This window comes from Macaca nemestrina, chromosome 7 (assembly GCF_043159975.1).
Source record: "Macaca nemestrina isolate mMacNem1 chromosome 7, mMacNem.hap1, whole genome shotgun sequence".
NCBI lineage: Eukaryota > Metazoa > Chordata > Mammalia > Primates > Cercopithecidae > Macaca > Macaca nemestrina.
Window position 1 is genome coordinate 171,263,495 of NC_092131.1, and position 144,179 is coordinate 171,407,673.

The 144,179-nt window shown below is 43.9% G+C and overlaps 1 protein-coding gene and 1 long non-coding RNA gene across 4 annotated transcripts; one reads left to right on the forward strand and one right to left on the reverse strand.

Moving 5' to 3' along the window:
• Positions 1-417: 417 nt before the first annotated feature.
• LOC105497518 (transient receptor potential cation channel subfamily M member 1) lies at positions 418-66,708 on the reverse strand. 2 transcript variants are annotated; one of them, XM_011768669.3, is made up of 25 exons: positions 66,597-66,708; positions 64,444-64,657; positions 63,286-63,410; positions 62,293-62,464; positions 59,318-59,492; positions 58,780-58,903; positions 57,667-57,739; positions 56,769-56,869; positions 48,703-48,876; positions 47,668-47,802; positions 46,205-46,255; positions 45,429-45,569; positions 44,543-44,572; positions 40,620-40,912; positions 38,193-38,421; positions 35,179-35,301; positions 34,847-34,978; positions 32,692-32,820; positions 29,835-30,086; positions 28,162-28,336; positions 26,555-26,575; positions 25,660-25,804; positions 24,234-24,436; positions 23,451-23,583; positions 418-2,658 (listed from the first exon to the last, which is right to left on the reverse strand). In XM_011768669.3, exons 1-25 carry the CDS (start codon positions 66,597-66,599, stop codon positions 1,410-1,412), a joined length of 4,602 nt encoding a protein of 1,533 aa, XP_011766971.2. In that variant the 5' UTR covers positions 66,600-66,708; the 3' UTR covers positions 418-1,409. The 2 variants fall into 2 exon arrangements, with proteins under 2 accessions (XP_011766971.2, XP_070923338.1); XM_071067237.1 differs by lacking the exon at positions 44,543-44,572.
• Positions 23,524-34,905, forward strand: LOC105497519 (uncharacterized). Of its 2 annotated transcripts, XR_011606229.1 has the most exons (4): positions 23,524-23,646; positions 24,284-24,430; positions 28,123-28,340; positions 32,898-34,905. It is a non-coding gene; the product is annotated as an uncharacterized lncRNA (long non-coding RNA). The 2 variants fall into 2 exon arrangements; XR_011606230.1 differs by lacking the exon at positions 28,123-28,340.
• Positions 66,709-144,179: the final 77,471 nt, after the last annotated feature.

Genomic DNA, 144,179 nt, shown 5'->3' on the forward strand with positions numbered 1-144,179 from the left:
GTGGTCCTTTCTGGGTATGAGGCACTTTGCTTCATGAAGTATCAGCTGCCAGTAACTCCAGGCAGGAGGCTGGTCCTCTCTCTGTGTACCAGAGATCTCCTGAGATCTGAGTACCCTGAGGTTCTTTTGGGGGATGGTGAGGGGCTACGGTCTAACTCCAGCCTCTGCTCTAGCCAGAGAAGACCCCTTTCTGCCACCTCTGCTTCTTTTTGTATAGTTAAGAGTGGTGATGGTGGGGCGGCTTTCAGGGTTCCTAGACATTGGCCCCTCTTGGAACCCTCGCACGGGGGTCCTATTACTCTTGTGGGTATTTGTTTGAACTTTGAGGTAAAACACAACACCTGGTATTCTCAGCTAAGAGCAGTCTCTGTGGCTTGTGAACATATATCCTTTAGGTTTTAGCTACAGCTTTGTAGAAAGCATTGCATAGACAGGTACAACTAATTTGTATTTGCTATTAGGGACTCTATGACAACAAGAAAATGCATATTGGATATTTTATTTTTACACATTAACAAAACTCTAGGTCACCCTAAATTATTACAGTATGATATCTGATATAATTGTGTACTTTTTTTCCCCATTGTGTAGTTTAAAATAAAACATTAAAACAGAAAACAAAGACCCCATAAAAACAATTTTTTTTTTTTTTTAGATGGAGTCTCACTCTGTCACCCAGGCTGGAGTGCATGGGTTTCACCATGTTAGCCAGGATGGTCTCGATCTCCTGCCCTCGTGATCCGCCTGCCTCGGCCTCCCAAAGTGCTGGGATTACAGGCATGAGCCACCACGCCCGGCCCATAAAAACATATTTATGGCTCCTTTCCACTTCTTGTGCCTCATAATTTTATTTTTCTTCTTTCCACCCCTCCCTTTTTTCATGTTTGCTTTCTCTTTAGTTTCTCTTTCTTACATAGTTGCTTACTTTTTTTCTTTTTTTAAGAGATTGGGTATTGCTATGTTGCCCAGGCTGGTCTCAAACTCCCGGAGTCAAGCAATCTTTCTGCCTTGGCCTCCCAAAGTGCTAGGATTACAGGCATGAGCCACTGTGCCCAGCTAGTTGCTTACTTCTTAAGTGACCTAACGGTGACTTCAATGCTCAAGGGCACTTCCTAGGCTATTTGGTGGTCTTCAGTAATAAAGCGATTGTATAATCTTATATATGGATTAGCCAGTTTATCTTCATTATAGTATTGTCACTTTCATTTGATACTACTCCAACTGAAAAAACTAAGCCTACTAACATATGCTAACAAAATACTACTTTTAGTGCATTAAATTGTAAGTCAAGTCTGAATTTCCAAAATTTTTTAAGGAAAATGTTTTTAGAAATTGATGATGTTTAAATGGCCAAGATGACACCCATTAGTGGCTCTGACTGTTGAAAAAAATCAGAGAAACAAAACAGACTAGCATTCAGTTTCTGCAGAAGCTTTCTCTTTCTTAACCTTTTTTTCTTCTGCTGTCATTCCAGACACAATTACTAAGCTGCTTACACTACTGGCATGTCCAGATCTGTCTAACTTTCCCTGAACGGATTTCACATTCCTAGGATGTCCATGTAAACTTTTTGACCTGAGAGATGGGAATCCCAAAGTTTGATCTGGTTTCACAGACAGTAAGTTTTCCATCCCATTTCTGTCAGTAATGGTTAGGGATAAGCGAGGGATTCGAGGAATTGCTTCAGCGACATGATGTTCATCTTCCATATCTATAAACTGCTCTTTATGCTTGGCTTGCACTGCAGCTTCCGACACAATGTAAGGAATATCTGTGCTATGAGAGCGCGTGATCTTTTGAACTTGGCATTGCCATTCTGTCGTCCATTGCTGGTCCATGATTGAACTGTACTCTACATCCTGGTTAACCCCACTGACCAGCTTTCTTCCCCGGGAGTATACGAAGCTTCTGGACTTCATTGTTTTACAAGCATTGAACGTTTCATCGGGGTAATAACGTGTAATTTTGGTTTCTTCCAGGGGATAGGAAATAGTGCCTTCTATATTTGTCGTTTCCACTGTTAGCTGAGTGTTTTGAACGTCTGATTTGTCCTGTCCGTGTATCACATCTGTTTTACTTAAACTTGGGGAAATAGTTTCTTCTTTTTTAGAGTCTGTCTGTCTTTCATCATCTTCCTTTGAAATCCCAATATCTGGACCTAACTTTGACTCTTCAGCGTTCTTTAAGTCATCTGCTGCAAGGTGACTGCCATCTGGGGTAGCTGATGTGCTTGTGCCCAGTGAAAGGTGAAGGCTGTTCTGACATTCTGGGACTAGATGCATTTTTCCATCCTTCTCTTCCTTTATACGGAAGGAGCAGGTTTTTTTCCTGACTCCTGTCCCTGGTGACATGGAGAGAGATGTATCCTCGAACAATAACTCTTCTCCATTAAAATGATATCGATACAAGCTGTAGCCATCAGCGCTATTGATGCTGCTTTGCCGGAGAAGATACGTTGCCTCACATTCAGAAGAAGCTCGCGATCGTGCCTGGATCAGGTCAGACCTGTCGATTCCCACAAGATTTTCAAGAGCGTTCACCATTCTGTTAGATAATTCTTCTAGCTGAGCAAGTCGAAGGTCAACAGTCTGCAGGGAAGTTTTCATAAAAGTTTCTCTTTCATTGATTTCTTCCAACCTCATTGACATATTTTCAACTCTAGTGAATATAAAAGGATAGATTTATTAAACTGAGATTAAGTGGATATTAAAAAATCAAAAGATAATGTCATTGCTATGTGATTTTTTCAGAATTTTAATAATTATGGAACTGTTTGAGCATATTTACAAGCTTCACAGTCCTCTAACATGACTACTCAAATTACCATGAGGAGCCACCAGAAAATAATGGAAATAATAGTTAATGCATATAGTACTTATGGCTCACCAGTCATTGTTCTAAGAGCATAATGTACTCACTAACAAGTACTAACTAAGGTTCAATCCTAGGCTTATTTAATCTTCAGAGCAGTCCTTGGAAGTAGGTCTTTTATTATCATCTCCATTTTACAGGTGAGGAAATTAAGTCATGGAGCGTATAAGTAATTCCCCCAAAGGTAGGAAGCAGTGGAGTAGGAATTTGAGCACACGCAGCCTAGCTCCAGCACTCACTCCAGTCCTTGTCTCTTAGCTGGTACATCATGCTGCTTCTAGTAATAACGGAAGGTACTAGTGCTTAGTTTTTAGAGCTTTGACTATGGCTGTCAGCAGTGAATGGTTATAACAAAATAAATAAAATTAAAATCCTTATTTGAGGTTCAAGGGATTCAGAAAATAAACCATTAATAATTAAGTTCAGATGATCAGATAGTTTGCTTAAAGTACAGTAGGTGACTTAATTGTCTGAAGAATACCAGTAACTTTAAATTATTCTTTATATTTAATAAGTAGTATTTCCTTAACAAGGTTACACACAAAAAAGAGCATGGGAGATTATAAATGTCTGCTGTTAAGTTTTTTTTTTTTTTAATTCTTAGAAGATCAGGCAACAGCCTATGAAACCATAATGTTGCTTGGCCTAAAATCCACTGGTACAGACTTTGTTTTATATTTTACTACAAACTGTATGAATTATTTCAATAGGAATTTAACTCTAAGAGGCGAGGTATGCCCAGGATTGAGGATTGCTTTCTAAAAGTTGAATTTGTCCCCAGGATGGAGCTGGGAGTCCTGGCTACTCTTCTGGCTGGTTCATCCCTGTGTGATGGCAAACACTTAGGTCTGATTCCATTATGCTTTTATTTTCTCCCAGCTTTCTTAAAAACATAGGGAGACTTGGCTTGTGTTGCAATCTGTATGACCTACGAAGGTCTTTACTGCCTTCTCTGCACATCCTTATACATGTCCTCACTCGTTCTGCTGGCTCTGCTCTTATCCATCCATTTCATTTTGGTCAGCCACCCCACTCTTTTGTCTTCTGGGCAGATTGCCTGCTGCTCTTTGCACTGCTAAGTCTGCTCCGTGCTTGACTGCATCTCTTGAACTCCAGCCCCACCCTGCAGCTTCTGTGGCTACCTTGCCCCACCTTCTCCCAGAGTTTCTTTTGCTAATGCCACTCATCTGTTGGCCACATTGACAGCTGTGCTCTGATGTGTCTGTGTTTGTATGTGTGGTTCCTTGGCTTCTATTCTTAACTCTTTTCTTGGGGTGAGAACTATTTATATGTACTATAGGAAACCACATCACTTGAGCAGGAAGGGTCTGGCTTCCTGGAAGTTTGCCACCAGGGAGGACCAAATTCACCATGTATGAGAAGTCCTGGCTTCCTTTTTTTAAAGCCTCTGTATCACAGGCACTGTAGGTTCTAAGGGTTCTCTCTCCTCTTGCATTTCAGAGACCAACAGAAGAATTTTTCACTATGAACTTTCCATTACTTCTGAGTAAGACTTGGTGTTCTTCGTTAAAAATAATGGCTCCTGGCCAGGTGCAGTGGCTCACGCCTGTAATCCCAGCACTTTGGGAGGTTGAGGCGGGTGGATCACCTAAGGCCAGGAGTTCGAGACCAGCCTGGCCAATATGGTGAAACCCTGTCTCTACTAAAAACACAAAAATTAGCTGGACGCGGTGGCACGTGCCTGTAATCCCAGCTACTTGGGAGGCTGAGGCACAAGAATTGCTTGCCCCCAGGAGGCAGAGGTTGCAGTGAGCCAAGATCGCACCACTGCACTCCAGCCTGGATGACAGAGTGAGACTCCGTCTCAATCAATCAATCAATCAATCAATCAATCAAGATTCCCTACTCCCTTCAGATCTATTACCCTGATGATTCCTTTTGTATCAAAAAACCCACATTGCCCCAGTCAAACCTGAGTTTCTTTACAAACATACAGTAAGAGATACTGCAGCTGTGCAAACTTTTCTAAATAAATACACTGGTGAAATGAAGATAAATATTTTTCCTTTCAAATCTTTTATAGTTTTGCCTATTTTCCCCTTTATTACCTAATTCAGATAACAGCACTCTCAGCCACTCATATATGAAAAAGAAACCTCAAAGTCATTGGATTCTTTGATCTCCCTTATACTAACTCTCTCCCCTCACTTCTCTCCTCTCCCCTCCCCTCTGCATTGAATCAGTTACCAAGCTCCTTTTTTGGTGTTTCAAATCTCCCATCCCTACTGTTGCTCCCTTTGTTGAAGCTGTGGAAGAAACAATGCTTAATAATGTGCCTTGGGTTCAGAGAAATTGTCAGTTGCTTGTTTGGAGCTTGTGAACAGCTACCACATGGATACAGCAAATTTTAAACAGCTATGCCAAATGAAGGGAAGTTGCATTGAGTTTTATAGTATGTAGGAAAGAAGAAAGATAAAAATGAGTCTAAGTTCACTTACATCTGAAATGATTAACATAAAGGACAAATGAGGATCTATCTCCTTTGTTAACCATGGTTGGTAACTTCCCATAATTATTTAAAACGTTTTACAAACCTCAACACCCACACAAAGAGTGGTTTCCATTTCAGATAGAGAAATGGCTATCTAGGAATCAGTTTGACAAGAGCCTCACATCTGTTTACACATCAAATGGCAGAAAAACACAAGAGAATCCATCATTCATGATAGAGCTCATAGTGAGAGATGATTAATCAGCAAAGAAGTTATTTGTGTAGCTTTCTGAGTCTTAATCCAGTTTTCCTTTCAGCACTGAGTAAAAAATATTTTTCAGCACATCATAGAATATAAAGCATTCCAGATCCAAGTAATTCACTTGGCTTTCCCTTTAATTAAAGTTAATGCTTTCTTAAAGATTTATTTCTTTATTTCCTTTCTTTTTTTTTTTTTTTTTTTGAGATGGAGTCTCACTCTGTTGCCCAGACTACGGTACAGTGGCACAATTTCCACTCACTGCAACGTCTGTCTCCTGGGTTCAATCGATTTTCCTGCCTCAGCCTCCCAAGTAGCTGAGATTACAGGTGCCCACCACCATGTCTGGATAATTTTTGTATTTTTAGTAGAGAGGGGGTTTCACCATGTTGGCCAGGCTGGCCTTGAACTCCTGACCTCAGGTGATCCACCTGCCTCAGCCTCCCAAAGTGCTAGGATTACAGACATGAGCCACCATACCTGGCAAAGATATATATCTAATAGGGATGTGCCACAGTACCTGTTGAAGGACATTTGGGTTGTTTCCATTATTTGGCAAAAGAGCTGTTATAAACATTCATGTACAGGTGTTGTGTGAACATGTTTTCATTTCTCTAGGATAAATACCTAGGAGTTAAATACCTGGGATTGCTGATTCATAGGGTAAATGTATGTTTAACTTTATAAGCAACTGCCCAACCATTTTTCACAGTGGTTGTACCATTTTTTATTCCTACCAGCAGTGTATGCAAATTCCAGTTGCTCAGCATCCTTCTTGGCTGTTGTTATTTTTAATTTTTTTTATTTTTAGCTCTTGTATTCGGTGTGTAGCTGTATCTCATTCTGGTTTTAATTTTCATTTCACTGATAGTTAATGATGTTGAGCATCTTTTTATGTACATATTTAACAACCTTATGTCCTCTCTGGTATGTCTAGTCTAATCTTTAGCTCATTTTTTTATTGGGCCATTTTTTCCTTACTATGGGTTATTATGGGTTTTAGAGTTCTTTAGATATTTTGTATAAAAGTCTGTTGTCAGATATATGATTAACATGATTATGCTTTTGGTGTTGCATTGAAGAATCCTTTGTCTATTACCAAGGTGTGAAGATTTTCTCTTATGTTTTCTTCCAAACATTTTATAGTTTTGTGTTTTATATTTAGATCTATGCTACATTTTAAATTTTTATATGTGTTGATATCATTTTTTGCATAACAATGTCCAACTGTCCTACACCATTAGTTGAAAAGATGATCCATTCCTCGTTGAATTAGTTTTGCACCTTTGAGGAAAGAAATCAATTGTCTCTATTTGGGTAGATCTACTCCTGGGCTCTTTCTTTTTTTTTTTTGAGACAGAGTCTCGTTCTGTCGCCCAGGCTCGAGTGCAGTGGCCAGATCTCAGCTCACTGCAAGCTCCGCCTCCCGGGTTTACGCCATTGTCCTGCCTCAGCCTCCCGAGTAGCTGGGACTACAGGTGCCCACCACCTCACCCGGCTAATTTTTTGTATTTTTTAGTAGAGATGGGGTTTCACCGTGTTAGCCCGGATGGTCTCGATCTCCTGACCTCGTGATCCATCCGTCTCGGCCTCCCAAAGTGCTGGGATTACAGGCTTGAGCCACCATGCCCGGCCTACTCCTGGACTCTTTATTCTGTTTCGTTTATGTATGTGTTGGACCCTTCACCAATACCACACTGTCTTCATTACTATAGCTTCACAGTAAGCCTTAAAACTGGGTAGTGTGATTCCTCTAATGTTATTCTTCTTTTCAAAATTGTTTTACATAGTCTAGTTCCTTGGCCTTTCCATTTAATTTTCAAAATAAGTTGACATAGCTGGGCACAGTGGCTCATGCCTATAATCCCAGTGCTTCAGGAGACTGAGGTAGGAGGATTGCTTGAGCTCAGGAGTTTGAGACCAGCCCAGAAAACATAGGGAGATCTCATCTATAACAACAGCAACAACAACAACAGCAACAACAAAACCAGTTGATATATCTACAAAATATCCTGCTGGGATTTTGATTGGTATTGTGTTAAATCTATAGATAAATTTGGGGAGAATTGACATCTGTGCCACATTGAGTCTTCCAATACACAAATATGGTTTATCTTCCCATTTATTTAAGTGATCTTTGATTTCTTTCATCAGCACTTTGTAGTTTTCTGCATATAGATCCCATACATACTTTACGAGATTTATACCTAAGTATTTCAGTTTTGTTAGAGCTCTGTGAGAATGGTATTATTTTAAAAATTCCGATGTTCAGTTACACACTGATGGTATATAGAAATAAGATTAATTTTTGTTTGTTGACTTTGTACTCTGTAGCCTTGTTAAATTCACATATTACTTCTGGGACGTTTTCATTTGTTTCATTTTGCTTTTTAAAGATTTTATGTGATTTTCTACATAGATAATCATGTCATCTATAAATAGGAATGGTTTTATGCATTTATTTATTTCTCTCCAAGACATATAAGACTTTTTTTTCCTTGCCTTATTGCATTGCCTAAGACTTCCAGTACATTGTTGAAGTGGTGAGAGTGGCCGTTCTTCCTTGTTCCCAGTTTTAGGGAGAAAGCATTCTGTCTTTCATGATGTTAGCTATAGATTTTATGTAAATGCCATTTGTCAGATTAAGGAGGTTCTCTTCTGTTCCTAGTTTGCTGAGAGGCTTTTAGAAAATGTATTTTTTATCATCATGAATGTTGAATTTCATCAAATGGTTTTTCTGCACCAATTGCTAGAAACATATAGGATTTTTTCCTTTAAATCATTAATATGGTAGATTACACTGATTGTTTTCAAATACTGACCTAGCCTTTTATTCCTGGGATAAACTACCTGATCGTGGCTAGACTCAATTTGCTAGTATTTTGTTGTGAATTTTTGTGTCTATGTTCAAGAGGAATATTGGTCTGTAGTTTTCTTTTTTCAATTGTCTTTGTCTGGTTTTGGTATCATGGTGATGATGGCCTTAGGAAATGAGATGGGAAGTGACTAGAGCATTTACTATAGATTTTACAGTGGTTGTTTTAGGGATTACAAATAGATAGTAACATTTCACAGTGCACTTAGCATCAGTATTTCACCACTTCAATTTGAATGTAGGAACATTACTTCCATACAGGTCCCTTTCCCATAGCCCTTTGTGCTGCAGTTGTCATACATTGCATCCACAAATATTGAAAACGCCATCAGACAATATGGCAATTTTTGCTTTTGACTGTCAAATATACTTTAAAGAACTCAGAAAGAGAAGATTCATCTTTACGTTTATCAACATATTTATTATTTCTGATGTTTCACCTTGTTGGCCAGGCTGGTCTCAAACTCTCGACCTCAGGCGATCCACCTGCCTTCGCCTCCCAAAGTGCTGGGATTAGAGGTGTGAGCCCTTGCATCTGGTGTAACACCAATTACTTTCAATAATATACACAAACTTTACTCTTATAAAGCTCCATGCTCCCCCCATGTTATTCTGTTATTATCACAAATTACAACTTTGTACATTGTGTACCCATCAACATAGATATGTAATGACTGCTTTATGTGGTTGTCTTGTAAATCATGTAGAAAATAAAAAGTAGTTACAAACAAAAAATAAATATATAATGCCTTTTATATTTACCTATGTAGTTACATTTACTGGTCCTCTTTATTTCTTCATGTGGATTTTAGGTTATTGTCTTATGTCTCTTCATTTCTGCCTGAAAAACTATCTTTAGTATCCCTTGTAGTAGGTTTGCTAGTAATGAATTCTCTCAGTTCTTGGTTATCTGGGAATATCTTAATCTATCCTTCATTTTTAAAGGGTAGTTTTGCTGCATATACAATTTTTAGTGGACAGAGTTTTTCTTTCAGCACATTGACTATGTCTTCCCAAGGTCTTCTGGTCTTTCTGACTTATGATGAGAGGTCAGCCTTTTTATCGAATTGAGCATCCTTTGCATGTGATGAGTTGCTTCTCTCTTGCTGCTTTCAAGATTCTTTTCCTTTGGCTTTTAACAGTTTGACTATAATGTTAATTAGTATAGATCTCTTTGAATTTATCCTACTTGGAGTTCATTGAGCTTCTTAGATATGTAGATTCATGTCTTTCATTAAATTTGTAAAATGTTGGTCATTATTTCTTTAAATATTGTTTCTGCCACTTTTGCTTCTCTCCTTCTATAACTCTCATAATGCCTATGTTGTTCTGCTGGATGGTGTTCCACAGGTCTCTGAGACTGTTCAATTTCTTTTCATTTCTTCCCCCTGTTTCTTAGACTGGGTAATTTTAACTGATTTATCTTCCAGTTTGCTGATTCTTTAATCTGCCTGCTCAAATGTGCTATTGGGCCTCTAGAGTGAACTTTTCATTTCAGTTATTGTACTTTACAATGTCAGAATTTCCTTTCCTTCCTCCTTCCTTCCTTTCTTTTTTCTTTCTTTTTTTTTTTTTTTTTTTTGACAGTGTCTGGCTCTATTGTCCAGGCTGGAATGCAGTGACAAGATCATAGCTCACTGCAGCCTTGAATTCCTGGGCTCAAGCAATCCTCCCACCTCAGCCTCCCAAGTAACTAAACCTACTGGCACCACCATGCTTGGCCAGTTGCCATAATATGCACCACCATGCCTGTCAAGTTTTAAAAACAATTTTATGTAGATGGTGTCTTGCTATGTTGCCAAGGCTGGTCTTGAACTCCTGGCTTCAAGCAATCCTCCTGCCTTGGCCTCCCAAAGCCTTGGGATTACAAGCATGAGTCACTGTGCCTGACCTACTTAAAAAATACATATATATATATATATGTATATGTATATATAATTTCTACCTCTTTTTTTTTTGAGACATCATCTACTACTTGATATAATTTCTACCTCTTTATTGATAGTCTCTTATTTGGTGAAACATCCTTCTCATACTTTCCTTTACTTGTTTAGAGATGATTTCCTTTAGGTCTTTAAATCTACTTAAAATAGCTAAAATAGTTGAGTTAAACTCTTTGTTAAAATGTCTAATATCCAGGATTCCTAAGGGACGGTTTTTAAGATTGTCCTTTTTCCTATGTGTGGACCATAGTTTCTTATTTCTTTGCATGTTTTGTCATTTTTATTTAAAAGTGGACATGTTGAGTATTATAATGTGGCAATTCTAGAAATCAGATTCTCTCCCCTCTCAGGCTTGTTGTTATTGCTTCTTAGCGTAGTTGTTGTTTGTTTAGTGATTTTTCTGAAATAATTTTGTAAAGTCTATATTCTTTATGTTGTTTGGCCACTAAAGTTTGTATTTTATTAGCTTAGTGGTCAGTTAATACGTAGAGATTTCCTTAAATGTGTGGAACAAAAACAACAAAATCTTCTAGTCTTTTCTGAGAAGAAGTATGTGTATATAGAGGCACATCTTCAACATTCAGGCAGTTTACATCTTTGCCTTAGCCTTCACTTCCTGCTTGCACAGAGTCTCAAGGTCAGGTCAGCCAGAAATGAGCTTACAGCCTTCTCAGGTCTTTGCGGAGTATACACACAGCCCTGTGCACGCACATAGCTTTCTAGATTCCCAGGAATGTGTCAGAGCTTTTCAAAGCTGTTATGGACATCAGTTTTTCTCCCTAGTTTTTTGGTTAGTCTGTTGTTTGCCCTAGCTGTCATCTGTCACCTCAGGGAGCAAGCACTAAACCCTTTGCCTATAAATGTTTTTGACAACCCTTCCTCCACCCCTTCTAACTGGAAGCTTTAGTACTGGGCCTGTTCCAACTCAGGTGAAATAAAGACGAACCTTTCAGCCAGACTTTCAAGGAGCTGCCCTGTAATTTCAAAACAAGTAATTATAATTCTTTGCATATGAGATTCTTTCTGCTCCTGCTGGTACTAGGAATGCAGGTTGTTGTTTTCAAGGCGACCACTAAACTGGAGAGCAGAGGATAGGACAGGGCTAAGTTAAAATGTCACAAAGCTTACTTTTCTGATCAAAATCCAGCCATTTTGTTTAAATAAGAATGCCCTAGGTTGCTTAATAAGCCATTGCTTAATTTCCAGAGTTCCACAGAATATAGACTCTGACAGTTTTTGCCAACTTTGATGTTGCTTTTATGGTGGGGCAGAATTCCAGAGTTCCTTACTCTACCTGCTTTTGTTCATGTCACTCCATTCAATACCTTTGGTATGTGAATAAGGAGCAGACTCCCCCACCCCTGACAGACACAGTCTGCAGGTGAGCTCTGGAGTTCATAACTTTATGGCATTACTTTTCCAAGTTCCCCTCTCTTACTGTCTCCCTGATATCTCCAGTTCCTCCGCGCTCCCATTTGCTATCCTCCAGCCAGAAAGCTGGGGCTCAAATCAATCCTCTGTGCCCTGCACTTCCATGATTGCACTTACTGCCAGAGCCAAGTGACAGGAGGACACAGAGAGCAAAGAGCAAAGATTGACTTCACCCTCTTGAATTTTGATGCAATGGGTGGGGACTTCACCAGACTTCTGGATTTCCTGCACCTGACTCCAGGCAGGGGGTGGGGGTGGGGCTATGGGACAATAGAAAGAGGAAAAAGGTACTCTTGGAATAAACAGATGAGATTATAAGCAGATGAGATGAAGTAAAAGAATAATTTCATTTAATATTAAAAGATATATGACCTTGGCTGGGCACCGTGGCTCACGCCTGTGATTCCAGCACTTTGAGAGGCAGAAGCAGATGGATCACCTGAGGTCAGGAGTTCGAGACCAGTCTGAACAGCATGGCGAAACACCATCTCTACTAAAAAATAAAAATAAAAAATTAGCTGGGCATGGTGGCATGCGCCTGTAATCCCAGCTACTTGGGAGGCTGAGGCAGGAGAATTGCTTGAACCCAGGAGGCGGAGGTTGCAGTGAGCCGAGATCGTGCCATTGCACTCCAGCCTAGGTGACAGAGCAAGACTCCGTCTAAAGAAAAAAAAAAGAAAAAGAAAAAAGATATATGACCTCATTTTGTACCCCAAGCTGATAAAGCAAAAAAATGTTAGTTATCAGTAACAGCCTCTTTGCCTCCAATGTCTTCTCACTCCAATCCAAAAAGATAACACAGAAACACAACCACGTCAATCTTTGCTTTAAAATAATAGCAGCTTCCCATCACACTTTAGATAAAAACACAATTTCATTACAGTGTTGAATGCAATGAACACACCAAAGAGTGTGTTAAAGGAAAACCTTATAGTCTCCATTGGCAACCCTATTCTATGATATGGACATTGACACTTTCTCATACTATGTAAAGTGCTATGAAAATGTGGCTTTAATTCTTCCCTTCCATCCATGGCAGCCCTTAATCTTAACATCCTATAGAGATTTCTGTTCCTCATATGCATTCAAAGCTCTTGAGAATCTGCCCTCATCTTCCCATCCTGTCTCATCTTGTTCTTCATCCCCACATTTCCTCAAGGACCCTTTGCAAACATGCCATCATTATCAAAATTTAAAAATAAAATAATCTTAGAACTTGAGAACCCCAAATGCCAAGGCATTTGATGACTCCAGCTGTTAGAAAACCCGTCCTAGAGCTTTCAGCTAACCTCTGATGTTTGTGGAAGGACTAGATGAATGAAAGCTGTCTTGGTGATGTCAGGGACCTCAGCCATTGCGTGTAAACGTATGTTATCATCCTGGCTTTAGGCATGATTTCATTAGATTATCATGGCTATGTTATTTATTTTAGGATTTGCAAAATTTTTCAAAATAATATTCACTTTACAAAATATGCCAATACTCTCAAATATTTCAAATCACATAGTGAAATAACTTATAACTATGTTTTTAGTATAACAAGTATTCAGCGCTAATAAATGATTTCTTTGAATAGTGGTACTGTGTGGTGCAAAGTGTGCTTTCTTACACACGGTGACCCTGATTTCTGATCAGGCTCATTATCTTCCTTTCCCTCCAATTGAAGTTGGTGGCTTCTGTAACTATTTCTGGGTTTGGATTTACTTGTAGATGCTCTAAGTAGATCCACTAGGTTTTTATTTTTCACATTATGGTAGCATTGACTTTTCAGAAAAAAATTCCACTTATGAATACTTTTGAAAAGGGCATTAATGAGGCCATTTTTCTAACCACCAAATACATGATTTCTTAACTGGCAGGCCTAAGAGCAATTCCTGAGGGCCACCCTCCATCCTTTTGTATCAAAGGAATCTATAAACAAATGAAATCTAGAATCTGTCTGGGCTCCAATTAATCATTCTCCTGACTTTGAATAGAAATTTAAGTTGCACTTGATTTATTACAATATTTGCTCTGTCCTTAACTGCATCATGTGTACTGCTACTCAAGTCACGAGGAGCCCAGAACCGCATGTGCTTAATCAGTCTTGATTAATAATAGCTGTGTCCCTCCACGCCCATATTTCTCTTTTGACTCACAGATTAAATATTTAGGTTTTTCTGTTAAAAGGATACACCTGAATGCCCTAATCAGTCTCAAAACCTGGTGTACACACACACACACACACACACACACACACACACACAACCTTGTTTTTTAAATTAAGAAAGTCGACCGGTCGTAGTGGTTCACACCTGTAATCCTAGCACTTTGGGAGGCCAAGGCAGGCAGATCACCTGAGGTCAGGAGTTCAAGACCAGCCTGACCAACATGGTGAAACCCCCGTCTCTACTAAAAATACAAAAATTAGCCGGATATGGTGGCGTGCGCCTGTAGTCCCAGCTACTCGGGAGGCTGAGGCAGGAGAATTGCTTGAACCTGGGAGGCGGAGGTTGCAGTGAGCCGAGATCATGCCACTGCACTCCAGCCTGGACAACAGAGCAAGACTCTGTCTCAAATAAAATAAAATAAAATAAAATAAAATAAAATAAAGTAAAATATTGTACCAGATTAACAAATGACATTACATATCATGACTCTTTTTGTTTAATTTGGTTTTGAGAAAAAACAAAAGCTGTTTCTGATTAACGTGTGGCTAGTGTCAGCATTCCCTCTGAGATGTGCCCATCCACATTTGCATCTGGGATGAAGATACTCCACCAGCCCCTCTTTAGTGTGCTTCTGTCCCTGGGGAGTGATTTATCAAACATTAACAACAGTTGCAGCATGATAGCAACTAAATTAAATGAATTAAATGGAACTGTGTGCTCTGTGAACTGTAAATGCTACACAAGTGTCAAAGGACATGGCTGTGTGCAAATCTTCTCTATATCGGGGTATATCTATTATTAAGAATATTTGATTTTGAACATGATGCCACTAAGCCTGAAGGTGGTTAAATGAAAACATACTTTTTGTTAAGGGGTTGTACATAATGTGTTCTGTTTCATTCAAATAATAGGCACGACAATATATGAATTTGTGGAACTTTTGTATTAACTTCCAAGAGAATACCTATGTATGGCATAACTTTACTGGACTTTGCATAGACTCTTGTCTATTAAACATAAGGTCCAAACTCATCTCCTTGTGGTAAGAGTCCCTGTGTGTCTTTCCTAGGAAGGCCTGAAACATTTGGAGTTCCGTAGTAAGACAGTTGTTAAAACCTGTTTTATTTTATTTATTTTTTATTTTATTTTATTTTATTTTATTATTTTTTTTTTTTTGAGATGGAGTCTCACGCTGTTGCCCAGGCTGGAGTGCAGTGGCGCGATCTCGGCTCACTGCAAGCTCCGCCTCCCGGGTTCCCGCCATTCTCCTGCCTCAGCCTCCTGAGTAGCTGGGACTACAGGCGCCCGCCACCGCGCCCGGCTAATTTTTTTTTTTGTATTTTTAGTAGAGACGGGGTTTCACTGTGGTCTCGATCTCCTGACCTTGTGATCCGCCCGCCTCGGCCTCCCAAAGTGCTGGGATTACAGGCTTGAGCCACCACGCCCGGCCTATTTTATTTTTGAGATGGAGTTTCGCTCTATCGCCCAGGCTGGAGTGCAGTGGCGTGATCTCGGGTCACTGCAACCTCTGCCTCCTGAGTTCAAGCGACTCTCCTGCCTCAGCCTCCCAAATAGCTGGGATTACAGGCATGTGCCACCACGTCCGGCTAATTTTTGTATTTTTAGTAGAGATGGGGTTTCACCATGTTGGTCAGGCTGGTCTCGAACTCCTGACCCCAGGTGATCTTCCCACCTTGGCCTCCCAAAGTGCTGGGATTACAGGTGTGAGTCACTGCCCTTGGCCTTTTAAATTTTAAATTTATTTTATTTTTCATTTTATTTTTGAGACAGACTTTCACTTCTGTTACCCAGGCCGGAGTGCAATGGTGCAATCTCAGCTCACTGCAACCTATGCCTCCTGGGTTCAAGCAATTCTCCTGCCTCAGCCTCCCTAGTAGCTGGGATTACAGGCCTGCACCACCACGCCCAGCTAATTTTTTGTATTTAGTAGAGACAGGGTTTCACCATGTTGGTCAGGCTGCTCTCTAACTCCTGACCTCAGGTGATCCACCTGCCTCAGCCTCCCAAAGTGCTGGATTACAGGGATGAGCCACTGCACCTGGCCTTTTTAAATTTTTGTGACAGAGTCTCACTCTGTTGCCTAGGCTGGAGTGCAGGGGTGCAATCTTGGCTCACTGCAACCTCCGCCTCCCGGGTTCAAGTGATTCTCGTGCCTCAGTAGCTGGGATTACTGTCATGTGCCACTACACCCAGCTAATTTTTGTAATTTTAGTAGAGATGGAGTTTTGCCATGTTGGCCAAGCTGGTCTCGAACTCCTGGCCCCAAGCAATCAACCCACCTCGGCCTCCCAAAGTGCTGAGATTACAGGCGTGAGCCACTGTGCCCGGCCTAAAACTTGTTTTATATGCAGTTATCTTTTCGTGGGAAACAATCGCCCTTCACCTGCAAGAAATCTCATAAATTATATGGGAACATTTCCTTAATGATAGAGTTAAATGTTAACATAAAGACATGATGTTAGTGGAGCTGGGTCCAGTTCATACTTGAAGAAACCCCCGTTTCAAGATCCCATGGTATTCTATACTTGAGTTCTAAAACTATAAACTATTCCTACCCTATAATTTAATTCCAGGACTACTGATCATAAAGTTGTATTATCCACTCTAAATTTTACATCCAGCTATTTTAATTTCCATCCACTTCTTAATACAGGGCTGCCTTTTACATTTAGTAGTTATAGGAAGAACACCGGGATAAAACCTTGTTGTGCTTACTTACAGAGTTTTTATGTGTGAAAGACTAAATGAAGACTAATCATAAAAGAACAAGACTCACATCTTTTTGTTGTTGTTGTTGTTGTTGTTGTTGAGAGGGAGTCTCACTCTGTCACCCAGGCTGGAGTGCAGTGGCGCTATCTTGGCTCACTGCAACCTTCACCTCTCAGGTTCAAGTGATTCTCCTGCCTCAGCCTCCCAAGTGGCTGGGATTACAGATGCCCATCACCACTCCTGGCTAATTTTTGTATTTTTAGTAGAGATGGGGTTTCACCATGTTGGTCAGGTTGGTCTTGAACTCCTGACCTCAAGTGATCCGCCCACCTCGGCCTCCCAAAGTGCTGGGATTACAGGCTTGCGCCACCATGCCTGGCTAATTTTTTTTTATTTTTAGTAGAAATGGGGTTTCACCATGTTGACCAGGTTGGTCTTGAACTCCTGAACCCAAGTGATCCACCCTCTTCGGCCTCCCAAAGTGTTGGGATTACAGACGTGAGCCACCGCACCCGGCCAAGACTCATGTCTTTCTTCTGGCTTTTTCATTCTTTCTAATAAACAGTATACCGAATAGTTACTAAAAGAATATTAAGCTTTCTGGGATTCTAGCTCTATGCTGCCTCATTTAAATACGCCAGACTTCCTAGGTTTCTAGAATTCAGGTCATCTAATCATTAGCCTTTTCTGGTTATGTTCTGTTTTCTATTCAGGCCAGATTCTGTGGTTGGCCATGAAGTGAAGCCCTCATTAATAACCTACATTCTTTCTCCCTTACTTGCAACACATTAGTGCCAATCCCTTATCTCCCACCTATTGCTACCAGGACTCCAGGGCTAAGCAAGGATATTTGGTGCCTGGAGGCAATGTCGTATGTTTATGCAGCCATTTGCAAACACTGGCATCTTTGAGGTCTCTCCACAGACTGGTTCTTGGGCACATGGCCTCCTTCAGCATCCATGCCCTATGTACGGTTGTCTTTCTGTATCCTTGCCTTTCAGCTGTATGGTGTCACCGATGAAGGTCATGAGAACCTCAATGACCTGGCCCAGTACCAAGTCATGTTATCTAATTTAACTTGCATCTTAATTATTCCTGCCAAGTAATCCTGGTTATCTCCTTCCTGCCATATTTCCCCTAAAAGTGAACTCACTTGACTTGAATCCTTCCTACTGACTTTAAGTCAGTGATGTTGATTGCTGGGGAGGTACACTTTACCCATGCCCAGTTTTTCTTTCTATGTGTGTGGACTTTTCATTAGTAATGCTCTGACCTCATTCCAGGCCTTTATTTATTTTGGAGGAGGACTACTCATTTGGTTGGAGATTGGGGACCAGGACACCGCATGCTTGTCTATCTCTTTATCTTGGTCATCTGGTAGGCTTAGCGTGCAGGCTAACTCTGCCTGTGGGAAGGGAGGCCTGCGATGGCTGGTGCTGCCTGTGGCTAAGTGGGTATCCCTAATTCTGGGTGACTAGTAGGCAAGAATGAAGCCACACCCTCCAGTACAACTTTTATTACTAATAAAACTGATATTTTTATCTCTATCCTCCTGAAGTCTGCATCTGTCTCTGAATTGGCTTTCAAAGTCAGATCAGGAACAAGGGTGTCATCCACTGGCACATCAAAACTCCAACATTTAATGCCATCCCCTTCCTATTATCCAAGCAACCTTGAACCCTATGAATTTAGAAGATTAAGGTATTCAGACAGGATCATCCCCAAACGTCTTCCCCATCACTGTACATTTGCCATTCTACAACCTTCTCTACACTCAAGGAATCCTCCACTTCCTTCCTAAGACCGATCTCTCTTTCAATTCCTCTAGTTACTATCTTGTCTTCTTCTAGGTAGGTCTCCATTACCAGTCACTTCTCTTTCTGGTCACATGGGAAAAGGATGCCAAATAAAAAGATTTCAAAGCCACAAATTGCTGATTTCCCATCAAGCCTACAGGCAATCCAGGATGGAGCGTGATGTCTCATGCCTGTAATCCCAGCACTCTGGGAGGCTAAGGCAGGAGGACTGCTTGAGGCCAGGAGTTCCAGAACAGCCTGGGCAACACAGTGAGATCCTGTGTCTACAAAATATACAAAAATTAGCTGGGTGTGGTGATGCACCCCTGTAGCCTCAGCCACTCAGGAGGCTGAGACAGGAGACTCACTTGAGCCCAGGAATTTGAGGCTGTAGTGAGCTATGATCATCTCACTGTACTCCAGCCTGGGCAACAAAGCAGTACCCAGTCTCTAGAATTGGGAAAAAAAAAAAAAAAAAAAAGACAAAACACTTTAATCCATATCCTCAAATCTGACAAGAAACCACTTAACCCAGAAAGTTTTGGGGTAATCAGAAAATGCTATTATAGGTTTAGCTCATCTGAGACCCATAGCTTCCTAAGTACAAGGCCAACTACATTTAAAATGTATAATTTATGAGTTGTATCCTGCATATTGTGAAATGTCAGACATTAATAAAATGTATGTAAATTGATGTAGACAATATAAAAAAAGCAAAGAAGAGGCAACGTACCCCACATATTTCAAAATCCTATAGTAATATATTTTATAATTTAATATTAAGTTTGGCATTAAGCTTCCTTGAAGCCATGGAAAAAAGGAAAACACACTGGATAACATAATTCTCGTTGTTTGAGAAAGGAAGTTGGGTCTCAGACAAAATTTTGCCAGGAAAGATTCTTTCTAGCCCAATTGCTCTTGAAACTGTGAACCTGTGATAAGGGATGCTGAACCACAAAGAGAACAGTGTGCTCCATAGTGGATCTGCAGAGGACACCGATAGCCTCAAAGCGCCCAATGATAAGGACTTATGTTGCCAAATGTTCTCCTGGAGCAATGAGGACAGAACACATGGGTTGACGAGGTCTACTTTGGCCATGCTGCCAGAAGTTGACCAGACATGGTGGCCCATGCCCGTAATCCCAGCACTTTGGAAGGCTGAGGCAGGAGGACAGCTTGAGCCCAGGAGTTTGAGACCAGCCTGGGCAACATAGTGAGACCCTGTCTCTACAAATAATAATAAAAAAGGAGTTGTCTATAAAATGTTGTTATCCCACCAGCCCTCATGGCTCTTTGATGTTATCCCTTTGAGCAAAAAGATGGTCCCAACACCAACACTTGTTATCCTTCCTGTGGCACAATCCTTTGGCTCTTGAGTCTGTTCCTACTTCCTTGTAGTAAAACCAGTGTCTTGAACCTGGAGGGAGCATAGTTGGTTTCCTTTTTGATATTCCAGGAGGGAACTCATTGAGGATGGGATAGAAATTTATATTCGAATCAGGAGAAAAGCTTTTAAGTCATTCATTCATTCAAAAAAATCTCGAGGCTGAGGCAGGATTGCTGAGGCCAGGAGTTTGAGACCAGCCTGGGCAACACAGTGAGACTTCCTCTCTACTAAAATTTAAAAAAAAAAAAAGAAAAAGAAAAACTAGCCGGGCGTGGTGGCGCATACATGTATTCCCAGCTACTTTGGAGGCTGATATGGAAGGCTCGCTTGAGCCCAGGAGGTTGGGGCTGTGGTGAGACCTGATTGTGCCACTGCACTGGGCACAGAGTGAGACCCTGTCAGAAAAAAAAAAAAGGCTCGCTCCTACTATGTGGAGATGTGCAGGCTCTAGGTATGTCTTGGTGGACAAAAACTAGACATGGCCCTGCCTTCAGGCAGCTTAAGGCCCGAGGGTCCTGACCTAGTCTAAGGTGTGAGGTGGTGAAGTCTCCCATAAGGAACTGGCATTTGGGCAGAGATCCAAGGAAGAGGAGCAGGGAAGGAGGGTGAGGTGCATCAGACAGAGGGCACAGCCCATGCAGAGCCCCTGTGGCAGGAAGGAAGCAGTGCTTTGAGGAAATGAAAGAAGGCCGAGAAATGGAATACAGAGCATGAAGGAGGAGACAGTCCAGGGCAAAGCTGGAGAGAGGGCAGGGCCTTGCAGGCCTAAGGACAGTGGGGGCCCCAGAGGGCTTTTCAGGAGAGCCAGTGCAGGAGGGAACAGGATCCCTTGAGAGCTGACAGCGTAACATGGATTGAAAGAGCAGAAATAAATATGGAGAGCTCAGGTAGGGGCAGCTACAGGAATGGAAGTGGAAATGATGGAAGCCTGTACGAGGTACGTTGGGGTAGGGATGGAAAAAATAAGTGAACCAGGATGTATTCATGAGGGGAAGTAAACAGAACTTGATGATTGTTAGTGAAGAAGAGGGAGGTGCCACAATGATTTGCCAGTTTGCTAATTGAGCTTAATGGCGATGCCATTCACAGACACTAGAGTCCAAGTTTGGGAGGAGAACCCTGAGAGCAGGGCCCCTAAGACATCTAAGTGGGCATGCTTGGTAGGACTTGGGGTTAAATATCCTCCTGCAACCCAGTGTTGTGTCAATCAATGCTGAATCATATTGCAAATCTCATTGCAGGACTGAATGCCGGATCTTACAAACTGTTGAAACTTTATGATAAAAAAACATGGTTAAATTGTTAGCATTATATAGGTAAATTTCAAAGCTTTAAGAAAGAACCTTGAATTTAGTTTCTGCAAAGAAGCACTAAAAGCACCCTGCGTGGAGGAGAATGATTAATGGGTACCCATCCAGTGTGAACATGTTTATAAAATTGAGTCACGAGAATCAGTAGCTCAGCTCTGAAAGCTACCAAGACAACAGGGAGACAAGGCATGGGCTGACATGCTCCTAACGAGACCCTACAAACTGAATGGTGGTGGTGAACACACCACCGAGAGAAGAGCAGGAAAATCATCAAATGGGAAATGGCGATGCAGAAAATAAAACTAATTTTATATAGAACGAATATTAAAGAAATAGCAGAAATGCCTGAGTACTTCAAGTTTGATTTTTAAAGTAGTCACAGGTGCCCAAAATTAGGTACAAATAACTACTTTTATTTCCATCCTCCCACCTTATCCCTTGCTTCTCAGCTGGCCTGGCTAAGAGGGAAGGAAAACTCCCTTCTCCTCAAGCCTCCTCCTCTTTCTGTCTTGGGCATTCACCTGTGAGTCAGCCTAGACAAGGCCAAGGGAAACGGAGGGGCAAGAATGTGCTCCCATCACTCCTGGGATCTCAGCCAAGGGAAACAGGAAGCAGCATGTTTTCTCTGCCCTACACACTTTCATCCCTATTACGTGTGCACAGAGCCCCCAGAGAAAAATGCAATTTGGTAGTGACCTGATAACCACATTCTTGGCGCTTTGGTCCAAGAATGGTAAAAATCCAAGGAATGCCGGGGAAGGGAGAGGGGGAGGCAGAGCAAAACAAAACACAATCTCCACTGTAAATGACTGGTTAAAATTACATTCAAGTTAATGTCTAACTAAAAAGTGGAAATTTGACTATCTACATGGGGTGCCTTATCTTTCTCATGAAGAAATAATTTTTATACCTTGAAAGTTTAGCAATTACTGTTAAAATATCAAAGAAACATTTCAAAGTTTTGTTAAAAATTTACCTTGGTAAGGAAGAAAGGTGGTGCAGGTAACCCTAGAGTTTAGCTGGTTGGATTTGGTTGGGTCACAAGGTGACTGGGTCTAGGAGGGCACCAGGGCCAGGGACCCACAGTTGCCATCTCCCCTCCTGTGGGCTGGGGCAGAGTTCACTGGCCTGAACATGCGCCAGGGAGACCTACGGTGCATCTATGAATTCTGTTGTAATTGTTTGGGAACTGTCAGCTGCAATATCTTTTTGAAGTCCCATCCTGTTTTTATGGCTCTCAATGTGTCTATTAGGAAACTTTAATTCTGTGTACTCAAGGATAGAAAGCAGAGCTAGGCATGGCTCCTCTGAGCTCATCCTTCTGGCCACCTTGGCATTGAAACCCTTTCGAACAGTGTGTTATCAGTCACCAAGATCTTTAGCAAGCTGAAAATGCTTTTAGTACATGATAAAGGCTCTCAAAACTTACATGATAAAAAGTGCAGACAGTGAAGGTCAATTGCTCCTGTCTACCCTTTGCCAGTTGCTCTTTCCCAGCTTAGGATAGAGCAATACTACCAAGTTTGGAAAATGTCACCATTTCTGTCCCTTCTGACCTGACTTCATTTACTCATTCATTGATTCACACATCCTGCATTCATTCACTCTGCATTTATTAAGCATTACCGCGGAGATTAGGCTGACCTTGCTGGGTACTGAGGATGTCAAGGTGTCTGAAAGACAGACCCTGCCCTAGTTTGGCGGCTCCCACCCTCATGGGGCCAGACACCTCACCCCCAACCCTGCACCCCACCCCTCCCAGTTCCCACTCTCAGGGGAGCCCCAGGAGGGAGCCTTTTCCTCTGCCCTGTGAGGCTGGGAAAGGTGTTGCCAAGGTGCAGCAAGCAGCTAGGCAGGATGAGGAGGGCAGTCCCCTGGGGAGGACCACGCCCGCAAAGGGAAGTTAGGAGCAAGAGCTGGGAGAAAGATGGCTTTCTGTAGCTTCCATTAACCTTGCGGAAACCCCCCCACTTTGGGGTAGGGGGTGAAGGTAGTCAAGAACTGTTAGGTTTTCTTTTGGCCAGGGATATTTGCAATAAATGTCATTCCCTTCTACATCCAATGCACAGTCATTACCTAGGAACTTTCTCACTATTTCGTGGGAACCCCGTTAAAACTTAAAGTTTAAATAAAACATGAGAACTCGGAGTGCATATTTAAATGAACTCTGGCATCCCTCATAGAGTGGGGCGCCCGAGTCTGCAAACCCTTGGCCCGCGGGCCGGCTGTGGGGACGCCACACGTACCTCTCAGAAGTGACCCGGATGCGCTCGTCGCTGGACGACTGCTGCTCGTCCTCCTTCTCCCGGAAGTGCTCCTGCACACACTGCTCCTCGAACTCATGCAGTCTCTTCAGCTCCTCGTCGCTAAGGAAGAGCTCTGTGTGAAGGGAGAAGTGTCGGCCACGTGAAAAACAAGAAGAATCAGTTTCGTGGCGTCAATGTGAATTTCACAGCCCCACTTTAATTAAACTCTCTTGTCTGCCATTTCTAAGGCAGTTCGCCTCTACTCCAATTGGTTTTTATCCAAAAAGGAGTTGTCATACGCCCCAACCCTGTATCAGTTGGAGCCAAACGGCCCGCTTTTAAACATTAAAAAAAAAAAAAAAAATTACATTTACTGGGAAAGTAAAGCCAAGTAATATTTCCCGGAAAACTTTTTGCACTTATTTTTATGAATAGAGTGAAACGTGTAGCATTATTTTCTCATTTGCTTTAGATGCAACAAATTAAGACGTTTTGAAAGGAGCATTCAATTTATACAGAAATTTATAGAGTAGAGTTATTTTAGAGAATTAGCTCAACTTCTAATCTCCATGAGCTGGCTTTCCTAATATCAATTACTAACAAATTAACGAAACTAGAATAAAATGGATACAAAATGAGAAGCCTTTTGAAAAGAACAGCAGTTGGACTGAGTGTGGTGCTTTTCACACGAGCAAGTAGTTGAGTGAGATTTCTGTGAGGATGTCCAATTAGAACACTATTTTGAAATCAGCCCAACTTAGAAATGAAGAACCCTGCACATACTCAATCCACGATCCCGTTCCTCTTGGTCCCCTTCTCTCTTTTTCCTGCAGCGGCCGCTGAGACGCATAATGATGATATAGATGTGGCTTAAAATGATCATCGGTGGGGGCAGGACTGGCCTGTCATGAAATGTCATAATCAGCTGATATCGCTGAAACTTCCACACCTGGTTGGATATTGATTTTACTTCAAAGAAGGTATTGCTTTAAAAAGAAGACATTTTTACAGTTAGTTATATTACTTTTTATAGTGATTTCCCAGAGCAGTCAGAGTTACTCACATTTAAATGAAAATACTCAATGAGATGGCCTTTTAGTGCTCTTTAGCACTGATTCCTTGATTATTCAATCTTTTGGTTTATCCATCAATGTGGATTATCTGTGCTTAAGGACATTGTACTCATAAATAGCTAAGTTTAATAAATTGCTATGTACTGCTTTCTTGAAAAACCACACCACAATCTACTTGTATACTCAGGAAATTTAATTTCCTACATGTAGAGGTAAGAGCCATTTAACTAAACGTTTTCACATGTTTAAACTTTCAATTCAGTCTAACAAGTAGATGACTACTATTTTTTTTTTTCCAACTGAATTAATTAGTTAATGTACTTATTTGATTGAAGGTTCGTTATTTTGGACGTGGGGTAGGTACAATCTTTGTCTTATTTTAGCTTCCAACAGGAAGCATTAAGTGCATGATTTCATTTTCTACCAATACTGGGACCTTAGGAAAGCCAGTTACCTTCCCTGACCTTAGTTTTCTCATCTCTCAAGCCGGAAGTTTGGACCAGGTTTTCTCCAATGCCCTGTTCAATTCTAAGATTGCATATTTCTGTGAAGGATTTTTCCCTCTATATTTTTCATCTTAGAAGCTAAAATTTTTTTCAATATTTATTGAGCATGGTCAACATACTCAACACAACATGCCAAACAGGCAGGTTTTATAAGAAACTTGATTTAATCCTTTAAGCCATTTTTTTTTCTTAGGCCATTTTATCTTCTATTCTATAAATGATCAGAAAAAAATGCTTTACCTAATATTACAGTAATTGTAACAGCTTATGAAACTAATATTGCCTTTTGCACCTCTACTGATGAATGAAAAGCATGACTTGATCAAATCTTCTGTACCCCAGGAGACTTTCATCTAAGAAAATATTTTCATTAGATTAAAATACACACTAAAGTGTTAAAATACTAACCAAGATTAAATTTAAATGTATTTAAGTGTCAACTCTTGATTTATGAATACATTAAGACTGATTAAGTTTGAACAAAGAGACTGCAAAAATTGGATCTACTTAAAAACCCTAAATAAATTATCTGCAAATATATTAGTATCTTGGGAGAGTTCTGAGATTAGTATCTTGGGAGAGTTCTGAGTAATAAATAATAAGCATGTGCTCATCGGCTGTGACACGTACTTGAACACAGCAATCAGCAGGTTCACCAGCAGGATGTTGGCGACCAGTAGGTAGCATGCCATGAGTGCTGGCGTGAGCCAGGCACCGGGGATACAGGGAGGAAGCCGCTTGCCCTCCTCATCATATAGGTTCTCACCACAAGGAGCTGAAAGAAAAAAATTGTTTTGTGCTTGCTTTTTACATATAATGAAAAGGATAAATATCTCTTACATATGTTTTTCAATACCTATTTCTTTTTTAATATGATTTTTTTCTTATTTCATAAGCAATATTTTTCCATGGGAAAAAATAAACTCATACAAAGAAAAAGGTCAGAAACTCATATCTGCACTCAGAGATAGTCATTCTTTGTTATATTTCTAAACATTTTCCCATTTCTTTATTGTGGCTTTCAGATACAAAAGTCTTCATTTTTAAGCAGATAAATGTATCTTTATCTTTTTTCCCTTTATTGTTATCCATTTGAAAGTCATTGTGGCTTCTAATTATTTAACATTAGCGTATGTTGTCTTCTGGTTGTTTTCTTGGTTTCATTGATACATTAAATTTGAAAATATTTTTGTTATGTCGTATGGGTTAGGGATTCCCTCTACTTCCCAAATTGTTTAATCAACTGTTTTGGTGCCGTGTTTGAAAAATAATCTTTTCCCCCTCTGCTCATTTGAAATGCAACTTTTCATCACAGGGGGTCTATTTCTCCTCTAAAAAAATTAGGGTGATCCCAACAGTGAATATATGGTTCTCTTTACTTTTTACTGGCAATTTAAAAAGTACTAGCACCAAAAAACAAGAGAAGTATTTGGAAACAGTTTAAGACTACTAGTAATCAGCTAAGGAAAAGGTAATTAAGAAACACATTCCATAGACTAGAATAATCAATTCCATGTAAACTTACGATTAATTTCCATGGCGTAGACTACATAACAATTGGAAAGCAGGATTTTTGTTTTGTTTTGTTTTGACAGGAGGGGAGGAAAGAAAATAATATGATGGTTGAGAGAAAAGTAAAACAAGTGACTTAACAACATAATTGTTTTGCTGTGAAGAAATACAAATATTTTAAGCTTGGGAATTATTGATTCACACTTAGAAACAGTGATCTATTTAGAAGAATTACATACATTAATAATTCTAGAAAATATATATCATGGATATTTATTTTACCTTATGTCATAAGCAAGAGCAAAAGCTCACTAGTTAAAAATACTGTGAAAAAGACATGTTACTGGCAGATGATCAGGTTAACCAATCACACATTCCCTATATTCCAACACAAACACCTCATAAGCACAAATAACTACAAAATTATTAGTTAAAAGATCAAGAATCAAAAACCTACATTTAATTATGTTACTGAGAATAGCACAGCCTAAAGTTTACCTGTTTATCTTCTCTCATAACCCAATTTAATGAAAAAAAAAAAAGTCCAACAATAAAAATACTACAGTTTATGCCTGGAATCCAGGGACTTTTAACATGTATGTATGTCTACCTAAACGAATATTCTTTTGAAACCAAATTAGATTTTTATGTTCTGGCTTACCAAGCTACTAACACACTTCAATAGTTGACTTTGCAATACTTGCAATAATGATATGGTCAGAATGACATTATAAAAGTTAGAAGCTACTGCATGAGCTGGTTATTGTCTAAACTAGAGACAGTAGATACACAGACAGCCCTACATTCTATATGAGAGGAAGATGATAGAAACTTTCTATTCCCAAAGAGCAGAACTCTGGAAGTAGCAACATGCTATTATAGCTGATGCTTTATGATAAATTACAACATGCAAATGAAAATGTTGGTCCTGAAATGGAAATGGGGCTAAAAGTGCCTCCTTCACTGGTGGAACATTTATTCAACTGTCCTGGTGAAATAGGTACAAGAACATTTGAGCTTTACATTCCTTCAATCCAGAAGACACCAGCTCAGCCTGCAGAGGAGCTGGGCCTACATTCCCCAGAAATCTGTGCAGGATCATAGCCCATTTCCTCTACTCACATCCAGATTATTTTTGATAATACAAAATAGCACTCTAGTAGTGAAGATGAAATGGGTAGCTATGTGGAAAATGGGCTCTGATGACTTGAAGAAGAGGATGGTGGGACGTACCAGTTACTCTGCCCTGTTCACTAGTTCATTCTACTGGAAAACACTACCAGCCTTATCCTGGGGTGAGGAGATACTGGGTTGAAGAAAAACTAGGCTATTGGCATTAGAACTGCATTCATGTGACAGGATGTCCATCAGGTCCAGTTCAAGGGAAGTGAGACTCTTTTGGAATTCTAGTGAATTATTTTTAGAATAAAAGAAATGACTGATGTCTGAAAATCCATGTTCCATAATTTGTTCTTATTTCTTTGTAAAATAATTTGATGCCTATGGTGGAGTGACAAATATTTTTTATTTCCATATTAATACGTGCTCTTCCATTAATTTGGAACTGATCATCTGCCTCAGAAGCAGGGAAGAGAATCTTACTATGAATTCTACTCTTACGGTCTATCTGGTCTGCAAACACCTCTCCATAGATCATCCAGTAGGGCATGTAGAAGATGTTTCGGGCCAGTTTCCAAGAAGGCTTCTCCTCTGGATGCAGAATGGCTTGACGGGCTACTCCAAAACTCATGAGCACGACCAGCATGATGACCACAAAGTACAGCATGTCGATCATCTGAGTAAGGAGAACATTTGTCTCTCACTGTCTTGGCTCATGGGCCAAGTTCACCCTGGCTCATTATATTGCTCTCTCCAATTAAGCACTTCACGAATTCTTAATCAGGATGAAGAAAGCCTCTTTCCCTTCCTTCCTTCCCATCCCTGGGAAGGCTTTTTCCTACTCCGTGCAATGCTTTATGCCTAGAATGTCTTCTAGAACATTGCTAGCCTCATCGGCTCTTCATCCTTCTTGCTTCTCCTCTGTTATTGCCCAGAAACACATGTACCTTAGTAACTAAAACTGCAAATGGACAAAGGGAAGAATTATGAGAAAAGATGGGAGTTTGTAAGGGATACTAAAGAGTAAGAGGAGGAAATACCTAAGGAAATAAAACAATAATGAATTGAGAGTGTAGACCAACATTTATTCATTCACTACACAAGTGCTGAGTGGTTACAGTGAGCAATGCCCTGGTTACTGTGGATACTAAACTGGTATAATTCCTAATTTTGAACATCCCTTGTTCAAGATGGAGGTCCTTGCTGGAGTTTACTAAAGCATACATCCCTTAGCTCAAAACCACTTGCCTTTAAAGAATCCTTCCTAAAGGTAGGAGGCTTGCTTTCTTCTTGCACCAGTCCTAACACTGAGGCTTTTTTAGGTAATGTAAGGATGGCCTGCTGGCTCATTTTCAGTTTCATATTCTCTGGCCTGTTCTGGAGTATAAGTCATCATGGTCTAATCACATGAACTTCCTGTATTCACTCCAGGCCAGAGTGAATGAGCTGAAGATCATCTGGAGTACAGGTTGGGAATTGGCCTTGGGCTCCCTTTGTCTCTGGCTTCTACCATATGTTAGGAGGTTATAAATCAGGCAGTTTTTTGTGGTTTTTTTGGACATATGTGCATTCTGAAGGGGATGTAGTCTCATAGAACATCAAATCCATGTCCCTGAAAATATGTTTCCAGCCATCAACAAGTAAATATTTTGAGACATCTATTTTGCTACTGAATTCCTATTGCATCAAAAATTGATGCTCTCTTATGTCCTGGGAAAGTGAATTAAGCTCTTATAAAAAAAAGGAGGCTATTTTCTTTAATGTTGCTATCAAAATAGGCTCATTAATAATAAATCAGAAGGAATAAAAAGCAAAAGTAATTAGTCATCCTACAGTTGAAATATGGTATGGAAGAAGGAAGACAGTATATATTGAGTACCTGATATATATTGAGAGATATATGTATGCATATTGTGTGTGTATACACACTATATATGTATATATGTTATTTATGTATACACAGTAGGCCCTCAACTCATGTTTTTCTATCGGATTTTATTAAGTTATCAATACGTAGGAGAACTGTGTATCTTAAAGCAAAGAATATTTCCTTTAAAAGGCCAACTGCAAAAGGAAAACCAAATGAAATTGAAGGAAGCCATGCCCAAGGCCTGTTCTTATGCCCTAACCACAGCCAAAGTCTCTCTGGATACCCACAGGATGCCATTACTAACCATCTTTCCAATCATCATCACGTATGGCCCCAGATACTTGTTGACACCAAAGATGTCCAGGACACGGATGTACCAGAAGATGATATCCACACAGTAGATTACCCGGCCATAGCCCATGTAGGGCTGGTTCTGTAGGCGAAGAATTGCTCCAATCATGAATGTGGAAATGGCCACGAGATCTGTGATGTTCCAGTACTCCTGAAGCCAAACTTTGATTTTCTGGCTGAGTTTGCCTGGTTCTGACATGAGGATCTGAAAACAAACCCCAGAGAACAATAAACTGAGATGCCGTATTAGAAGTCTTGTCTTAGAATATTGGAATGATAAGACTCGTGGAACATTCCAGGGCATGTTCTGGCCCCTTTCCTACTCAAAACCTCTAAACACTCTTCTTCTCAGGGAGAGAGAGATATCTAGAAAGGGAAATTCCATGGGATCCTCCCTATTCTTAGATTCAAGGTTTTACAAACTCAGGAAATGCCTTCTAAATTATGTCCTTCTGGCTGTAATTAAAGCAGCTGCATTTTGATTTCTTTTTTAATTATCTGGACACGTGCCTGTTACTCCACATTCCAGAGTCACACAGGACAAAAACTCTAGAGCACAGATGAGCCCCACGTGGCCCCACAGAGGGGAGTCCACCCAGTGGAGATGGCAGAACGGGGCTAGGAAATGTTTTGATTTGGCAAAATTCCTTTGCAACTTAGACATGAGAAATTAGGGGAAAGTTAGACCAGGTTTTCCCCTACTTAAGATATTATCCTTTCAAAATCACTGCTGCTTAAGGGGAGACTTCCACAGAATAAAATGGAAGATATTTAGCAAGCAGCACGCGCAGGCGTATGCAGAGCCTTCCCAATGGCACAGCTGTCTGTGGTGCCGCACTGGGTGGAGGGTTGCCATGCCAGGTGGTACCCCTTCAGTTGCAGAGGTCTTGGGGATCTCTGTGGGTGGTTGGGGCAGGATGGGACAGTGGTTTTCTATCAGCCCACACAGAAGGGATTCACTAGTTTAACAACCCATGCACACCAGCTGATGGCCGCCCTCTCTCTCCTATAACTGGGGGCAGGTTCCCGGAATAAAGAACAGTGTCTTGGTGTATGGTGGATCCTCAGCAAGGTCATGACAGCACAGTGATGGGAAAGCAGGCTGCTCAGGAAATCCCAGTTGCAGCACCTGCAGAATTTGAAGGAAGCCCCGCTAGAAAAGGAACAGTAGTAGAAGGTGGCATGTGTAATTTTGGATTCAGTGCTCTTTTGGTTTTTCAGGCTCTAGTCCGATGCCATCAGATTCCCTCTACCTGGACTAGGTTAATAATGTTTTTCAGTTCAGTGAAAGGGTCAACAGTTATCGCAAAATAATAGTATTGGTTGTGTATCAGTTGCAGAAAGGATATGAAATGGTGCTGTGGGCTTTTTCAGTTCAAGGTGCTTTTTTGCTTGGGTACATGCTTTCTCTTTATAAGCAAATTTAGTGAATTAAAACTTCTGAATGATACTGGAAAGGAAAGTACCTGGCCCATCTTTCCTCTGCTGTCTGCAGAGATTGCCTACTGGGAGTTACATTTTCACTCGAGCCCTCTGGGATGACAAGAGTCGTTTGTGAGATGGTATCTGTTCTTTTTCAACACTGAGTTGAAAATCCTGTTCCCTCTGTTTGCAGCAAATGCTCTAGGCCCCTCCCATATCCCCTGGAGCTTCTCCCCAGGAGGGCTTGTCCACCCCACTTGCCGCAGGTGCTGCTGTTAGGCCCACGCCTGCACCCTTCTGGGAGGCTTGCTCTTGGACACTTGGAGCCATGTCTCTGGTGGGTACCAATGACTAATTGAGGTGGGGCCCAAAGGTGAGACAGACGCCACAGTGTCCAGTTCACTCAGAGCCCCCTACAGGATTAGGCCAAGGACAGGGTCCACCTGAAGCCACACCTCACTTAGCTCCTTTCCTCCTCACTGGGAGCCCTCCCTTCATAAATCTCTTACACAAGAGTCCAGAGATAAAAGAGATGATATTTTTCCTGCAACTTTGGGCTTTGGACCACACTGTGCAAGTGTCCCTTGTATCTCTCTTTCTCGCTTCTGGTCCCAAAAAACTAAGCCAAAATTTGTACCCAGTTGTGGTAATTTGGTTTATTTCAAGTCGCCGGCAGCATTTGCTGATGCTTTCCTATGCATTCAAACCTGTTTTCATTGTTAAATACCTTTATTTTGCCTCGTGTTTGAATTTCCAAGTTCAAGTTCATTCAAGATGTATACATCTTAAATAAATGAATGGAATAAACTTGGAATTGTGAGTACAAAAAAAGTCCCACAGCATGTATAATTTGTTTTTCTGTTTTTGTTTTCGAGATGGACTGTCACTCTGTCTCTCAGGCTGGAGTGCAGTGGTGCCATCTTAGCTCATTGCAACCTCTGCCTCCCGGGTTCAAGTGATCCTCCCACCTCAGCCTCCTGAGTAGCCAAGATTACAGCCACCTGCCACACGACCGGCTAATTTTTGTATTTTTAGTTGAGTTGGGGTTTCACCATGTTGGCCAGGCTGGTTTAGAATTACTGATCTCAAGTGATCCTCCCACCTCAGCCTCCCTAGTAGCTGGGATTGTAGGCGTGCATCACCACACCTGGCTAATTTTTTTATTTTTAGTGGAGGTGGTGTTTCACCATGTTGGACAGGCTGGTTTAGAATTCCTGACCTCAAGTGATCCACCTGCCTCGGCCTCCCAAAGTGCTGGGATTACAGGCATGAGCCACAGTGCCTGGCCCAACATGCATAGTTTGCATGAAATGTTTTTTCAGTAAGGAGCCATATTTGCATTTGCAGTCAGGGGTTAGTGGGCTGGGGCAGGCCTTTGGAGTAGCCACCTCTCGTATCTTCTCTAACGCCAGGCTCACGATGTAGGAGATCACAATCCATTCCTGGAGGGAGGGCCAGCCATCCATCCGCACCAGGATGACATAGTTAAACAGCAGCAGGTAGCCCAAGTATGATATCTGAAAGAAAGACAAGCTGTTAGCCGTGTTTGGGGGAATAACATTGCAATCAAATTTTGACACCCATTTTCTTTCAGGTTGACACATCTAAAAGAATCTTTGTTTCCAACTGGACTGACTTATTGAGAGGAAACGTTCCCTGCACCTCACCAGTGAAGACAGAAGACCTGGAAGCAGGATGGGAGGCATTTTATACTTCAGCATGATATGGGCCCTGACTTTCCATTTTCTACATGGAGACATATTTGTTGGTGCTGTCATCCTCACGGGGAAACTATGAAGTTGCAAACATTGTGATAACGGGAAACTTTTAATAGTTTACTGGAGTGTCTTCTACATTCCTGGAAATTGGAAAATGTTACTTACTCCTCCCTGCCTCACAAATTTCCTTCCTGATTCTTTCCACAACTGGGAAGTCAGATGAGAGGACATGCAGATGAGTTGCCCACCCAGACACGCGAGCTGACCCTAGGGTCCCCTCAGTTAGTGGTGGCATGTCCAGGATTTGCTGTGGCCGCAGCAGGGCCCCATCTCTGTGGCAGGGAAAGAGGCAGAGCTGGAGGTGGGGGTGGGTGAGGCAAAAGCGGGGAGTTAAGGGGCTGGGGGAGGACGTCTGAAGTGGGTCACCTGTCCCCGGTGGTTCACCAGGACGCCAAGAAAACTTCAGCTTCTGGGTCCCTCACCGGCACAGGCCCCTTTGGAAGGCTTGGGGGAGGGCTGCTAGAAGTTGAGTATTTGTAATTGGGCATTTTTTTTTTTTCCAAGATCCCACCTCCCAATCCTATACATTTTACCAGGAGACAGGCAGGCCCCCCCAGATCCACTATCCACTCCTCTAAGAAAGATTAGAGCCAGGTTCTCAGACTTTGGGCTGCAACCTAATCCCTGGGAAGCTGTACGGTGTGTGTTGACTCTGCCAGATCCAGAGGGTCTGGGGCGAGGCCCAAGGCTGAGAGGCTTCGATGGCTTCCTGGCCCCATCCCTGGCAGCAGCCTCTATGGCTGGGCTCTCCTGTAGGCTGGGTGAACCTCAGGCCCTCAGATGGTTCTGACCAGAATTGATGGGCAGCAGTGACTTCGACTGTATCATCAATCATGGCTGCCACAAGGTTGGGTGTCCAGGCCCACAGCTGACCCTTGAGGTGGGCCCCCACACGGAGCTTTGCTCTGCCCCCAGTCCACCCTCATTCATCGCCCAGACCATGGCCAGGGACCCAGCTCATGTCCCATGCCCTGTTCCCACCTCATCACCAGTGCAACCCCGGCCCCGAGACCTGCCTGGCATGGGCAGCGGCTTGATGCTTGGGGTTTCATGAGAAGTCTCTTTCCTCCCGACTGACATGGTTGTACAAGCCACAGCACGCCTGGCCACCCCCGCTGGTACTTCCTGCAGCTCGGCCATTTCCCCCAGAGGCGCTCTGATCGGCCCTCCTGCCTCCTCTCTTCCTCTTGTTAGCAGAGAGCCACACTCTAGGAGCTGTGTAGACCCGGGCCTCAGAGGGGGATGGAGGATGGCTTGCCAGCCAAGCTGGTCAATTTGGTGAGCACTTCAGAACGAGAGGCCTGGATTTGTTTCCCTATTCCAAGAGTTTACTATCTGGATTTAGCCATGCCCTTGTAATGACCCCACCAATTTCATGAAAAATGCAATCTGTGAATTTGCTCTTTAACTCACTAGTCATCTCTGTTCATTTAAAAATAAAATTATAGTTCCCTAAGTTTGTATTGCTAAAGGCATCAAAAGAGTTCATCGTAAGCAAACAGCATGTGACTGTTTTGCCTTATGAGATGGTGTATTTGGGACTAGGATGGCCATATATCAATATGTCACATATATCAATATATGACAGGATATCAAGATCCAATGTTAGCCAGAGATCTCAATTAGTCCCAGTTTTGTTTTCATAATTCATTTTAATTCAGTGAATTTTTAGATACTTTTTTAAGCCCTTGAAATTTTTCTTGATTCCAACATATCAAAGCATTCAAAACATGCCGAATGTCAAATGTTTAAAAGAAGGCCTTACTGTGTAAAACCAGAACTTGACAATGGGCGCGTTATAAAATTCACAGATCTTTGTTCCGATGGGAATACTTCTCTGTTTTTTGTGCTCATTCTCCTCGTCCCCCTTTCTTGAGCCAGCATCTGCATTCGCGTCCTGGAAAACAGAGCACAGCACATGACAGGCAGGTGGTTAAATGAGAAATGCAAGGCACTCCAGCACACAGGCACCATTAAAAAAAACAATTCCAAAAATGCTCTTAACCAGTGAGATTTCTCAATCCATAGTACAAGAAATCTCAACAATTTTTAAAACGAGATCACACTGATACTCTTAGGGTCAAGTGTGTCACTGACCGTATTCTCCTCTTCTTTTTCTTTGCCATCCTCGTTTTCCTTGGATGTTTGATACGAGAAATCATCATATGTGCGAAATTCTAAAAACAAGATGGTGGGAGGAAGAAGAATCCCCATGATAACCTAGGGGACATAAATCGATTTTTTAAGCTGTGGCAATTCTAGAAAAATTTCCCAGCATAGTTAAAATTTTTTAATTATGACCTTCAACATTGTTCAATAACCTAGGAGCCCTGGGATGTTTATCCCTGGTCTGATGTTCTGTGACATGTGCTTAGTACATTGGTAGAATTGCAGGCAGTAAAAAAATTTAAGAACATACACTAAATTTTTTAAATGAATGGCAAGCAGCACTATTGGTGATCCTAACTTTAAAAAGAAAAGTCCTGACTAGCATGGTGGCTCACACCTGTAATCCCAGTACTTTGGGAGGCCAAGGTTGGTGGCTCATATGAGGCCAGGAGTTTGAGACCAGCCTGGCCAACATGATGAAACCCCATCTCTACTAAAATACAAAAATTAACTGGGCATGGTGGTGCACGTCTGTAATACCAGCTACTTAGGAGGCTGAGGCACAAGAATCACTTGAACCCAGGAGGCGGAACTTGCAATGAGCTGAGATTGTGCCACTGCACTCCAGCCTGGGTGACAGAGCAAGACCCTGTCTCAAAAAAAAAAAAAAAAGTCCTTACATGAAATTTCAAGGAAGGCAAATCTTTACATTAAAATATAATAATATAAATAAAATATAATACCTCTAGTGAAGTAGGCCAAATGTATTTTATATAGAACTACCATTGATATAAATGAGATTATGTGAACTAAGAGTTGCAAGGCTCAGCCTAGACAACAAAAGGATGCCCGGATGCCCAGGCTCATAGACAGAAAACATGCTTCCATTTATTTATTTATTTATTTATTTATTTATTTATTTATTTAGAGACAAGGTCTTGCTTGGTTGCCTGGGTTGGAGTGCAGTGGCACAATCATGGCTAGCTGCATTCTCGATCTTCTGGGCTCAAGTGATTTTCCCATCTCAGTCTCCTGAGTAGCTGGGACTACAAGTGTGCACCACCATACCTGGCTAATTTTTTTATTTTTATTTTTTGAGACAGTCTCGCTCTGTCACCCAGACTGGAGTGTAGTGGCACTATCTCGGTTCACTGCAAGCTCCACCTCCCGGGTTCACGCCATTCTCCTGTCTCAGCCTCCCGAGTAGCTGGGACCACAGGCACCTGCCACCACACCTGGCTAATTTTTTGCATTTTTAGTAGAGATGGGGTTTCACTGTGTTATCCAGGATGGTCTCGATCTCCAGACCTCGTGATCCGCCCACCTCTGCCTCAGAAAATGCTGGGATTACATGCGTGAGCCACCACGACCGGCCTACCTGGCTAATTAAAAAAAAATTTTTTTAAATAGAGATGGGGTTTCACTATGTTGCCCAGGCTAGCCCTGTACTCCTGGGCTCCAGTGATCCTCCTGCCTTGGCCTCCCACGCCCGGCTGCACTTCCCTTTTTGACAGCGCTTTTCCACACTCTACCAATGGTTCAAGATCGTTTTAAACTTTAGTTTGAATCATAACTGAACTTTAACTTTTGTGTGCACTTCATTGTTTTTCCTGAAATGTATGGATTCGCCTTCTATTTTCTTGTTAAGTATTATAAACTGTTTTGCTTCCTTAACCTGTATTCCTGACACTTGGGGGCTTCTTAGTCATTCTGTCTATTTATTGGAGTTATTTCTATTCTCCTTGAGTACTTCCTTTTTGGATCCCACAACTCCTTGGCCTCATTTAATCTGACCGCCTTTCTCTCGGCTGCACAGCTTTTGAATGGCAATTTATAAAACTTGGGGCCTGTTTCTTACACTCCACACCACGTTTTTTCATTGTAATTTTTACCTTTTTTTTTTTGCTTGGACTACCTACTAAACTAATTCTTCTGAATGGGAGGTTGAAGGTGTATAGTTTGAGTCTTTGCCTGTCTTAAACCGATGTTCTTGTCTCATGCTTTTGAATAGTTGACCTGGGTAGAAAACATTCCAGGCTCCAAATGCTTTCCCCTCAGAACTGTGAGGCCTTCCTCCACTGCTGCCTTCTGGGTTTCAGTGTTATTGATGAAAAGTCTGATGCCAATTCGATGTTCATCCCCATGTAGGTGATCCACCTTAGTTTCCTCAAAACCTTGAAGAGCTCTTTATTCTTGGAATTCTGAAAACTGTTTATTAATATCCTAAGTTATGTATAACATCAGCTTAGCATATGATATAGAATTAGACAGACATAACGGTCATATTTCTAAGAAACGAAGTGCCCTCTATTTGTCAGAACCATACTACACAGTATAACTTGTACAGCCTTTTCTTTATCCTCATGGAGATCTCTAAAATAGAAATAATACTGCCATTAGATTGCCAGGTTATCTGCAGATTAGAATCTCTTCTCAAGATAAGCTAGCAGTTAACAGCAGCAAACCCCAGAGCTAGGGTTTGATCGCAGTATAATTTTTCCCCCACTATATCTTTTTCAAACCCTTTCGTAGCTTCATATTTTCTCGTAATTTTCTCCCATGTCATGAAAACATTGCTAGTAAAATAATATACAATTTCAGAGTTATAAGGGAATCTAGAAATAGAGTTCCAGTCCCTGCTTTAATGGTGGGTAGATGACCCAACCAGGGTGCGTGTGCATGCTGAGTTATGGGGGGGCTCCATTAGGAGACTCTGACTGTGGCGGGGGTTTGTGCAGCCTGATGGGCTGGTCAGGCAGGGCTGAGTTAGACCACCTGGGTGTGGGTCCTGATCCCGTGCTGACCAGCTAAGATCCCAGGCATGTCATTTCATCTTAAAGCTTCAGGTTCCTCATCTATAAGACAATGATTGTCATGACGTCTCCCTCAGGGGGTTGCTCGAAGGAATAAATTAAATAAGCCACAGAAAATGCTCAGCTCAGCCTGGCAGAGAGTCGCTTGTCACTGTCGCCCCGGCCCGCCTCGCAATGCGTTGCACGCACCTTCAGGCCGGGGTTCTTCCGCATCCGCAGCCTTCCCATCCACATGTCGGTCAGCAGCATCTGGCTGCAGGTGTGAGCGATGAAGTCCCGGTGTTTGGCTGCCACGGCCAGTTTGAGGCAGGTCGAGTTGCTCCAGTTTTTCAGCTCGTAGGTCAGGAGTTTCATGGCGATCTGCTCGTCGTGCTTATAGGACTGATCTAATAACTCCAAAGCAAGCTGGCCGAAGTCTCTGGGGGAAAAAAGAAGGGACCAGGGTGAAGCCACAGTGGCCGCAAGCTCTTTCTTAGGCATATCCACAAGGACTTACGGAGCCAAGGGACACAGAATCCTTCACTGGAGGGGCTTTGAGGTTCTCTGCAAGCAAGAAGCTCCAGGGATGTGTCCCCAAAGGGGGATGGCCAGGGACAGTGGCTGGGAGCTCAGTCAGGAGGGGGGCTGACTGCTTCTGCTGCAAGTGGAGCTGTAGGTTGAGACCACATCTGTCCCTCAGGCCCCAGGGACATGGAGATGAGAAGACAAAGTCCCTTCCCTCAAGTTATGCACGAATCAGGAAGGCAGACAGAAAAGACAGCAAAGATGACTTCAAATGCAGCACCTGTGGAGTTGGAGCCCCAGTAGTGGGGCTGCTGGTGGTGGTAGTTGGGGGGAGGTGGACACTGGAAGGGGTCACAGGAGGGCTGGTGGGTGCCAGCTAGGTTCTTAGTTGATCTGGGTGCTGGTGGTGCTGGCATGTCCCACCTGTGGACTGTCACCAGCTGGACATTTCAAATGCATGCCTTTCTCTGCACGTGTAACACTTCACCATCACAGTGACTACAGAGAAGCCAACATTCTCAGTGCTATGACAGAGATAAGGCATAGTTGTTATAGGGCCCAGGCCAGAGGGCACCTAATGACTGATGGGGGCAGTGATAGAAGTTGGGGGTCATGGAGAAGGTGGCACAAGCTGAATTTTGAGCATAAAGTTTACTGCCTTCCCCACATGACCCAGATTCAAATATTTGGCAATAACCATACACATTCTGAGTTCCTTCGATTTTTTATAACAGAATGTGGTTAAGACACGGTCCCGAAGTGATCGCCCTCCTCTGCTTTTGTTTCTCCGTTGTATAGAAGATTTTATTTCAGTAACGAGAAGGATAAGGAAGGCAGAATCACGTGTGGGAGAATGGCCTCCTCTGTCCCTGAAGAGGAATGCTATCAGCAGCACCTCTCAGCCCTCCTGCAGGCTGCAGAGTGACCACGTGTCACCATGTGGGGACTCTAAGAAGCAAAGGTTGGCATCAAAAAACCCATGGGGTAGATGGACACGGCCCCATTATTAGGGAGTCTTGAATTTCTGACGTTTAGAAATCAGCTAGTAATTTTAGAAATCATCGAGTCCAAAATAAAAGCGGTGAACTTCAGAAAACAAAGGTGTTAGATGTTGGCCACGCTGCCTGTGCTCTCCTCAAGTTTAGGTCCCTGTAAAGTTGTGCTGGGACCTCTGGTTTCCAGTGTGGCATGGAAGGAACTTGGAAGTCGCCAGTCCATCCTAACAAGTAACAAACTAAACAAGCCGAACATTGAATCTTTTCAGCTCCACCAGAGAAGGGAGGACATAGGGCAAACTGCTGTCCCCCAAATTGGAGAGGCAGGCGGATACCAAAAACCACAACTTACTGGAGTAGAAACCTCTGCAGGAACCAGTGCAGAGTTAGGAAAATGTGAACTGTGATTGAGGAATTGCTGGAGGCTCAGTGAGGAAAGCCTGTGAGTAAAAAATTCCAGGGGGACCCAGTCATGCGGGGGACGCCCATGCTTTTGTGACCTCTATCTCAGGAGCTTAACCAGGTTCTCACAGTGAATATAGGAGAAAAATCCCCTTCTCTTTCCAGCAGGGGAAAAGAAACCATTTTGAAATTACCAGAACAGTCTCTTAATCGTCTGCCATCAGGAGAACTGATTTTGCCAGAGCCTCACCTGCTGGTTTGATCAGAGCCTGACTGACCCAGGGGAAGCACGCCCAACTCCAGCCCCCTCTAGCCATCCTGTCCCACCTAAGCACCTAAGCACGGAGGAAAATCAGAAACACCTGTGAAGGTCACAGTCCAGGGCGCAGGCTCATTAACGTTGTATTCCTTGTTAGTGTGTGTTTCCTTATGGAAATTAATTTCATCATCTTTGCATTAAAATTGTGTTTCAAGGAAAAGAAGAAAATTGTGTTTCAATTTTGATGCAAAGAGAAGGCAGTACATGAAAACAATGGCAGTCCAAAAACACCTCCGAGAGACAGAAAGAAAAATGCCAACATGACAAAGTGATTTGTGAACAACCTTTAACCACCATTGTCCTTAAGTGAGAAGTACATTGGCCACCCCTCCCTGCAGAGACAAGTACTCAGGATGGTCGTCTCTCCTGGCCTTTAAATCCCCACTAGACACTAACTTGGAATTGTTATCCAAGTCCTGGGAGATGTCATCCACCAGATCACTCTCGGAGGACTCGTGGGCCATGGCCTTGTAGAGCTTGCAGGCCACCAGGGCCTTGGCCATGCTCTCCTCCCCTCGCTGCCAGAGGAACACCGCCATTTTCTGGCGTTTCATCAGCACGGCCCACACCATCAGCTCGTGGAAGGGGTACTGGAACCGACTCACGGCAGGGTCATCCACATCAATGTCGATCTCTTCCTCCTTTTTCTTCTTTTTCTTTTTCTTCCCTTTAGCTGGAGGCTCATCATCCTGAGGGGAGAAACATGGATTTCATGGTTTTGCCAGAAAAGTATGCAACAAAGAGTTCCAGAACTCCTGGCGAAAGGGAAACCTTCCTGTCAGAATAATAAAGAGACTTCTGAAGTACATCTTACATTTCCACTCCGCATATGAATTCTTTTGAAAAGATGCACAAGTTTATTATGATAAGTAAACTGTCTAAAACCGAATGAACTGAGAAGGCATACTACTGGCACCCCTGGGTCAGCAGTTTTACTTAGAAGCCTTTAACTGAGGAGATCCTGCAAAACTAAAACAAGCAAGCACAACGTCCCCCCAAAACTAAACACAAATAACATCATGGAAGAGGGAAGGTCCACAGTTTGTTTCCTCAGGGAAGTCTTCCAATGTAGCAAAAATAACACTCGTTTGCCAGACGTAGCTGAACCAGAAATTAATAGGAAACATGCAAAAGGGGCTAGAGAAAAAAAATGTTTTAGGTTTCCCTCCAGTGTTTCAAGAAAGCAAATATTCCACTTTGAATGAGCACTGTCCTTTTCCCCTTATGGTGCAAAAGGGAAGGCCAACACTTCCCATTTCCTAAAGGGGTTGTGGTAACTGTTCTGCGAATGGATCAGGATTCATGAGAAAGGCAGATCGTGGTTGGGAAAACTGGCATGAAATATGTGGGGCTCAGACTATTCCGGGCTAATACTTTAGTATTCAATGGAATCACAGAAACAGATGTTTGCTCTTTTGCAAACAGCGTTCCCATCAATTATCTTCTTTTATTCTTACAAGGACTGAGAGGTTGTGAATTCCTTCCATTCCCTCAGATTAGGAAGTTGTGGCTCCGTCTGAATAACTCAGCCACATTCACACAGTTGGAGAGGTCTGGAGCATGGGGGGTTATAGGGGCCACCTGGCTCTCCAATTCCTATCTCAACTTGGTCACGACTGACCCAGTTTTTACAATATCATAACGAGCTGTGATAACATTTTCATGGAAACTGTAGTATCTTGACTCCAATTTAAATATCTTTATTCTAATTTTCTAATTTTGTCCCAGCGAAGCTACAGTCGCCGTGATATAGGAAAGGTTGGCCTACACAGGTTAAAAATGAACAGTGTGGAAATGTTAAGATAAACATAGATTTATTTTCAAGAATATATAAGATAAAATAGAAATTAACTAATGACTAATGAAATGTTATAAAACAGAAGTCCTTTTAAGCCTACCTTTCAATAACATATAATATTATTAAAATATTAATTGCACGTAAATTCTCTTTAAAAACTGCCAGAGAGAGAATATGAGAAACAAAGAGTTAATTTTCCTAAAATGCAAAGGCCTCTCACAAATCAATGAGGAAAAGGGAAAGAAATCAATAAAATAACAAAGGATCTGAACTGGGAGTATAAGGAGAAATTGACATATTACAATCATAGTAAATAAGTAAGTAACACACCTTACTTAGCAATGAATTTGAAAAAAAATTACAGGGAATTTCTATACAAGGAATAAAATTTGAAATTAATTATAGTAGTATAACAACAATAAAAGTCTGTATCTGGGAAATTTGAAATACACTTCTAAATAACTCTTGGATTGAAAAGGAAATAATAAATGCCTTAGAAAAAATGACAATGAAAGTTCTGCTTATCCAAACCTGTAGAATATCATGAAACAATGCTCAGAACAATTTATACCTTTAATGCATTTATAGGAATACAGATGGAAAATGAGTGAATTTTCCTTTCAAACTGAGTTAGCAGAAACAAACAATAACAGTAGGGGAAGTATATGGAAGAAACGAATACAAATAAAAGCAGACATTAATAAAATAGAAACAGAAAAAGAAAGTTGCTTGATAAAGCAAAAATACCAATAAAATAAGTAGCAAAGAAAGCTTAAGAAAAAAAGAGAGGAGATATAAATTTTGTTAAAAAATGGCACAAGAGGCTGGGCGGGTGGCTGTTGCCTGTAATCCCAGTACTTTGGGAGGCCAAGATGGGTGGATCACCTGAGATCAGGAGTTTGAGACCAGCCTGACCAATATGGTGAAGCCCCATCTCTACTAAAAATACAAAAATTATCCTGGTGTGGTGGCATGCACCTGCAGTCCCAGCTACTCGGGAGGCTGAGACAGGAGAAATGCTTGAACCCGGGAGGCTAAGGTTGCTTGAACCCGGGAGGTTAATGAGCCAAGATTGTGCCATTCCACTCCAGCCTGGGTAACAGAGTGAGACCCCCTACTCAAAAAAAAAAAAAAAATTGGCACAAGAAATGACACATAACTGAAGATACTGAGGAGACTGAAAAAAACTAGAATACTATGTAGAAGTTTATTCCAGGGAACTTGAAAGTCTAGATGAAATAAATCATTTTAGGAAACTATAAATGACCAAAATTGACTCTAGAAAATAAAAAGTCTGAATGCACTTATATGTATAATAGCTATTATGAAGTAGCGAAAGACACACTTCTAAGAAATAGGACTGGACCCGGAAATTTTACAGGTAAGTCCACCAAACCTTCATGGAACAAATAAACCCTGACATGGAGAGTCTGAGAGAACAGAAGACCACAGAAAGCTCATAACCCTTCCAGGAGCACCGTGTTAAAGCTCAGTCTTACCTGTCAACACAGAATGAAAACCGTCTACACTGAATCCATGAAGAATCGGGATGCTATTTAGCTCATAAATTTATTTGAAAAGAATGTTTCCAAGAGTCAATCCTAATATTCCACAATATGGCATTTCTTCCATTCATTTAAATATTTTTAGGTCTGGGACATTGTTCTTAAGGTTGCTAGTAAAGGTAATTTCTGGTACTTTTGTCCTATTGTGAGGGAACTTTAGTTGATTTTCCTGGATTTTCTAACTCCCCCCAAATGTTTTTGCTGATAATAATTTCTCCCTTTCTTGGGTATTCTTTTTTTTTTTAGCATTTATTTTTCCTTGTTCAATTTCCAGAACACTTTTGGAGACCAGTGGGGATAATGATGCTGACAATATTGGGCGTGCTTGTCTTGTTCTTGATTTTCATGGACATGACTTCAGGGCTGCACTGCTCATCATACATTTCCCTTGCTCTAAGATATACATGTATTTTAATCATACCAAGAAAGCATTTTATCATTCTATTGTGAGAAAACTATATATTTTTTAACTAAGTAAGGAGTATGTTTTACATGTGTTTCACATTCATCAGCACCTACTGAGAAATGGTCATGTCATACTTTTCTTCTGTGACTTATCGATATGATGCAATATATTGAAGACCAGCATTGCATTATATTTGCATTGTTGGATGACTCTAATTGCTTGTTTAGGACTTTGAAAATAGTGTATTGAATTCTTTTTGGTGTTATTTATGGTTTTTTACATATATACGTGGTGTTATTCTCTAGTTTTTTTGTTTGTTTGTTTGCTTAATCTTTGCTTTTGAAACTGTGGTTTTGTTAGTTCTGGAAATGAATTGTGCAGCTTTTACCCCCATTAAAGAAAATGTATATATGGTCCTTTTATATAATTTGACTAAGACATCTAGGTAAATTTTGGTGAGTAGTATCATATATTCACAAATACAGAACTTAAAGGGCTATGTCTATTTGACCAAGATATTACAAAACTTTTGAAAACAAATTCTACTTACTTCCATTCCCAGAAGTTTAAGAGCTTTAGGCTGCATGGTGAAAGAGGAAGAAAAAAGTCAATTTACTCAGATAACTAATGTTAGTAGTACATTAGCAGTATTGTTGCTAGTGGACATAGGAATTGATTAAAAAGCACTTTGTATCATTAACAATTAATGATAATGTCCAAGGAAAAGAAGTGCTTTAATATGGAAACTCTTCTATCAGCAGAAGTTAATTGAGAAGAAAGCTCAGCAGACACATGGCCCTTATTCCAGGTAGAAGCAGAGAAGTTCCCTAACAGACATCAAAGAGCTGTGGGGCTGTAAGGGGGGCGTGAAGAGAGGGCATCATGAAAGATCGGACATTTGAGTTGAACTTTTGATAAGGGTGGGAAAGGCACTGATAGCGGGGAAAGACGTGGCAGGCACACATCTTTGATTTGATCACAGGATTGGATTTTGGTGCAGGTACATGGTCTCCCATGTGGGTGAGGGCCAGCTGGCGGAGGGCCTTGGCTACTGTGATAATGAGTTTGGCTACAATTCTCCAGGCAGTGAGGAGCTCTGGGAGGTTTGAAGCAGGGAATGCAGGCATGTCCCTTCCTTTGGAAGATTATGGCAGGTACAGTGGTGGGATGGTAGAATAGGCTGGAGCGGGCAGACAGGAGGAAGTCTGCTGTGGACAGAGAAGGAGGGCAGATGCACTGGGTGGGCAGGGCGGCCCATGCTCAGGGCAGCTGGGGAACGCTGTGACTCGGGCCTGAGAGCCCTGTAGGAGGCAGGACCGCTGTGCCGGGGACAGGGCGAATGGCTTGGCTCTGCACCGGCCAAGTTGCTGAAAAGCAAGCAAGGAATCACATGGCACTCACAAACCACAGAACACTACACAAACACTGAGTTCTACCCTTTTTGGTCCAAACAAGTTGTTGTAAAGAGTCCGAAAGTTTTTCCGGGTGTAGTTGCAGCGGTAGGCTCCTCCCATGAGGTACTCCAGCACGAGCCCGATGTCTATGAGGCTGATGTGGTAATCCGGTGGAAGGTTGCTCTGTAAGAGAAGTCTGGTTTCAGGCCCTGTGAGGATGCGTTCTCAGTGTGGACTTCATCACGCGTCTCGCGGGTAAGTGGCCATCCTGGCCCCCACTTGGGAGTTCATGTAATAGGTGGGTGGGGGATTAAATAATATTCAGACTGGGGAAAGCCTCTATCCCTTGATAACAAGGTGGCAGAAAGGGCCAAGAACAGCGGCTGCAATCAACAGGACACAGAATGACTTGAGGAACCTCCTGCCGGTGCTTCTGGAAAGAACCACAGGCAGTGGGTGAGAGATCTCAAAAGAGGGACAGAATGAAAGGCTGCATGGACAGTCAGTGGTGCTCAGGTCAGCGGCCGGCCACCCCCTTCCCCACCCCAGCCAGTGGCTGCCCTGGCCTTGCGCTGGCATCAACTTGTATGTAATCCAGCTGTCACCGAGAGTGTCCCTACCATGGATTCAGATGAACGTGCAACTTAAAAAAGATTATCCTTTGCTTTCTTAGTTTTAAATAGACTCTTTATGAAAGAAGGAATTCAATATCTCCTGTGCCTGAAATAATAATACATTTTGAAAATTTAAAACTTGCTCTTAAGAAATCTTTTTGTGAAAGATGCCAATAGGTAAGAATTATAAAACAGTAGACTGACCTTTTTCACATCCCTCACCAGCAGATGAAGTGTGTTTGGTGGACCCAGTCTCTGAAAGAGAAGCATTCATGTGTGTGAAATATTTTTCTTGACCAGGTGCAGTGGCTCACGCCTGTAGTCCCAGCACTTTGGGAGGCCAAGGCGGGCGGATCACTTGAGGTCACGAGTTTGAGACCAGCCTGGCCAACATGGTGAAACCCCATCTCCACTAAAAATACAAAAATTAGCTGGGCGTGGCGCCTGTAACCCCAGCTACTAGGGAGGCTGAGGTGGGAGGATCACTTGAACTCGGGAGGCAGAGGTTGCAGTGAGCTAAGATTGCACCACTATACTCCAGCCTAGGTGACAGAGTGAGACCTCGTCTAAGAATAAATAAATAAATAAATACGTTTTTTTTCTTGAACTCTTCGAGTAAAATCCTGCCCTACTCTATATAATTAATGAAATGTCAGAGCTGGAGTGTAACCCACACCAGCCTTTTTCTTTTACAAAACAGAACTGGTCATGGTTAAAAAGTATCCAACACGTTTCAAAAGTTGTGAAATATTTTCTGTTGCGTTTTTTTAAAGAGTATCTTAAGGTACACAACATAGTGTTAATAATTCACCAAGTTGGCCAGGATCAGTGGCTCACACTTATTATCCCAGCACTTTGGGAGGCTGAGGGAGGTGGATCACTTGAGGCTAGGAGTTCGAGACCAACCTGGGCAACATGTTGAAACCCTATCTCTACAAAAATTACAAAAATTAGCTAGGTGTGGTGGTGTGCACCTGTAGTCCCAGATACTCAGGAGGCTGGGGTAGGAGGATGGCTTGAGCCTAGGAGGTTGAGGCTGCAGTGAGCTGAGATCATGTCACTGCACCCCAGCCTGGGCAACAACAGAGACCCTGTCTCAGAACAAAAAAAAAAAAAGAAAATTGCCAAGGTTTAGCAAGCAGCTGCTGAGGACCATTTCTGCTACTTAAAATCTTATAATAGGGAAGCAAATATAAATTCTCAAAACTGATATTGTAATAATGTAAGCCAAGGGAATTTCACTCAAACCCTTCCAGCAGAGCTCCTGGGTGTGAAACTTAGCTCTATGTTTTGCCCCCAAAACCTCATCAAATGCGAGGGTCCCAAGGAACAATTGACTTCACACCCTTGGTGACATTTCACTCTGCTAATGGCTTGGGGAGCTAGATTCCCTCTTTGTAGCAACAAGTACTCGGACACCAACCTCAAATGCGGGACAAGAGTTAATACTGCCCGAGAAAGGAGTGACTGTCGAGGCATGGCAGGAGGTGGTAAGAATGTGAACACAGGCTGTGGCCAGCAGCAGGTGAGAAGTAGCCGCCTGACATTAAATATGGACCTCCCAGATGAAGGAGGTCAGATGAGCACATTTATGTACAACATGCACCAGTGACAAACACATTCGGGTGACTGCCTCCTCCTTCCCTCCCTTTTTCTAGAGCACTCACTGTGTTATACAGCTCCTCCAGCCTCGGAATGGTCAGAAAGTGTTGCATGTTCACTCCGTTTTCAATCAGGAGCTTCACAAAGTCTACACGATCTAAGACTAAAGCATCCAGCATTGCTTGCTCCAAAGCATTCACCTGCAGGGACCAAGGGCCAGGAGCCCGTGAGTGGCCTCTCAGAGACACTGGGGAGAGGGGCGACTAGAAACACAGAGGAAAGGGTATTCCGAACCCCAGATCCCAGAGCACTCCAACATGGTATTCTTTGCTCTTTATCTTGGGTAAACACTCCCCATCTCCCCTCTCCTTTCTTCTCAGTTTGGCCTCTACATGTTCCATCCATGTTTGTAAATTATTTTTTCCTTCTAAAAATAAATTGAAGAGGATTCAAAATCTCAGCCCTCCCGGCATCGGCCTGCCCAGTCCCCACCATTTGTTTCCTTAACTGAGAAGTTCTGCCAGGGTGAGCTATGTGGGCAGGCAGCATGACCAGGGTGCCGTGCGGGTGAGTGGCTGTGACGAGGGCAGGCACACGTCACCACAGAGGTCTGGTCCCCTGTCTTGCCTGTGTCCTGGTGGCAGCAAGACAAAGAACTGCCGTGCAATGTGTGACTCCAGCCTCCCCACACAAACTGCTGTTACCCCACACACCCAATCATGGGCTCTGTCTGTCAAAAAAGGGCTTTTTGCATGAATTGCATTTATTTGATGACAACTGATTTGTTTGCTGTATATTCATGCATCAAGCATTGGGATGTCTGCCAGGCAGAGAACCACTAGTGAGCAGGGTGACTCAGGGCCCCTCTCTGGGTGGCATCATTCTCCCCAAAGCAGGAACATTTGGTGTTTTGGACAATTGACAGGATCATCTCAGTGAATGTGCTGTTGTAGTTTGAAATGCTGACACTACCCAGTCAAGCCTTTACCCATCCCTCCTGTGATCAGGGCCTTGGGTGGGGCTGAAGCAAGGGCAAGAACCATCGCTTCCCCTGGGGAAGCGTGAGGCCAAGCTCGTGATCTCTGTGACCTTCCACATACCCAGTTCAGCAGCTCTATCTTCCGGGGATCAGTTTCTTCCTCCGCTTCCTCTTTCACTTTCCCTTTCTTCTTGCCTTTCCCTTTTCCTCTTCCTCCCTTGGTGGTGGCCGTGGCTGGCTTCTTCTCCTTCTCTGTGGCTTTGCTGTCCGTCGGGGATGCCAGGCTTCCCAGGGGCTGCAGTCCACAGCAATCAGAGTTGGGAAAAGGTATTAAGGCTCTCTCTTGTCCCCAGACCAGCTCATTGACCCTCCCACCTCTGTATGTGTACAAATACACACATATGCTCATATGCATACAATACTCATATGTACACCACACATGCTCATATGCATACAATGTACATGTACACACCCACACAGGGCACATATACACCCAGACATATGTACACGTGCACACGGACTCCATCCCACACACCTACACACTCAGTCATCGCAGGCCTGGCTGTCTGAAGAAGGCACTGATACAGTGAACCACTGTTACTCGTGTGCACAAACACACACTTGATGCAGCAGCTTTGCATACTTAAAGTGGCTGACATTTTGATCGACGTGTGCTTTTGCACGAAGGAAAGGGTGCTGAGAGTTCAAAGGCACCAAAGAGATGTGTTTACAGTCATTTAATGATGTGAAAAAGTGATTGTGAAGGGGGTATGAGACAATGGATAGGATGGAGGATGCCTGCCTGGATATAAACATAAACTGGAGCTTATCGGTGGGTAAAGAAGCTCTCCGCATGTCACTGAAATGCATGCAATGTGGTGACAGACTCATTCATCAAGGGGAGTGTGTGCTCTACTCCGGAGAACAGGAGGGAGAGCAGAAGTAGGCCTGGCCCCGTGACCTTATCTCCTGGTAGGGTGGAGAACGTGGGAGTGTGTCCTGGTGCAGACACAGAGCCAGCACCTAAACAACCGGACCCTCCAGCTGGCGTCCTCTCTTGCCAGAACTACCCGCTCCTCCCACCAAACGCTCCTGGTGGGTTGCCTACCTGAGGAGCCTCCATTTCCTCTCTTCCCATCTCTCCTGCACGCAGCCTGCTGCTTCTTCCCTGTCTGTCCTGGGCTCTGGGTTTGGTTGCTGAGAACTGTGCTGGTACCTGCCTCATGGGCATTTCATGCTGGATTCTCAGCACATCTGACTCCACTGCCTGCTTCCTCCTAGAGTCTCTTCCCTTGGCTTCTTGGGCATCACAAGCTCCCAGCTTTCCTCTTCTCTGTCTGGCCACTGCTTCTCAGTGCAGCTTTAAATGTCAAGGTTCCTCTGGGCTCTGTCCTCAGCCTCCTTACTTTCCACTCTGCTCTCTTCCTTGACGATCTCATTGATGCACACACCACCAGTCACCACTGACTGGTACACAACTTCTCCTTTCTGGCTGCGGTCCACCTCTCTCCCCAGAGCTCCTGTTGCCTGCTCAGCATCCTGCTTGCATGTCTCAAAGACATCCAACTCCTTACGTCCCAAACCACACTCAGGACCTCCCCTACAACTCAGTCCTCTTCCAGGGTCCCTTATCTCAGGGAAATGGCACCACAGCGTGCCAGTTGTGCAAACCAGACAACTGGGGAGCACTGTGACATCTCAGTCCCTCCAGTGCCCTCAATGATTCATCCACCCCGTGTGCAGCCATGTTTAATGCTAAATTTTGCTTAATTCTATCTGATTCTTGCCTTCTTCTCTGCCTCTGCTCTAGTCCAAGGCACCCTCTTTCGCCTGAATTATTTCAAAGGCCTATTAACAGGACTCTGCACACTTGCCATGGCACCCACCCAATGCATTTTTCACAGTAAGTCCACAGTGACCTTTAAATGTAAAAATGGAACCAAGTAACTCTCCTGTTTAAAACCCTTAAGTAGGGCTGAGGCAGAGGTTATGTCGGAGGAGGTGTGCGTTTATATAGTTCCTGGTCAACATACAAATATGGATGAAAAAGTGTCTGGGCTGACTCCTCATGCCAATAAAACCATTATGGCCCTGAGTGACAGAGTGACACCACGTCCAACAAATGGTGCTGGGAAAACTGGATAACCACATGTGAAAGACTGGAGCTGGACCCTTACCTTACACCATATACAAATATTAACTCAAAATGGATCAAAGACCTGAACGTAAAATCGAAAACTACTAATATAAAATGTGGCTGGGCATGGTAGTTCATGTCTGTAATTCTAGCGCTTTGGGAGGCTGAGGGGGATAGATCACCTGAGGCCAGAAATTTGAGACCAGCCTGGCCAACATGGCGAAACCCTGTCTACCAAAAATCCAACAATTAGCTGGATGTGGTGGCGGGTGCCTGTAATTCCAGCTACTTGGGAGGCTGAGACAGGAGAATTGTTTGAACCTGGGAGGCAGAGGTTGCAGTGGGTGAGATTGTGCCATTGCACTCCAGCCTGAGTGACAAGAGTGAAACTCAATTTCAAAAAATAATTAATTAAATTAAAATGCTTAGAAGTAAACATAGGGCAAAAGTATCACTATATTGGATTTGGGAATTCAGTTCTTGAATATGACACCAAAGGTACAGGCACAAACGGAAAAATTATTAATAACAAATCTGATCGACTTCATGAAAATTTAAAAGTTTTATGCAGCAGAAGATACCATTAAAAGAGGAAAGGCAGCCACAGAATAGAAGAATATGTTTGCACATCATATATATAAGGGGTTCATATCCAGAATATATAGAGAACTCCTAAAATTCAACAACAAGAAAACTCACCCTGATTCAAAAATAGGCAAGAGACTTGAATAGACATTTCTGCAAAGAAGATGCATAAATGGGCAATAAACACATACAAAAGTGCCCAATATCACTAACCATTAGGGAAATACAAATCAAAACCATCTGAGATACTACCTCCCACCCATTAAGATGGCTATTATATTTTTCTTTTTTTTTTTTTGAGACAGAGTCTGTCTCTTGTTGCCCAGGCTGGAGTGCAGTGGCGCAATCTTGGCTCACTGCAACGTCTGCCTTCTGGGTTCAAGTGATTCTCCTGCCTCAGCCTCCTGAGTAGCTGGGACTACAGGTGTGCACCACCACTCCCGGCTAATTTTTCTTTTTTTGTATTTTTAGTAGAGAAGGGGTTTCGCCATGTTGGCCAGGCTGGTCTCCAACTCCTGACCTCAGGTGATCCACCTGCCTCGGCCTCCCAAAGTGCTGGGATTACAGGTATGAGCCACCGTGCCCAGCCAAGATGGCTATTATCTAGACAACAGAAAATGACAAATGTTTGTGAAAATGTGGACCAAGCAGAACCCTGTGCACTGTGGGTAGAAATGTAAAATGGTGCAACTGCTATGGGAGAAGTTTGGTGATTCCTCAAAAAATTAAAAATAGAATTACTGGGTGACCCAATGATTTCACTTCTTGGCATATACCCAAAAGAACTGAAAGCAAGTCTCAAAGAAGAATTTGTACACCTACATACATAGCAGCATTATTCTAAAACATGGGAGCAACCCAAGTGTCCACTGATGGATGCTTGGATAAGCAAAATGTGGTCTATCCATACAATGGAATATTATTCAGCCTTAAAAGGAGGGAAATTCTGACACATGCTACAACACAGATGAACTTTGAGACATTGTTCTGAGTGAAACGAGCCAGTCACAAAAGGACAAATACTATATGATTCCACTTATAGGAGGTACTGACAGTAGTCATATTCATGACAACAGAAAGTAGAATGGTGGCTGCCAGTAGCCATAGGGGAGGGCAAGATGGGGAATTATTGTTTGATGGGCATAGAGTATCAATTTTGCAAGAAAAAAAAGCTCTTGAGATGAATGTTGCTAAGGATTTTCCTTCAAAAATTGTTAGTCCAAAGTTTTTATGATTCAATGTAAATAAATAAATTGCCTTTTGTTCCTTGTATGTATCAAACATCTCTCCTTTTCTCTCTCTTCATTATGTTTTTTGTTTGTTTATTTATTTGCTTGTTTTTTGAGATGGAGTTTTGCTCTGTCACCCAGGCTGAGGGCAGAGGCACGCTCTCAGCTCACTGCAACCTCTGGCTCCCAGGTTCAAGCAGTTCTGCTGCCTCAGCCTCCCGAGTAGCTGGGATTACAAGCCTGCAGCATCACATCCTTTTTTGTATTTTTAGTAGAGATAGGGTTTCACCATGTTGGCCAGGCTTGTCTCGAACTCCTGACCTCAGGTGATCCACCCACCTTAGTCTTCCAAAGTGCTGGGATTACTGGAGTGAGCCACTGTGCCTGGCCTCTTTGTTATGTTTAAAAGTATGTTTTAAGAATAAATTTTTTTTTTGCAAAGCTTTTATTTTAATTAATTGTTTTAATTAACAAATGACAAATTGTATCTATGGTATACATGATGCGTAAATATATGTATACATTGTGGAACGATGAAATCAAGCTAATTAACATATCCATCACCTCACATACTTATCATTTTTATTATGAGAACATTTAAAATCTACTCTTTTAGCAATTTTCAAGTGCACTATACGTTATCATTAATTTTAGGCACTATGTTGTACAATAGGTCTCCAGAATTTATTCTTCTTAACTGAAACTTTGTACTTTTTAATCAAAATCTCCCAATCACTCACATCCTCGCTTCTGATAACCACCATTATATTCTCATACAGCTTTTATTTTTTGCATGCAATAATAGAAAATATAGATAGAAGAATTTTGACTAGTAATATATAGCAAATCAGACCTAAGATTGATTTACTGTGTTGGAATTTGAGATGGAGTCTCACTCTGTCCCCCAGGCTGGAGTGCAGTGGTGCGATCTCAGCTTACCGCAAGCACCGCCTCCCAGGTTCACACCATTCTCCTGCCTCAGCCTCCCAAGTAGCTGGGACTACAGGTGCCCACCACCACGCCTGGCTAATTTTTTGTATTTTTAGTAGAGATGGGGTTTCACTGTGTTAGCCAGGATGGTCTTGATCTCCTGACCTCGTGATCCGCTGGCCTCGGCCTCTCAAAGTGCTGGGATTACAGGCATGAGCCACCGCACCCGGCCACTGTGTTGGAATTCTTATGTCCTCCCAACACAAGTTTTCTACTATATGAAGAACTCTAGATAGACTATAGATTCACAGGCACATAGTTTCTTGAGTGCTTCAACTATTAAAAGAAGACTTCAGAGACCTTATATCCCACTGTAGGGAGACAGAGAAGGACTTTTGGCTCCAGGTTGCAGCCTGAGCACATGTTTGCTGTCTTCCCTCCCTCCCCAAAAACTATTTAAATGACAGCAGAGGACTATAAAAAAGAAAAATCTATTTCAGGGAGAAGAGGTGGGCCAGAAAGTTTTTAACAAATTTCTGGAAGCGTTGAAGGACCAGTTAAAACTATGGAGAGGAAGTCAAAGCCCAAAATGTGCAATGTGGAGGTTGCCATTGAGGTGAGATCAGATTTTCCAAGATACAAAGAAGAGGGCAGGTGGTGGGCAGAAGGCATGGTGACTGGAAGATGGCCTACAGAGCAGGAGGCCACTCATCCCCTCCCAGACTCCAGGCTGCCACTGTGGTGGATACAGAGCAAGCAACTGCATTCCTGGGCTTCACTCCTAGGAAACACTGGGAGGATGTCTGCTAAAGAACAGGGAGGCCCAGAGCCCATCAGCCCTCTCCAGTCCGCACTCAGCAAAGCAGGGAGGTTCAGGTGACACTCTCCTTCCTAAGCAGGGAATTCCTGGGCAGTCCTCCCAGGGAGGAGAAAAACCTCTTGGCAAAATGGGTTTCCATACTAATTAAGCAGTTCTATCCCTCGTTCTGTAGTGTGATGAACAGCCAAAGATCTAGAGCATTTGAGAAAATCAACAGCATAACAGAAAAACCCAAAATGAACAAAAAGAACAGCTGACCAGGGAGAAAATAGAGATAATCTAGGGAACAGAAGAGAACTTCGAAAAGTCTCATTCATATCCTTACATGCTGCATCTGTGAGATGAAAATAGGCTAATAAGAAAATAAAATTGTTAAGAAAATAACAGCTACAAACTTGTTGAAGTCGTTGAAGTGAGAAATGATGATGCTTTGAACTAGGATGGTAATGGGAGAGCTAGGGAAAAGTAAACATATATAAGTAATACTGAAAAGATTAAATGGCAGGATTAGGTGACAGATTAGATTTGAGAAGCAAGCCTGGAAGTCAAAATCATTCATAGGTTTCTGGCTTGGGCAATGGGAACTTGTCAAGAGAGGAAGGAGGAGTATACAGTGCATTTCCTCATTTAACAAAATGGGAATCTGAAGTGGACAAAACAAGTAGATGGTTCCACGTACTCTTTACCATCATAAAGGTGACCAATCTAAGAATTAAACAGGACTGGATGCAGTGGCTCACGCCTGTAATCACTTTGGGAGGCCAAGGCGGGTGGATCACTTGAGGTCAGGAGTTTGAGACCAGCCTGGCCAACATGATGAAACCCTGTCTCCACTAAAAATGCAAAAAGGTTTAGCTGGGCATGGTGGGTGCCTGTAGTCCCAGATACTTGGGAGGCTGAGGCAGGAGAATCACTTGAACCCAGGATGTGGAGGCTGTAGTGAACTGAGATCACACCACTGCACTCCATCCTGGGCGACAGAGTGAGACTCCATTTCAAAAAAGAAATAGAATTAAATAGGCAACTATCAAATCCAGGAGGAACAGGGGCAGTGGAAGCAGAGTGAGCAATCCATTTCCTTCTATTACCAAGTGGAGAACTGATGGATCCACCTACACGTGATCAATCAATAAAGAGTGGTAAAACATGTTATGGCAATGTGTGGAGGCAACTTTCAGGAGACCTAAACACAGAGACAGTTAAATGCTTTGGGAGGCAATTAAATGCTTTGGGAGACCTAAACACAGAGGCAGTTAAATGCTTTGGGAGACCTAAACACAGAGGCAGTTAAATAAAATGCATTTACGCAGCAATATGCCAGGGATGTTTTGAGAAATGGTTTTGTATTTTTCTTTTTTATGTTTTAGAGATGGGATCTCACTCTCTCACCCAGGCTGCAGTGCAGTTGTACAGTCATAGATCACTGTAACCTCAAATTCCTAGGCTCAGGCAATCCTCCTGCCTCAGCCTCCAAAGTAGCTGGGAGTACAGGCATGCACTCCCATGCCTGGCTAATTTTTTTTATTTTTTGTAGAGATGGGGTCTCACTATGTTGACCAGGTTGGACTTGAACTCCTGGCCTCGAGCATTCCTCCTGAATTGGCCTCCCAAAGTGCTGGAATTACAGGTGTGAGCCACCGTGCCTGGCCAAGAAATGTGATTTTTAAAACCAACATAAATCCTCTAGATATTCCTACTACCTTTCATAAGCAGCAGAGCCCTTTTTGCAAACACAAATTTATCCTGACTCCTAACCTATAAAATGGATCAAAGAAGCTGCTTTGACTGAAGGAGGAGTAGGCCTGGAGTCCTTTATCATGCAGACTTACGTGTGTTCACACACACACACACATGCTTAACTCTATGTCATGCACACACATTAGTACTCCTCAACACCTCACACACACTGCTCATCCCATATCACACACACACAATACCCTCCCAATGACACCCACATGCACACATATACACTATACCACGCATGCCCACACACATTACTCACCTACACATAATCATACCACATACAGGCACACCACATATCACATGCACACAGACACCCTATACACACGCACACATACACACACACACACAGAGTTCTCTAGGCCTCCAGGGTTTCATGGAACATAGTTTGAAAAATCATTGCCCTGGATGGAAGCATTGTGTTTAATTTTAATAAGCTATTTTATTTCTTCTTCTTTTTCTTTAAAAAGGTAAAAACCCACTTTCACCAGCAACGATAAAATATTTGGTGATTAATTTCTTCAGGAGTACTGGTTTGAATGTGGAATTGGTGCCAGTAGCTCTTACTTCTTGTTGGTTCTTTAAAGTTAAACAGTAACATCTTCTAATGATCCTAATAGATTACATATCCTGTCATCAGAAACCCCACATCATTTCCTGAGTTCCATGTCACAAGGGAAAACATACTCATGTGTCACTTGTACAAAGTCATGATCAATGATATGAATGGAAAAAAACAGTTTCACCGGCCAGTGGGGCCCGAAGACAAAGATCTGGCTTCGTGCTATGTCCACGCGATTCCAAGCCAGTGCCAAGCTCAGCTGATCTGGAGCAGATGCATTTGTTCCTGGAAAGGCAAAAAACCGGAATGATTTTTCACTCCTCACCTGGACTGCCAGGGTTTGGCAGGTGCTGGGTGGTGAGCACAGGCTTCCCCTGGGCTGCTGGCCTAGAACTAAGCATTGCTGCCTTTGCTCTCGCCCTGAATAGACCACAAAGGCACCAAGCTGAAAGAGCTTCCCGGGAGGAAGGTGGAGGCAGCCTCTTCCATGCCAGCTGTGCATGGTCTTCTTGGGAGGGACAGAAGAGGAACCTAATGACTTGGGGCCCCTGGAGATGATCTCCAGGAAGGCTGGAACCCTGGGACTGCCAGGCAGCCAGCCTGACAGTGACCCCTCCTCTCTTTCTGTCCTCCCTGCCCCCTCATGGCACCGGGATAACCGAGAGGCAGGGAGGAAGTGTGCATTGCAGAGCAGACTCCCCCGGCCATGAAAGCCGGCCTGAAGCCTGTCATTAGAGCCGAGACGGGGAAATTGGACGGAACACTGTGGAATGTAGTGATTGCAAAGGAATCCATCTCATGTTTACACTCTAGGAGCTGAAGCCCTCAGTGAACCAGCTACAAATAGAAACGGTTCTGACCTCGGCCCATGATGGGTCCAGGAGCACCCACAGACCTCCGCCCCACAGAAACCTGTAGCCAGCCTCGTCATTCTGCCGTGGCTTCCCGCTGAGACCGCTCAAGCAGCCTGGCTGGCTCAGGGTCTAGCACCAGCAGACATAATCCACGGGAGGCCGGGAGGGAAGGATTGCCAGCCAGGCCAACATCAAAGGGACAGGAGTCCCCATTTCCCGAGAGCTCACCTTTCAGCAGGGCAGTTAAAATTGCCATCTCGATGTCCTGCTGGCCCTCAGAACCCATTCTGAACACAGTGACCTGAAAATGTGAAAAGACCGAGTTAAAGCCAAGTTGAAAACAAGAGGGAGACATGGGGTGTTGTTACAAAATGACCACAGAGACTGACGCATAATAAAATGATCCTGACACTAAACAGTTCCAAATCAAGTGCTGTTGATTTCTTTTCTTTTTTTTTTTTTTTTTGAGATGGAGTTTCGCTCTTGTTGCCCAGGCTGGAGTGCAATGGCGCAATCTTGGGTCACTGCAAACTCCACCTCCCGGGTTCAAGCGATTCTCCTACCTCAGCCTCCTGAGTAGCTGGGATTACAGGTGCACGCCACCATGCCTGGCTAATTTTCTTGGTATTTTTAGTAGAGATGGGGTTTCGCCATGTTGGCCAGGCTGATCTCAAACTCCTGACCTCAGGAGATCTGCCTGCCTCAGCCTCCCAAAGTACTGGGATTACAGGTGTGAGCCACCGTGCCCGGCTGATTTCCGGAAGTTGCAGCATTGCTCTAGGGTGCCTGCCTGCATACTGATTGTATTATTTTCCCCATCCGTTCTGGCACCCTCGAGAGGAGGGAGCTGCACTCCAAACTCTCAGTCGCCATCGGAGATGCACTAATCAGACAGGAGATATTTGTAGGAAATGTGTGGCTTAGAATTTTGGAGTCCCTCTTCTGTGCACGACAAGAGGGCCTATTCTTTGTAAATGCAACGGAAGAGGGAAGGAATGGGAAATAAAATAACACAACTTTGCAAACATGCCTGACAGGGTGGTATGTGGCCCTTTTCCTCAAGACTATGAATCTGAGTAATCTTATGAGCCTCGAAGGATGTTGTGTGATGTCACGCCCCACTTGCTAAGGTTCGAAAGCACTAGGGGCCCTCCCCTGTATGGGCTTTTTTAGCTTCTGTCATGTGGACACAGCCGCCAATTTGGTATGCATTTGTACTGTCTCTCGGAAAAGGCCGGACTAAAATACGAACAAGCCTGTCATGCACACATGGGCAGAATTAGAAAAGGAAACATAATTCTCTCCACAGAGCTTGTTTGGAAATAAATTCAAGACACTTACGAGTTCTTTCTTCTTCATGCACTCCATTATAATTGCCAACAGCTGATGTGATTGTGCCTTATTGTAATTAAATGTTTTCTGAATGGTAACTAGAAGTTGCTCCCTGAGGGACTCATTTATTATTCTGTTCAAAGAAAATGCAAGAGAACAAAACAAGGCAAGTTAAATCTCTATATGAATGCATCAGACATCTCTCTGTTTTGATTTGAGACTTTGCTGTGGGAGGATATCCTGACACAGGAGACAAAAAGTGACCGTCGTCAAACACCGTATTCTCACTTGTCTTAAATTCCAGCTTTGTTGCAAACTTTCTAAGGGAAAATGAAGTTGGAAATGAGGGAGAGAGAATTCCACCAGGAACACCCTGCCTCTGACGGTTCCCCTGGATGCTGACCTCAGGAAATGGGAGAGGAGATCTAGCAAATCTTCCTGATTTAAACATGTTTGGAATGTCTACGCAGACCACTTTAGATTTGCTCCTTGGCCCAACAAAGAGGCAGTTACGAACCCGCCCTTCCTCACGCGTCAGAAATCCTACCCGCCTTCTTCACAGTACTTGTGCGCAAAGGACAGGATGTCCGAGGCGCGTCCGCTGCCATCACAAATCACCACGGGGACAGGAGGCTCTTCTCGCAGGTATTCCAAGACGATGGACACCACGTTAGGGCCCCCCTCCACCACGAGGCCCACAAGGGGCACGCCCTGCCCCAGTCCTGCAACACAAACCACATTCACCGGTACCACCTGTGCCCTGCATTGTCTGCACGGTCGTTTTAACTCCTGAAGTATAGGGAAGAGTAAAAACATTACGACTCAGGGGTGCTCCATCTGGCTGGAAGGAACTCAGGGACATGACAGCAATTTTCTTTTTCTTTTCTTTGTTCTTTGTTCTTTTTCTGGTTTTTTGTTTGTTTGTTTGTTTGTTTGTTTTGAGACAGAATCTCACTCTGTCCTCCAAGCTGGAGTGCAGTGGCATGATCATGGCTCTCTGCAGCCTCAACCTCTCACAGCTCAGTCAATCCTCCCACCTCAGCCTCCTGAGTAGCTGGGACTACAGGCACATGCCACCACACCCGGCTAATTTTTGTATTTTTGGTAGAGATGTAGTCTCACCATGTTGCCCAGGCTGGTCTCAAACACCTGAGCTCAAGTGATCCACCTGCCTCAGCCTTCCAAATTGCTAGAATTACAGGTGTGAGCCACTGCGCCCAGCCCGATTTTCATTCTTGCATTCTGTCACATATGATGGCCTCACTGGGAAAACCAGGACCTCAAAATCTGAAACTTTCTGACTCCCATATGGCTAAACTCCTGAATAACCCACTCACCCGATGTTCGGGCTACCTCAAGGTGACCACTGAGAAATATTGGAAGATATTCCTTGCTGGAAAAATACCTCCCTGGCTGTCCTAGCCCATGGTCTGAAATTCCTACCCTGATGGCTGTCCCTGAAGAATGAGATGATGAAAGGGGACCAGCCAGGGAAATTGCAGTTCAATCCCTGGCCTCTTCTTTATGACATCTCACCAAATCACCAAGAGCCTTAGACAGCCATTTGTAAAAGGTGAACAATCACAGTGCCTCCTTTACCTCCTGCAGGTGTAAAAATATCAGTACGTGTGTTTGGCTGCCAAATAATTTTGTAAATGTTATAGCATACAAATGCGGTACACTGTTCTTGTTGACGTTTCCATCTTCAGTGGCTGGAATAAAGCGCTGATCTTGGACGCAGCCACATGGACCACTAGTAGCCCATCAGTTAATGACCTATTCCCAGAGTCCTCCCTCTGTCTCTATCAGTTAACAGGACTCTTCAAGAACACAGTGGGCACCGACTAACTTTTGGTGGCAGAGTCTGCGGGGATGGCTCTGGGAAGCAGGAGGTGGCAGGAAGATTCCAGGAAGCTGGGATTCTGGAATGAGAAGGAAATGGGAGTGGAGGCACACTTGCCTACTTCCCAATTTTACACCACACTAGCCATGACAGACCACACTCTGAGCCTGTTTCACCAGCTGTCCATTAGTTGTGGTGGGAATTAGTTGATCAACATTAACTAAAGGCAAGTGGAAGTGTCGTTGGTCTCAGCTCTGAAGGGCTTCAGATAAAATCTGCCAGCATTTGTTATGAGAAGATTGGAGAATTTCAAATGAGTCATTTCAGAGTCTCTAATTTGCTTCCATGAGGCGTTTCTACAGTCAGGGACTCTTACATATGTTGAATGGCTCTGCTGTGTCCATCAGAGTAATTACGGTTAAGTTCATTTCAGCAGACATGCATTGAGGGTCTGCTTTGTGCCAAGCCCTGACCAGGAGATATTTGGAAAAATGAACTAAGATATCCTAGACTCTGCCTTTGAGATTTCCAACCCAAGCAAGGCTCAGTATTCTCAATCTTTAGGAATATGGTGGCCAAATCACCTTATTTTCGAGCAACAGAGTAGAACAGGTTCTTCTTGACTTAGGCTGGGGTCCTCGAAGCTCTGTGCTGTGGGAAGTGACAACTGAGCACCCCTTTGCTGTCCCTGCCCTGCTCAGAGCCCTAGGCGAAGGATGACAAAGGGAAGCCCACAAGTCACATGGCCAGTGAAGTGGGGTGTTGTAAAAACTTACAAGTCCAGAAAAATTAGAGATGTGAGAACAAAAAAAATTTAGTCATCAACCAATGTATTCATCAAGATCTGACTCTTGGAAATCTACAACTTTTCCTAGTAGGCCATCCCCGTTCTACCCACTCTGCAGTATCACAGTCCCATACATGATGCTTCCCAATGACCATTCGCCAGGACTAGATGGTCTCCCACAAAAATCTTGCCAGTAATGGGAAAAACAAACTACTCTTTCAGATCGTTTAACAATTGACGTTAAGAATTGCCGGAGAATAAACATGCTCCAAGAGATTATACCAGTTATTGTAATTCTAACCAGTTGTTATCATTGTTTCATCTGGTTGAGGTTTGTGTCTTTCTCTCTAGTTCGACCTCAGCTTTCGTCTGACAGTGACAGCTCCCCCTCAGGACCAGCAAGGATGATGCCCCTTCAGGAGCAGACGGCTCCTGCAGCCCTCTCCAGATATGTCCCCACCTAGCCATCTTAGTCTACATGAGAGGCCCAGAGTTACAGAGATATTTAATGATCACATAATACTTATCAGCAAATAGAAGGAATCATACTAAATCTTTGAGAAATTGTTTTCCTGTTCAAACATTTAAAAAATAACAACTAATTACAGGGAACAAGAACCACTGGGCAACAGGGTGGGCAAGGCCATCACCATGGCAAGCACTGAGGGTTGTTTTGTGCTAACTCATGAACCTGGGGCAAAGCATCCCCACGTAGCCCAGTGTATGTGATTTGGTAGGTGGCTAAGGTAAGGCATCTAGGTGAGTCATTTTCTGTTGACCTAACAAGAAGCAAGGTTAATCTTCTAATCCCCTTGGGCAATCTCCTTCTCAGCCTTGTTTCCTCTGTGATGGCATCAGCCCAGGAGGAGTGCATGCCTTTGCCAGCACTTACTTGTGTTGATCTTCTGCAGGGAGATGTGTTTTTCCAGCAGCCTTCGCAGCTTCACCTCGGCGCCATACTTGCCCAGGGTGCCATTGTCAGCCAGGATGAAGTGGGTGTGGGAGTTGTTGAGCACAGAGAGCTTACTTAGAGGGTTGGACATGGTCTGGTACACTCTTGTTACCTGACAAAGGGCACAGCGCAAATCAGACCTGCAGGACTTGGATGTTAAGACAAACAAGGGAAGCAAGCACAATACATATGTGTGGAGTGACTGCACTGAAACCTATTCTTACCTCTCTACCCTGCCTGTTGAAGGTTTTATTTTTGCCAATTGTTACATTAAAATAGAAAGAAAGTTAATTGTTTTAGATAATGACAACCTAGCAATTGCACTCCTGGCATTTATCATAGAGAAATAAACCTATGTTAACCTCAAATCCTGCACAGAAATGTTTTTGGCTATTTCACTTGTAACAGCCAAACTGTTCTTCAACAGACAAATGATTAAAGAAACTGGTGCATCCATACCATGGGATGCCATCCAGCAGCAAAAAGGAATGAAGACCGATACATATGGCAACCTGGACGCATGTTCAGAGAACTGTGTGGAGTGAAAAAAAAAAGCCAGTCCCCAAAGGTTACATTACTGTATGATCCCATTTACTGAACCTTCTTGAAATGGGGGTGGGGGGGTGGGCAGATTAGTGGTTTCCAGGGGTTAAAGAAGAGGTGGGGGTAGGAAGAAATGAGGTATATACATATGAAAGGGCAACAGGAGGGATCCTCGTGTTGATGGAAACATTCTGCACCTTGACCGTATCAATGACAGTATCTGGGTTGTGATCTTGCATTATGGTTTTGCAAGATGTTACCACTGGAAAAATGGGAAAGGCCGCAAGGGAGCTCTCTTATTATTCTTACAACTGCATCTGAATCTACAGTTGCCTCAAAATCAATCATTAATTTTAAACAATTGCCAACATTCGCAGAGAAAACACTTACATCCTTTCCAACCAGGTCTTCCTTATTCTCCACGATGCCCCATGGAGCAATTCCTATAGCACAAACCCGGCCTCTGGACTTGGAGGAGTGGTCTTTCAAGGCATCCCCTACGTGGCTGATGACACCTGTGAGCAGCCATCAGTCATGTTTTAGGCTCTTCAACTTCCCAGCATATTATCATTCATGAAATTTAGGGACACTTGCCCTCAGTCCCTACATTCCCTAGAGATCAGGGGTGAGACACACTCATCTTTATCATTAAAACAAAGTACACTGAAAGTCTGAGCTCATGATAACTAGCAGTCTTGCATTAGCTCTAGAAATGGGAAAACAAAAACAGAAACCAAAGCAACTGTGCAGGGATTTCCTTTACAGATGTCTAAGGCCTGAAGTTGGAAATAACCGGAGTCTTTTTGGCATTCCTGGGCTCCCTTCCGTGAAAATTGAGAGCCAGACTCCCTGGTATATTCCTTAATGTCTTTGTCCTCAGTTTCCTTTCCTGTAACAGGAAACGGATTGTCAAGAGGTCTAATGAAGATGATGCTTGTATAGGGCTCAGTTCAAGGAACATTGCATGTCATGGTGACCCAGAGATGTTCACCATTATGACAATCATTATTAGGCCGGGCGCGGTGGCTCAAGCCTGTAATCCCAGCACTTTGGGAGGCCGAGACGGGCGGATCACGAGGTCAGGAGATCGAGACCATCCTGGCTAACACGGTGAAACCCCGTCTCTACTAAAAATACAAAAAAATAAGCCGGGCGAGGTGGTGGGCGCCTGTAGTCCCAGCTGCTCGGGAGGCTGAGGCAGGAGAATTGCGCGAACCCGGGAGGCGGAGCTTGCAGTGAGCGGAGATCTGGCCACTGCACTCCAGCCTGGGCGACAGAGTGAGACTCCGTCTCAAACAAACAAACAAACAAACAAACAAACAAACAAAAAAAGACAATCATTATTGTACTTGCTGTTTTTTTTTTTTTGTTTTAAAGAGTCATACCAAAGTAAAAACCACAAGCTACGGAATAAAGACTTCACTTTTCTCATAAATATGATCAGGATGCAATATGTTTTGTTGTCCTTAGTTATTAAGAAGCTCTTTGGGGACCCAATGAGTTCTGGGTGGTACATTGACTATCGGGAGGGAAAGGGCCTGCTCTTACCTGTGCTGACTCCCCCGGTGAAGATCCAGGCCCCGGTGGTCATGGCAGCCTTGATCAGACCTTTCCCAAAGACTTGTTTCAGCTTGGGCTGCATCTCAAAGTTCTGGAGGCCTCCATGCACAGATATTAAGAGCTTGGGGAGTTCCAGCTGCCAATCTTTCACCATGAGGTGGAGTAGTGAGTCTGGCTTGGTGTCATAGGATACACGGATATACTGTGAAAGAGTGTGTGGCACTCAGCCTCTGTTCTTGGTTTTGCCTCTCGTGTCAAAGGGGAGTGAGGCTATTGCTCTTGTCCCAGCAAGAACTGCCTGGCTTGTCTCTCCCTCAGGGCCCTGGAGCCCTCTGTGTGAGTCTGTGGCCAAGTGACTGAAGGGAACTTTGGAGAGGATTGTCAGGTTTAGCAAATGCAAATAAAAGATGCCTGGTGCTATGGTCTGAATGTTTGTATTCCCCTAAAATTCACGTGGAAACCTAATTTCCAATGCAATAGTGTTAAGAGGTGGGATGTTAGAAGGTGATTAGGTCACGAGCATAGATCCCTCATGAGTGGGACCAGTGTCCTTATAAAAGAGGACTCAGGGCCGGGCATGGTGGCTTACGCCTGTAATCCCAGCACTCTGGGAAGCCGAGGCAGGTGGATCACTTGAGGTCAGGGGTTCAAGACCAGCCTGACCAACATGTTGAAACCCCATCTTTACTAAAAAAATACAAAATTAGCCAGGTGTGGTGGTGCACACCTGTAATCCTAGCTACTTCGGAAGCTGAGGCAGGAGAATCACTTGAACCCGGGAGGCAGATGTTGCGGTGAGCCAAGATTGCACATTGCACTCCAGCCTGGGCAACAAGATTGAAACTCCATCTCAAAAAAAAAAAAAAAAAAAAAAAAAGAGGACTCAGAGAACTTGTTCTCTGCTTCTGCCATGTGAGGACACAGCAAGAAGGTGCCAGCTATGAAGCAGAGGATGGACCCTCACCAGACACCAAATCTGCTGGCACCTTGATCTTGGGCCTCCCAGACTCTAGAAATGTGAGCAATAAATTTCTGCTGTTTATAAATTACCCAGCCTAAGGCAATTTGTTATAGCAGCCAAACAGACCCAGACACCCAGTTAAATTTGAATTTTAGAGGAACAATGAAAAATGTTTCAGTGCAACATTTTTATTAAATGCAATAAATCATGCAATATTTGGGACATACTTGTACTGAAAATTTATCCATGATATGTCTGAAATTCAAATATAGCTGGGTGTCCTATATTTTATCTGGCAATCCTAACCTTGGAGGAATAGGTTCCAAAGCTGGCTTAGCTAGAACAGTGGCCCAAGAAGTTGGATGAGGATGTTGTTGAGTAAATGGGACAGGCGATCATGGGCCCACATGTGAACCTGACCTTCTGTTCGAAGTGAGGAGGAGGTTAATAATGCTCAGATGCCTTGTCTTCTATGAACTGCTTCTTTGTGTCTGGGCTAATATGTAGGGAGCCAGTTCAGAAGACTGTATATTGCAGCATTTGGAACGCAACTAAATTTTATTTTAACGATGATGTTGGGCCAGTGAAATAAAATGAAATTGCAAAAAGGTTGTGACTGGGCATGTAGGAGTGTAATTCAGAGTGAGCTAGAACGGATCACAGAGCTGAAGCCTCCCCCACTCTGGCAGGGCTCACTGGAAGGGCAGAGGGCACTCCCTGTTTACATGCAAATGTGAGGGACCTTGATCCTTCTCGGGCCAGCTGAGTGCAGGCCCAGGGAAGCTGTGGACAGACCTCGGAGGAAAATATTTCCAAAGACTCTCAACACATCTAAGGGGGCTGCAGGTCCACAGTTATTAGAAAAAGGAATTTGTCTTTCATTACTGAAGATGGAGCAATGGAGTGTGTTTGCAGGGTTGGGCCAGAGCCTGGTTTGTGGATTCAGAGGTTCGGTATGGATTTACGGGACACTAGATGTTCTTTACAATGGTGTCCAGTTTCCAAGCCTTATGGCTAAAAGCCATATGCACAGATAAATCTCTTGGCTTTTCAACGAAATATCTAGGAAGATTGAGCCACAGCTATGAAGGAGACCAGGTATCTGCAGTTTGGGACTGGGAGACTGGCCGCCAATGAAAGCTGTGATCCTAGTGGCACCATGTCTGAATGCCTTTCTCACCATGGCTTTATTGGAGTATCCGCCACCCTGGAATTCAAGAACTCCATAGGAATCTGTTGGGTAGCTCTGGGTGTGCTTGGCAACAGACCATTTCTCAGGCTGAGTCTCCACCTGTTTGTTTTCCTCTTCATTTTTGCTGGGTGTTGCACTTGGCAGAGGGGGGATATGCTGGTTGGTGAACTGGCCACAGCAACACCTGAAAACAAAGGCAAAGCAGGGTCTTTCTACAACAATCTCCCCCTTTCCCCTTCATTAGCAAAGATGAATTAACCTCAACAGGTGAGTTGGGCCCAAACAGGAGCCTACTAACACTTCAGTAAGCCAGCTTTATTAGGGACAGAAATGCCCCATCTGATGGCCTTTTCCAGATAATCAGTGCACATCTCTTTATATGCCAGTTGATTTTAGACACATTGGATAGTTGCTCTTTCTTTCTGAAAATATTTTAACTTTTTGATGTCTTGATAACATCAGTATAAACATCAAGTACTGAACATTCTGTGACAAAGTATAGACATGCCCTCTGAACACAGAGTTGACCTTCCAGATTTTTCTTTCTCTTGTCGTTCAGGTTGGAGTGTAGTGGCGCTATCATCGCGCACTGCAGCCTGGACCTCCCCAAGCTCAGGTGATCCTCTCACCTCAGCCTCCCAAGTAGCTGGGACCACAGGCATGCACCACCATGCTCAGCTAGTTTTTGTATTTTTAGTAGAGACAGATTTTGCCATGTTGCCCAGGCTGGTCTAAAACTCAAGCAATCTGCCTGCTTTGGCCTCCCAAAGTTCTAAAATTACTTAGGTGTCAGCCAAATTTTTCCATATTGTTGAATTGTTCTGTTCCTTAGTAAAACATTTCTCCACCCAAGTAATGCTAAAAGGCTATTTCAAAAGTGACCAATATGTCTTTTTCTGCCCTGGACAGATGGCCCATTGGGCCATAACCTGCCCCAACATCAGGGATCTTCTAGTTCTACAGCATCTCTCCCAAAACCCAGCCAACCTCTCACGGCCTCCCTGAACTCTGGCTTTCTAGTCTTCTCTGAACATGTTCCCTGGCTTTGTGCCAGCTTCTTTTCCTAGTGTGCCTAGGATTTCATCTGTTACTCTATCAATTTTGGCTGCCACTGTTTTGAGTGGACTGGACCCACCAAAAACTTGAAAACATTAGAAAGAACTGCAGTAGCCTGGAGTGATGTCTTGGGGGAGATGGAATCCAGGAAAGGCATGGAGGACAGGTCTGTTCCTGGACCCACCAGGAGCCTGCGTGGGCAGCCGTGCACCCTAGCAAATGGGGTGGGAGAGCTGGGGGTGGAAGAACTGAGAATGGAGTCGGCTTGGGGACTAGAGAGGATATCTTTACTAGGCTAGATGTGTGAGTGTGTGCACGTGTGTAACACACATGTGCAGGGCCCTTGCCAGGAGGCCTTCTGTGCTCCCATGGGGCCAGCCTTGGGGCTTCCTCCCTGCCTTGTCTTTCCTTTTTGTTTTCCTTTTTCTTTTCCCTCACCATTTCCCTCATTCTCTCCCTCCCACCCTCCTTCTGATGGACTTACATCTTCCCTCCCTCCCTCCCTCTTTTTCTTTCTCTTTCTCTTTTTTCCTTTTACTGAGATATAATTCATATAATCCATAATCAACACATTTCAAGTATATGATTCAGGACGGGCGTAGTGGCTCACACCTGTAATCCCAACACTTTCAGAGGCCGTGGCACATGGATCACTTGAGATGAGGAGTTCGAGACTAGCCTGGTCAACATTGTGAAACCCAGTCTCAACCATAAACACAAAAATTAGCTGGGTGTGGTGGTGCACGTCTGTAATCCCAGCTACTTGGGAGGCTGAGGCAGAAGAATTGTTTGAATCCCGGAGGCGGAGCTTGCAATGAGCTGGGATCGTGGCACTGCACTCCAGCCTGGGTGACAGAGTGAGACTCCATCTCAAAAAAAAAAAAAAGCATATATATATATATGTGTGTGTGTGTGTGTGTGTGTGTGTATATGTGTGTGTGTGTATATATATGTGTGTGTATATATATAGAGAGAGAGATTAAATGGTTTTTAGTATTGACAGATATGTGTAATCATCATCACAGTTAATTTTCGAACATTTTCATCACCTCAAAAAGAAACTTGGCATGGCATACTTTAAGTTATCTTCCTTCTCACCACCATCTATCTACCTGTGCACCCCTCCCCAAGCCATAAGCAATCACAAGTCTACTTTTTATCTCTGTGAATTTCCATGTTCTAGACACTTCATATGAAGGCAGTCCTCTAATATGTGGTCTTTGGAGACCAGCTTCTTAGCATGTTTTCAAGGTTCATCCATATTGTATCATGTGTCGGTACTTCACTCCCTTTTATAGCTGAATAATATTCTCATGTATAAACAGATGAACATTTTGTTCATCTATTTATCATTTAATGGACATTTGGGCTATTTGCACTCTTCGGCTGTTATGAATAATGCTGCTATGAATATTTATGTTAACAAGTTTTTGAGTGGATAAATGTTTTCATTTTTCTTGGGTATACACTAGGAATGGGATTGCTGGGTCATATGGTTACTCTATGTTTAGTCTTCTGAAGAACCACCAAACTATTCTCCAAGGTGGCTGTATCATTGTACATTTCCACCAGCAGTGTCTGAGGGTTCTGATTTCTCCATATCCTCTCCCACACACTCTCTTACCTTTTCATCCTAGTCTTCTGACTGATTGTGAAGCAGTATATCATCGTGGTTTTGATTTGCATTTCCCTGAAGAATAAGGACATCGAGTATCTTTTCATGTGCTTGTTGACTATTTGTATATCTTCTTTGGAGAGATGTCTATCCATTTCCTTTGCCCATTTAAAAAACTTGGGTTATTTATCTTTTTTTAATTATTGAATTGTAGGATCTCTTTCTGTATTCTGGATACAAGTCCCTTATCAGATACATAATTTGCAAATATTTTCTCCCATTCTGTGGGTTGTCTTTCCACTTTCTTGATAGCATCCCTTGAAGCACAAAGTGTTGAATTTTGGTAAAGCCAATTTTTTATTTTTGTTTTTGTTGTCCATGTTTTTGGTGTCATACCTCAGAATCATTTGCCAAATCCCAGGTCATGATTTACCCTTACATTTTCTTCTAAGAGTTTTATAGTTTTAGCTCTGACATTTAGGTGTTTGGTCCATTTTGAGTTAACTTTTATAGAGAGCATGAGGTAAGGGTCCAAGTCTATTCTTTTGCATGTGGCTGTCCAGTTATTCCAGCACCATTTGCTGAAGAGACAACTACTATTTCCCCTTTGAAAGTACTTTTCACCCTTGCCAAAAATCAATTTGCCATAGGTGTGTGGGTTTATTTCTGGACTGTCAATTCTGTTCCATTTGTCTATCTGTCTGTCCTATGCCAGTATTATTGTCCTTTTATTACTGTAGCTTTGTACTAAGTTTTCAAATCAGAAAATGTGAGTCCTCCTATTATTCTTTTTGATGCAGTTATATATAAATTATGTTGTCAGTTTCATTTCCATATAGTTCATTGCAAGTGTATAGAAATACACTTGATTTTTGTGTATTGATCTTATATGCCACAACCTTGCTGAATTCATTTATTAGTTCTAATATTTTTTGGTGGATTCCTTACGATTTTTCTATGTGTAAGATTATGTCATCTGCAAACAGAGAGTTTTACTTCTCTCTTTCCAATCTCGATACTTTTTCTTCCTTTCTTTATCTTACTTAATTGCTTTGGCTTGTACTTCCATTAAAATGTTGAATAGAAGTAGTGAGAGAGGACATCCTTACCTTGTTCCTAATCTTAGGAGGAAAGCATTCAATCTTTCACCATTAAGCCTGATGTTAACTGTGGATTCTTCATAGCTGTTCTTTATCGGGTTGAGGAAGTTCCCTTCTATTCCTGGTTTTCTGAGTGATTTTTTATAAAGAGTGTTGAGTTTTATCCAAGTCTTTTGCTGTGCCTATTGAGAAGATCATGTGATTTTTGTTTCTACCATATTGATATGCTATATTACATTAATTATTTTTCTAATGCAAACCAACTTCACATTCCTGGGATAAATCCTGCTTGGTCATGGTGTATCATTATTTTTATATGTTGCTGGATTTGGTTTGATAGTTATTTTGTTCAGAATTTCTGCATCTATATTCATAAGATATATTGATCTATAGTTTTCTATCTTGTAATGTCTTTGTCTAGTTTGGTTTCTGGGTAGTACTGGCCTCATTAAATGAGTTGGGGAATGTTGCCTTCTCCGCTACTTTCTTGAAGAGTTTGTGAAGAACTGGTGTTAACTCTTCCTTAAATGTTTTTTAGAATTTACCAAAGAAGCCATGTGGGCCTGGGCTTTTCTTTGGGCAGTTTTTTAAATTACTAATCCTATCTCTTTACTCCTTATAGCTTTGTTCAGATTGTACACTTTTCCTTGAGTCAGTTTTGGCAGTTTGTATATTTCTCGGAATTTTCCCATTTCATCTAAGTTATCTAATTCGTTTGCATGTAAGTCATAGTATTCTTTTATACTCATTTCTATAAAGTTGGTGGTAATGTCCCCTCTTTCATTTCTGATTCTAGTCATTTGAGTCTTATCTTTCTCTTCTTTTATGACTCTAGCTAAAGATACGTTAGTTTTGTTGAGCTTTTTAAAGAAGAGCTTTTAATTTCATTGAACTGCTCTACTTTTCTATTCTCTTTTCCATTAATTTCCACTTTAATCATTATTCCCTTCCCTCTACTTGTTTTAAGTTTAGTTTATTCTTCTTTTTCCAGTGTCTTATAGTAGAAAGTTATGTTATTTATTAAAGATCTTTCTTAATATAGGTATTTACAGGTATAAATTTCCCTGTCCGCACTACTTTACCTGCATTCCCACGTTTTGGTTTGTTATGTCTTCATTTTCATTTATCTAAAAGTATTTTCTAATCTACCTTTTGACATTTTCTTTAACCCAGTGGTGATTTGGTAGTGTGCTAATTTTCACATATTTATGAGTTTCCAATTTTTTTCCTCCTATTGATTTCTTATTTCTAAATTTATTTCATTGTGGTTGGAGGACATATTTTGTATTATTTTTATCCTTTTAGGTATATTGAGGCTTTTTAATGGACTAACACATGGTCTATTCTGGAGAATGTTCCCTATGCACTTGAGAAGAATGTGTTTTCTATTGTTATTGGGTGGCGTGCTCTATAGATATCTGTTAAGCCTAATTGGTTTATGATGTTGTTCAAGCTTTCTATTCCCTTGTTGGTCTTCTGTTTAGGTGATCTATCCATTATTGAAAGTGGGGTATTGAAGTCTCCAACTGTCATCTTGAATTGTCTCCTTCTTCCTTTCTTTATGTCAGTTTTGCTTGATGCATTTTGGTGCTGTTTTAGGTACCTATATGTTTATATTTGTTATAATTTCCTGATGGATTGTCCCATTTATCATTATAAAATGTCCTTAATATCTCTAGTTACCTTTTCTTGCTTTAAAGTATGTTTTGTCTGAAGCCAGTATAACCACTCTCACTTTCTGTGGTTGCTGCTTACATGAGTGGGGCGCGGGTGGAAGAAGGGAGCCTCTGTCTCTCAACTGCATTCATCCAGGACTCAGCCTCAGCAACAGGTGGGAGGGGACAGGATGAGAAATGCTGAAATCCTGCTCCTCCCTGGAAGAAAGCCCCCTGACTGGGAGCTGGTGGAGACGGAGCTCTGTGTTCTTGGCTGCAGCAGTCTGGAGCAGAGTCTCCATCTTGCTGAGCTGGGCAGGGGGAGGGAGGAAACTCTCGGTTCAGATCCCACAGACTCTAGCCTTTCTTACTGAATTTTTGCTGGCTTTCTCTAAAGATATTTATTTACTTGCCGTTTGTCTTTGGGATCATTTCCAAGGGTTTAAATGGTTGGTTTTTTCATCCTTTTTTTTTAAATCCATGCTGGGGACTGCATGGAGTGCATCAAGAAGGCTTGTATATGAGCCCAGAAGCACCTTTTGCCCTCTATTGCCTGGATATCTGGCTTCATGGAGGAGTGCAGTGCTGGCACGGAGAGTTCCCGGGATGGCCTATGTGCCATTGAAATAAGAAGGGACATGTGGATGCAACAAAGGGGAGATTTTTGTGACCGTTGGCATTGTTTCATAATGGCATTTTTTACCTGGGGGGCAATCACTGGGGTTTAAACCGGGAGGAGAATCTGCAGGGTGGTGTGGGTCAAGGGGCAGCTTGGGGATGTGGAGAGACTGTGACTGCCTGTGTGAAACAAATTTGAACCAGGTGATCTCGAAGAGTGTGTACTTCTGTGTCACGATTCTCTCTGCATGCACTTCATATTGGATGAATATATGGATAAATTGTTCTTCTTCCCCCAGACTCAGTCTCACAGCTTTTGCCCTTAGAGATGAGACATTTTAGCTAAATTAATCTCTGCTTGCATGACTTTACAAGGCCTCTGTTCAGCTTATAACAGACGCATTTTCATGTCAGTGAATAAAATTGTTTGGGGTTTTGTGCACAAGCCAAATGCTTTAATAAAGTTATGGCTAGTTCATTCAATCGCTCAGATCTTTCCTGTGATGAAAATTTCTTTTTATCTAAATACATTATGAAACTCTATTGAAGAGGCCTGGAAAATATCCTGGAACCCTGTTGAAAGCCCTCAACTCCTTGATCTTGCTGAGACTAAGAGGAATGATGTAGGCCCATTTGGCTATGAGAGTTTTGCATTAGGGTGAGTGGCGGAAGGAAACTCTTTTCTGAAGCGATTTGCATGTTAATGGAGTAACAAGGAGCCCGAGTGACTCCCTAGTTAGTGACTCCCATGGGGAATGGATTCTGGCCACACCTTTGGACTCCTCTTTCTGCCTCCTACAAACACGAAAACAGTGGTAGACAAGCACTGGTTTGGATAATGTCTTAATCGTGGCTTCCAATTTACCTGTTAGGGTCTTTTGTGCTAGGAATTACAAGGATACATTCCCGTTTGCAAAAGGTTTTCTCTATCCAAGATTTCTGACCCTGGAAGAGAGAGGGAAGTGGATATTAGACCAATATATTCCCAAGCCATCGTCAGAGTTCATTCTTATACTTTTATAAAACAATATGTCTGCCCACAACATCTGAATAGTCATCTGCAATAATGGTGGATGCAAATCTTTAAGGATCTTAGCACTAGTACCTTTTAAGAGAAATGGCTTGCAAGTAGTATTTAATGGTTCTCATTTTGCACCTTAATTCATCCCTATCCACCTATTGAAGATATTTTTTGTGCACAGCTCTGTGGTGGGAGCTGTGGGGATTCCCGAGGAGAAAAACTGCAGTGCAAGTGTTGTTCACCGTCTGGAAATGGCACGATAGGGGTGCAGCTCAGGGAGGCCACCTGCAGCAGAGGGAGGTGGGAGGGAAATCCCCTGTGGAGGCCCCACTGGTGCTGGATGCTCAGCAGTTCCTGCTGGCTTTATCCCACATGGCCTCTTGTTCTCAGTCACCAGGGACATCTCACACAGAGGCTGGGCACTGGGAAGTGAACTGGCCTGCATCTGAAGGGCCCCACTGGGTCTGCCTCCCAGGGTTTGTGGAGTCAGTTGGCGGACAGAGCTGGGGAGAGCCGTTCCTGCAGGCGGGAGGTAGGTGCAGGCAGGCTGCGGGGCAAGGATGGGTTCATGGGAGGCAGGGAGAGAGCCAGCACCCTTTGCTGGATCTCCATGAGGCCTGGCTCAGTGCATATTTGTGCTATTTGTGAATGTATGATGTGTGTGTGTGTGCTATGTTTGTGTATGTGTCTGATGGATGTGTGTTGTACGAGTGCAGAGTGTATCGTGATGCATGTGTGTATGTGTGATGAGTCTGAGTGGGTGTGTGTGCATGCATGTGTGGTGTGTGTGTTTGTGATGTGTGTGTGGTGTTATGTGTGTGGTATGTGTGCACTGTAGTGTGTTGTGTGCATGACTATGACCTGTGTAGTGTGGCATGTGCGTGACTATGTATGACCTGTGTAGTGTGTGTGTGTCTGGGAACTTGTGGGGTGCTTGCAGGCATGGGGAAGTGGAGTGCTTAGCATGTGACAATCCTGAGGCAGATCTTAGAGAAACCATGGCTGGTTGAACCTCGTGTTCTTGGCCACTTTCCCACAACCGCCATGCGGAGTGCCCCATGTGCCTGTGACCAGGGTGGGACTGAGTTATCTGTGGGGTGAGGCTAGGAGCTGGCCTCCTGGATGTCCGCATTTACCCAGGCAGCAGTGCTGCTCTGGGAGGTCTCTTGTCTCTGGGGAGGTCACCTCTGCAGAGGTCTGCAGTGACAACTGCATGTCACAGAGGCCCTCCGCAGAGGGGTCATGCCGATGTCCCATTTGTTACTCTAGGAGAGCCCCTGTGTGGATTAGGGCCTGCAAGTACCCCCAAACTGAGCCTTTCTGGGGAGATCCAAGTCGGCTTGTTACTTGGCTTTTTGAATAATAGAAATGATGATAATTCAAACCTTCCTCAGAAGCCTTCAAAAAGCAACACACTTTTCTCTGTAAATAATTTAATGACTGTTTAAAAACAACATCGCTGGCCTCAGATGTTGGTGCTTTTGTGCTAACGCAAGGGAGGCAGGCAGTGTGGGCTCAGGGGAGAAAGAAAGCACAGAGCGGGGACCTCTGAAGCCCTGCCCAGCCCTTCTGTTTTGCATTTTTCCCTTCTGTTTCACACTTCTCCAGTGCAAGACAGCGAAGCCCAGCACGTGCTGCCTGGAAAGAAACCGTCTTCCCCTTTGCATCTCATGCCTTACTTCCCAGAGAAGCTGGAAAGTCCTTGTTTTTCATAACATAGTGGTTGCAGTATTTGGACTATATGACAACTAAAGACAAGAACTCTAAACAAAGATTGAACTCCCATGAGTAGGTTATTTTTTCTGGAACATAAGATAGCAATTCTGAAGCTGTTTTTTGTGTCCTCTAGGACTGAACAAATAAATTAATATATTGCAGATGATCAGAGCTGGGTTTCTCACTGCTGGAGAAAGGAGTTACAAATATGGAAAGTGGGGAAGATCACAATGAACCCTATAGCACTGAGGTAAAATTAAAGTTATCAGTGTGAACTCATGATTTATAATATATAGAGACAGGTATAAAAACAGATATAAATGTATGTGTGGTCCCTCTCTATGCATACACACATATGTGTAGATATAACATATTGTATTAATTAACTATGGATTAACAAAACAGATTGCCCCAAATCTTAGTGGCTTAGAACAACAAACATGTATTATCTCCCAGCTTCTATGGACCAGGACTTGAAGGTGGCTTAGCTGGGTGCTTCTGACTCTGGTCTCTCACAAGGATTTGACTGAGCTGTGGGTGGGGCTGTGATCTTAAGAGAAGAAATGAAACCCAGAAGGATCCATTTCCAGGCTCACACTCATGTGGTTGTTGGCCCCAGGCCTCCCTTAACTCCTCGCCAGGGGAAACTCTCTCCAGGGCAGCTCACGAAGGGGCAGCTGAGCACCCTCTGAGTGCGCAAGTGAAAGAGGGTGTGCAAAACAGAAGCCGGGTCTCTTTATAACCTGGTGTCCAAAGTGACAGCCCATGGCTTTTGCCATAGCCCATTCATTAGCATTGAGTCACTCAGTCCATCCCACACTCAAGGGACAGGGTTACACAAAGCATGCATATCAGCAGTCAGGGACCTTGGGGCCATATGTCTACACACATATGCACATACGCATGCATGTCTGTGTGTTTACACACTCATACATTCCCCGGCTCCCTGAATGGGCTTCACAATAACACCTCAATAGCAATGAGCACACCTGTGCTCCAATACTGGTTTCTAAATACCATTCTCCACTAAAAGGAATCCAGGGCTGGGATGGGGAAGTATAAGAAGAGCCTGGAACATCTTACTGTACCAGCAAGTGGGAAACTTTACTTTAGACATGGGAACATGCCAAAAGAACACAGTAGCTGCTTGAAGGGGCTCCCAGTGGCTTTCTCTGGGATTCCTTGAGCATGAAAATAAACGACTACAATGAAGAATTATAACCTTTAGACTTAAATAAAGACCCATGAGTCCACACTGATATAAATACATATGTAAATAAACGCACAGGGGAGGGGGAAAGCTCTTTCTTCCAGTGAAAAGTCCCTATTAAATGTGGAAGGAATGATGGAATCAGAAAATCACCATTTGGCAACCATCAAGAATCTTTGATGAATGCTAAAAGTAGTGGGTAAAAAGTTTGAAGAGTAACAACGTATCTACATAATCTCAAAGTATCTCCAGTGGATACTTATTAATTACAAAGGAGAAATTAGTAACTAGACAGTGGAGAATTCTGGGGAGAACCACCTAAAACAAAGTGCACATCGCCTGTCATGGAACAAATATTTATCCTGAGGCTCTGGATAAAACTTACCAAGAGGAACAAAAGTGCCCAAAGTGCATCATCTGAACCTGATCTGGAGGAAGGATCATCAGACAGCCCGAGCTGAGGGCCATCCTACGAAATAACCCACCTGCGTTCCTCAAAAACGCCAAGGCCACGAAAGACAAGGAAGAACTGAGGAAAGATTTCAGAGGCTGGACACAAGATCTGGCACAGTCCTTCCCTAGCCCCCAGGCCCCGCCCTCAAGTCCGCCCCCATCATCCTCGACCCCGCCCCACACTCCGCCTCCTGTTCCCTCTCACGGCCCCGCCCTCTCAGCCCTGCCCTCCAGGGCCCACCCCCAGCCCTGCTCCCTCTCACTGCCCCGCCCCTCTCCCCGCCCCCTATTCCCTCTCAAGGCCCCGCTCCTCGCTCCCTCCCTGCTCACTCCCACGGCCACGCCCCTGCAGCCCAGCCTTCCAGGCCCCGCCCCCAGCCCTGTTCCCTCTCATGGCCCCACCCCTCGTCCTTTCCCACACTTTCCCTGGCAGCCCCTCTCACCGCCCTAGCGTAAGAAACCAGTGCTGGGGCGCTGCCCAGGAAACCTGTGCCAGCACAGCATGGGGAATCAGAAACTAAAGCCCAGGCTCTGAGCTCTTAGGCTCAGGCGCCTCGTCGTGAAAGGAGGAAACGCAGCCTGCCCCACAGGACTTAATGCCACCGGCGGATGACGGAGCAACAACATGCCCCTCACTTGCTTTTGTGGCTAAGTCTGTTCCATCACTAGGGGTGTTTAGATGCCTCCTTCAAGGCAAGGCAGGGCCCCTGGTCTCCTCCCTATCATGCCAGTGAAGGGCATCGGCCTTGCAATTTGTCCCCAGATTCCGAAAAGGAGGGCTTTTCATAGTGCCGAGCGCCAGCCCTTGCTGTGGCTCGGCACCAGGGCAAGTGCAGCTGGCGCCAAGGCCCGTGCCAGGCTCAATCCACTCACTTCCCTCTGCTTCAACTGGAAATTCGTCTTTTCCTAATAAAAACGCTAGCATGTGACTAACGTACTTTCTCGGGGGGTGGGTAGGGTGGAAGTGCTTTACTTAGGTATTAACCATTCGTTTTTAAAAAGTTGATACAAGGAAATAGCCTCAGTCCAGCCCTGCAAGTTACTGCTGAGTCCTCAGAAATCTTCTAGAACCTATGAGGAGAAACAAGAGGAGTAAGAGCCACTTTGCCTGCAGCCTCTTTCTTGGGAAGCAAGATGAACAAATCCAGCCCTCTCTTTGTTCCAGTCTCTGCTCCACTGTGGCCTCTTCACCAGGGCTCCCTGACTTCCCATCTACCCCAAACCCTGCGCCCTGTTTTCCATAAACCTTCTCCCCCACCTTCTCCCTCTCCCCTCCTCCCCAACCTCGCACCAAAGCCACAGAGGCAGCAGCCCCTTTCAGTTCTCTGCTGGATCCCCTGTGCCTCCAGGAGTGCCTGGCGAGAGCTCAACATCTCCTAATGACTCAGTGGTTTACTCAATCTCCCGGTGGAGCAGCGCCACCTGCTCAGCCCTTGGTAATGCCACCTACAGCAACAGAGCCCTGCAGTCTGCACTTGCCAGCAGGGCAAACACGAAGTAAGCCAGGTTACCCCAGGAGAGGCACTGCTAACCCAGGGAGGAGCCCGGTCTCCGGAATCTGCTCAGACTTAGTGTGCAGGTGAAAGGCAATGGGTGGAGGCCCCTCAGTCAAACTTTCCTCCTTCCCCTCCTGCCACACTCTGAGGCTGAACAATGCCAAGGTCATAACAAACGGCTGAACCCGCCCTGACTCCTTACAGATTGGTCACGCAAGTTTCAATGCAACGATAACCCCATTGCAGGGGAGACCCTGCAGGAGCCACCACCTGTGCTTGTGAAATTAAAAGAGAGCAAGGCTTCCTGTGGTTTGTTCACAAACCCTTCAGAACCGCCCCACGCCCATTAGGTGAGATACTGCCCACTCGTGCTAAATAATCCAGTCCATCAGAAATGGTTATTTTGAAAGCCTCTGTGCTGGATGAGGATGATAGGAGCGCTGGCGCTGGAGATAGAAATCCCACTGAGATTTTAAAAGCGCTCGTCCCCGCTGGGAAGTCTGCATACACTGGCTGAGTGAAGGGACAGTGGAGGTCGTCCTGGAGGTGGACTGCTGGCACTGCCACCATGCCCCCAACCCCTCTGAGCTGTGATTTTCTCATCTCTGAAACAGAAATGGCTTTGAGTGGTTTTGAGCCTTAGCTGGGAGCATATCTGTACAGTATCTGGGAGGTGCTAGATTTAAATGCAATCCTGGTCATTATCAAATATGACTGCCCTGCTGAGGACCCAGCGATTTTTCATCTGTAGCCAGGACCACGTGTCCATGAAGGGCCACGGGGAGGCTGCGGGAAGAAAGTCCAAGAGGAGCAGGCTAAAGGGCAATGGGAAATATTCTGCCAGTTCTGTACTTATTTATTTTTTAAAGAAAGAAATATCTGCTACAAACATGGCCAAGGAAACCTTTGTTCCATCTGGGTGGGGGTTGCTCAGGTGCACATTGTCATGTTATTCTCTGGGTGTTTACGTTGTTTTAGAGCGAGAGGGCTGGGGAAGTGTGGACAGCAAGTGTCAACCCCGAGGAGAAGTCTTCCCCTGAAGGGGAGCCCAGAAATGGTGGGAGCTGGAGTGGAATGAAGGGTCATGGGGTGCTTTAACAATCTGATCTTCTAGAAGGTGTTTACACACACAGGTGGGGGTGATCCACGAGGAGGGGTACAGGAGGGTGCAGGGGGATACCTTGAGAAGGTTGGACCGAGACAAGGAGGGAGGCTGCAAAGACAGGGTGTGACTTTGGTCTGGGAAGACATGGCTCGGGGAAGTGGCTTCTGAATGTAAGAGCTGGTGCACTGCCGGGCGAGGCTCTGTTTACTCAAAGCCCTGTGTCTTGGGCCAAAATTAACAAGCAAACCCCACAATGAAATGAATGATGTGTGGACCAGTTTATCCAGAAGAAACTGCCTGTTTTGTATATATATTTAGAGCAGACAACTCAAACTCTCATTCCCACAGCTACATGTGGCCCACATATGGGCTTGGTTTGACCCTTTTATAAAAACTACATTTAGCTGCCATTATTAACCAAGAGGAAGATTATACTTATGGCTTCTCTTGAAAGCCCTCAGGATGTGGGAACGCTGGCTGGTGTCCCAGCACGGCTGCAGGTGGCAGCGGGTTCCCACATCTGCACTGACAGCTCCCTGGGACCTGCCTTTGCCTGGCTCCTATGGGCACCTGTGGGCCCCACCTGGGGCAGCACCTGCGTGCCTGAAACTCTTCATGTGGGAGAATCAAACAAGCCTGCCAGCCAGAGCACAAGCCGCCCAGCCTCATATGCAGAAAGGACGAAAAGCCACAATCACTCCTTCCGGCTCCACCCTCCCACCCGCTCACTCCACTGCCACTGCCAATGGTCCTGGCCTCGGTCCACCTGGCCATTTCTGGGTGGTTCCGCTGAGAGTCCTGCTCTGGCTTCTCAGGGATACTCTCAGGTCACATCACATGATGCAGCCTCCTGCCCCTAGCTGCAGAGAGCACAGGTAGGAGGGCCCAGCTGAGGGTCACCTCGGTCCCATCTTGTGGAGCGTCACCTGCAAAATGAGGACAATGATGGCCCTCTCGTCTGCCCCACAGGCTGGTGTGAGAGCCTAGTGACATCATGCATGGAAGAGCTTTGAAACCTAGTGTCCTCTGCTTCATCATCCCCGTCCTCAGGAAGGTGACAGGGCTGGCTTGCAGGAAATGCTGGAGGTGGTCGCAGCCTACCTGTCTCCTGGGCCGGGGTTCCCTTTCCCTCCGGGTTTCTAACTCTCTTCTCTCCCAGGGGCTCTCCTCTGGGGACACCAAGAGACCCTCCTATAGACTAGAGTCCAGGAAACAGAGCTGGATCTTTAAAGACAGTGATATTTTTCTTTGTGCTTTCTTTTTTAAAAAATCGAGATATGATCCACATACCCTAAAATTCAGCTTTTAAAGTCTGCAGTTCAGCGTTTTACATATAGTTCTAAGACTGTGAAACCATCACCCCTACCTAATTCCAGAGCACTTTGATCACCCCTAAAAAAAAGCCTGTAACCATTAGCAGTCACTCCTCACTCCTCCCTGACCCCGCCCAGCTCCCGGCAACCACAAATCCACTTTCTGTCTCTATGGATATGCCTATTCTGGGCACTTCATATGAATGGAATCATTCAATGTGTGGCCTTTTGTGTCTGGCTCCTTTTGCTCAGCGTCATGTTTTCAAGGGTCATCCAGGTAGTGCAGCTCAGGACTTTACTCCTTTCTATGCCTCTGTAATATTCCATTACATGAATTCATCAGTTGATGAATTTGGGTTGTTTCCACTTTTGGCTATTGTGAAAAGTGCTCTTAATAAGACATTTTTTCTTTTCTTTTCTTTTCTTTTTTTTTTTTGAGACAGAGTCTCGCTCTGTCACCCAGGCTGGAATGCAGTGGCGTGATCTCCGCTCACTGCAAGCTCCACCACCTCCTGGGTTCACGCCATTCTCCTGCCTCAGTCTCCTGAGTAGCTGGGACTACAGGCGCCCGCCACCACGCCCGGCTAATTTTTTTGTATTTTTAGTAGAGATGGGGTTTCACCGTGTTAGCCAGGATGGTCTCCATCTCCTGACCTCGTGATCCGCCCACCTTGGCCTCCCAAAGTGCAGGGATTACAGGTGTGCACCACCGTGCCTGGCGTTTTTTTTTTTTTTTTTTTTTTTTTTTGAGACAGAGTCTAGCTCTGTTGCCTAGGTTGGAGTGCAGTGGCGTGATCTTGGCTCACTGCAACCTCCACCTCCTGGGTTCAAGCGATTCTCTGCCTCAGCCTCCTGCATAGCTGGAACTACAGGCGCCCGCCACCATGACTGGCTACTTTTTTTTTTTTTTTTTTTGTATTTTTTAGTAGAGAAGGGGTTTCACCATGTTGGCCAGGCTGGTCTTGAACTCCTGACCTCAGGTGATCCACCTGCCTCGGCCTCCCAAAGTGCTGGGATTACAGGTGTGAGCTGCCGTGCCCAGCCAACATTTTTTCTTTTTATAGTGAATAGAAAATAAGGCTAGGAAGAAAGGAAGGAAATTCATTAACTTGTTCATTTTGTGGTTGTGGGAGAGGATACAGACTTTTTCTTTACTTTCTTCATTGTTCATGTTGTGTTTTTAATTTTGTAAAGACTAACATAGCTTATTTTAAAAAACAGGAAAAGGAGAATGTGCCGAGGGTCACCCAGCCAATACCAGGATGCCTCAGTCCAAAGTCTCCCCAACTATGGCCAGTTCCGAGTCCAGCCTCATAGTTACATCTTTGGCATTTCTGCAGCATCACTGATATTTTCATTTTCCAATGGCACTGCTGGTTATCATTCCATCATTTAGGACATATGCATATTTAAGCTGCAATTGCAAATAATGGAGTCAGAGGGTGTGTCTCTAATGCTAACAGTCATAATTAAGAGCAATAAAAAGATCACAAAATGGAAGAAAGTCGTATCAGAATGCAAACAGTAGATTTTGTCAACATTGTTGGAGTTTTACTGTGAAAATGTGAACACATGCCCGTTTGTTTTTGGAGTTTTCATTGCAGTTGTCATTACATGATTTACAATCCAATCACATGTGTTGATGTCCTAATTCAAGGTGGTGCTGGCCAGATACCAGGAACACTTGTCGATTTTGCCTCCTGCCAGGCCACCCTCATCACGGGTAATGGGGTTGCTGATTTTTTGGGCAGAATGCAGGGTGTTACTAGTTAGCCCTGACCTGGTTAGTGCAAATATTCAATTAGGAGAACAAAACCAAACAAAAACAGAAGAGCTGCAATGCAGACCCTGAATTATCCAGGCTGGCCACACAGACAGCAGCCAGGGTCAGGCTTTTGAACCTTTGATATCTGCTTCTCATTTTTTTTTCACTACTGACAGAAAAGGTACCCTGGACCCACAGCCAAGGCCTCACACTTGGAGAAAGACCCCAGGCCCAGACTGATGGGTGTGCAATGTTCTGCAGTGAAGACCTGTGGGACTAACTCATACGATCACTGATCTCTGACCGTTCCCAGGAGAAAAGCAAAGGAAAATAGTCTGGGTACTGGATTTTGTAATTCTCTCACCCTTCAGAGAACTGCCTTCACACTGGTCACAAACAAGTGCTGTCACAAGCAGATAACTCCAGCGAGGGCATCTGCTGGACCTGAAGAAAAGGGTCGGACCGCTGGTGAACACCTGGGGGCTGTGGGGAGAACCATGGGGCATCAGCCCAGGTTGGGAGGAAGGGAGGGGAGGAGAGGGAGAGCAGTGAGGTTGGCCTCTAGCCCCTCAGGTGGAGCCAGCACAGCAGGGAGCTCCTGCGAGGCACGCACCTACTGGCGTCAGACTCCACTGCTCCCCATTTCCATGGTCACGCAGAGATAAGCCAGGCAAGTGCTTCTAACACAACCTGCGCCTTGCAGATGTGTGCAGCCCCCTTCCCCATCACAGAGGGGACCCAGGCATGGCCCTGGCTTTTTGGCATCATGCTTTTTCTAGGGGTGGTGACCAGGGACATGATGTGCCCTGTAAATGGGCAAGGCCCTGGTTTCTGGGTGCATGTGGGTGCTCAGGTCAGCATCCCCACCTCTCCTAGCAGGGGCCCCAGGGGCTGAGTGGTGCCAGCACTCCTCCCTGTCTCCTCCCCTTGGGCCCTGCTCCTAGGTGGAACCCGGCCCAGAAACTTGCTTCTAGAAAGGGGCCCACAGATTCTGTGCCAGCGTTCTTCAAAGCATTCCTCTGCTGGTCCAAGTGAGGTTGTTAAAAACGTAGATATATGACAATGTATGCAATGGCAGGAAATATTTGCAAATCATATGTCTGATAAGGGATTAATATTAAAAATATATTAATATTTAGAACACCCTACAACCCAGTAACAGCAAACAAATGAACAAACTGATTAAAAAATGGGTAAAGGACTTTACACATTTCTCCAAAGAAGATGTATGAATGGCCAACAAACATGAAAAGATGCTCAACATCACTCATCTTAACTGGAGAAATAAAAATTAAAACCACAGTGAGATACCACCTCATGTCCATTAGGATGAACACTCTGAAAAAACAGGAAATAACAAGTGCTGGCGAGGATGTGGAGAAATTGGAAAACTTGTTTACTGCTGGCAGGAATGTAAAAGGGTACAGCCACTGTGGAAACCAGTATGGCAGTTCCTCGAAAATGAAACGCAGGATTATCCTATGATCCAGCAGTTAAGCAGGTCTCAACAGGGATTTCTTTTTTTTTTTTTTTTTTTTTTTTGAGACAGAGTCTTGCTCTGCCCCCCAGGCTGGAGGGCAGTGGTACGATCTTGGCTCACTGCAAGCTCCACCTCGTGGGTTCACACCATTCTCCTGCCCCAGCCTCCTGAGTAGCTGGGACTACAGGTGCCCGCCACCACGCCCGGCTAATTTTTTGTGTATTTTTAGTAGAGACAAGGTTTCACCGTGTTAGCCAGGATGGTCTCCATAACCCACAGGCCTCGGCCTCCCAAAGTGCTGGGATTACAGGCGTGAGCCAGTGCACCTGGCCTCAATAGGGATTTTTACACTTGTGTTCATAGCAGCATTATTCACAATAGCCAAGAGATAGGAGTAAGCCAGATTTTCATTGACAGATGAGTGGATAAACAAAATGTGATCTATCCACACAGTGGAATATGATTCAGCAGGAAGGGTATTGTGACACATACCACAACAGGGATGGACCTTGAGGACATGGTGCTAAGTGAAATAAGTCAGTCACAAAAAGACAATTGCTGTGTGATATGCAGTACCTAGAGCAGTCAAACTGAGAGAGACAGGAAATGGAATGGTGGCCACCAGGCACTGGTGGGAGGGAGGAACAGGTAGAGTTTCCCTCTTCTAAGATGAAAAGAGTTCTGGGGATTGGTTGCACAACAATGTGAATGTACTTAACACAACCTGTACATTTAAAAATTGGCAAGATGGTAAATTTTATGTTATGTGTATTTTACCACAGTTAAAACAACATTTTAAACTGGAAATGCAGATATCTGGGCTCCACTCTAGTCCTTGTGAGAGGTGAAGCCCACTGGGCTTCTCAGTGGGGTGGGGACTTGGGGAATTTTTCTGTCTAGCTAAAGGATTGTAAACACACCAATCAGCGCTCTGTGTCTAGCTAAAGGTTTGTAAACACACCAATCAGCACTCTGTAAAAATGCACCAGTCAGCACTCTGTGTCTAGCTAAAGGTCTGTAAACACACCAATCAGCACTCTGTAAAAATGGACCAATCAGCACTCTGTAAAATGGACCAATCAGCTCTCTGTGAAATGGACCAATTAGCAGGATGTGGGTGGGGCCAAATAAGGGAATAAAAACTGGCCACCCTAGCCAGCAGGGTCAAGCTGCTATGTCCTGTTCCAGGGTGGAGGTTTGTTCTATTGCTCTTTGCAATAAATTTTGCTGCTGCTTATTCTGTGTGTGCACCACTTTTAAGAGCTATAACACCCACTGCGCAGGTCTGCGGCTTCACACTGGAAGTCAGAAAGACCACAAACCCACCAGAAGGAAGAAACTGCAGACACATCTGAACATCCGAAGGAACAAACTCTGGACATGCCAGACTGAGGGAATATGGTGGGCATTTCACGCTAAGTCCCCTTGGGATTTGGGGGCAATCATGTGAGATTAACCATACGTGCTGCACTCAGCTTCCTGCTATCTGTGGGGGCCTTCCAAGCCAAGGTTTCAAAAAATGTTAAGTTCATCGTGTTGGGGGCATGCGCCAGAGGAGGTGACCTGACCGGAGTGTTAGCACCTGGACACCTAGGAGGAGATCAGCGTCTGCCCACCAGAAGTCTGTTGGCAAAAGTACCTGGAAGATGGGTGAGCTGGCGGGATGCAGTTGGGCTCCCAGTGGTTTCTTGGGTGATGGGCAGGGCTAGATTGAGGGTGAGGCAAGTGAGGCACTCATCTGGGGTATCAGAAATCCGGTAATTAGGATTAGTGACATTTAATGCCGTATTTTTAAAAAATAAAAATCAATGCAGGAAATTCATGATGAACACAGTATGGAAACTGAAGACAGGCTGGTGTTGTTTGTCTTATGGTCTTGCATTATTGTGCAATAGGAGTGGTCATTTCCAGGCAGCTCATAATTCTCTGGCCGTGCGGCGAGCGTGTCCCCAACTGGGTGGGTTTCTGAGGGTTAACAATGGTGGGCCAACATGTCGGGTAATGGGAGGCTTTATATATAGTCAATGTTTTTTTGGTTGTAGAAGGTTCATTAACTTGTCTCACTTGGTTCAAAATCCGGGAGGAAATTTGGTAAGTGTCTATGAAGTATATATTGCTCCTTCCTCCACAGAATTCAGTAGGAGTTGGCTTGGTGCCTATAACAGGTCATTGGTGACTATGGCCTGCTGACCTTGTGCTGGCCGACATCACTGCTGGAGAACAGTGGGGAGGCCTGTGTGCAACCACACATTTTTTGGGCTGTGGTGAATGGGGGACCGAGACAGGCCTCAGAGGTGCCTGGGGTGCTGTAACTCGAGGAGGCCGGGGGTCATTGGCTGGGTGGAGTGTGTAATTGATGAGAAGGGCCAGCTGCCCTGGGACGCTTCACCGCATGGTTGAGGAAGCTCCAGGGCCCACACTTGCACCACCTCTGCAATGCCTGGAGCTTGCTTTAGATATAGATTAGTATCATTTTCCTCAATATGGTGTCCCCAAAATGCGTAAGCTTTGGGTCCCAGAACACCGCGGAATGCACTCCTGCCTGCCCCTGTGAAGGGACACCTGTGCCGTGTGGTGCACAGGGAGCTGATGTCACCTGGGGCAGATGATCCTGGACTGGCCTGGAGCACCGTGTCAGGGTGGGAAGTGACTATGGTGTGTGTGTGTGTGTGTGTGTGTTTTTTCTTTGCTTAAAATTTAAAACAAATAAATGAAAAAACCCTAGACTAATATGTGCTCAGTGGAACAAATTGGAAGTATACGGAGATATTGAAACAAAAAAGTGATTTTTTTTTTTTCCCTCTGCAACCTTAGCCCCCAATGGTAACCTGCGTGAACACTCTGGTGCATTCCCTTCAGCTATTTTCTCCTGCTTCTCAACACACATGCTCTTGTTAAGGACTTTTTAAAAGGAAACATTAGCAACAATTATGGGAGTCTTTTTGAGTCATTACACAGAGAGCTTCCTCACCCTTCAACCAGCTGCATGGTGTTCCCCAGTGTGGCTGTCCCCGGCCTTCTTGCTTTCTAGGAGTGATTCCATGTGATATTTTCCATATGAAACTGCACCCTGGGGCCGGGCGCAGTGGCTCACGCCTGTAATCCTAGCACTTTGCGAAGCCGAAGCAGGCAGATCTCACGAGGTCAGGAGTTCGAGGCCAGCCTGGCCAACATGGTGAGACCCCATCTCTACTAAAAATACAAAAATTAGCCAGGTGTGGTGGTGGGCGCCTGTAATGGCAGCTACTCGGGAGGCTGAGGCAGGAGAATCACCTGAACCTGGGAGGCGGAGGTTGCAGTGACCCAAGATTGTGCCACTGCACTCTAGCCTGGGCAACAGAGAGAGACTCCATCTCAAAAAAAAAAAAAAAAAAAGGAAGAAACTGCACCCTGGAAAAAAAAAATCTTCCCAACAGGCCTGAATGGTGCCGGAAACCTTTACTATTAAGGTCATTTCTTTGGGTTTAAGCTTTTAAAGGTTCTCTTAAAGTAAAAACACAGTATAAACAGTGTGGTGGAAGGAGAACTTTGGATTTAGACGTACCTAAGTCAGCTCCCAGATCCACCATCTCTTTTCTTTATAACTTTGGCCAACTTACTTAACTTGCGTGAGTCTTGATTAGCTTGTCTATGACATGGGGTAATGAGGCTGATTTTTCATGGTTTCTGTAAGGATTAAGTGTGATTCAGTGTGTACAACTTCAAGCCCAATGTCTAGCAGAGATTGGATTCAGTAAACGATTTTCAAGTTTCTTAAGCATTAGCTGGTTTAAAAAAAAAAAAAAAGTGCAAGGAGGATAAGAGTTCTGCTTCTGTTTCAATGGCTGGGATCTGCTGGGTAGGTTGAGGGGACTCATGATATTGTCTGCAATTCTCTCATCCATGGCCAAGGAAGCAGGAGGCCAGTGGGATGGCAGAGCTGAGAGTGAAACCCGGGCCTCACCCGCTGTCCTGGAGAATGGGACACAGTGAGACAGAAACCCTTCACTCCAGAACTCACAGCCCAATCATCAGCCCTAACAGTGCTGGACGTAAGTCTTGGTTTGTGTTTTTCCAAGGCTTTTGCAAGTATTTGCCCACTCTGCCCTTTGTGGACAATGTCACCATCCCTGTTAAATGCACTTCTGGGGCTGCTGGGGACCAGCACGCACATGTGAAGTCAGTGAGCGCGCCTCAGGTTTAGCAGGTTGGCCAGTTCGCAGCAGTCGGCTCTGAGGGATGAAGACCCAGGATGGGGCAGATCGGAAGGGCAGGGAAAGGCACTGGCGGGCACTCCTGAAGGGCTGGACTTGTGAGCAGCAGGGGTTGCTCCTGGCAGGCAGGCCAGGTGGGAGTGGTCCTGCAGAGAAGGATGGGGAGTGGCACATGGTGGCGAGGGCGGGCGAGACCCCCCAAAGGGGTTCATATGTACGCTGTGTTCCTCTGGGACTGTCCTAACCCAGTGTGGTCTGCGGTGACTGGTGACTCATGGTCAGTGTCTGGGCTGCTCGTATATTTATAGTTCCCACACATCTCACAACTCAGCTTGTAAAACTTGGGAGGGTTATGGGGAAAAAAAATAATCTTCAAAAGTTCCGTGGGGCCTGTGTAACCTGGACCACTTTGAATGTCACACAAAAAGCCCAGCATGCACGTGGCTCAACGGTTAGCTTGCAGAGCCCTCTTAAACGTGGTGGGCTCCGCCGGCTCCAGATGTGTCAAGGGGACTCAGCCCCTCGGAGCTCCCAGGTGGGTCAGGAGGGGCCGGGATGAGGGAGAAGGTTTTTCTCTCTGGAAGATTAGGAGGCTCTTGAGGGGTGGGGTAAGGTGGGGCATTGGCTTAGCCCTGCGGGCTGAGAGGATTGGTCCAGGCGGGAGCTCTGGGGAAAATGCTCTTGGGAGTGGGAACAGCAGGGGAAGGCAGAGTGCGGGGTCTCATTTCTTTACTGTGGTGACCACCGTGACTGTCCCACAGAATAAAGGTGTTGTATGTGTGCGTTGTAAGTCTGCAGAGACCGCCAGCTCTCCTGGTTTTACAAATGAAGAAACTGGGGCTATGGAGGAGTCAGGGTTTTGGTAGGGGCCCTGGGAGGCGAGTGGCACCAAGAGAGAAGATGGAGCATCACAGTGGAGCCACCAGCCCAGGCCGGCCACGCGGCCAGGCAGCCAGGCCCAGACCCCCAGCCCTGTCCCTCGTTACTCAGGGTCTCCTTTGGCAGATTCAAAATGTTTTCTCCAAAATGGGCATTTGCTTTTGAGCCTCCCCCTTTGAGGAGGACAGAAAACGATTTCTCATTGTCTCAGGAAGTGGAGCAGGCGCATCCTCCACAGCCCAGCACTTCCACACTGAGGTTTACTCCAGATATACTTGTGCATGTATGTATGTTCCAGGAGACCGCACTGTTCGTAAACACTCAACAGAGAGCCGCCTAGATGCCCAGCCGCGGTAGCATGTACGAGTACATTGCCGTCTAGTCCCGCTGGAATATCACACAGCAGCGAGAACAGACAAACTCCAGCTACCATATGGGTGACTCCTCAAACACAGCACAGAAGAAAAGAATTGAGTTGTCAAAGATACACACAGTGTGATTCCATTTGTATAAAGTTCAAAAGCAGGTGAAGCTAAACAATGCATTATTTAGAAATACAGATGAAGTTCAAAATAAAATAATAAGAGCCCAGGCGCAGTGGCTCACACCTGTAATTCCAGCACTTCGGGAGGCCAAGGGGGGCAGATCACCTGAGATCAGGAGTTCGAGACCAGCCTGGCCAACATGGTGAAACCCTGTCTCTACTAAAAATAAAAAAATTATGTAGGTGCGGTGGCACACACCTGTAGTCCCAGCTACTCAGGAGGCTGAGGCAGAAGAATTACTGTAACCCAGGAGGTAGAGGTTGCAGTAAACTGAGATCGTGCCACTGCACTCCAGCCTGGGCGACAAAGTGAGACTTTGTCTCAAAAATAAATAAGAAAAGCCCCAAAGAATCCACAAAAAAAGCTATTAGAGCTAATAAACTAATATAGCAAAAGTGGAGGGTGAAAGATCTCCACACAAAAATTGGGTATACTTCTGTACAGCAAAAACAATTCAATTTATATCATCAAAAATCAGAAAGTATCTAGAAATAAATTTAACCAAAGAGGTGAAAGGCTTGTACAAGGAAAGCAACAAGACCTTGCTAAAAGAAATTAAAGAAGACATAAATAAATAAATAAATAGAAAGACATCCTGTGTTCAAGAATTGCAATGGGCTAAATGGACAGAGCAATTTTTTTTTCTTTTTTTGAGATGGAGTCTTGCTCTGTTGCCAGGCTGGAGTGAAGTGGCATGATCTCGGCTTACTGCAGCCTCTGCCTCCCAGGTTCAAGTGATTCTTGTGCCTCGGTCTCCAGAGTAGCTGGGACTACAGACATGTGCCACCATGCCCAGCTAATTTTTTTTTTTTTAGTAGAGATGGGGTTTCATCATGTTGGCCAGGCTGTCCTCCGACTCTTGACCTCAAGTGATCCGCCCACCTCGGCCTCCCAAAGTGCTGGGATTACAGGCATGAGCCCCACACATGGCCGACAAAGCAATCTTGGGAAAAAGAACAGTTAGAGGGCTCACATTTTCTGATTTCCAAATTTCAAAGCATCACTAATCAAAGAAGTATGGTAGTAGCATAAGGCCAGACATGCAGTCCAATGGAATAAGACTGAAATTTCAGAAGTAAGTCCATGTATCTATGGCCAACCAATTTTTTGCAAAGGTGCTAAGACAATTCAATGGGGGAAAAGACAGTCTTTTCGACTAATAGTGCTTGAAAAATTGGATATTCACATGCAAAAGAATGAATTTGGATCCCTACTTCACACTCGCTATAAAAATTAACTCAAGATGGATCAGACTAAACTGTAAGAGCTAAAACCATAGAACTCTTAAAAGAAAATATATGTGTCAATTTTCATTATCTTCATGACCAATAGATTTATATATGTGATACCATAAGCCTGAACAACAAAAGAAAAAGCAGGTAAGTTGAACTTCATTAAAATCAAAAACTGTTCATCAAATTTATCAAAGGACATTATTAAGAAAGTTAAAAAAACAAAAACACACCACAGCCTATAGAATGGAATACAATATTTGCAAATCAAATCTAACAAGGGTCTAATATCCAGAATATATAAAAGAACTCTTCCAACTCAACAACCAAAAGACAACCTGATTAAAAACTGGGCAAAGGACTTGAATAGACAATTCTCCAATGAAGATATACAAATGGCCAACAAACACATGAAAAGATGCTCAACATCTTTAGACATTAGGGAAAAGCAAATCAAAACCATAATGAGGTGCCACTTTACTCCTACTAGGATGATTATAATAAGAAACATCCCAAAATAAAAAATAGTAACCAGTGTTTGCAAGGATGTGGAGTAATTGGAACCTTTAGACATTGGTGGTGGAAATGTAAAATGGTAGAGTCACTTTGGAAAATGATTTGGCAGTTCCTCAGAAAGTTAAAGGGAGAATTACCCTATGACCCAGCAATTCTACTCCTAGGTATATACACAAGGTAAGTGAAAACAGACTCAAATAAACATGTAGCATTGCAGTACCATTCATAACAGCCAAAAGGTGGCAACAGCTCACATGTCCATCAGTGGATGAACGGACAAACAAATTGTAGTATATGTTATACAAACAAAATAGTATTATTTAGCCACATAAATGAATGAAGTTCTGAAGCATGCCACAACATGGGTGAACCTTGGAAACACGATGCTAACTTAAAGAAGCCAGGCACAAAAGGTGACATATGTATGATTCCATTTAGATGAAACATTCAGAATAGATAAATCCATACAGACAAAGCACAAACTAGTTTCCAGGGGCAAAGCCACGGGGAGGGGAAATGGGGAGGAATTGCTTAATGGGTAGGGGGTTTTACTTTGTAGTGTTGGAAGTAAGGACAGAGAGACAAGGTAGTTGCACGACCTTGTGACTATACTAAATACCACTCAATTGGTCACTTGAAAGTGGTCAATTTTATGTGACACAAATTTCATCTCAATAAATTATTCAAAAACACGGCTGGGCATAGTGGCTCACGCCTGTAATCCCAATACTTTGGGAGGCTGAGGCGGGTGGATCACCTGAGGTCAGGAGTTCGAGATCAACCTGGCCAACATGGTGAAACCTCGTCTCTACTAAACATACAAAAATTAGCGGAGTAGCCAGCTACTCGGGAGGCTGAGGCAGGAGAATCACTTGAACCTGGAAGGCAGACGTTGCAGTTAGCTGAGATCACGCCACTGCACTCCAGCCTGGGCAACAGAGTGAGACTCCATCTCTAAATAAATAAATAAATAAATATAAAAAATATGTAAACCTCAAAACTAAACTAAATGAAACATAAAGAAAAGCCAGGGGCCAGGCGTATTGGCTCACACCTGTAATCCCAGCACTTTGGGAGGCTGTGGTGGGTGGATCTCTGGAGGTCAGGAGTTCCAGACTGGCCTGGCCAACATGGTGAAACCCCATCGCTACTAAAAATACAAAAAACAGCCAGGCGTGGTAGTGGGTGCCTGTAATCCCAGCTACTTGGGAGGCTGAGGCAGGAGAATCACTTGAACCTGAGAGGTGGAGGTTGCAGTGAGCCAAGATAGCTTCACTGTACTTCAGCCTGGGCGACAAGAGCAAAACTCTGTCTCAAAAAAAATAAAGAGAAGAAAAGGAAGGAAGGGAAGGGGAGGGAAGGGAAGAAAGAAAAAGAAAGGGAAAAAGAGAGAAAGAAAAGAAAGAAAGAAAGAGAAAGAAGGAAAGAAAGAAAAAGAAAGAAAGAAAAAGAAAAAGGAAGAAAGAAAGAAAAAGGAAGAAAGAAAAGAAAGCAAGCGAGCAAGCAAAGCCAGGAACGAGCCCCGCAGAAGTCAGGCAGCGCTGCCTCTGGGAGGGAAGGAGTGCAGTGGGAAAGGGCCCCATATGAGAACACAGGGATCTGCTTTATCATTCTCTAAACTGTGTGCAGACGTCTTACACACTTTTTAAAATACTTTATTTAGCAATAACATAAAAGAATAAACAAAAAGAGGAGAGAGAAGCAGAATCTCATAGCTTTGGATGCATGCGTGTCCCCATCTCCTTCTCCCATCACCGGGTCTACCCTGATTGTCTGGGAACCTGAGGATTCCAGCAAGGATCTTGGGGCCTCTCAACAGCTCCCCTTCCTGCTTTGGCCAATGTCACCTGGCAGCTCACTCAGAAGAGCATAGCAGTTGGGAAGGTGTTGTGTTAAGGAGCTCCCCTCATTGCCTGAGTGCCTGGTCTGGTTGTCAGGGGCTAGGCGGGTGCAGCCAGTGTCCACAGGAGAGAGGCGAAAAGGCTTAGGGCCAGCCTCCTGTGCCTGCCTGGTTCCCACAGGTAGTACCCTCTCCTTTCCAGATACTCTCTGTCCTTTACTACCCATCCAGGTCCCTGCCCTCGAGCTTCCTCTAGCAGGGCTCCCACAGTCCAGGGAAGTGCCTCACCAGAGTGCCCAGGCACTAGGCCTGTGAGGTGTGGGCATCTGGGTACCCAAGCCTCTTGGCCCTCAAGGACTGTGATGTTTGCTGGGGCCACCAGGGTGGGGAAAGGGTGCACATCAGCAGGAGTGAGGGGAGGGCGGGTGGAACCCTAGGCTTTCACCATAGCTCAGCATGACGGTGGAGGCTGCCAGCACGGGAATCAGACTGCCGGGCCCCTTGCTGCTCTGCTTTTTTACTATGATAACATTTAATGAATGATCCATATTCATGAAAAGTAGCCAAAGAGCAATTCTACAAATAAAAGAGTTGGGGTCTTTTCTGAGTGTTTTCTGCTGACCTAGACAAGGTGTGTGGTCGATTTGCTTGTCTGCCCGATACAGGCCTGCCTTCCAGCGGCAGCAGGCAGCTGTCACCCACCCACCCAAGACCACATCCACCAAAGGCATTGGCAGCAATCGCCACCCTTCGGGCCATGGAACTGAGCATTTAGGAACCATGGAGGGTATCCAGTGCAACTCTGCTTTTACCTCTAAGGGAACAAGGTCCAAACCCCAAGGCGGATGGGTGGCTGGCTTGGCTAAGAACTGGCTTGCCTCTCAGAGCAAAGGGTGCATACCTGTCTTTGACCCAGCACTTCCACTTCTACAGATCTATCATCTGGAAATACTTTTGCATGTAAATAGGCAATGTGTGGATGTTTGTTGCAGTGTATTTTAAACTAAGTGAAAAATTGGAAACCTCCACTTTTGTGTGAGTCTACCTTGGGGACTGATTAAAACAATTAATGATATACCAAATCATGGACTATGTAACCATGAAGAAGACTAACATAGAACTCTAAAGTATAAACATCTCCATTATGAATTTAAAAAAAATTGTAGTAAAATCTTTCCAGCATGATCCAGCTCTACAAGAACAAACTTCCCGATATTCGAGAGCGGAGCTGTCCTGCATGGTAGACCCTGGTAACCTGAGACTGTTGTGCCCCTGATATGTGGCCAGGGTGAATGGAGACACGCTGTGAGTGTGAGATGGCACGCTAGTGTTCACTGTGACATGAGAGCTGAAAACGAGGTGTGTAGCAGGATTTCAAAGACTTAGAACAACAAAGACAGACATAAAATACCTCACTACGTGTTTGGTATTGACTGCATGTTGAAACAATCATATTTTAGATACATCGTGTTAAATGAATTATAGAATTAAAGTTAATTTCACTTATTTGTTTTTAATTTTTTGTTAAGTGGCTACTGCACAGTTTGAAATTATATCTGTGGCATATGTGCTATTTCTATTAGGCAGCAGAGGTCTAGAATAATACACATTAGGCCAGGCGTGGTGGCTCACGCCTGTAATCCCAGCATTTTGGGAGGCTGAGGTGGGCAGATCACCTGAGATCAGGAGTTTGAGACCAGCCTGTTCAACATGGTGAAGCCTCATCTCTACTAAAAGTACAAAATTAGCTGGGCATGGTTGCGGGCGCCTGTAATCCCAGCTACTTGCAGGGGAATCGCTTGAATCCAGGAGGCAGAGGTTGCAGTGCGCTGAGATCATGCCATTGCACTCCAGCCTGAGAACAGAGTGAGACTCCGTCACGAAAAAAAAAAAGAAGAATACGCATCAAACACTAAGCATGGTCGGCAGCATGGGAGAGAGGGGATCAGGAGGAGTGTGTAAACAGGACTTCACTTGGCTCTTCTGTGGGGTTTTACAACTTTATATATTCATGTAGTATGCTTTTTAATGATTAACAAACAAAAAAGGGCACTGTGGCCATGATTCCTGAGCAGCAAGCTTTCCACCTCACCATGCCTGCAGAATTTTCCCACTCCTGTGCCCTGTCTCCAGGAGAGCCAGGGCCACCTGCCAAGAGCGTTACCCCTACCTTAAGGCATTTCAGGCATTCCCCACCCTGGGGGAGCAGACACAGGATGGATAAGTTGTGATGAGGGAGGAGGATACCTGTGCTTGCCACTTTCACGGTGGGGGCAGACGGGGGGCCAGGGGTTGGGGGAATGGGAGCCAGAAGCCGTGAGGGAGGAGGGGACAAGGTGCGCAGCAACAAGAGGGTCTTAGCAGCGGGGGAGGGGAGTACTGTGGCCTGATGTTAACTTGTTTTCTTAAAGTCAGCTCTAGCATTGTAACTGCATTTTTCCCCACTTAGCAATTGAAGATACAGTTTCTGAAAAGCAGTGAGATAGATACTAATAGGTGCTTTCTACAAGAGGCTGGGAAAATTGCTCCTGGCATGATGGGCATCTGGGGTAACAGACCAATCTGTTTCCTAGACTCTGCCTGCTCCCAATGGATGCTGTAATTCCTTCACCCATGGCTGAGTCTAACCTCAGAGCTTGCGAAAGAGGAGAATGGCAGATACTGACCCATCAGATACCTCTGCATATCACTGAGGGCAACAGGTCTCTTGCTACTGTCTACTTAATGGAGGTTTTAAGACATTGAATCCCCTTAATCTCTAGGTCACGGAAGGCTTGGGGGTATTGAGTCCTCTTATTCCCCTGGCTGAAGTCTTCCATTTTCCCAGGTACTGCATTTACACACACACACAGACACACACACACAGACACACACAGACACACACACACACACACACACACGCAAATTATAGGACATCTTCCAAACATTTTCAACCAAAGCCAAAGCCTATTTTCTAAAAACATCTACTGCCCCCAGTAAGAGGATTTTAGGTTGATAGAAAATCTGTTTTGTTTTCACTTAGTTCAGAATGAAGATGACTCGCATCTTAAAATGCCTGAGTGTCATTTCACTTCTTGTGCTTGTCAACTTTACAGAGCAAATAAATGAGGTTGCACAGAGCCAAACCAAACACAACTCCAAACTTCTCCCAGAAAATAATAAAACATAGACAGTTACAGCAAACACCTTCAACAGGAGCAAACACCTTCAATTACATTTTTTGGGGTCTAAAAAAATACACTGCAGAGAATAGCCAATTTATGTTATAAATATAATTGCAAATGCCATGAATTAAAACTGCTGCTGGATAGTTCAAAACAATGGCGTTTTGAGAACATGACCAAAGGCAGTCTTTTCCAAAATCAAACCCATATTCATCAAGTGCACTCAGAGAGAGGCAGAGCTCCATTCTTAATTCCTCCCTAAATATCTGATTCAGACAGAGAAAATGTGCCTCATCTTCCTTCTCCATTCTCAGTTCCTATCCCTTGTTAACCCAAACACAATTTCTGCAAATTTTTCCTTCCTTCCTTCCCCGCTTCCCCACTTCCCCCCTTCCTCCCTTCCTTCCTTCTTTAATGGAGTCTCACTCTGTCACCCAGGCTGGAGTGCAGTGCCGCAATCTCAGCTCACTGCAACCTCCACCTCCTGGGTTCAAGTGATTCTCCTGCCTCAGCCTCCTGAGTAGTTGGGACTACAGGTGTGTGCTACCACGCCCAGCTAATTTTTGTATTTTTAGTAGAGTCAGGGTTTCACCATGTTGACCAGGATGGTCTCTCTCTCTTGACCTGTGATCCGCCCACCTCAGCCTCCCGAAGTGCTGAGATTACAGGTGTGAGCCACTGCCCCCGGCCCTGCAAATATTTTCATTCCTCCTTACCTCCCCCACTACTTCTGCTAATTTTTGCTAAGGTTTTAAAAAACATACACATTGTATACATGCACCAAAATATCACACGTACCCCCAAAATATGCACAACTATGGTGTATCAATAAAAAGTACAAAAGATATATTTTCTGGGAAAAAAAGGAAAATGAATTTGTGATAGAAAATGATTAAAGAAAAAGAAAAATGTAGAAATGTACAAAGGAATAAACAAACACCACCCATAAGGCCTCCATCCTAAAACGACTGATATTTCCGTGTATTTCTAGGCTTTTTCTGTGAATAGATTAGACAGGTGTATGTGTGTGTAATGAAAAACACAATAATTCTGCACAGTTATTATGCCTTTTTCTCTGTCATTTTAAAAGTGACTGTGTGATGTTTCATCCTATGGACAGACCATGATTTATGTGTCCAGCCCTCTGCTTCTGGGCATTTGGGTTGTTCGCTGTGCTTTCCGGTGGCACACGATGCTATGTCAATGTTGGCATCCCTTCAGGATTCTCTCCTCAGGATGGGTTCCTAGGTGTGGACTTGCAGGGCTTTGCTGCGTGTCGTTGAACTGCCTTCCAGAAACCAGTTTGCATGCCTCCCAGCAGTGAGAGGGAGCAGTACTCTCCCCTCCTGATGCTGTTCTGTGTAGCCAATCTCTTCCCCAAGGCTTTCACAGGTAAAATATCAGCTATTACGGCTTAGAAGTGTAAATGCTGTTTCTGCTAGAACTTCAGCATTTTCTGGGGTTCTAAGGAAGGTGCACCTTTTCCCCAAGCAAAGTAAGATGCTAAGAAATGACAGGCAAGAAGTGGAGGCCTGGAGCCGGGGCTTCTGAGCAGATCCCTGGCACCTGGATTTAGAAGCTGGCCCCGAGGGAAGCTCAGAGGGTTTCAGCCTCTTTGTGACCCGCTGACAGAGTGCTTGTCCCCTCTGAATCAACCTGGTGAGTCCCTTCTGCTGAGAGAGCCTCTTGGAACCCAGGCTGAACACAGGTTCGCCAGCTGTTCCATAGGGTCCTGTCCAACCAGCCTCAAGAGGAGGGGAGCAACAGGCCCGAGGAAGCACATGGAGCTTGCCCGCACCTGACCTTACTTGTACCTGAGCCTACCTGCACCTGAGGTTACCAGCGCCTGAGCTTACCTGAGTCTGTGGTTATCTGCACCTGAGTTTGTCCACACCTGAGCTTACCCACACCTGAGCTTACCCACACCTGAGCTTACCCACACCTGAGGATACCTGCGCCTGACCTCCCTTCACCTGCTAACCCGCATCTGAGCTTACCTGCCACAGCAGTGGAATGGAGGGCACGGCTCAGGCTCTTCCAGCCTCCTCCTTGGCCAGGGCAGGGAGCTGGGTGAGGAGGGCCCAGCCTTTAAGAGGAGCAGTCCCCATGAGGAGCATGTGAGCACTTGGGCCTGGGCCCTCATGATCCCTGTGAAGCGATGGCCCCATGACCTGGCTCCCAGGCCAGAAAAGGAAGCCAGGGCCCCAAGCTTCCAGGCTGTTCCATGTGGAATCCACAAGGGCGGCCTTAGGATGTGAGAGAGGTAGGGGAGCTAGAGCTTTCCCTTTGAAGTGGCCCCGCCACGTCCCCCTCCCACCCAGCCAGCCCTTCCCTGGCTGGAAATGTCAGCAGGGTTTGCGTAATCGAGACAATTGGACACAATTGTTCTTTCAGAATCCCCTCATCAGCCGGGCAGTGCTCGCTCCCCGGGGAGCCTGGAGAAGGCGGCACATGGCATTAATTACTGCTAATCCTTCTTCATCTAAGTTGGGCCTGAGGTCAGGGTGAACCCAGCTGCAAATGCAGTGTGAGCCCCACATGACTCTCAGCCCCTTCTGAGTGCTTTTAATCCCTGCTCTCCCCACTTCACCAGGAGCTTGCCTGCCCGGCATCCACAGTCACCTGAAAAGCACCGTGGTGGGAGCTCTGTTGGATGTGCTGTAGCAGTATGCATGGTTATTCCAGCTGTCCACGAGCTTTCTCAGCCCAGGAGGAAAGAAACCCAAACCCTGAACTATCCCTCTTTGCAGAGGGGCTGGGTCTTCCCCAGCATCTGAGGCTCTTGGGCATTGGCCACCTCCCCCTTCTCACAGAGGAGCAGACAGGTCGGACGGAAGGGAAATTAGGGCTGTTCCCGTTTTACAGAAGAGGACTCTGAGCCACGTGACAGGGTGGCTTGCCCGGAGAGCAGGTGGGGTGGAGCGGGAGTGCCCAGGTTGTCATGTTCCGCCCGTATGTAGAGTCCTGAAGGTGGAGGCTGGGCTCACTCCCCCACCCCATGCCTGGCAGACAGGGAGTCTCTGAACTTCTGATGGAAGCACGTGTGCCAGGCCATTTTCTTGGTCTGTCTTTGCTTTCATTAGTTTCACTCGGGGTCTGTCCCCACAGAGTGGTCGGCAGAGGGTCGGGTGAGGGGCTCCCACGTGCTTTGCTGGAGCGGGCACAGCCCCGGGGGGGGCAGTGCCTGCAGCAGCAGCCCTGGCCTGGCTCCCGGGTCTTCTTTCTTGAACTGGTGTTGGCTCCTCAGGCCTGAGAGAGTCACGGCTTCATCGGGAGCTCTTCCAGGGGCTGAGGGAGGGTACTACGTGGCCGGAATTCTGAAGGCACAGTCAGGACAATCCGGGGCATCTGAAATCAGTCTGGGAGCCGTGGGGAAAGGCCACATGGGGAAGTGAGCTGATGGCCGGCACTGCCACAGCTGGGAGGTGTGGAGGCTCTGTGGTCAGTGCCAATGACCAGCCCCAACCCGGCCGGCTGCCATTCAGTGGCTCTCCAGGCAGTGGGCCCTTCACTAGACAAATACGTTCTTTTTCAGGTTCAGATAAGCTAGAAACAATGGGAGCCCCAACCTTCCCCAAGAGAATACCTTCCTCCCCAGGGTCTGTGCAGTGTGGCCTGCAACTGGGAGCTGAGATGTCCTACACAGTGGCCACAAGGCACGTGTGGCTACGGAGCGCTGGAAACAGCCAGTCAGAATCGAGATGTGCTCTGAATGTAAAATATACACAGGATTGCCAAGACTTGTGATAATAATTGATTGTACGTTGAAATATTTAGAACATATTGGGTTGAATTGAATGTTATTAATTTTTTTCACCCGCTTCTATTTACATTTCAAAACCGACTACTAGAAAATTAAAAATTGGCCCAGCTCACACCTGAAATTCCAGCACTTTGGGAGGCTGAGGTGGGTGGATCACCTGAGGTCAGGAGTTCGAGACCAGCTTGGCCAACATGGTGAACCCTCATCTCTACTAAAAATATAAAAATTAACCGGGAGTAGTGGTGGGTGCCTGTAATCCCAGCTACTGGGGAGGCTGAGGCAGCAGAATCACTTGAACCCGGGAGGCGGAGGTTGCAGTGAGCCGAGATAACACCACTGCACTCCAGCCTGGGCGACAGAGTAAGACTGTCAAAAAAAAAAAAAAAGAAAAGAAAATTTAAAATTGCCTCTACTCTGTGGCTCACAGCTGTGGCTCACCTTGTATTTCTGTTGGGCGGTGTTGAACTTCTGCTGTGGGGGAAGGTGTTCTCACCAGACTGCCTACTCTCCGGAGGCATCCTCCCCCATGAAGTCACTTGGATGACCTGGTGCATGGACACAGTGTATGAGGACTGTGGAGAGACGCTGTAAGGTCTGAGAATTATTATGTGTCTGTGGAGCTGTCTGAGGAAACAAGAACAGCACCGCAAAGGGTGGATACTGACCACTCACTCCTCACCCAGCTGTGGGGACAGGGTCCTTCTCGTCATGGGTGAGGAATGAGGACACATTCCTCAGAGGGAATGAGGCCAGCTGGCGGTCACAGTTGGTGAGAGTGTGGGGACAGTGACCTGTGTGCTCACCTGTGTGGGGCCCTGAGGAGGTCGTGGAAAGTCCCCAGGCTGACAGGGGACACACCAGGTGGAGGCCCAAGGGTCCTGGTTGGACTCTGAGATGAGACAGCAATACTGTTTCTCATGTTCCTTCGTTCCCTGCATTTCCTGACCAATAGTTACGTCTCGAAACCTGTTCAGATTCAAGGTGAACTTTTGCGACAAGACTGGTGGTGGTGTGTCCTTCTGTTAGGAGCCATCTCTTTTGCAATGCTGGTGGACTTTGATGATGACTGTCTAGGGCCATGATATCGCTAGGACTTGCAAAATGGTGATTTTTTTTTTTTGAGACAGAGTCTTGCTCTGTTGCCCAGGCTGGAGTGCAGTGGCTCGATCTTGGCTCACTGCGACCTCCGCCTCCCGCGTTCACGCCATTCTCCTGCCTCAGCCTCCCAAGTAGCTGGGACTACAGGTGCCCGCCACCACCCCCAGCTAATTTTTTGTATTTTTTGGTAGAAACAGGGTTTCACCGTGTTAGCCAGGATGGTCTTGATCTCCTGACCTTGTGATCCACCCGTCTCGGCCTCCCAAAGTGCTGGGATTACAGGCACGAGCCACCGCACCAGGCCGCAAAATGGTGATCTTCTAATTAGGTCGACTGTTCTTTATTTGTTAGCTGGAATTCATCTATAAAGAGAAACTCCCTGGGCAGATTTGGTCACCCTGAGGCACAGCTTGCAGAGGAAAGACAGGGAAAAAGGTTTCCCTCTCCAGAGGAATTGGTTGGTTCCCTGGCCTCATTCCAATGTGATTAATGCATTCCTTTTCTTCAGAGTGTCAGTATGAATTCATGGATTTGAACATATTTGATGCATGTAAATCCACAGCAGTTATTTTTCTTACTATTGTTCGCATGGTCCCAGTTTCACAAAGGCTCCTGAATCCTTCTGACACCACCCCAGGAGTCTCCGAGAGCTCCTTTGCTATCTGGAATGCAAAGATGTTTTGGGATCGTCTTGTACATTTCTTGCCCCAGATCTGGGCTCAGGCACTTCTCCAAGGAGCCCTGATTCCTTTGAGTGAGAAACAGTATTCAGAAACTAGGATGTGCTTCTGAACTGAATTGTTTCTGAGCCTTTTCAGCAGGCGGAATTATGAAGCTGTGTGTGTGTGTGTGTGTGTGTGTTTGCACACGCATCTGTAAAGAAAATGCATCATGTATGCTGATAATTTTCAATTCAAATTTAGAAACAGAGGGATTTTACTTAACTTCCTTGATTTTATGTTTGTGTCTCTTTCTGCTTATGCTAAAAGCCTTATTCCTAATGACATTAAAAGCTTTCTCTTTTGCTTTATCCTGAATATAGTTTCAAGTAACATACCCATATTGCTAACAGTACTGGAAGCAGCTTAAAACATTGTTTTGCTGTTCTTTTTCACCTTGCATATGTCCTGTTAGGTTTTCTCAAGAACTTAAAGTTATTATTCTCTGTGTGGTTATTCTACACACTTGATACATAGCAAGTTTGGGGAACGCAGTACCCGAGAACCGTGGGGAGACGCTGGCATGTCTGAGAATTAGTATGCGTCCAGTGAGCTGTCTGAGCAAACAATAGCACTAACGCTAAAGGCAGATTTCCAGTAAGATTCACTCATTGAATTTTCCATTGGATTTCCATGCGTTATTTTAGGAACTGGTTTTTAAATATAAGTCTGTTTTATAATTAAGTGAAACATTTGCATTTTGGCAAAGTCCAATCTGCAAACAAGATTCTTTCAGAGTAGTCTGGCTATGGCATCTGTCTTTCTCCCTCGTTCTTCTTTTCCCACAAGTAAACTTTTTTTTTTTTTTTGAGATGGAGTTTCGCTCTTGTTGCCCAGGCTGGAGTGCAGGGGTGCGATCTCAGCTCACGGCAACTTCTGTCTCCTGGGTTCAAGTGATTTTTCTGCCTTAGTTTTCCAAGTAACTGGGACTACAGGCACGTGCCACCATGCCTGACTAATTTTGTATTTTTAGTAGACACAGAGTTTCACCATGTTGGTCATGCTGGTCTCAAACTCCTGACCTCAGGTGATCCGCCCACCTCAGCCTCCCAAAGTGCTGGGATTACAGGTGTGAGCCACCATGCCTGGCCGCCACAAGTAAACTTAAAAATATATATATATTATTTTATCCTTTCACTTTTTAAGTGTAAATATATACGTATTGTTTCTCTCTGCCTCTTTCTCACATACATGGTAGAGGACTTTACACACTTTGCTTTGCTTTTGGCACTTCACTTCTCCAGTTTTCTTGGAGAGGACATGGCTGCCCCTCATTTCTTTTGACAGCTGTGTGGTCCTAATCCCTGAGTGGATGCATGAGAGTTGATTCAACCAGACCCGTGTCAATGGGCACTTGGGTGGCTCTTGGTCTCTACAAATAGCACAGCAACAAAAAGTCTTGCCACATGTCCTTTTGCATTTGTCTGTAATCTTTAGGTGAGATTCCGAGAAGTGAGATTGCTGGGATTAAGGGTATAAATATGAAATTTGCTAATATTGCAAAACTTTCCTTCACAGAGATTATAGCATTTTGCATTTCCAGTGGGATTTTATGAGTCCTTGTTTTCCTATAGCCTCACCAACATAATAAGTTGTTAAACTTTTAGAATTTTGCCAATCTTAATAGGAAATGGTTTGTCCATATAGTTTTGGCCTATAGTTGTCTTCATTTTTTGGATGCTGTTGTCTGGTTTTGGTATCTGGGTAAAACTGGCCTCATAGAACGAGTTGGGAAAAGACCCCCCGCCTCCTCTATTTTCTGTAAGAGTTTGTGAAAGATTGGTCTTCATTACTCTTTACAAGTTTGGTAGAATTTACCAGTGAAGCCTTCTGGGACTGTGGTTTTCTTTATGGGAAGTTTAAAAATTAATACTCCAATGTCTTTACTTTTTATAGGTCTGTTCAGATTTTTCTGTTTCTCCTTGAGTCAGTTTCAGTAATTTGTCTTTTCAGGAATGTGTCCATTTCATCCAGGTTTTAAAATCTATTGGCATCCAGTTATTCATGGTGTTCCCTTACGATCCTTTATATTAATGTGTCTAGAAGGTCATTAGTGATGCCTCTTTTTCATTCCTGATTTTAACAATTTGAGTCTTCTCTGTTGTTTAGATGGACAGTCTAGCTAAAGGTTTTTCAATTTTGTTGACCATTTCAGGGAATCAACTTTTGGTTTCATTGATTTCTTCTATTGTTTTTCTATTCTTTATTTTATTTTTTCCGTGTTAGTCTTGTTTTATTCCTTCTGCTTGATTTGGGTTTAGTTTGCTTGTCTTCTTCTGTTTTCTAGAGTTGAAGGTTAGGTTGTTTATTTGAGATCTTTCATTCTTAATATGGGTGTTTACAGCTATAAATTTCTCTCTGAGCACTATTTTAGCTGCATCCAATATAATTTTTCATATTTGTTCATCTTAAAATATTTTATAATTTTTCCTGTGACTTTTTTAGCCCACTGGTTACTTAGGAGTATGTACTTTAATGTCCACTTTTGAATTTCTCAAGTTTTTTTCTTTTCTTTTCTTTTTTTTTTTTTTTTTTTTGAGACAGCGTCTTGCTCTGTTGCCCACGCTGGAGTGCAGTGGCACGATCTCAGCTCACTGCAACCTCCGCCTCCTGGGTTCAAGTGATTCTCCTGCCTCAGCCTCCCAAGTAGCTGGGATTATAGGCATGTGACCCCACGCCCAGCTAATTTTTGTATTTTTAGTAGAGACGGGGTTTCCCCATGTTGGCCAGGCTGGTCTCAAAATCCTGACCTCAGGTGATCCGCCCACTTTGGCCTCCCAAAGTGTTGGGTTTACAGGCATGAGCCACCAGGCCTGTCCGACTTTTTTTCTATTATTGATTTCTAATTTAATTCCACCGTGGCTGGACAACATACTTTAAAAATCCTTTTACACTTATTAAGGCTTGTTTTTTGGCCTAGCATATGGTCTGTCCTAGAGAATGGTCCGTGTGCACATGATAAGAATTTGTATTTTGTGTATTTTGTTGTTGGGTGTAGTATGCTCTTAGACGTCTGTTAGGTCAATGTAGTTTTAATTTGCATTTATCTTACTATGAGTAAGGTTGGCATCTTTTCATGTGTAAGGGCCATCTGTATTTCTGTTTCTGTGAACTTTCCACATCTCTTGCTCATTTTTCTATAGGGTCTTTTTCTTTATTTTATGTTATTTGAGACGGAGTTTTGCTCTTGTTGCCCAGGCTGGAGTGCAGTGGCACGATCTCAGCTCGCTGCAACCTCCACGTCCTGGGTTCAAGCGATTCTCTAGCCTCAGCCTCCCTAGTAACTGGGATTACAGGCATGTGCCACCATGCTCAGCTAATTTTGTATATTTTAGTAAAGACAGGGTTTCTCCATGTTGGTCTGGCTGGTCTTGAACTGCCGACCTCAGGTGATCCATCCGCCTTGGCCTCCCAAAGTTCTGGGATTACAGGCGTGAGCCACTGCACCCAGCCTTTTTTCTTTATTTTTAAAGCTTGTTCCTACATACCAAATATGGTGAAATTTTGACTTTAATAAAGTGGCAAATATTTTTTTTCCAGCTTGTCACCTGTCTTTTGACTTTACCTACTTGCCCTGGCTTCTTGCTTCCTCGATATCCACAGTCTATTTAATTCAATTTATCATTGAGATCACCTCTCCCATGCTCCAGACACTGCTGGTGCGGTGTGGAGATATGGCAGTGACTCAGAAATGACTTTTAAGGGTTTGCAGGCTAGTGGGGGAGCCAGTGCTCATATAAACACATTTGAAATACAAGGCAGACTCTAGGAAGCATTGCAACCGGCTTTGACAAGCAAGAGGAAAGCAAAAAGGAAGAGGGAGCTTCCAAAAGAAAGAGGAGTAATGGGCCAGGTGAGGCGACTCACACCTGTAATCTCAGCTATTATGGAGGCTGAAGCAGGAGGATCACTTGAACCTGGGAAGCAGAGGTTGCAGTGACCCGAGATTGCGCCACTGCACTCCAGCTTGGGCAACAGAGTGAGACTCTGTCTCAAAAAAAAAAAAAAAAGAGAGAGAGAGAAGAAAAAAAAGAAAGAGGAGGCCAGGTGCGGTGGCTCACGCCTGTAACCCCAGTACTTTGGGAGGCCAAGGCAGGTGGATCACCTGAGGTCTGGAGTTCGAGATCAGCCTGGCCAACATGATGAAACCTCATCTCTACTAAAAATACAAAAAATTAGCTGGGCATATTGGTGGGTGCCTGTAATCCCAGCTATTATGGAGGCTGAGGCAGGAGAATCGCTTGAACCTGGGATGCAAAGGTTGCAGTGACCTGTTATCATGCCACTGCACTCCAGCCTGGGCAAATGGAGTTTCAAACTGAGCATATAGTTTGGATGGGAGTCCTGGCAGCAGACTTGAGGAAAGGGGGCACTTTAGAGTTGGAGATGGCAGACAGTAGGGCGTCAGGGCAAACATCCTGTGAGCTGGAGCTTGGTTCCCAGGCTGGAGAGGGGTGGTGGGCAGAGAAAGAGGACAATAATGCTGGGGACAGAGGGCAGGTGTGGGGCAGGGTGGGAGTCCAAGGGCTCAGGCCACCACTGGCCAAGCAAAAGTTTTGTGAATCCTGATCTGAAAGCCCTGATCCAAAAACTTTCCCTTTCAAAGTCTTATTTGAAGTAAGACTTATATTGGTTCAAAAAATTATATTGCTCCTGGCATTGACTGCAGAGGTGGGCTTCCACTTTGCATACTGTTGAATTCTTTACATGTATTTAAAATAAGTTAGTACTACTACTATTACTGACTTATTGCTACTGATTCTCAGTTGGCAGAATCTCTGAAATAAATAAAAGTGGTAGGTTAAAAAAAACTTTGTTTTGTAAATTAAATGTATATTTCATTGAAAAATGTCTCTATGAATTAAGAAGGCTAGAGGGTAATTTAAAATCTTTTGGTGTTGTTGTAAAAGATAATTACAAAGTAAACAAATGGATAACTAGATTGGACAAAGACATAGAGGTCTATCAATACTTTCGATTACCATAAACTCTGCTTCCATCTCTCTACTGACTGACAAAAAAATAAAGCAGGTTTCCCCACTTGGAGGAAAATAAGATCGTTGGATATTTGGAACGTGGGTCTTGGAAACTCCTCTCTTTGTCTGGAAGGCAGAGGGTCTTCCCAGTGAGCCTTAAGATCCAAGTTGGCCAAAATATGCTAGCCATTCTCTGTAGGCTGCCCAGCCTCATCAACAGGTGAACGTTGGCAGCGGCCTTTTCACACCACTCTTCTCCACCCCATGGCTCCGGGTTTAGGAAGTGAGAGCTCCTGAGGCCCCTCTATTGCTCTCCATTGGAGGACATAGGCTTGTGAGGACTGGCCATGGAGGTATCAGTGGGAGAATTGAAATTGGACAGTGACTTCCTGTCTGGTTGTAAGAACCTTCATTTTTTTCTTTTTTCTTTTCTTTTTCTTGCTTTTTTTTCTTTCTTTCTCTTTTTTTCTTTCCTTTCTTTCTTCTCTTTCTTCTCTCTCTTTCTCTCTCTCCTCGCTCCCTCCCTCCTTCCCTTCCTTCCTTCCTTTTCTGCTCCTCAGTGGGTTGTGTTGCAGTGCTGGCAGATGATGCATGCTAGAATAACAAACACACGGGTAAAAAAACCTGCCAAGCATTTAATGTTTTTTTTTTTTTTTAATCTTCAGAATACTCTCTACAGTGAAAATAAAACCAGTGACTTTGTGGTGGAGATAATCCATTGTGTTACAGCTTTGTAGCTGTAAACCCAGTGTGGCCATGGAGGTTGGTCCTGGATCCTGCCATGAGGAAAGGTTGCAGCTGGAGCTTCTGGAAGTTCCAAGGAGAGAGCATTATCTGAGCTGGTTTTCCTTCTCATCAAACGTCTAACATCTCATTAATCTGCAACTACACTAACTGCATGGAAGAAGCTCCAGTGCCGCACTGTGCTGGCATCCCTGAGAGTCTCAGTGTAACGTTCTACCCTCTGCTGGGACCTAATGGAGGACTTTCAAATCCCAACACCATAGCTAACGCTTCTGAAGTCTTCACTCTGGAGTGATGGCAAAACTCCCAAAATGTGGGTCCAATTATATTGGACCAAGTTGATTCGACCTTTTCTTCCTTCAAGACGTCTGTGTTCCTGAAAAGAAATCTGGGCAGGAATAATGGCAAGAGATGATTTTGCCTCCATCTGACTTCAAGCTTCTTTTGTTGATAGCAGCAGACTGCATAAGAACAGGATCTTCAGGAGACAAAATGATGCTCCTGAGCCCCATGTAGGCAGCTGTGGCTCCTCACAGTCCACACAGGAAGCTGTCTCAGTGTTAGCAAGAGCTCAACACATGGCACCCCTCTTCACACCAGGCGCCCAGGGCGTTATTTCTATCTCCTGTGTCCTCGTGCCCTGTGGAAATGGCGGAGCTCATAGCAGTCTTCAAGTTGATCTCCTGTTAGTGTCATGTCCTTTAAGTAATGCTTTATAACTCCTAAAATCTGAATTTTACCCCATTTGGTTACAATAACCGATAAAGCAAAACAAAGCACCCCCAAAAAATTTGGCTGTACCTAATCGCAGTGAAACTTTTGTTCTGGGAATAGAGTATGGTTACCCGAATCTTTTGTTTAAGTAAGCAGAAAGACTTTGCATCTTAATCTTTTGAAAAAGTCTTTGGAAAAGTTTGAAACACAGGCCAAAGCAAGGCTGCTAAGAGAAAGGTAGCGAGTGTGAGCACACAGAGCTTAGAGGGGTAGGACAAGTGCTGGAAAGTGTGGCAACAGAAGAAGGGATGTGGCATTCTACTTTTTAAAGCTCATTCCTTCTTCCCAAGTTGATTCAGAAATTGAGTGGCTGGGAGCTGTGGCTCATCCCTGTAATCCTGGCACTTTAGGAGGCCTAGGTGGGTGGATCACCTGAGGTCGGGAGTTCACGACCAGCCTGACCAACATGGAGAAACCCTATCTCTACTAAAAATACAAAATTAGCTGGGCATGGTGGCGCATGCCTGTAATCCCAGCTACTCGGGAGGCTGAAGCAGGAGAATCGCTTGAACCTGGGAGGCGGAGGTTGTGGTGAGCCGAAATCACGCCACTGCACTCCAGTCTGGGCTCTTGAGCAGACAAGAAACACCCTGGTTAAAGATTGCTAACAATTAGTCCCAAATCCTCCCCAGTCCTGAGACACTTTGCTTAGCAGAGGTTTCTACATCCCACTATGCCCCGCCGCCCCCTCTCCCCCGTCTTTCTGCCAGGGGGCCAATTAAACTGTGTTTTTTTTTTTTTTTTCAATTGGCTGAGATGAAAAGGAACGGTGTCCACTTTGAGGGGTTCCTAACTCGGAGATAGTTCTTCTTAGAGTATTGCATCTGCCCAGGGGCGATATTCTCTAAACTGGGCTTCTTAGACCTCAGGCATTCTCAACAAAAAAGATTCCATGTGAACTAAATTAGGGCAACTCTACTTCCTATATTTTCCTCTTGGAGATTCACAATGCATATTAGGATATTAGAATTCTGAGAAGTCTTGCCGCAAACAGCCCCCTTTCCTTTCATGTAATCCAGCATTCCTCAAACTCATTTGCCCGTAGTATCTTTTTTCTTCTGAAATACCTCTTAATATTTCGCATAGCGAAAGTATCATAACAGAGGACTTGAAAATAATCAGATTAACACGAGGTTAACCATGTGAGGTGCTGGTGACTGTTCGTGTCGGAGCAAACTGCTTCTTGAAGTCCCATTCAGAGGGCCGGAGCAGGCTCCTGACAGCAGAACCCCTGTCGAGGGCTGCTGTCTTGGTTTTGGTGAGATAGGATCATCTCCCAATGTGTCTTCTGTCTGAATCATCCCCGTCGAAACTCACCACGGGCCCATCTGCTCCACCTGGGGAATGGTGTCTCACAGGAGGGAGCCTCCCAGCCAAATCAGTAGGAAGGGGAGGGGTAGACAGGCCAGGACCCCCAATTCCCCCTGCTCCTCCCTGACTCTCCAGAAAGAGTGCTGCCTCCTGAGCCCCTCACTGCAGGAGACTTGGAAAGCGAGGGCTACAGGGGACCCTCCCATTGCCAGGGGGTTCTGTGAAATGTCACCTATGCATACAAAATTCAAGGACAAGGTCTGACAGCTTTTATTTGCAATCCCCAAGGAATAGAGATAAAATGGGTCAGAGACAATATCTGAGGAGATAATGAGAATTTTCCAAACTGATGAAAAATATTTTTCTACATACTTCAAAATGTTCTTTTTGGCCGGGCGCGGTGGCTCAAGCCTGTAATCCCAGCACTTTGGGAGGCCGAGACGGGCGGATCACTAGGTCAGAAGATCGAGACCATCCTGGCTAACACGGTGAAACCCCGTCTCTACTAAAAAATACAAAAAACTAGCCGGGCGCGGTGGAGGGCGCCTGTAGTCCCAGCTACTCGGGAGGCTGAGGCAGGAGAATGGCCCGAACCCGGGAGGCGGAGCTTGCAGTGAGCTGAGATCCGGCCACTGCACTCCAGCCTGGGCGGCAGAGCGAGACTCCGTCTCAAAAAAAAAAAAAAAAAAAAAAAAATGTTCTTTTTTAACCTTTAAGTTGTAGGATACAAGTGCAAGTTCGTCACACAGGTAAACTTGTGTCATGGCGCTTTTCTGTACAGATTATTTCATCAGCCAGTTTTCTTTCCCCACCCCGCCCCCCAACACCCAGGTTTTCAGCCTAGTGTGTCCAGAGTTGGTTCTTTCCCCTGGGTTCTCTGTCCTCCTGACTTCAAGAACCAAGCCGTGGACCTTCCTGGTGAGTGTTAACAGCTCTTAAAGGTAGCAGGGATCCAAAAAGTGAGCAGCAGCAAGATCTACTGGGAGGAAAGAATAAGCCTTCCATACCCTGGAAAGGGACCCGAGCGGGTGACAGTTGCTGGCTCCGGTGGCCAGCTTTTATTCCCTTATTTGGCCCCCATCCACCTCCTGCTAATTGGTGCATTTTACAGAGTGCTGATTGGTGCATTTTACAGAGTGCTGATTGGTCCATTTTACAGAGTGCTGAATGGTCCGTTTTTACAGAATGTTGATTGGTGCATTTACAATCCTCTAGCTAGACTGAAAAGTTCTCCAGGTCCCCAGTGGACCCAAAAGTCCAGCTGGCTTCACTTCTCACTAGTATGCTTATTTTTTTTCTGGTCTTTTCTCTCTTCCCACTGTCCATCCTCCAAAAGGCCCCCATGTGTGTTGTTCCCCTCTATGTGTCCATGTGTTCTCATCATTTAGCTCCCATTAATAAGTGAGAACATGTAGTATTTGGTTTTCTCTTCCTGTGTTAGTTTTTTAAGGATAATGCCCTCCAGCTTCATCCACGTCCCTGCAAAGGACATGATCTTGTTCTTTTTTATGGCTGTCTAGTATTCCATGGTGTATATGTACCACATTTTTTTATCCAGTCTATTATTGATGGACATTTAGGTTGATTCCATATCTTGATGAAAGATGTTAGTCCACAATTTAGGAATCCCAATGAACTCCGAGCATAATAAACACAAAAAAATACACATCTAGTCAAACAACAGTGAAATTGCCGAAAACCAAAGATAAAGATACAATTTTAAAACGTTGTAAAAGGAAAAGATTATCTTCTATACAGCAGACAGTTACTAAAAAGGCAGCTGACCTCTCAACAGAAGCAATGAAGGTCAGAAGGTAACAAAATTATATATTCAGAGTGCTAAAAGGAAATCATTGCCAACCTAGAATTTTACGTCTAGAAAAAAGTATTCTTCCACAACAAAAGAAAAACGGAGACATTTTTAGACAAACTAACAGAGAGTTAATTCGTAATAGACTTACAAAGAGCTTTCTTCAGATGGAAGTAAACATAACACAGATGAAGGCATGGAACACAAAGGAATAAAGAACGATGAAAATAGTAAATATGTGTGTACATCTAAATGGATACCAATTGTATAACATAATAGCGATAATATCTTGCAGGATTTAAAACAGATCTGAAGCTGGGCATGGTGGCTCACACCTGTAATCCCAGCACTTTGGGAGGCCAATCCCAGGCGGATCACCTGAGGTTAGGAGTTCAACACCAGCCTGGCCAAAATGGTGACATCCTGTCTCTACTAAAAATACAAAAAAAAAAAAAAATTAGTCGAGCGCGGTAGTGGGTGCCTGTCATCCCAGCTACTCAGGAGGCTGAGGCAGAAGAATCGTTTGAACCCGGGAGGCGACCATGTCAGTGAGCCAAGATTGCGCCACTGCATTCCAACCTGGGCAACAGAGCAAGATTCTGTTTAAAAAATAATAATAATAGATAAATAAAAAGTAAAATAAAACAGATTTGGAATTAAATGAAAAAAAACTTCTGGTTTTGGCGTGGATGTGTAAAAAGCCATCACTTTCATTTTCACAGCAAGAAAAAGCTGTTTAGATCAATCAGACAGTTGAGGTCACAGGGACAAACAGACACTCTGAAAAATGAAGAGAAAGGGAAATATAGAGAATGATAGCTTCTAGAACTGGAGAAAATGCTAGAGCCAGAAATGGGTAGGAAAACTGAAGCTGTAATTGATGAATTTCTGGAGGCTGACTGTGGACTAGCTTAGATGTTAAAGGATCCAGGGATGGCCCATCTTAGGGTAGCCCTCCCACTTTTGTGAGTTTTACCTCCAAGCACCCCAGCAGATTCTCACAGTGAAGATCACAGAAAAATCCCTTCCTGTTTCTAGCAGGGATGGAGAAAAGTAACCCTGTTGAGACACACCCGGAGCACTCTCTCTTCTGCCTGCCATCAAGGGAAGCTACATTATCAGAGTCTGTCTTAGTCTGTTCAGGCTGCTAAAACAACAATGTCATAAGCTGCCTGGCTTATAAACAACAAACGTTTATTTCTCATAGTTCCGGAGGCTTGGAAGTCTAATATCAAGGTGTAGGCAGATTTGGGGCCTGGTGAGAACTTGTGTCTTCATAGACACACCCTCTAGCCATGTCCTCACCTGGTGGGAGGCACGAGATAGCTCTCCGGGACCTCTTTTACAAGGGCACTAATCTCATCCCTGGGGACTCTGCCTCTGTATCTGATCATCTCCCTAATGCCCCAGTTCTTAATGCCATCACATTTGGGGTTGCGTTTCAATAATTTTGGCAGGGACACAAACACTGAAACCACAGCAGAACCTAACCAATGTGGGGGAGGAAAAATACCAAACTCCAGCCCCCTTTAGTCTTCCCACTGTTGCAAGGGAAATACCACACTCCAGCTCTCTCTAGCCTTCCTGTCTCACACAAGTTGGGGAAAAGCTACTGAGAAGCACTGGTGGAAGTCACAGCCCAAGAACACAGGCTGAGGTCTAATTGCAGCATTCTAAAGTGCCCGGCGCAGTGGCTCACGCCTGCAGTCCCAGCACTTTGGGAGGCTGAGGCGGGTGGATCACCTGAGGCCAGGAGTTTGAGAGCAGTCTGGCCAACAAGGTGAAACCTCATCTCTACTAAAAATACAAAAATTAGCTGGGTGTGGTGGCAGGAGTCCGTAATCCCAGCTACTTGGGAGGCAGGAGAATCGCTTGAACCCAGGAGGCAGAGGCTGCAGTGAACCATCACGCCACCGCATTCCAGCCTGGGCAACAAGAGCGAAACTCTGTCTGAAGAAAATAGATAAATAAAGTGCTTCCCTACTCCCACACCTTACCACCATCACCAAAGGCTTCTGTGTAATTCCAGAGGGTCACAGCTGGAAAACTGCAAGGCTTAGACTATTTAAGAATTTCCTAGGGAACCTGAAGATAATAGAGAAAAAAAGATTCTGGAGGAATGTGAAGCCAGAAACACCCACACGTACAGTAAACAGTGTAATCCCTGGCCACATGAACATAAACCCTCACACCAAAGGCCTATTTACCTCAGTTCTTTTGCAATGCATCATGTCTGGCTTTCAACAAAATAATTACAAGGTATGCCAAAGGCAAGAAAAAGCAGTGTGAAGAGAGAAAGCAAGGAAGAGAACTAGACTCAGATATAGCAGTGAGTTTGGAATCACGAGGCTGGAAACTTTAAATAACTACGATTAATACTAAGGGCTCTGACTGGGTGGAGTGGCTCATGCCTGTAATCCCAAAACTTTGGGAGGCTGAGGTGGGTGGATCACCTGAGGTCAGGAGTTCTAGAGCAGCCTGGCCCATCTCTACTAAAATTACAGAAATTAGGCCAGGCATGGTGGCTCATGCCTGTAATCCCAGCACTTTGGGAGGCCAAGTGGGTGGATCACCTGAGGTCAGGAGTTCAAAACCAGCCTAAACAACATGGCGAAACCCCATCTCTACTAAAAATACAAAAATTAGCCGGGTGTGGTGGCACGTGCCTGTAATCCCAGCTACTCAGGAGGCTGAGGCAGGAGAATCGCTTGAACTCGGGAGGCAGAGGTTGCAGTGAGCTGAGATCGCATCACTGCACTCCAGCCCGGGCGACAAGAACGAAACTTCATCTCAGGGGGAAAAAAAAAATAACTGATCATGGTGGGGCATGCCTGTAGTCCCAGCTATTTGGGAGGCTGAGGCAGGAGACTTGCTTGAACCCGGTAGGTAGAGGTTGCAGTGAGCCGAGATCACTTCACTGCACTCCAGCCTGGACAACAGAGTGAGATTCAGTCTCAAAGAAAAAAAAAAATACACACACACACACACAAGCACACACTAAGGGCTCTAATGAACAAAGTGGACAACTTGCAAGAACAGATGTGTAATATTATCAAAGAGAAACTCTAAGAAATAATCAAAAGGAAAAACTAAAGATCAAACACACCTACAGTAATAAAAATGCCATTGATTAAGAGGCTAGACATTACCAAGAAAATAATTAATGAGTTTGAAGATGTCAATAGAAACTTCCAAAACTGGAATGCAAATTAAAATAAGAATTAAGAGATATCCAAAGACTGTGGAACAGTTTTTTAAAAAAAGCTGTATCAGGCCGGGCGCGGTGGCTCACGCCTGTAATCCCAGCACTTTGGGAGGCGGAGGTGAGAGGATCACTTGAGACCAGGAGTTCGAGACCAGCCTGGCCAACATGGTGAAACCCCATCTCTACTAAAAATACAAAAAATTAGCTAGGTGTGGTGCACGCCTGTAATCTCACTACTTGGGTGGCTGAGGCATGAGAATCCCTTGAAACCAGGAGGCGGAGGTTGCGATGAACTGAGATTGCACCACTGCACTCCAGCCTGGGTGACAGAGCCAGACCTTGTCTCAAGAAATATAATAAAAATAAATAAATAAAAAACTGTATCGTACATGTAATATGAATACCAGAGGGAGAAGAAAGAGGGAAAGGAGCAGGAGAAATATTTGTAATAACAATGAGAATTTTCCAAAATTAAGGGCGGACACCAAACCATTGAACCAGAAATGTTGAAAAGCATTAAGCACAATAAATACCAAAATATGTGGACATACCATGTTCAAACTACAGAAAACCAAAGACAAAGAGAAAACTTCGGAAAAAAAAAAACAAGATGTCTTGGTCAGTTTGGGCTGCTATAAGAGAATACCATAGAGTGAGTGGCAACAGAAATTTACTTCTCACAGTTCTCAGGCTGAAAATCCAAGATCAGAGTGCCCCACGGTTGGGTTAGGACTCTCTTCTGGGTTGAAGATTACCAACTTCTCACTTGATCTTACCCAAAAGGCCAAGAAGCTGAGAAGACTGATTGCCAGCTTCTCATTGTATCCTCACAGAGTAGAAAGCAAGCTAGCTGGCTCTCAGGTCTTTTCTGATAAGGGCATGAATCCCATTCATGAGGGTTCTATCTTCATGACCCAATCACCTCCCAAAGGTCTCACCTATAAATATGCTCACATTGGGATTAGGGTTTCAACACACGAGTTTGATGGGGAAGGAACACAAGCATTCAGTCCATTGCATGAGAGATGAAAAAATACCTTACTGGCCGGCGTGGTGGCTCACACCTATAATCCTAGCACTTTGGGAGGCCGAGGTGGGCGGATCTCCTGAGGGCAGGAGTTCCAGACCAGCCTGATCAACATGGAGAAAACCTGTCTCTACTAAAAATACAAAATATTAGCCAGGTGTGGTGGTGCATGCCTGTAATCCCAGCTACTTGGGAGGCTGAGGTAGGAGAATTGCTTCAACCTGTGAGCCGAGATCATGCCATCGCACTCCAGCCTAGGCAACAAGAGCAAAAATCCGTCTCAAAAATAAATAAATATATAAACCTTATCTATAGAGGAACAAGGGTAAAATCTATATCAGCATTCTTGTCAGAAACCATGAAGGTAAGAAGAAAGTGAGATGAAATATTTCAAGTGTTGAAAGAAACAAACCAACAACCTAGATTCTGTATCCAGAGAAATTATCCTTCAGATGTGAAAAAGAGATAAAGATATCATCAAACAGAATTGAGGAAATTTGTCACTAGCACAGCTACTTTGTGAAAAATGCTAAAAGAAGTTATTCAAGAGAAGGAAAAGATATGGGTCAGAAATTCAAATCTACATAAAGGAATGAAGAGTGTTAGAGAAGAAATAAATAAAGGTAAAGTAAAACCTTTTATTTTTTTTAATTTATCTAACAGATAACTTTGTACAAAAATAATAATAGCAACAATGTATTTGGTGATTATGACTTATATATAAGGAAAATAAATGACAATGATGTTATAAGGAACAGGAGTGTAAAAGTGGAAATACTCTGCCATAAAGTACTTGCACTACTCATGAAGTGATATAGTGTTAATTGAAAGTGGGTTTAGGTTAGTTTTAAATGTATACTGCAAACTCTAGAGCAACCACTAAAAAGATAATTAATATGGTAAGAGAAGAGAGAACATGGAATTATATAAAATGCTCAGTTGAAACTAGAGAAGGCAGAAAAAGAGACTAAGAAAAGACAAATGTAATACATAGAACATGGTTACAAACATGGTAGATATCAATCTGACTATATTAATAATCACTATAAATGTGAATGGCCTAAATACACCAACTAAAAAACAGAGGCTGCCAGAGTGGACAATAAAAATAAGACCCAACTATATGTTGTCCACTTTATTTGACGTATTTTTTCCTTTTTTCTTTTTTTTGCCCATTGTTTAGCTCCCATTTATAATGTCCACTTTAAATATAAAGAGATAGCAAATTAAAAGTTAAAATATGGGGAAAGATATACCATGCTATAGTTAGTCAAAAGAAAGCTGAAGTAGCTATATTAATTACAGGTAAAGCAGAAAAAGGGAACTTATTGGGATAAATAGGACATTACATAATAATAATAAAGGGGTCAGTTCTCCAAGAAGATGTAAGAATTTTTAATGTGTATATGTCCAACAATGATGTCAATTTGCAAAAGGCAAAAACTTACAGAACTGCAAGGAGAAATAAAAAAATCCACTGTCGTAGTTGAGACTCGAAAACACATCTATCAGTAATTTATGGATCCAACACAGGGAAAATTAGTAAAGATATAGTTGCATTTAACAGTACTATCTATGAACTTAATCTAATTGATATTTACAGTATAATTCATCCAACTACAGCAGAATACACATTCTTCTCAAGTTCGCATGAAACATTCACCAAGAGAGACAACAGTCTGAGACATAAATCACACCCCAGCAAAATTAAAAGAATAAAAATCACACGAAGTATGCTCTCAGACCACAATGGAATTAGACCAAAAAAAAAAAAAAAAAAGTAACCAAAAGATATCTGGAAATTCTCAGATAGTTGGAGAGTAAACAATTCACTTCTAAATAACAGGAGTCAAAGAAAAATTTTAAAACATTTTGAACTAAATGAAAATGAAAACACAATTTACCAAAATGTGTGGGATGCAGTGAAAGCAGTACTTAGAGAGAAATTTGTAGTATTGAATGTATGTATTAGAAAAAAAGAAAGATCTACTTGGCGCAGGGGCTTACGCCTGTCATCCCAGCACTTTGGGAGGCCAAGGTGGGCAGATCACGAGATCAGAAGTTCAAGACCAGCCTGGCCAAGATGGTGAAACCCCGTCTGTACTAAAAACACAAAAATTAGCCGGGCGTGGTGGTGGGTGCCTGTAATCCCAGCTACTTGGGAGGCTGAGGCAGAGAATTGCTTGAACTCGGGAGGCAGAGGTTGTAGTGAATCAAGATCACGCCACTGCACTCCAGCCTGGGCCCAGAGGGAGACTCCATCTCAAAAAAAAGAAAGATCTAAAACCAGCAATCTAAGTTTTCACCTTAGAAAAGTAGAAAGAAGAACAAATTAAAACTAATAAAGCAGGAAAAAGGAATAAAAATCAATGCAGAAATCAATGAAATTAAAACAGGAAATCAGTAGAGAAAACTAAAGCTAGTTCTTTGAAAAGATCAATAAAATTGATGAATCTCTAGTCAAGTTAACCAAAGAGACCAGATGCAGTCACTGATATGAGAAATCAAAGAAAAGCCACCACTGCTGATCTGATGAACATTAAAAGGATAATAAAGGAATAACATGAACAAATTTGTGTCCACAAATAACTTAGATGAAATGAACAAACTCCTTGAAACACACAATCTTTCAAAACTCATACAATGAGAAATACATCACCTGAATAGACAATATCTATTAAAAACTAAGTCAATAACTAGTAAGTTACCCCTACAGAAAGCACCAGGCTTAGGTGTTTCCCTGGTGAATTATACCATACATTTGAGGAAGAAAATATACCAATTCTCCACCACCTTTTCCACAAAATGGAAGCAGAAGGAATAGTTCCTAACATTATATGAGGCCAGCATTTCCCTAATATCAAAACCAAACCAAGACATTACAAGAAAAAAAAAAAAAGAAACTACAACCAATATTTCTCATGAACATAAATGCAAAAATTCCTCAACAAAATATTAGTAAATCAAACTAGTGTATGAAATGTATAGAGAACGATATATATAGTTATGTACCATGACCAAATTAGATTTATCCCAGATATGCAAGGCGGATTCAATGTATAAAAATCGATCATGGTAATTCATCACATCCACAGGATGAAGAAAAATTACATGATCATATTAATAGATGTAGAAAAGCATTTGAGAAAATCCAATACCTGTATATAATAAAAACTCCCAGCAAACGAAGAATAGACAGTTACTTCCACAACTTGATAAAGAACAACTACAACAAAACCTACAGCTAACACTATACTTAATGGTGAGAAACTAGAAGCTTTCCCACCAAAATAAGGAATAAGGCAAGGATGTCCCCTCCTACTACTACTTTCAACATCACACTGAAAATTACAACTGATGCAATAAGAAAAGAAAAAGAAAGAAAGCTTATGCCAATTGGAAAGGAAGGAATAAAACTGTCTTTGCTCACAGATGACTTGATGGTTTATCTAGAAAATTCCAAAGAATCAACCAAAGAACTCTTGGAACTAATAAGTGATAACAGCAAGTTTGTTGGATTCAAAGTTAATAGATTTGAGTCAGTTGCTTTCCTATATACTAGAAATGAACAACTGGAATTTCAAATAAAAACGTAATATCTTTTACACTAGTACCAAAGAATAAAGTACTTAGTAATAAATTTAACAAAATATGTCCAAGATCAACATGAGGAAAACTATAAAACTGTGATGAAAGAAATGAAATAAGTTATAAATAAATGAAGAGATATTTCATGTTCATAGATAGGAAAACTCAGTTTTGTTAAGATGTCAGCTCTTCCCAAATTGATCTATAGATGCAATGAACCCCAGTCAAAACCCCAGCAAGTAAGTTATTTGGGTCAGGGGACACTGACAAACTCATTCTAAGGTTTATATGGAAAGGTAAAAGACCCAAAATAAGCAACATAGTACTGAAGAAGAAAAATCTCAGAGGACTGATGTTACCCAACCTCAAGATACCCTATAAAGCTATAATAATTAAGACAGTGTGGTATTGGTGAAATAATACATACACAAAAATATGTAATGGAACAGAGCAGACAACCCAGAAATAGACCCGCACTACTGCAATAAACTGATCTTTGACAAAGCAGCAAAGGGAATCCAATGGAGAAAGGATGTTCTTTTCAACAAATGATGCTGGGACAACTGAGATCCACATGGAAATAAATGAATCTAGACACTGACCTTACACCTTTCACAAAAATTACCTCAACGTGGATCACAGGCCTAAATGTAAAACATAAAATTATAAAACATCTAGAAGATATCATAGGAGAAAATCTAGGGGACCTAGAGTTTGGCAATGACTTTTTAGATGCAATGTCAAAAGAATGGCTTATGAAAGAAAAAAATTGATAAACTTTACTAAAATGAAAAACTTCTGCTCCATAAAAGACATGGTTATGTAAATTTAAAAAGCAGATACTAGGAGAAAATATTTGCAAAACACACATTTGATAAAGGACTTGTATCCAAAATATACATTGTACTCCTAAAACTCAACAATAAGAAAACAGATAGCCCAGTTAAAACTATGGGCAAAAGATCTGGACGCTTCACCGAACAAGAAATACAGATGGCAAATAAGCATATGAAAAGATGCTCAATATCATTTTTTATCAGGAATAGTGGGAACTGTAGCATCATTTGTTATTGGGAATATCAGGAATAATGGGATACCACTACGCATCTATCTGAATGGCTAAAACACAATAAAACTGACAATTTCAAATGCTAGGAGAATGCAGAGCAGCAGAAACTGATTCATTGCTGGTTGGAATGCCACTTTGTAAGATAGTCTGGCAGTTTCTTATAAAGCTAAACATAGTCTTATGATCCAGAAAATGGGCTCCTAGACACTTAAACAAATTCAAAATGTATGTCCACACCAAAACCTGCACACAAATGTTTATGACAGCTTTATTCATCATTGCTGAAAATGTGAAGCAAGCAAGATGTCCTTCAGTGGGTACATGCAGTACCTCCAGACAATGGAGCATTATTCAGTGCTAAAAAGAAATAAGCCATCGGGGCTGGGCGTGGTGGCTCATGCCTGTAGTCCCAGTACTTTGGGAGGCCAAGGCGGGCAGGTCGTCTGAGGTTAGGAGTTCGAGACCAGCCTGGCCAACATGATAAAACATCGTCTCTAGTAAAAAATACAAAAGTTAGCTGGGCGTGGTGGTGCACACCTGTAATCCCAGCTACTTGGGAGGCTGAAGCAGGAGAATCGCTTGAACCTGGAAGGTGGAGGTTGTGATGAGCCAAGATTGCGCCATTGCACTCCGCCTGGGTGACAGAGTGAGACTCTGTGTCTAAATAAATAAATAAATAAATAAATAAATAAATAAATAGATAAATAAAGCCATTAGGCCCCAAGATTTGCAGAACCTTAAATGATACTGCTTAGTCAAAGAAATCAATCTGAGACTGGGCATGGTGGCTCACGCCTATAATCCCAGCACTTTGGGTAGCGAAAGCAGGCAGATCACATGAGGCCAGGAGTTCAAGACCAGATTGGTCGACATGGTGAAATCTTGTCTCTACTAAACATACAAAAATTAGGCACGGTGGTGCACACCTGTAATTCCAGCTACTGGGGAGGCTGAGTCAGCATAATAGATTGAACCCGGGAGGCGGAGGTTGCAGTGACTCGAGATCACACTATTGTACTCCAGCCTGGATGACAGAGTAAGACTCTATCTCAAAAAAAATAAAATCAATCTGATAAGGCTACATAGTGTATGATTCCAATTCTGGAAAAGACAAAATTATAGAGACATTAAAAAGATCAGTGAATACCAGGGTTTCAGGGCGATGACAGGGAGGGTTGAACAGTTGGAGTACAGGGGATTTTTAGGGCAGTGAAACTATTCTGTATGATACTGTAATGGTGGATACATGATATTAAGTTTTGTCAAAACCCAGACTGGGCTGGGCGCAGTGGCTCATGCCTGTAATCCCAACACTTTGGGAGGCCAAGGTGGGCGGATCACCTGAGGTTAGGAGTTCGAGACCAGCTGGCCAACATGGTGAAACCCCGTCTCTACTAAAAATACAAAAAATTACCAGGGAGTGGTGGCGCATGCCTGTAATCCCAGCTACTTAGGAGGCTGAGGTAGGAGAATTGCTTAAACCTCGGAGATGGAGGATGCGGTGAGCCAAGAACATGCCACTGCACTCCGGCCTGGGCTCCATCTCAAAAACACAAAACAAAACAAAAAAACTCAGAATGTGCAACACAAAGAGTATATTATAATGTAAACTCCGGGCTTCAGTTAATAGTAATATGTCAGTATTGGTGTGTCAGTTATAACAAATATACAACACTGTGTAAGATGTTGCTAACTGGGACAGCTATGAGCGGGAGGGAGGAGGTATATGGGAGCTCTCTGTACTACATGCTCAGTTTTCTGCAAACCTAAAGCTACTCTGAAAGAGAAATTCTGGCCATTAAAAAATACATGCAACAATAGCACACATGCTGAAAGGGGATAAATGGAGTTAGAATTCTAAGGTCTTTATATTGACTGGAAAAAGAGGTTAAAAATCCTAATTAATAGTAACTTTGATAAGCCAAGAATGCCGCTACAATCCCAGGCAAACAATGCAATTATAAGAGAAGAATGTGCAACTTTCAATTCAATAGAAAAACATGGTAATAAAGACATTCAATCAATATAAAAGAAGACAGAACGTGAGAGAAATAGGGACATAGAACAGGTGGGGAAAATAGAAAGCACACGCATACTAAATGGCGGATTTCTATAACGATGTCAGAATTTAAATTCTATGTAAATGCAATAAATGCTCTGGATAAAAGGCCAAAATTTTCATGCTTTATATACAAGAGCTACCATATTCTATTTACAAAAGACCAACATAAATACAAGGATATAGCAGGTTTAAAACCAAAAGGATGGAAAGAGATATAACTAATCTCAGGCAAAGTCGGCTTTAAGGCAAAGAGAATGACTAAGATAAAGAGAAAAGGTAGTGAGAAAAGATTCAATTGACCGCAGCATTATAAGAATTTTAGTGGGCGCAGTGGCTCATGCCTGTAACCCCAGCACTTCGGGAGGCTGAAGTGAGTGGATCCCTTGAGCCCAGGAGTTCAAAACAAGCCTGAGCAACATAGCGAGATCTCATCTCAAAAAATTTATTAAAAAATTATAATGTGTATGCACCTAATAATATAACTTAAAAACAGCACCTAATAATGCAAACTTAAAATCACACAGAGTATGGCCGTGTACAGTGGCTCACGCTTGTAATCCCAGCACTTTGGCAAGCCGATGCGGGCAGATCGCCTGAGGTCAGGAGTTTGAGACCAGCCTGGCCAATGTGGTGAAACTCCATCTCTACTAAAAATACAAAAAAATAGCCAGGCATGGTGTGGGCGCCTGTAATCCCAGCTACTCGGGAGGCTGAGGCAGGAGAATCACTTGAACCCGGGAGGCAGAGGTTGCAGCGAGCCAAGATCACGCCACTGCACTCCAGCCTGGGCAACAGAGTGAAACTTTATCTCAAAAAACAAACAAAGAGTAAAAATTGGCATAATCACAACAAGAAATCATAATGAGAAATTTAAACACATCTTAGTAATTGGTAATAAAACAAGACAAAAAATTCAAGAAGGATATAGATTTGAAGAATGCAATTAACGAAACTGACCAAAGAGCATTCAGAGAAGACTGCATCCAACAACTCAGGAGGCCACTGTGAAACCCACGTGGGGATGTGTTGCTATCTCTTACGGATACCTCCTGTGATCAATGCATGTGCACACAGAACCCAGGAGTTCAGTAAATGTTCCCTTCTCCTCCCCACTCCTCTTCCTTTCACAACTCTCCCATCCTTGGCAGGGTTAAAAGTACCTATGGTCTCTTAGGGTGGGTCCAGTATCCTAGGAGGTGGTGGCCAGGAGCTGGAAGGATGGAGCTGATGCTGGCAGTGTAGGCTGGGTGAGTTGCCAGAAGTTTTTTTTTATTAGGCATTTGAGAAATGGCTTGCTTTTCAAAGCACTTTAGAAATGTATTTGCCTGCCAGGTGCGGTGGCTCAAGCCTGTAATCCCAGCAGTTTGGGAGGCTAAGGAGGGCAGATCACTGGAAGTTGGGAGTTCAAGACCAGCCTGGCCAATATGGTGAAACCCCGTCTCTACTAAAGGAAATACAAGAGTTAGCCGGGCATGGTGGTGAACGCCTGCAATTCCAGCTACTCAGGAGGCTGAGGCACGAGAATTGCTTGAACCCAGGAGGTGGAGGTTGCAGTGAGCTGAGATGGTGCCACTGCATTCCAGCCTAGACGACAGAGTGAGATCCTGTCTCAAAACAAACAAACAAACAAAAACAAATGAAAAGAAATGCATTTGCCTTTCGATGTTCATAACTGTAGAAGTTAATGGAAAGGGTGCCAGCATCCCCATTTCTCAGCTGGAGAAATCAAGGTGTTAAGCAATTTGCACCATGGAGCTGGTTTGTGAAGGCCGCAGGCTGAACCCCTGAGATTTCTTATTCTTCCTGAGTTTCTAGGTGATTTCTGACCTTGACCGTGGAGAAGGGGCCATTGCAAAGAATGTCTCGTGGCATCTCCAAGGATGCCCAGTCAGTTTGTGTATGTTTCTGATTCTCTGCTACTGGGGGCCTCTTGTGGGTAGCTGCCATCTGGATGCAATTCAGAGTGGCCAAAGGCCTACCAGTCCCCAGGGTCAGGTGGCCTTTAGTTTAGCAGAAAAGCATCTTAACCGCTGCGTTTCTGCAGAAGGCAGAATTCTGAGGAGAAGGGCTCAGAGAGGAGAATTCAGAACAAAGCCAAGTAACACAGGAGAATTCAAGGTTCCCCAAGATAAAAACATGGTGAAAGTGGGAAGGTGGCCCTGTGGCCGCTGAGGACAGCCCAGGACAGGGAGGTGGTGAGGCTAACATTCCGTTTGGGTTCCACAGTCGTTCTCAAACCTCCACCACAACTTGACCTCACACAACTTCCTCAGCTAAGTCTTGTTTTGTGGAGTCACAAAGAGTTCAGTTCCATACTTGGATGGGACAGGGTGGCGAGAAGGCAGAGCTGCCGGAGCTTCAAGAAGCGCTGGGTGGAAGGGGTGGAGGGTGAGCATCTAGATCTCACAGGAACCAGCAGTGACTGTGAAACGAGGTCAGCCAGGGAGCCCCAGAAATGGGGCAGATGCTGGGCTCCCAGAGGATGAGAAACAGGGCTGCAAGACAATGGAGTTTTAAGTATTAAAGTGATGCCAAGGGGCCTGGAAGTGGAGGTCCCTGTAGCTAGTGGGGTCTGTGCCTGGAGTCCAGGAGAAAGTGCTGGCATTCTTTCCCTCAGGCTCAGGGAGGCGGTAACTTGGCTGACATCGCAGAGCTGGTCCACGGCAGAGCCAGGGCTGAAACCAGATCTTTATTATCTGGACTGGATCCTTATTATCTGCAGACCCTGGCCTGTGCCTCCGCTCCCCACTCTGCTGACCAGAGTGTCAAGCACAGCACACAGGGTAAGGGCTCCCTTATTCCCATGAGCTCAGGATTGGTGACTGTCTCCGGGGGCAACCAACCTGCTGGCACCCAGGAGCAATATTTACAGTATTTAACAATCACCATCAATCAGTGTTCAACAATTAATGATTGTGGCGCGAGAACACCGACCCCCATCCTGGGCTGTGCCCACCGGTTCTCATGGAGCTCTGGCCCCTCCCACCTTTTCTAGCCCACCCGCCTCTTTCGCTTGTGGGCTGTGTCGTCTTTGTTCTGAATTCTCCTCTCTGAGCCCTGCACCTGACTCATGAACCATAAGGGATGCTGGTGACGTGGCCCGGCTGCACAGGTGCACACCTATGGTGCACTCCCCATATCACCAGGAGGGGCCCAACACCACCCCCAAGCCTCGGGAGCTCTGTGCATTCTTATTTCAGGTGCCACAACCCCCTTCCTGCTCACAACTGGGGGAGACGGTGCTGGATGGGGAAGTGCCAGGGATTCTCTGCTTCCAGAGCCATGAAGCCACCACATCACTGATGGGCACAGGCAGACATGCAGAGGCAGCCCCAACCCACCCCATACCACTCCAGACAGGCTCTCCACTCAAGACAAATGCCAGGGCTGGTCCCTTGGGTGGGCGACCTGTGCAGGCTCATGGGGCCCTGCCGTCAGAAACCTGCATTTGGTTTTATACTTTGCTGTTGCCATTTTGAAATTCTTTACAATGTTTGAACAGCGGGCCAGCATTTTTATTTTGCATAGAACTCAGCAAATTTTGTAGCTAATTCAGATGAAAGCCCCCTGGCTTCCAACCAGAGGTGGCTGCATCACTGCACCGGTTGAGACTGCATCGTCAGCACCTCCAGCCAGTGCTGATGGCCACATGCCATTCTGGGGGCGGCCTCCTCGGGAGCTTGCAGGAGGGATAGGAAGGCTGCTGGGGGCCCGCGAGTCAAAGGCTCAGTCACAGAGAATGAATGGCATGTGGATCAGCCTTTGGAGCTTCATGCAGCGCTGTGTTTGGACAAGTGCTGTGTCATTTCTCCACTGTGGACTGTGGTCAGGAGCAGCTGGAGCTTGGCAGGTCCCTTGTCCTGGAAGCTGGGTCTTGAGGGTCGGCAGGACTAGACCTGGCAGGTGACCCTAGCTCAAGTGCTGATGGTGCCAGTGCCACAGCAACAGTGCTGACTTGTGCTTACTGAGCAGATCTGTCCAGCTAAGGGAACCGGGCCGCCTGGCCCGTTCCACTTTGGGTCATTTGGTGGCACCCTGCAGGGTTACTTCTCTTGCAGCTCCCGGAACCTCCCTGCCTAGGAGTCCCGGTTTCTGCCTGCTCAGCTGTCTGCTGCCCCCACCTGGCCGCTGCCTCCAGTGCCGACCTGATCCTCAGCGGTTTTGTCAACTTTCTGAAAAATACATGAAATTGCTGCTGTCTGACTATTTTGACCTACAAAGATGGCCATTTTAAGTGGTTCAACATAATACCATTGCTTAGAATGGTCTTATAAATGGGAGCAAAGGGAAAGAAAGGAGTAAAGGGTGTGTGTATTATGGAGAATCCTGGCATACAACTGTAGTATACGCTAAACATAGCACAGATGTTCGTGTCAGCTGTCTGTGGTCACTTAGGGGGCATCTGACACCCTTGTGTGGTTCCCTCCTTGCCCAGGTATTACAGAACACTGGACAGTGAGTGAGATCCCACTGTGGGCCAATGGCCATGGGTTCGGGTAGGCCACCTTGGCAGAGAAGAGAGAGTATGTGAAATTCAACCAGTGGCTGACTCTGTCAGGGACATTCTGCAGACGCCATAAGCTCTCTGAACCTTAGTTTTCCCATCTGTGATTTGGAACCAAAGCACCCACTTCCTCCACGTCTTGGGCAGGGCTGGTCTTCAGCAGGGATGCTCTTCCAGGTCAAAGACATCAGGGTGTTCCCTACAGGTCGGGAAGTAGCCACTGTTCAGAGTTGCCTGGGTAGTGTGGCTCCCCTGAAACTCCTGGACACATCTTCATGGCCCAGCAACTGAAGGATTAATGCCGGCCACATTGGGACCTCCGGGACCTGCCCCAGTGTCTTACCTGGCATCTGACCTTTGTGCACCCCACCCTGCTATTTACAGGGTCAAGATGAGAAGCAAAAGAGATCATAAAACCACCTTTGCAGAAATTCTAACTGAGGAAATGATGACGGTGAAAGACACCTGAACTAACTGACTCTGTCTTGCTTCTAACCTCCAGGCTGTTCTTGTTCATTCCTGGGTGTAGACTGAACTAACTTTGGGAGAAACTTAGTTTATAGTTTAACTTTGCAACAAAGATGATAACAGCCCTTTTGGAAAACAAATCCTCTTCTTGCCTGAGGACCAATCTGCCTTTGTAGGACTAACGAATTAGCTACAAGATTAAAAACAAGGTTCAGGAGTCATGAAGCCAGAGGCTGCAAGATTCCAAACCTCCTCAAATTGCTCCTGGAAATAAGACCACTGTTGTAAAACCTAAGATGAGTGCTTGAGATATTTTGTAGACCCTGAGTTCTGATGCACCAGCTGACGCCACCCAGACTGGTGGTAATCAGGTTCATCTGGAATTGTGGCCCCCACACAGGAACCGCAGTGTGGGAGGAGAGCTTTGCCCCTCTGTGGTTTCATCTGCGGCCCAACCAATCAATGCTCCACACTCCCAGGCCTGCTACCTGCCAAATTATCCAGGGTGTCCGAATGTTCGGGGAGACTGATTTGAGTAATAATAAAACTCCAGTCTCCCGTACAGCCGGCTCTGTGTAAATTAAACTCTCTCCATTGCAATTCCCCTGTCTTGATAAACTGGCTCTGTCTAGGCAGAGGGCAAGGAGAATCCGTTGGGCAATGGTTACAGTCAGGCACAGAAAAAAGACATGCAAATCAGTAGTCCCTTCTTATCCGCGCAGCCTCACTTTCTGGGGTGTTATCCAGGATCAAATAGAAAACTCCAGAAATGGACAATTCATAGGTTGTAAATAGCATGCTGCTCTGCCCTGTCTTGGGTGTGAATCCTCCTTTCATCCAGTGTATCTGTGTTTACACCAACCGTCAGCCACTTAGAGCGACGGTTGTGGCAGCACAGTGCTTGTGTCCAGGTCACCTTTATTCTACTTAATCCCAGCCCTAACGCGCAAAAGTAGCGATGCTGGCAATTCAGATACGCCAAAGAGACGAGCACAGTGCTTCCTTTCAGTGAAAACATGAAAATCCTCAACTTAAGGGAAAAAAAAGCACACGCTTCGTTTGCTAAGATTTACGGTAAGAATGAATATTCTATGTGTGAAATTATGAAGAAGGAAAACAAAAATGTGTGCAAGTTTTGCTGTCGCACTTCAAACTGCCAAAGTTTCGGCCACCGTGTGTGATAAGAGCTTAGTTAAGATGGAAAAGGCATTACATTCGTGGGTGGAAGGCACGGACAGCGATGTGTTCTGATTGACAGCCATCAGGTTCGGTACCAGCTGCCCTTTCAGCCATCCCCTGTGGATGAAGGGGGCACTGCTGTAGTGGCAGAAACATCCTCTGATCACTGGTTAGTCTGCAGAGGTCAAGGAGGGGTCCAGGGAGATAGTGTGAACCCAAGGGAGGTGAGAGTGGGTGGAAGCAGTGAGTGGGTGGCCGGGGGAGTCAGGACACTTGGGCCCCCAGCGGTTTTCATGCCTCCAGCACCAGGCTCGCCCCCATCCCCCTGCTGCCCCCTCTCTGGGCTCTCTGTGAGTATAGTTCCTACCACTTTTATTTTTTTTCCTCACATACTAAAATGACAGCTTGGTTAAAATGAAAATCACCAAAATGACTCGGGCTCCCAGCGTAACCAAAGTGGTGCTCTGGGCTGAGCTTAGCCGCCGGGCCTGCTTTCCTGGGATCAAGGTTTTATCCACAGCCATTAATCACATAAAAGCAGATACTGAGGAGCATTAGCCCCAGCCAGCTGTTGCGCCGTGTTCTGGGCCATTACGCGGATTACCTCCCCACAGTGCCTTCCTGATGGCCTAGTATCTCGGGTTTGCATGGGCCTATTGGCAGCCCGGTTGACTCCAAGGCTGGGCACAAGCTCTGCCTCCCCTGGCCCCTCTGTGACCCCAAAAGCAGCTCCTCTTTCTTGGACCTCCCACCTGAGGGGCCTCCATCCCCCTCAGGAGGTCCATGGCCCCTTCCCCACAGGCCCAAAAGCTCAGGTGCTCGGCTCCTGATTCAGGGCTCCAGCCCCAGCTGCAGTCCACACATGGCTGGACAGAATCCATTTCCTTCAGTTACCACCCAAGGAGCCCTAGTCCTGCAATAGAGTAGCCACTGGCTACCCAGTGAAATGAGGGCTCCGAGTACCACTGGCTGTCTCTTTGGTTAGTCACTGTGATAACTCATATGAAAAAGTACATTTGCTTCAGAGGATGTGAGGGCATGTAAGACATAAGGGAAGGAAGCCGTGCCGCGCTGGGTTCTGGAATCTCCTTCTGGGTGAAGACCTCTGGCATCTTTACTTTGAGCATCGCACCAGTTACCCACAGGGGGCCAGTGATATGGTTCAGCTGTGTCCCCACCCAAATCTCAGCTTGAATTGTAGCTCCCATAATCTCCATGCGTCATGGGATGGACCCGGTGGGAGGTCACTGGATCATGGGGCGGTTTTTTCCTGTGCTGTTCTCATGGTAGTGAATACATCTCACGAGACCTGATGGTTTTATAAAGGGCAGTTCCCCTGCACTCTCTCTCGCCTGCTGCTAGGTAAGACAGCTTTGCTTCTCCTTCGCCTTCTGCCACGATTGTGAGGCCTCGCCAGCCATGTGGAACTGTGAAATCTCTTTCCTTTTAAAATTACCTAGTCTCAAGGATGTCTGTATTAGCAGTGTGAGAACAGACTAATACAGTAAAACTGGAGCGCAATGCATTTCACTCATTTTGTCATGAATCCTCTTCAGACAGTCTCTGTGACCCCTGAGGAATTTAGAGACACTGACCCTGGGAGTCAGGCTGCAGTAAGGAAACTGAAGAGGCCAAGCACGGTGGCTCACGCCTATAATCCCAGCACTTTGGGAGGCTGAGGTGGGTGGATCACTTGAGGTCAGGAGTTCAAGACCAGCCTGGCCAACATGGTGAAACCCCGTCTCTACTAAAAATACAAAACAATTAGCCAGTGGCGTGTTCCTGTAGTCCCAGTACTTTGGGAGGCTGAGGCCGGCAGATCACTTGAGGTCAGGAGTTGGAGACCAGCCTGACCAACAGGGTGAAACCCCGTCTCTACTAAAAATACAAAAAGTTAGCCCATGGCATGTGCCTGTAGTCCCAACTAGTCATGAGGCTGAGGCAGGAGAATTGCTTGAACCTGAGGGGCGGAGGTTGCAGTGAGCCAAGATCGTACCACTGCACTCCAGCCTAGGTGACAGAGCGAGACCCTGTCTCAAAAAAAAAAAAAAAAAAAAAAAAAGGCGGGGGGGAGTGGGGAAATAAAGGAAAAGGTCAGTAATGAACACAATAGACAATGGAGAGGCCCCATCCAGCCTAGGGCTTCTCCAGACAAGTTCCCCATGGCTCTCCAGACGGCAGATGGAAAGTGTCTGTGGGGCTAGGACATAGAGTGAGACACAGCCTGCCCGCTGGAGCTTTTCCTCAAGGGGGCTTGGGGATGTGTAAACAAGTAGATACTCATATAGGGCAGTGATAAGGGCTGGGAGGGGAGATAAAGGGAAGGCGAGTCCATGGGAGTGGCTCTTTAAGACAGAGGTGACCCAAGTAATTGAACAAGTAAGCGGTCCTCTGGGAAGAGCACGCCCCGGCAGTCCATGCAAAGGCTCCCTCTCTGGATGGGTGGCCGGAGGCCCATGTGGCTGGAGTGTTGAGAAGGAATGGGAAGGGGAAGGCTCAGGTTGGGCTGAGCTTAGCCAAGTTCAGCAGGTCACCCCTTTCTGTATCTCAGTTTCCTCTAATGAAGGGACTGGACTGCTTCTAAGAATCTTAAATCATCTATGTTCTAAAATGCAGAAGCATGTTAGTTATGATCCTGATGGGGTTCAGGACATGTCAACCCAAAATATGACTATAGAAGACCGGAATATGCCACCCCGCATATGCCTCTTTGGCATAAGAGTTATTTTGAGCTGGCTATTTTGAGAAACTGCAGGCACAGGGAGAGCTTTGAAAACACCATAGCAGTTATCCTTTTGCAAGGGAAATTTACGTCTATAAAGGAAATCTCCATTTGTAAGGGTGTCTGCCTCTCTGCCCCAGGAAAAGAAGAGTAACTAAATCACCAGAGACCCTTAGTCAATGCAGAAGGCACCTGCCCCAGGAAAAGAAGAGTAACTAAATCACCAGAGACCCTTAGTCAATGCAGAAGGCACCTACCTCAATCTGTGTAACAAATCTAACTTCTGGTTTTCCAGTGATTTCCCTGGTCATCTCTTTTAAGCAAGCCTTTCTCCACACCCTTCCTTCTTGGTTTCAGAAAAAGTTGGTATTTAAACCTGAAGTCTAAGACCACTCTTTGAGATCTACTAAAGAGACTGACTCGGCTGGGCACCATGGCTCACACCTGTAATCCCAGCACTTTGGGAAGCCGAGGTGGGCAGATCACCTGTGGTCGTGAGTTCGAGACCAGCCTGACCAACATGGAGAAACCCCATTTCTACTAAAAATACAAAAATTTAGCCTGGTGTGGTGGTGCATGCCTGTAATCCCAGCTACTTGGGAGGCTGAGGCAGGAGAATCGCTTGAACCCGGGAGGCAGCGGAGGTTTCAGTGAGCCAAGATCATGCCATTGCACTCCAGCCTGGGCAACAGGAGCAAAACTCCATCTCAAAAGGAAAAAAAAGATTGGCTCAACTGGTTATCCCCCTTATATATAGGAAGGATACATATAATTAAACTTTTGTTTGTTTCTCTTGTTACAAGAAGTCCCACTAAGAACTCATGAAGGGTGAAGGAGAAAATTGTTTTTACTTCCCTATGATCCCATCTTTAGAAATAAACACTATCAAAAACCCTAGATATGTGCACATGTTCTGTGTCCATACACATTAGTACATGTTCAATCAGAGAATTATGGAAGGTTACACACCACCATAGTCAATATGGGCTTCCTAGGAAGAAAGAAGGCCAAATAAAATAAACACCTTATTAAAATATTTCTAAACATCATGTTGAACATGGTAAATGCATACAATTTTTGTCAATTAAAAATTAAAACTAAATAAAATTTTTAAATTAAAAAAAAAGAGAATGATCCATCCTACCCAAGTACATACATATGGATGAAATAATTAAAAATGCAAGATAGAATTAGATCTAAATCTACTAAATTTGTAGGGATACCCATTGCTATAGTGTGGCTATTTGTCCCCTCCAAATCTCATGCTGTAATTTTATCTCCAGTGTTGGAGGTGGGGCCTAGTGGGAGGTGTTTGGGTCATGGGGGTAGGTTCCTCAAGAATATCTTGGTGCCATCATCCTTGCAGTAATGAGTGAACTCTCACTCTGTTGGTTTCTACAAGAGTGTATTGTGAAGAAGAGCCTGGCACCTCTCTCCTTTGCTTCCTCTCTTGCCACATGATCTCTGCACATACCAGCTCCTCTTCCTCTTCCACCATGAGTAGAGGCAGCCTGAAGCCCTCATGAGAAGCAGACGCTGGCACCATGCTTCCTGTGCAGCCTGTAGAACTGTGAGCCAAATAAACCTCTTTTCTTTATAAATTACCCAGCCTCAGGCATTCCTTTACAGTAATACAAAATGGACAAAGACACCCTTGAAAAAGTAAGTGGAAGAGTAATAGAGTTGCATAGTGATGAGAATTGTGTAATGTTAGTTCAGTAAAAACAAGCCTGTCAGCAAACCCCTGAATGTGTGTACCTGTTTTGGTCTGTGTGTGTAGAACTCGGAGGAAGGCGTGGCCATGGTCATGTTGGCCATCTCCTTGTTATCTCTGGGAGAGTGGGAGGAGGGGGGTGGGAGGAGGTTGCAGTGCTGCCTCTGGATGGGTGGTGGGAATGGGGAGAGCACTGGATCCATGCTCCATGGGGTCGCCAAGGCAGCAGGAGGTGTCTGGAGGCCGAGACATTAGCTCTGTGTTTCCATGTGCCTGTCTCTCCCACACCAGCCCCTGCCATGCTTGCTGTCTGAGCATGGGGACTCTTGTCTTCCACCACAAGGTGGATGTCACAGCACCATTTAAACTCTGAATTCAAACAAGCATCTCTTTCAAGCACATGGAATGCCATGTGTGGTAAATCCAGTTCCCACCCTCTATGAGGTAACTGATCTGCCATCATCACAGGCTGGGTTAGGCTGCTACTGAAACAGACAATGTTGCCATTGTGGGGGCCAAGGCCCTAATTCACCAAATGGGCCCCCTTCAGTCTTCAATCGGCGTGATAATAAAGTTCCCTCTGTTTTAATCCTTAACCCGAAGTAACTGGTGTTGGCCAATCAGCTTGTTATTGTTCCAGCTCCCTGTCCTTGTAAGTAACTTTGAAATGACCAGTCTGCTTTTTGCCCTTTGTTTCTGCTTTCCTCAGCCTTTTTTTTTTTTTTTTTCCACCTATAAAGCCAACCTCCTCTGCTCAGCTCATTGGAACACTAATTCCTTTATATGGAATAAAGTATTGCCCAATTCTAGAATTGCAAATAAAGTCAACTGAGGTATTTAAACTAAGTTTGCTGTAATTTTGTCTTTTGACAGATCTGGCAACCAAGGAAGGAACCTGAAAAAGACAGATCTGACAACCTGAGACCCCTGCAGGAGCACAGGAGAAGCCCTGCTCACTCTACCTTTTGGGGAGGTCCCTGTCTTCCTCACGGAGTCCTGAGAAGTCCTATTCTCTTTTGCATTAGTGCTCCCTGATATTTTTGGCATTTGGAGAACCAAGGTTAATTTGTGCTGTGGCAGGGCACGCCACCTTTCGGTTTGCAGTGACTGAGGAGTCACTGTGGCAACAAAATTGACATTTTTAAGGTAACTGACAACAGTGGCAGTAAGTGGTTATTTTTGGAGGGGTCCTCTTTATTTCTTCTCTTCTCAATGGTGAGGTCTCAGAGCAAAAGCCATCTTGGCTCTGAGATACCCAAGAGCCAACATAAAAATGGGATCTCTAATTTCTAAAGATCTGAGTACTCTGCCTTCTAATAAACCTGCCTTTTTCATGGACAAGAATTATGGCCCCAGAAGCTGCAAATATTCTCAAAAGTGGCAAAGTCTTACTAAAGATAATTCAGAATGACAATGGCTGTTATATGGAATGTTACAGGTGAACACAGAACTGGTTATCTAAGAAGCACACTTGAGTCTCAAGCCTCTTAAATTAGTCAGGGAGAATGGGATTATTATTCTAACAGGCATTCGGAAGTCTCAAAGAGACAACAGGATTCTAAAATTGCTTTTTAAAAAATTCATTGTGAAGAGCTAATAAAAGCTAAAAGTGCAAGACATCCCCCATACCAAGGACAGTAAAACCGACATGACTCCTACTGCTCCTCTGTATCCTATTTTGCCTAAATATTCACAATCTATTCACTTTCTGTCGGAATTGCCTATATTCGCAGAAGAAAACAGTTAAACAGTTTTCTTATAAGATAAAACCACCCCAAACCCTAGGAAATAATACTCAAGTGACTTATATTCCCTGGATAAAAATAGAGTTCAGAGCCATAGTTTAAAATTTTCCTAAACCTAGAAAAAACTTGCAAAAGTTTTCTGAAGAATTTGAGATCTCGACTAGAACTTGTGACCCTGAGTCATCTGATCTCTACCAACTAACCCGCATGTGTGTGGGAACTGGGGAAGCCCAAAAATGGGTGAAAGAGGCAGAATGATGTTATCTGACAAGCCCTACCACCTGGTCCACTTATGGGCCAAGCAAAGCCTGAAAAATGACCATTGAAAGCCATTCTTGAAGAGACTCAGTTCCATGGCAACAACAACCTAGGGTGGCCTTCGGACCCCTGAAACAATGGTCTCCAGAATATTGTTGCCATCGGTACAAACAACCAGGGCACTGGCGAGGGGGCTGCCCTTACAAAGATTTTGAGGGAAGCTCCTAGAAACAGCCTGCCAGCCCTCTGACAATCTTCATATTAACCACCAAGACTGATGGCCTCCAAGGGAAGCTCTGATACACTTCTTCCCGTTATCCAGTCTGAGTAGATACCAGAGCCCCTATTTCTACTTTAAACCCCACTCTTACAGGACAACCTCTCTCTTGGAATAGAAAAGAAAAATTCAGTTGTGAGGGATATCAAATTGAGCTCTAGGAATGAGTCCAGGAATAAAAAATGCCTTCTTTGCCCTGTTTATTCAAGGGCTCTGTCCTGAAGTCAGTTGTCTAATTAAGAAACAGGTTAAGTTGAAAAGACCGGGCTGAGTGTAGTGGCTCACACCTATAATCCCAGCACTTTGGGAGTCTGAGGCAGGAGGATCACTTGCGCCCAGAAATTCAAGAGCAACCTGGGCCACATAGTGGGACCTCATCTCTATTTACAAATAAATAAATGAAAATTTAAAAAAGAAAAGACTATGTATTAACTAAATGATTTCCAAAACACAGTTTCTTGGCACTTAGCTGGCTTTGGTTTTGTTTTGTTTTTGAAATCCTGGTAAAAGAAATTTATATCTATAAAGAAAATCTATTTTTAAGGGTGCTTCCCTTTCTACATCTAAATCATTAGGAACTTTGACAGTGGAGAATAGATTGGCTTGAAGTTTACGTAAAAAAAAAACAACCTTACCTTCGTATAAGGTGCTTTGGCTGACCGTTTTGCCTGATCTAGGCCTTACCTATGACCTTTTTTATCTTGGCAAATAATGATGTTTAGATCTAAGTTCTGTGCCTTTGACATGTAAATTTTCTACCTCTTTCCACTCTTTTCTACCTTTTTAAGAGTCCTGCCTTTGGATGTACAAATTTGATGTTGCCTAGATAACAGTTGTTTAGGCCAATAGAGCAGGTAATCAGGGCATTAATTGTCTAAACAGGGGAGAGAAACTAGTTGAAAACTGACAAATGAATAATCTTATTAAAACCATATCTACCTCTGTCTGCGTGTCTGTATGTCTGTCTGTGTTATGTATGTGTGATGTGTCTCCACCAAAATATAAGAAAGAGTCATAATGAACTGGCTTAAAGAAAAAGTTAGCACTTAAATATTTTATCAGAAAAAAGAAACTAACCTAAATGCCTTTTTGTTCATGTGACTTGGGTAAATCTTTGGTAAGTAAGACTAATTTAATATTGTTGGTTTAATAAAAACAGCTGTGTCTTCTGATCAGCAAAATACAAATGTATTTAACTTTAGCATTCCTGCTTAGGTGGCAACTGTCTACCACTTGTGTGCTGTAAAATAGTTAGCAGCAAAATCATTGAGATGATGGCTAACTTTGTGTAACCAGCAATGTAAGCACAATTGTTAAGAATGAGTAAATTATGTGGATGTAAATGGGATACAAATATATAAATACCATTCTCATAATTTTAAAATCTTTTTCAGTAACTTAATCCTAAAGTCATGTTATGATTAATAGATATTCATGAAATGTTTAAGTCATCTCTAAGTTAAAACACTGAAACATTAATTGCTGAACATAAGTTTAAGGTATATATGTTTTGTGCTATAGTTTGGATACTTGGCCCTCTAAACCTCATGTTGAAATTTTATTCTTGGCTGGGCATGGTGGCTCACGCCTGTAATCCCAACACTTTGGGAGGCCGAGGTGGGCGGATCACCTGAGGACAGGAGTTTGAGACCAGCCTGACCAATATGGTGAAACCCTGTCTCTTTTAAAAATAAAAATAAAAATAAATTAGCTGGGCATGGTGGCGGGAGCCTATAGACCCAGCTACTTGGGAGGCTGAGGCATGAAAATCACTTGAACTAGGGAGGCAGAGCTTGCAATAAGCAGAGATCGTGCCACTGCACTCCAGCCTGGGTGACAGAACGAGAATCCGTCTCAAAAAAAAAAAAAAAAAAAAAAAAAAAAAATTGAATAATAGGAAAGAAAACAAATGTGATTCTCAATGTCGGAAGTGGGGCCTAATGGGTGGTGTTTGGATCTGGGGTGGGATCCCTCATGAATGGCTTGCCCTGCCCTCGTGGTAATGAGTGGGTTCTTGCTTAATTAGTTCCTGTGCGAGGTCCCTGAAGAGTTGGTTGTTAGAAAGAGTTCTGGTATCTTCTCCATCCTTCTTGCTGCTTCTCTTCCATGTGATCTGCACACACTGGATCACCTTTACCTTCCTCCATGAGTAGAAGCAGGCTGAAGCCCTCACCGGAATCAGATGCTGGCATTATGCTTTTCATACAGGCTGCAGAACTGTGCACCAAACAAACCTCTTTTCTTTATAAATTACTCAGCCCCATGTACTCCTTTATAGCAGCACTAAACAGAATAAGACATTTTCTAATCTTTGTGTGTTTGTTTGTTTGTTTGTTGAGACAGAGTCTTGCTCTGTTGCCCAGGCTGGGGTGCCGTGGTGCCATCTTTGCTCACTGCAACCTCCGACCCCTGGGTTCAGGTGATTCTCCTGCCTCAGCCTGCCAAGTAGCTTGGATAACAGGTGCCTACCACCGCACCCGGCTAATTTTTTTTGTATTTTTAGTAGAGAAGGGTTTCACCATGTTGGCCAGGCTAGCCTGGAACTCCTAGCCTCAAGCGATCCGCCCACCTCAGCCTCCCAAAATGCTGGGATTACAGGCATGAGCCACCACACCTGGCCTCTAATCTTGTTTTTATATGGCATGGTGAAGCTAAATATGTTTCGGTCTGTTAGTAAACACAAAAAATTGTTCTATGAGGAATCACATATTTCTATAAATTAGAACATGCATGTTTATAAAATGTTGGTATATGACAGTTCAAAATTTATTTCCTAGGTTTTCACTAGAAATTAAGTTTATTAAATATTAAAAATTTTAATTAATATAGGTAATTCTGTACGCAAAGTGTATTAAAAAAGTAAGATGTGTTTTTGGTGAGAAAATTGTAGAAGGACATGAGGATATACCTTTGTTAAAGAAAAGACTAATTTCATCTAACTTGGAGGTTATTTAGAGAATGTCTTAAAATATGGACTAAGGAAAAAAATAGAAACAAGGCAGACAGAAACCAGTACGTAGGAGAAAGTGGTGCAAAAAAGTCTATAAATATGAGTGTGTATTTTTGATAGAAAAATGTTGAGAAGAGAAAGTAATTTTTTTTTGTATGAGAGAGAATTTTGTGTGGTCATAATGACAGGGAAAAAAGTATATTTTTGTCATGAGGTAGAATGATTGGTTATTCTAATATGAAGAAAGAAATTTAGGACAAAAAGGTTTAAGCAAGTTGTAGAAGATTTGTGGAAGTAAAATCCTATGAAAGAAATTTTGTGTGTGATCAAGTTGGTTAAAATTGGTTGTGAGGGATATCAAATTGAATTCTATTAATAAGTCCAGGAATAGAAAATGCCTTCTTTGCCCTATGTATTCAAGACCTGTGCTCTGAAGTCAGTTGTCTAATTAAGAAACAGGTTAAGTTGAAAAGACCAGACTGGGTGCAGTGGCTCACATCTGTAATCCCAGCACTCTGGAAATCTGAAACAGGAGGCTCTCTTGAGCCCAGGGGTTCAAGACCAGCCTAGGCAATTTAGTGGGACCTCATCTCGATCTACAAATCAATAAATAAATGAAATATTTTTTTGAAAATAAATGAAAATATTTTTAAAAAGAAAATATATCTTCTAATGATCAACTAAATTATTTCTATATATCAACTAAATGATTTCCAAAACACAATTTCTTGGCACTTAGCTGTCTTTTTTTGAAATTCTTTGTAAAAGAAATTCTATTTTTAAGGGTGTCTCCCTCTGCATCTAAATCATTAGGAACTTTTACAATGGGGAAGACTTTGGCTTGAAGTTTACATAACAAACCTTACCTTTGTATAGCTTTTTCTAGAAATTAATGTGTAATATCAAAAAGTACACTGATGCAAAACTGAAATTTGATTTATTATGTTAAAACAACAAGGTTTTTTTTTTAAAGTATTGATTTGCTCTTAGTAAATTATTGTGAGATCTTGTAGGTAATTGGCCTAGAAAACAATGATTCTGTTTAATCAAAATAATTTCCTATGCTTCACATTTTCTTTGTTGAGTCATTGATTACTTAGGAAAACTAACACTTATCTCTATTAAAGAGTTAAGGTTTTTGACCATTATGTTACTTCTTGTATTTGCTTTTGAAGTCTTTAATTATCACTCTGGCTAAATGAATGATTATTATTTAGCACAGTGACTTGTAATCTTATTTTTGATCAAGTCTTTTGAACTTTTATTTTTGACAAACGGCCCAAAATCAAATTCACACTTAATATTTGACCTCAAACTAACTTTTGGACACTCCAGAAGGGCCCCTGGAAGTTCAAATGAGAAATATTAAACCAATTAGACTTATTTGATATGTTAAATTTTGTGGAAAACATTGTCAAATAATGTTAAATTTTCTTTGAGTTATATTTGTATACATTCCTAAGGTGTGCCACAATTTATGAAACTTCTAGAAATCTGATGTGTTATCAAGTCATAATGTCAGTTATTATGTTAAAGTGATGTACACTGCAGAAATAACCAAATTTTCTTGTCAATTGCATCCTTTCTATAATAGAGTCTCATCAGGCTTTTAACCATGGCCACTTTAAGTCTGGTTGTCTCTAGTTAATTGCTTTATTCTGATGCCTTTCTGAAAGCTTTCTGCAGGCAACTACAATTCTAAAGCAGTGTGTCTTCAAGGAGGTTTGTAGAAAGAATGGAAAGAAGTCTGACAAGTATAGGTTTCCGATAACTTTGAGGTACTATTGGATTGAGTAAGAAAGCCTAAAGCTCAGTTGAAGAAACAGATGGGTTTGTGAAACTGCTGAGATCAAACAGAGCAAGAATTAATTACATGAAGCTGAATGAACTGATGAAGAATTATGAGTTTTCACAGCTTTTTAATTTGAAGTATTGTTGGTTCATTTAATGTTTTGTTTTGTTTTGTTTTGTTTTTTTGAGACAGAGTCTCCCTCTGTTGCCCAGGCTGGAGGACAGTGGTGCTGGAGTGCAGTGGTGCTATCTTGGCTCACTGCAACCTCCACCTCCGGAGTTCAAGCGATTCTCCTGCCTCAGCTTCCTGAGTAGCTAGGACTACAGATGTGCCACCACGCCTGGCTAATTTTTGTATTTTTAGTAGAGATGGGGTTTTACCATGTTAGCCAGACTGGTCTTGTACTCCTGATTTCAAGTGATCCACCCGCCTTGGCCTCCCAAAGTGCTGGGATTACAGGCGTGAGCCACTGTGCTCGCCCTGTCTTCCAGTTTTAAGGAAAGTTTTTTTTTTCTTTTAAGCTAGCTACAGCTTACAGCAATTTTGTAAAGCATACTTTTATAAACAAAAATTAGAATGTTTGCTTTTCCTGCCTACCTGATCCTTCTACAATTCAGAAGCTATCTGTGAGTATTCTTACTTATATGGCAATATGGTTATTTGGATAACTTCAATAATAATTTGCTCTCTTTATAACAGGATACAATTAGAAACATTGGTTATACTACCAAGGCTTTGACTGGAATGTCATATTTGAGAATACGTATGGAAAGTTAGGCTTCAAGAGTTCCGAGCCTTACAGTGAGTGAGTAAAATGTCATCATTTCCTGGCAGGCGCAGGAACCTCAATATATAAGACGCTGCAGGCAAAGTCTGATGTCTGCCTTGGTTCGGCTTCCTAGTGTCCAGGTTTTTCAAAGTTCCATCTGAGGCCAGGTACAGTGGTTCACACCTGTAATCCCAGCACTTGGGAGGCCGAGATGGGCCAATCACTTAAACCCAGGAGTTCAAGACCAGCCTGGGCAACATGGCAGAACCCCATCTCTACAAAAAAAATACAAAAATTAGCCAGTGTGGTGGCACATGCTTGTAGTCCCAGCTACTTGGGAGGCTAACGTGGGAGGATCACTTGAGCTGGGGAGGTCAAGGCTGCAATGAGCCATGAGCACACCATTGAACTTCAGCATGGGTGAGACAGCAGGACTCTGTCTCAAAATAAATGAATAAATAAAAGTCCAATCTGAGATTCTTTGTCAAAATATCCATCCATGCAAATTTAAAAGGAGCCTATGTGGTTACTCTTGCTGTAATTATTAATTATGTAAATAAGGTCAATGAGACTAAATTTATTTTGCAAACAAATTAGTTTTACTCTGTTGATCTTTGGTATAAATGGGGGTGACTATAAGACAAAAATCACATTTCAGAAGAAAACTATAATACGCCTATTATTAAACTATGGCCCTGTTCATTGTTTTTGAGATTTTTTTTTTTTTTTTTTTGAGACATAGTTTCGCTCTTGTTGCCCAGGCTAGAGTGCAGTAGCATGATCTCGGCTCACTGCAACCTCCGCCTCCTGGGTTCAAGCAATTATCCTGCCTCAGCCTCCCGAGGAGCTGGGATTACAGGTGACTTCCACCACACCTGGCTAATTTTTGTATTTTTAGTAGAGATGGGGTTTCTTCACATTGGTCAGGCTGATCTCAAACTCCCAACCTCAGGTGATCTGCCCACCTCAGCCTCCCAAAGTGCTGGGATTACAGGCGTGAGCCACCGCACCCGGCCCCAGCCTTGTTTTTGAGTTTTTATTATCTGTCTGTAGACTAGACTAGATTCTAACTACTTCTTCTCATTTTCTCCAATATCTTACAACTCTCCAACTAAAACCAAAAACTTCTCTGTTTCTGAAGTCCTATAAACTGAAGCTGGACAACTAGATATAAGTCTCAAGGGAAGGTCTCATGCCCTTGATGTGTGAGCCACACAGAGTTCCCTAGAACGTGCACTGCCACAGTCAGAGACGTTCAAACTGGAAGCTGGGACAAGAAGATGCTGACTTAAAGCTGTGGACAGCCTTCTCCAAGGTGTCAGAACAAGACTCCGTGTCATAATGACTCTTATCCCTTTTAATTCTTTTTTTACATATGCCTGCCTCTTTCACTTGGCAGGATAACGCTGCAGTTACAATTTCACAATCAGTAGCTTCTGTGGGTTAACTGGATGGAATGTTGACTCTGTCATATCAAACCTAGTTACAGGATCTAACAAATCCTCTAGGCCACCTAGTGGGCAACTTTAGCAACATCCCAAACACAACTGTTTGTTCAAACTGTATTTGTGGTCTCTTTTACAGAGGTAGCACTCTCTTTTTTAATTTAACCTACTCCGGGGAAGCTAGCTGTTAGAACTGCTACCTAACAATGGAACGGGGAGGAAGCTGTACAGTTGCTGACACTTCTTGTTGTGCATAAATACATCAGAGCGTGTAGAGACACAGCTGCAAAAAATCAACACGCAGCCCACTCGAAATGGGTAGAGGACTCATCAGGTTCATTTTTTGATCTGTTTGATTTTAGTTGGTTTGGCTATAAGGTTGTCTAATCTTTTGGCTTACCTGGGCCACATTGGAAGAAGAAGAATTGTCTTGCACCACACATAAAATACACTAATGCTAATGACAGCAGATGCAAAAACAAACAAACAAAAAAAACCACACACACAAAAATCTCATAACGTTTTAAGAAAGTTTATGATTTTGATTTGGCCCAGACTTTGAATATGGGCCTCATTCAAAGCTGTCCTGGGCCACAGGTTGGATACACTTGGTTTGTGAGGACCCTGGCTAAGGAGCATACTCCATATTCAGTATTAACCTCCTTATAGTCACAATAGTATTCTCCTTGGTGCACTGTATCCTCTGAAAAAGTTTTAAATGTTTGCATGCAGCCATCCACCAAATGTCAAATGGTCCCTTTTCAGCTGGAATGACAAAAAACTCAAACGCACAGTCATGAGACACCATAACCTGTGAGTGACGTGCTGAGACTGGAAACACAGAAACTGAGGGGTTGCTGAGAGGAGTGCTGATACCCTTAGTTCTGGTCTCACCTAGGTGACAGTCTGACCAAAAGTGGGGAATTAGTAAATAAAAAGAAGTTGTTGCTTTTGGACTAAGCCTGCTCTAGGCCCCAACAGACCAGACTAGAAATCAAAATGGAGTCACCCATGTTAAAGTTACACATCACCAAATGGAAACTCAGTCGTTACCTGGCCTTCTGGAAAATCAGGAGAGAGAGATAACAGCCTAATTTACCAAGCAGGCCAGTTTCAGTCTTCAATCAGCATGATTATGAAGTTCCCCTTGCTTTAATCCTTAACTTGAAATAACCTGATATTAACCAATCCATTCATTTTCCATTTTTCTGTCTCCCTGTTCTCACATTACAAGGAAAGTAACTTTGAAATGACCAATTCAAGGCCGGATGCGGTGGCTCACGCCTGTAATCCCAGCACTTTGGGAGGCCGAGGCAGGAGAATCACCTGAGGGCGGGAGTTCGAGACCAGCCTGACCAACATGGAGAAACCCCTTCTCTACTAAAAATACAAAAAATTAGCTGGGCGTGGTGGTGCATGCCTGTAATCCCAGCTACTTGGGAGGCTGAGGCAGGAGAATTGCTTGAACCCAGGAAGCAGAGGTTGTAGTGAGCCAAGATCATGCCATTGCACTCTAGTCTGGGCAACAAAAGTGAAACTTCGTCTCAAAAAAAAAAAAAAAAATTCAATGTTTGTTCCTTGTTTCTGTTTTCTTCAGCCCTTTTTGTGCCTATGAAGCCAATCTCCTTTG

Coding starts and splice junctions, on each gene's coding strand:
- LOC105497518 (XM_011768669.3), bottom strand. Junction 63,411..64,443: donor CACCGGGGGAGTCAGCACAG/GTAAGAGCAGGC, acceptor GGCTGCTCACAG/GTGTCATCAGCCACGTAGGG. Junction 34,979..35,178: donor AAAAAGAAGAGGAGAATACG/GTCAGTGACACA, acceptor TCTGTTTTCCAG/GACGCGAATGCAGATGCTGG.